Source organism: Zingiber officinale, chromosome 6A, assembly GCF_018446385.1.
Source record: "Zingiber officinale cultivar Zhangliang chromosome 6A, Zo_v1.1, whole genome shotgun sequence".
NCBI classification, from domain to species: domain Eukaryota; kingdom Viridiplantae; phylum Streptophyta; class Magnoliopsida; order Zingiberales; family Zingiberaceae; genus Zingiber; species Zingiber officinale.
Genome location: NC_055997.1, coordinates 146,282,424 through 146,426,602, shown reverse-complemented (window position 1 = coordinate 146,426,602; position 144,179 = coordinate 146,282,424). Strand labels below are relative to the sequence as shown.

At 41.1% G+C, this 144,179-nt stretch overlaps 7 protein-coding genes across 10 annotated transcripts; 5 read left to right on the top strand and 2 right to left on the bottom strand.

The window, feature by feature from the left end:
• Positions 1 to 10,364: 10,364 nt before the first annotated feature.
• LOC121995452 (protein FAR-RED IMPAIRED RESPONSE 1-like) lies at positions 10,365 to 13,146 on the bottom strand. Its single transcript, XM_042549188.1, has 5 exons — positions 11,020 to 13,146; positions 10,874 to 10,937; positions 10,739 to 10,797; positions 10,494 to 10,562; positions 10,365 to 10,397 (listed from the first exon to the last, which is right to left on the bottom strand). The coding sequence occupies exons 1-5, from the start codon at positions 13,144 to 13,146 to the stop codon at positions 10,365 to 10,367; spliced, it is 2,352 nt and encodes a 783-aa protein (XP_042405122.1).
• A 19,689-nt stretch (positions 13,147 to 32,835) lies between these two features.
• On the top strand, positions 32,836 to 36,131 carry LOC121998552 (G-type lectin S-receptor-like serine/threonine-protein kinase At4g27290). Its single transcript, XM_042553523.1, has 7 exons — positions 32,836 to 34,257; positions 34,329 to 34,445; positions 34,527 to 34,666; positions 34,764 to 34,977; positions 35,138 to 35,375; positions 35,473 to 35,623; positions 35,706 to 36,131. The coding sequence occupies exons 1-7, from the start codon at positions 32,904 to 32,906 to the stop codon at positions 36,012 to 36,014; spliced, it is 2,523 nt and encodes an 840-aa protein (XP_042409457.1). The 5' UTR covers positions 32,836 to 32,903; the 3' UTR covers positions 36,015 to 36,131.
• Positions 36,132 to 67,316: 31,185 nt separating this feature from the next.
• On the top strand, positions 67,317 to 70,590 carry LOC121998549 (G-type lectin S-receptor-like serine/threonine-protein kinase At4g27290). Its single transcript, XM_042553518.1, has 6 exons — positions 67,317 to 68,902; positions 68,986 to 69,128; positions 69,198 to 69,408; positions 69,479 to 69,716; positions 69,786 to 69,936; positions 70,008 to 70,590. The coding sequence occupies exons 1-6, from the start codon at positions 67,510 to 67,512 to the stop codon at positions 70,314 to 70,316; spliced, it is 2,445 nt and encodes an 814-aa protein (XP_042409452.1). The 5' UTR covers positions 67,317 to 67,509; the 3' UTR covers positions 70,317 to 70,590.
• Positions 70,591 to 72,285: 1,695 nt separating this feature from the next.
• LOC121998548 (vesicle-associated protein 4-2-like) lies at positions 72,286 to 76,250 on the top strand. 4 transcript variants are annotated; one of them, XR_006116534.1, is made up of 9 exons: positions 72,287 to 72,702; positions 73,227 to 73,297; positions 73,375 to 73,456; positions 73,549 to 73,667; positions 74,450 to 74,527; positions 74,620 to 74,739; positions 74,840 to 75,025; positions 75,521 to 75,666; positions 75,776 to 76,250. XR_006116534.1 is itself a non-coding variant. In XM_042553516.1 (7 exons), the coding sequence occupies exons 1-7, from the start codon at positions 72,408 to 72,410 to the stop codon at positions 74,897 to 74,899; spliced, it is 810 nt and encodes a 269-aa protein (XP_042409450.1). In that variant the 5' UTR covers positions 72,286 to 72,407; the 3' UTR covers positions 74,900 to 75,244. The 4 variants fall into 4 exon arrangements, 2 of the variants coding, with proteins under 2 accessions (XP_042409450.1, XP_042409449.1); XR_006116533.1 differs by having other exon boundaries at positions 75,770 to 76,250; XM_042553516.1 differs by lacking the exons at positions 75,521 to 75,666; positions 75,776 to 76,250 and having other exon boundaries at positions 72,286 to 72,702; positions 73,375 to 73,441; positions 74,840 to 75,244.
• Positions 76,251 to 81,021: 4,771 nt separating this feature from the next.
• Positions 81,022 to 83,690, top strand: LOC121998547 (internal alternative NAD(P)H-ubiquinone oxidoreductase A1, mitochondrial-like). The gene is made up of 9 exons (XM_042553514.1): positions 81,022 to 81,156; positions 81,284 to 81,881; positions 81,962 to 82,178; positions 82,258 to 82,418; positions 82,518 to 82,583; positions 82,670 to 82,833; positions 82,914 to 83,028; positions 83,110 to 83,289; positions 83,377 to 83,690. The coding sequence occupies exons 2-9, from the start codon at positions 81,288 to 81,290 to the stop codon at positions 83,530 to 83,532; spliced, it is 1,653 nt and encodes a 550-aa protein (XP_042409448.1). The 5' UTR covers positions 81,022 to 81,156; positions 81,284 to 81,287; the 3' UTR covers positions 83,533 to 83,690.
• A 6,960-nt stretch (positions 83,691 to 90,650) lies between these two features.
• Positions 90,651 to 91,037, top strand: LOC121995451. Its single transcript, XM_042549187.1, has one exon. The coding sequence runs from the start codon at positions 90,651 to 90,653 to the stop codon at positions 91,035 to 91,037; it is 387 nt and encodes a 128-aa protein (XP_042405121.1).
• Positions 91,038 to 111,406: 20,369 nt separating this feature from the next.
• Positions 111,407 to 119,190, bottom strand: LOC121998546 (succinate dehydrogenase [ubiquinone] flavoprotein subunit, mitochondrial-like). The gene is made up of 16 exons (XM_042553512.1): positions 118,953 to 119,190; positions 117,962 to 118,126; positions 116,875 to 116,962; positions 116,495 to 116,641; positions 116,255 to 116,395; positions 114,083 to 114,168; positions 113,908 to 114,000; positions 113,760 to 113,823; positions 113,480 to 113,623; positions 113,190 to 113,377; positions 112,917 to 113,091; positions 112,668 to 112,838; positions 112,495 to 112,564; positions 112,300 to 112,420; positions 112,185 to 112,222; positions 111,407 to 111,710 (listed from the first exon to the last, which is right to left on the bottom strand). Exons 1-16 carry the CDS (start codon positions 119,043 to 119,045, stop codon positions 111,608 to 111,610), a joined length of 1,887 nt encoding a protein of 628 aa, XP_042409446.1. The 5' UTR covers positions 119,046 to 119,190; the 3' UTR covers positions 111,407 to 111,607.
• Positions 119,191 to 144,179: the final 24,989 nt, after the last annotated feature.

Sequence of the window (144,179 nt, the reverse complement as noted above, 5' to 3'; positions counted from 1 at the left end):
ATCTGAATCTGAAGCTAAGGTAAGGGAGATGTTGTTGGAGCAGCGGGGTCGGCAAGAGGGGGGTGAATTGCTTGCAAAACAAGATATACCCTCGTCAAGACTTTCAACTCAAAAAGATAGCAACAATAATAAAAGAAATAACAAGAAATAAAAGGGAGACTAGAAATTAACTTGGTTACAACCCAGAGGGTTGTTAATCCAAGGCGGTGGGAAAGCGCACTAAAAAAGTCTCCTTCTCTGAAGACGAAGAAGCCTTTTACACAATAAGAGAGCACATAAGTTGCTAGGAAGTTGTTACAGAGTTGATTGATTAATTTCCTAGCTCTAGGGGTCTTTATATAGCTCCTGGAAATCTTATCCCGAGTGTTGAAGGCGCCTCCAAGAGGGTTGAGGGCGCCTCCAAGTAGTTTGACCGGATAAAACTCTATCCGATTGCAAACGGTCACGAAAATTGGGTCTGAGGCGCCTCCAATGCTCTTGAAGGCGCCTCGAACTGGTCTGAGGTGCCTTCGAGGTGATGGAGGCGCCTCGGACTACATGGTATAAATACTGCATGGTATAAATAGTTTCCAACTTCTCTTTTTCCTCTTCTTCTGAACCTCCGATCGCTTGGGTGATTTCGACAAACTGAAATAGGACTCACCCGAACCCAATTTTCGGCCTTCTCCTCGAGCAGACTTCCGACCCGGCTTCTCGTCCCTCGAACGTTGCGCATGTTCTTCTCGTCCATAAGTGTACTCTTCCGTAGCTCTTTCGTCCTTTGGACGCACCGAGCCCGTCAGCTCCCTTCCCGTGTCGTCCTTCTCTCTAGCCGCGTCTTTTGCTCGACTTCCTGCGTTCCTAAGTTCCTGCACACTTAGACACAGGGATCAAATAACAAACAGGGTCTAACCTAACTTGGTTGATCACATCAAAACAATCACGGGGTCCAACAATCTCCCCCTTTTTGATGTGCATCAACCCAAGTTCAAGATAGGGTAAAACAAACAAGTAATAATTTAAAGAAATGATTAAACTACCAGTTTAAGCATAAATTTGCAATTAAAATAAATTGCAACATTAATTTTTGAAAAGAATATCAAAAATTCAAACGGAATGTGAAAATATTTCTAACTCCCCCTTAACTTGTGTCTATCTCTCCCCTTTTGATCACAGCAAAAACAGGGTATAAAACATGTTCAAATTAAATTCTAAGTCTTTTAAAACAAATTTCTGAGACTTTCGAAAGAATTTCTAAGTTAAAATCAATTTAAGAAATACTTAGGTAAGAGAAATTTTTTTTTTCTAATTTAGTTCTAATTTCAAAAGAAATTTTAACTTAGGTAAAAAAATATTATTTGAGAATTTTTCTAAGTAAAAATTTTATGCAAGAAATATTTTTCTAAGTTTAAAAATATTTTTGTTGAATTAAAAAAAATGTTAAAGAAAAATTTTCTAAAGCATTATTTAATTCCAATTTTAATGTTTTTCCAAAAAGTTAATTAAACATTTTATTTCAATATTTTGGCAGGTCGTGATGAGACACTAGGCCTTCTTGGTTATTGGAGCAACAACCACTTCCTTAGACAAAGTCTCATAAAGAAACTCATTGTTTAATTTTCTCGCTGTAAGCTCTAACTTAAAAAAAAAATATTTAGTCTAGAAATGATTTTGGAACCCAGTAAGGTTCCCTCCTACTGGATTAATTAAGAACTTAGGGGGTGCATAGTTTCTAGGAACTTTTCTAAGTTGTCCCTGATGATTTTTAATATACCAATTTAATTTTCCATAAATTCTAAGTTTTGATTTTGGAAATTTAATTAAGCATGCTTGATTGTTTTTTAATTTTTCAAATTTTCAATTTCAATTTTTAATTTCTCATTTTCTAATTTTAAAATATCATACATTTCTAGTGGATATGCTTTTGCTAATTTTAATTTCAATTCAACATTTTCTTTTTCTAACTTCGCTAGATCTTTTGTAAGTACTTTGATAAATTCAAAAGACTGAGTAGGGGTGAGATCACGTACCTTACTTACCTCACTTGGTGATGCTCCCCCTTCGTCGTAGCTTTCTTCTAGTTCTGATGATCCTCCCCCTTCATCTATGCTCATCTTCGAGCTGGTTTCTTCGAAAAGATGGTTGGCCATCAGTGCTAATCCCGAGAAGGCTTCGACTTCGGATTCCGAGGATGATGATTCATCCCATGTAGCCTTCAGACTCTTGCGCTTCGAGGGCGTCGATCTTCGAGACTTTTCTTTGTCCTTTTTCTTTAATTTGGGACAGTCATCCTTGATGTGTCCTTCTTCATTACAGTTGTAACACTGGACCGCCCTTCTGTTGCGCTGATGCTTTCCCAGCTGCGATCGAAATTTATTAATTTAAGAAATTTATTGAAACGTCTTACCAATAGTGTCGCATCGATTTCGTCGATAGATGCTTCGGAGTCGGGATCGTTCTTTTCGGCTTGTAGGGCAATGTTGAGGTTTGACTTCTCTACTTGTTTAGGTTCTGCAAGTTGAGACTCGTGAAGTTCGAAAGTAGAAAATAAACTTTCTAAACTACCTACCTCAAAATCCTTAGAGATGTAGTAAGTATCTACTAAGGACGCTCATTCAGGAGTTCTGGGGAAGGAGTTCAGCGCGTATCAGATCGAGTCTCGGTTTGTTACCGATTCTCCGAGGTTGTTGAGTTGAGTTATTAGCTCCTTGATCCTCGCTTGAAGATGCGCTACCTTCTCACCATTATCCATCCGGAGGTTCGTTATCTTAGTCAGGAGGATGTCCCACCTTGCCAATCTTGCTTCTGAGGTACCTTCGTGAAGCTCCAGGAATTTTTCCCAGAGTTCTTTGGCGGAGTCGTAGTTTCCGATCCGACTTACCTCTTGGGGCGGCAGAACGCTGAGTAGGTGGAATTACGCCTTTTCGTTGGCCACAAATCTGCTTGCTCCTTCTTCGTCCAGTTGTATTCTTCCTTGTCTTTAGGTGTTGCAAAACCATATTTCATAATAAGAAGAATATCAAACTCTGTTTTGAAAAATACCTCCATTTTGCGTTTTCATGTAGTGAAGTCTCCGTCGAACTTCGGGGGATGAATGTTCGCTCTGGCCATTATCTTGATCTTTGTGCTTCAGTTGACGGTTAGTCCTTCTGAAGCGGTCAGGTTCTGATACCACTTGTTGGAGTAGCGGGGTCGGCAAGAGGGGGGTGAATTGCCTGCAAAACAGGGTATACCCTCCTCAAGACTTTCAACTCAAAAAGATAGCAATAATAATAAAAGAAATAATAAGAAATAAAAGGGAGACTAGAAATTAACATGGTTACAACCCAGGGGGTTGTTAATCCAAGGCGGTGGGAAAGTGCACTAGAAAAGTCTCATTCTCTGAAGGTGAAAAAGCCTTTTACACAATAAGAGAGTACAGAAGTTGCTAGGAAGTTGTTACAGAGTTGATTGATTAATCTGCTAACTCCAGGGACCTTTATATAGCTCTTGGAAATCTTATCCCGAGTGTTGAAGGCGCCTCCAAAAGGGTTGAGGGCGCCTCCAAGCAGTTTGACCTGATAAAACTCTATCCAGTTGTAAACGATCACGAAGATTGGGTCTAAGGCGCCTCCAATGCTCTTGAAGGCGCCTCGGACTGGTCTAAGGCATCTTCAAGGTGATGGAGGCACCTCAGACTGGTCTGAGGTGCCTCGGACTGCATGGTATAAATAGTTTCCAGCTTCTCTTTTTCCTCTTCTTCCGAAGCTCCGATCGTTTGGGTGATTTCGGTCAACCGAAATAGGGCTCACCCGAACCCAATTTCCGGCCTTCTCCTCGAGCAGACTTCCGACCCGGCTTCTCGTCCCTCGAACGCCGCACACGTTCTTCTCTCCCACCGTTGTACTCTTCCGCAGCTCTTTTGTCCTTTGGACGCACCGAACCCGTTGGCTCCCTTCCCGTGCCGTCCTTCTCGATAGCTGCGTCTTCCGCTCGACTTCCTGCGTTCCTAAGTTCCTGCACACTTAGACACAGGGATTAAATAACAAACATGACCTAACCTAACTTAGTTGATCACATCAAAATAATCACGGGGTCCAACAGATGTCAACAATTGAGGTCGAGACATGGAAGATGCCGAGAAGATGTATGGATCTGAGACTAAGTTCGGGGAAATGCCAATAGCTTAGGCCGAGACATTATGGTTGATTTGTCCAATCAAACTCGAGTTTCGTCTAAACTGAGTTTAATTCCCTTTATTGACTTTGATTAATGATTATATACTACTTTTGAACACAGGATATGTGGGGCAGTAGGATTCCGTTGTATCATAAATAAAACTTAATTATTAATTTATTTTTAAAATATATTTAACAAATAAGAATTTCCTTGTTTTTCTCGAACCGTTTGATGCATACAATTTTTTTCTATTCATTTTAGATCAATTTAAAACCGTGTAATACTTTTAGTCAAAGTTGCTATATGAACGTATATTAATCTAATTTCACACCCAAATATTCTTCTATTTTCTTTCAACCTAATTAATTTCCATAGTATCTTCCTTTCCAATTTAATTATATATAACAGTTTTGATTAAAATTACAAAGAACTTATACTGATATTTCACAAATAAATTGATCTGGTGGTAAGGATAGGGGGACTCACTCAGGTAGGGGTCAACGACACGTAAAGGTCAAAATCAAGAGGGTCAGCCTTAGGGCCTTGCAGATCAGGGAGGCCACCTGGCCGACCGGCCGGGGTAGCTTCCAGATTGGCGCGAAGAGAGCTCGACCATGGGTCGGATTTCCGACGCTCATGGGTTGCCCGTATGGAGGATAGGGGGACTCACTCAGGTAGGGGTCAACGACACGTAAAGGTCAAAATCAAGAGGGTCAGCCTTAGGGCCTTGCAGATCGGGGAGGCCACCTGGCCGACCGGCCGGGGTAGCTTCCAGATTGGCGCGAAGAGAGCTCGACCATGGGTCGGATTTCCGACGCTCATGGGTTGCCCGTATGGAGGAGCGGTTGCGCCGAGTGGTTCGCTCGGCTGAGCTGCAGAGCAACTAAGACGCATTCCCGTCCGAGTATATGACCAAGTGGCTTTCCCGCTTAGTCCGGTATGCTTGCATTCCCGGGCGCCATGGGGCCGAACGACCATCCTGTCCGGCTTAGTAATAGACAAAAGACTCAGAAGAGGACAAAAAGGATAGCTGGTGATTCAACCTCGAGGCAGCTGCCGCCGACCGACAGGATGGACGACGACCAGGCCGTACAGAGAATCGTACGGTGGAAGTTTCTACTGTCATGTCAGGATATGTTCGGATGGTTGCGGTATGACGTTAGGCACGCTTTTCTGACACATCCGTTTCGAGGTATGCTTTGGGAAACATGCATGCCTCGAGAAACGTGCACGCCCCCCCAGGGATCCTATATAAGGACCCTCAACTTCGACGGAGGTATGGATTCTCATCTACTGTAGTCACAGTCTCGTTACTCTGCTTCCTCATTGCCTGACTTGAGTGTCGAAGGGTCGTCGCCGGGAACCCTTTCCCGGCCCGGCTTTGTTGCAGGTTCACCGGAGGTCCACATCGTCACGGAGATCATACGAAGGAAGTAGAAAGCGCCACATCCCCACATCCGTCAACTCAGCTCTCGGATAGGATCAAATTGACACCGTCTGTGGGAACACACCTGAATCCGAGAGGAGAAGATGGAAGGTTCTGGACGACAACATACTGTGACGCTTTCTCAGGAGGAGCTCGACGCTCTTATCGAGGCGAGAGCAGCGAAAATAGTGGAGCAGCAGCAGCAAAAAGCATTAGCCAAGTGGATGGCGCAGCAGGCAACTTTGGCATCAGGTGGCCGAGCGGTGCAAGAAGATCGACCTGAGCAATACTCTACATGGGCACAAAATAAGGGCCAGACTGGTACCCTAGGAGACGCGCCGCCCACCCCTATTCCGTTCCATCAGGTATTGTTCCAGACTCCGTCCGAATTGGCCCAAGCCAACCAGGGATCATCCGATGAAGCGCCCGTGCGGGATGCCAGGAAGGGGAAGGCGCCTCGGACTGAGTCATCCCCCGAGCGGATCAATCGCCAGTTCTCCGAGGCGATTCTACAAGACCCACTCCCAAAGCATTACGCCACACTAGCGATCTGAGAGTACAACTGTACAACTGACCCGGACGATCACCTCGATAAGTTCGACAATGTCGCTACTCTCCATCAATACACCGACGGAGTCAAATGCAGGGTCTTCCTCACCACCCTGTTCGGCTCGGCACAACGTTGGTTCCAGAGATTGTCGGACGGATCAATTCAGAGCTTTAAGGACTTTCGAGCGGCATTCGTTCACCACTTTGCCAGCAGCCGACGTTATCAGAAGACCAGCGTCAGCTTATTTTCAATGAAGCAAGGGCCGAGAGAGAGCCTTCGAACCTACATCTAGCGTTTCAACCAGGCGACCATGGATATCCTCGCGGTCTCGTCCGAGACAATGATGCATGCCTTCACGCAGAGCTTAGTTGACGGGGATTTCTTCCGCTCGCTCATCCGAAAGTCGCCCCGAGACTACGACCACATGCTGAAGAAGGCAAACGAGTATATCAACGTCGAGGAAGCCCAGGCGGCTAGGCATCCGAACCTTCAATGTCGGCCGAGCGGAGGCCACCACCCAGCTATCAACCACTGAGGGGGCCCCGCGCGGAGGTAGCACACCCTCAACAAGAAACAAGGCCGCGCGGAGAGCCTTCCGATCCTGTGATCATTCGTCCGACAGCGAGTCTTGCCGATGTCGATTGTAGATCTACGAGAGATCGTTGTAAGTATTTAATTATTTTGTACAATTAATTACAATATAATTCCTACAAAAAGATGAATACACTCGCTCTCAGTGTCCTTATCAATCTATCCTAAGGTCAACACGGAACATATGGGGGGCTGCAGGATTATATCGTATCATAAATAAACAATAATTAGTAATTTATTTTAAAAATATATTTAACAAATAAGCATTAAGCATTGCTTTGTTTTTCTTGAACCTTTTGATTACCCTATATATTTTTTCTATTATTTTAGATCAATTTAAAATCGTGTAATACTTTTAGTCAAAGTTGCTACAGCCATTTGCCAAATCACATACCTGATTTTACATAGAGAAATTAGAGAAATGATATGCTCAGCGAATGCAAAGCACGAAACGCTCAGCGAATGAGTCAGCACTGCTTACGTGGAGAAAAAAAACAATAAACAAGAAACGGAGTCAAACAGCCAGCACTAAATCGCACGGACTCAAACAGCAAGCCCTAAATCTAATCGCTGCCTCCCTCCTCCTCCACTGTCGCCGCTCCCATCGTTGCCTCCCTCCTCCTCCACTGTCGCCGCTCCCGTGTCTTCTCCTTTCTCCTCCACCTGCAACGCGACGCGGCTCGGCTTCGCCCCACGGCCGCGGGAATCGCTGCCTCTCCCTTCTCCTCCACTGTCGCTTCTCCTTTCCCCTCCACCTGCGACGCGACGCGGCTCGGCTTCGCCCCACGCCCGCAGGAATCGCTGCCTCTCCCTTCTCCTCCACTGTCGCTTCTCCTTTCTCCTCCACCTGCGACGCGACGCGGCTCGGCTTCGCCCCACGCCCGCGGGAATCGCTGCCTCTCCCTTCTCCTCCACTACAGCTCCTCCACGCCCTAACGCCACACTAACTTGGTCGATGTGGAGAGGATCTCATTCGGAGGGAAGGTAAGGGTTATTTTCTTCCTTATAGTTCCTTCGGAGGGAAGCTAAGGTACGCTGCGTTATTCATTTGCTATATTGCTGTCGGAGTTACTAATTTTTCGTAGTTCTTTTAAGGCTACTATAGTTCTTCCCTGACCTTTAACAATGTTGCTCGACAATTTATCCAATGAATTGAGTTTGCCTTTGTCTTGCTGGAAGACTATCTCGGTCATTTGCATGAGTCAATTCAAGTTTTTGTGATGATGATATTCCTAGAAAAATTGAGAGATATCCAATGTCTATATTTCGGATATCCAATGTCTGTATTTCGATCATTGTCTTAGTTCAAATTATAGACTTTTTCATTCAGAATGTTGGAGTAAGCCTATCTTACCTGAATATTGTCGAGCATGGACTGACCAAGATTTCGCAAACTGTCTATTATTTTTTTATCTCTGGCTTTGGGTCTCTTAGTTGCCCCACATTATGTACTAGTTTCATCACAAGTCAACATGTCAAAGCTATCCTTTTCGATATGCTTAGGATTGGAAGAGTGCTGGCATTTCTTCTTATATTGTTGTATTTTTTTTCCTATTACATGTTTTGGTCATGATTGATGAGTTGTTCTTCTATAGGATTATTTCTTTCTTTTATACTAGGCACTTGTATCAAAGGAAACTGTGGTCCTATTTCTTTGCATGTGAACACAACACTGGAGTTTGGTTTAGAAACTCAGAGATGCATGTGAATTATTTGTGAGAAATGATTAGAGTATGTATCTTGTTAACTAAGGATAACTATTGATATGAAAAAAATTGTAGGACAAAGGAACAAATATCCATGGAAGCCAGCTCTTCATCAGCAACATCTTTGACTCGAAGATGCATGAATGATGAACAAGGTGAAACTCCCAATATATCATGTTATTGTGGGTTAAGAGCTACCCTCTGGACGTCATGGAAGGAAACTAATCCAGGAAGGCACTTTTTTTCATGTCCAAGATTTAGAGTAAGTTTTATTTATATATAATTGTTTCAAAATCAAATTTATTTATATATTGAGATCTCTTATATGTTATTTAACTATTGGGTTTTCATTGAGTTTATTCGATATGCAGGATAGGGGATGCGGCTTCTTCTTATGGCATGACCCAGAATTGTCAAAGAGAACTAAGGCAATTATTAATCATTTGAAGATGGATAACAAAAAATTACAAATGGAGATTAGTGAATTGAAGAAAAATAATAGTTTCAAGGGTGCAATTGATTGCAATGATCTCCTGGAGGATGTGAACAACTCTGTTACTATAAAGTTGAGTGATGAAATATGTTCACTGAATAGGAAGTTTAGAGTTGCTATCGTTGTAGTTGTCTTTACTTGGATTGTGATGATTTTGAGATGGTTGATGTAATTTATTATAAGCAAATAACTTTAGATGTAATGAAGGATGTTTCTAAGCTTTTAATGTACCTTATCAGTGTTTTTATAATTTAATGTACCTTCTTAGTTATGTTACAATGGTTTGTTTACAAGCTGCAAAAGAAAAGTGTTGCACATTAAGCATACCCTTGATTCTGCAGTGTTATGGGTTTGTGCGTTTGGTGGTTATTGACATAGTGTCTGTATCGGGAAATTCTTTCGATAGATGAGTTGTATATGTTGATGAAATATAGTTGCTGCCCTTAGTGTCTCTCTCTTGAAGTGTTTTGCATGATATCTTTTATTGGAAAAGATTTCTCATTCTTGACAATTTGTCCTTGATATCAAGATATGATTTCTTTAAATGTCTGATGCATAGGGTGTGCAACGTGGTGGAGCATTGCACATCAATGCCTCCGCTTTGCAATTCAAGTCTTCATTGCTTGTACAAATCGTTTGGGTGCTCAGGGAATGCAATCCGGTGAAGCTTATACTTTGGCTACTCCTTTTGCAAACCAAGTCTTCATTGTGCCAGGGAATGCAATGTGGTGAAGCTCACACTTCGACTCCTCCCTTTGCAAAAGTCTTCATGTTCAAATTATCTGATCTGCAATGAGAGGTTCACAATTCAGTATCTCCCATTGCAACTGGGATTTCATTGTCGTTCCTTAATCAAGGTTTATGATATCTTCAAAATGTGATAATATTTTAACATTGACAAATATTAGAAAAAAACCTAATTGTCATAGAAGATCAACAAGAAAATTTTATTAAATGAATGGAATGCCCCCTTTTGTGTAAAAGTATGCTGGCTACTCTTGATGTTAAGAGGGTGTACCTCCTTCAATTTGTTAACAATATTATTAAAAAACAAATCGATCTACCATTCTGCAAAATAGAGAAAGCTAAGAAATAAGAATTCTTTTTCTTCTTCAATAGAGATAATAGATGTAGTGCTTACCAATAACCTTGACGTACTGAAAAGTAAAATAAAATAAAAATCCATTATGGATTTAACAGTATCACCCTTGATGATAGGCCAACATTTTAGAATGTCATAAAAATAAGAAGAATTAGAATCACCTAAGGAAATAACCTGTTCACCAGATTTATGCTTCATTTCAAACTCTAAATACACAAAATTTAAAAGTTCAAGTGCATTACAATCTTCTATTACATTCCAGTAGCAGCATTTTAACTATCATGTCTTCATGGAATACTTCATCTCCATGCATTACAATCTTCTATTACATTCCAGTAGCAGCATAATCTGGATAATCATTAATCAAAATTCATCTTTGCACTTTTGCCTTCCTGGAACAAATAGAGAATCATGAGCATCTACCATCAAGCCAAGGAGTGTGAAAAATTCTTTTTAAAATTTGTATCTTTCTAGATAAGAGAAGATACCTTCAACAAATCAGCATGCATTTGTAACAAATCAATAGGCTTCTCAAAAGACCTTGTTCTCTCCATTGTCTGCACATATATCCACACACTTGAATATTTTCTTTCCAAACCAAATGTTACATAGAAAACACAGAATTTTGATACAAAGAATGAGGCTACATGATAGTTACCGATAATAGAAGGGCTACATGATGGTAATATGTCAAACATTAGAAAGTTTACAATGAAAGAAGCAATAATGATACCTGAACAACATCATTAGGAACCAACAGTTCTTTATCCAATCTAAACAATCTCTGACTCTCTATAAGAATAGAATCGTCACTTAGATTTAACAAAAAAAACTGGAAATACAATAAATGAAGAATCTACAATCAAACCTGCAGATTTATCAATTTCTTCAATGTTTGATAAGTCATCTTGCTTTCTATCAATTATAGAACCCTGTAGACAAATGTACTTATACAAATTATCAATATAACATAACATCAAAGTAACAAATTACACCCAAATATACAAACCAAACCTTTTTTCGAGACTTTGCCTTTGCCCTTTTCTCAATTTGTTCAATTTTGGATTGTTTTCTTTTCGTGGGTGGACGTCCACGAGACCTTACTTTCAGTGGGCTGTGAAACTTTTTGCTCTCATTTCTTGATTCCTCATGTATTATGTTGCTATCCTGAACACCATCCAATGAATCACCAATATTGGTATCCATAAACTTTTTTTTTGCTTCTTTTAATATCCCTATTAAAACAAAACATCTCTCATCATTTTTTGACCCAAGTTGTCCCACTTCCTGTAACAATGGTTGAAGATTATTATATCTTCGTCTTTCCTCTGCATGCTGAGAAGAATCATCATAAATATTAGTGATTCCTTGATATCCACGTTTAATGTCTTTGCGCCATCGTTCCAAAATATAATTTTCTGGAACTGTAGTGACTTTTCTTTTTACCAAAACAGAAAGCAAATGTCTACACACAATTCCACGAAACTCAAAGAGACGACACAAGCACTTCATCTCACATTGTAACTCACTATATTGTACCCAAAAGGAAATCTCTTTTGGAGTTGTTCCATCTTTTCCATATACAGTTTCCATTACCTCAAAAAACAATGTTGATCCTTCTTCCTTCATAAATGAAGTATTACAAAACATCAAACCTCGTAGTTCATTTTGAAACAACTTAAATATCTTGTTAGTGTAAGCACTTTGAAACTGCTTTTCAATTGGATTGCCACTGATAACTGGAATTATTGAATTAAAAGATGCAAAATCAGAATTATCTTCCTTTTCAATCTTGCTTTTCAAAGCATTGTCATATTGTTCAACAAACTGCTTCAAAGTTGTTTTTGAATGAACATAATCATCAAAAAAAGCATTCATACTTTCACTTCTTTGACTTGTCGACATCCCTGCCCAAAATTTATCTTTCACATACACAGGCATCCACTTATGACGAATTTCATATAAAGAATTCAACCAATCATTTTTCTCCAAGTTAAATTCTTTGATAAATTTTTTCCAGTTGCTATCACATTCTGTAGATGTCAAAGAATTATAAACAATATTCTTCAAGTTTCTCTTTATCAACTTATAATCGGCATGACTACTAAACTTAGCTGGAAGTTTTTTCATAATATGCCAAAGACATAACCGATGATGAGAGTCCGAAAATACCTCAAGAATTGCAATTTCCATGGCTTTGCATTGATCCGTAATAATAGCTCGTGGAGCTCTTCCTCTCATGCATGCCAACCATGATTTAAATAACCAAATGAAAGTTTCTGAATGTTCTTTAGATATCAAACCACAACCAAGTAATATAGATTCACCATGATGATTTACTCCAACAAACGGAGCAAATGGCATATCATAACTATTAGTAAGATATGTGGTATCAAATGTAACGACATCAGAAAAAGAATCACATGCAGCCCTACATCTTGCATCAGCCCAAAATATATTTCTTATGCGAGAATCTTCATCTACATCAATTACATAAAAGAAATTTGAATTTCTACATTGCATACGACAAAAGTAATTATTCAAGGCTTCTGCATCACCATTCCCAAGCCTTAATCTCCGAGCTTCAGCCACATAATTTCTACACTTTCTCTCATCAAACGATAAATTTTCATAACCACCAGCTTCAACAACAAATGATTGAAAACTTTTACTCAAAGTTATTCCCGCTTGATCATTCAACTCTAATTTCCTCTTAGTTTGGGAATCTAACACTTTATTGCATCTAAAATGTCTTGACTTCCTTGGACTTAATGCATGATTATGTTCTAGTTGAATACTAGTAATGACACATAATTCATCATTCTGAACTGTAATATTAATCTTTGCTTTGCAATCTGTTTTGCTACAAGCTCTAGGATAAAAGGAATTTTTCACTCTAGGAACGGTCTTACCATTTTTAGAGCATCCGAATGAAAAATACTTTATCTGACCATCATCTCCTTTTTTGGAACCCAACTTTGAAATACCAAAACCAAGACCTTGGGCATATGATTTGTAAAAAGCACGGACTTCTTCTTCAGATGAAAAATACATCCCAACTTGTGGAGCATCAACTGTATTTGAGCTTGACGAATCACCCAACACTTGCACATCACCCTCAATTAATAGTTCTTGCTCCATAACAATTTTATAACCTAAATTCAAACAAAATAGTTATTAGCAAACATAAATAAATAATAGCACAAAGAAATGTTTAAGAACACCATTAAGAAAACTGAAATGAGAACTATGAGTCGGAATTGTGAAGAAACAACAAAGTATCAATCATGGTTCCGCTTTAAGCAGGATAATAAATCATGAAATTTAACTAAAATACAGGAGAAGATACAATGAATGAATCCACTTCCAATACATTGAAAACTCTTTGCATAGAAAGAAATCTTAAAGGTAATAGATTCTGCTATGTCTATTCATCCATGTTGGTTCATCAAAAATAGACAAGAAAGTTCATGAATTGTTCAATCATCACCATTGTCGAGCAACATTGTTAAAGGTCAGGAAGAGCTATAGTAGCTTTAAAAGAACTACGGAAAATTAGTAACTTCGACAGTGACAGCAATATAAGGGAAGCATATTTGCTTACACAACCTACCTTACGCAGCCGAGCCGCGTCGCGTCGCAGGTGGAGGAGAAAGGAGAAGCGACAGTGGAGGAGAAGGGAGAGGCAGTGATTCCTGCGGGCGTGGGGTGAAGCCAAGCCGCGTCGCGTCGCAGGTGGAGGAGAAAGGAGAAGCGACAGTGGAGGAGAAGGGAGAGGCAGCGATTCCCGCGGCCGTGGGGCGAAGCCGAGCCGCGTCGCGTTGCAGGTGGAGGAGAAAGGAGAAGACACGGGAGCGGCGACAGTGGAGGAGGAGGGAGGCAGCGATGGGAGCGGCGACAGTGGAGGAGGAGGGAGGCAGCGATTAGATTTAGGGCTTGCTGTTTGAGTCCGTGCGATTTAGTGCTGGCTGTTTGACTCCGTTTCTTGTTTATTGTTTTTTTTTTCTCCACGTAAGCAGTGCTGACTCATTCGCTGAGCGTTTCGTGCTTTGCATTCGCTGAGCATATCATTTCTCTTTTACATATTACCCAAAAAGCCTACTATTTTGAAATTGACCAAATCACATCACGTATCCCTTCCCATTTTCTTTCCTATAATACCCTTTTTATTTTATTTTATTTTTTCAAAAAAAAAAAACTTAATCTCCAATCCTCCTCTTTCATCATATCTATGTTTCCTCCATCGTCAGAGCAACGGCGACAATTATCTATCATAGTCCCTTTGTCTCCACCTAGTAGCACAAAAAGACATAACAAGTCGGTAACAATTTGAGATCAAGGCTAAGTTTTTAACTAATTCATGTTGGCCAACTCTGTCAATTTTAAAAGGGGCACCGAGGTTGATATTACTTTAATTACAATTCCATTCCAACTCTATTCACTCTTTTTTCATAATCTCCACGCCATTAAGTTGTCTTTTTTTCAACATTTGGTCTCTTTTTTGAACTTCTTGTTATTATTAAGGTAAAGCCCGATGAGTCGGAAAAGTCGACCACAAGAGGAGAAACATGAGCACTTTCAAAGGATGAGACTGACTTCGTTGATTTTTTGTTGAAAGATGACTTCGATCGCAGGAGTGTCGATATGTTTTCGGTGGCGAAGTAAATTTTTGATTTTGGATTCGACATATGAACTTTGTGTATTTTAGAGTAGTTATATTTTTTTGACTAGTATCAAATGCCAAGGCAGATGACGATGAAGGAAACTCATTGAGACAGATCAGATGAATGAGAGATTAGTTTCTTTAGAGAAAAAATAAGATTATATATATATATATATATAAAAGATTAATAGTATGCATACTATGTCACTAGTTCTCAATGAGTAATGAAGTATTATAACTTAACATATAAAGTAATAAATTTTAGTTGTCGTACCCTAAATTTATGTAATTTTTAAAATTTTATCTATTATGATATTCATAACAAAGAAGATAATCAATTCTCCATATGTGAATTAACATTCTATTTTGAGTTTTCCTCCTATTGATTATGAATTTTTCTAGTAAACTATTTATAACTTATTTAGGCTTTCATTATCTTTCTATATGTCTAAGCCTGATGTTTGGCTATTGAATCTACAAGGGCATACCAAGGAGAATCACTTAAGGTATCTTATTACAGGGAATAATCTAGAATAGTTGAAAAGATTGGAGAACATAATTTTTCATGAAGAACTTTGTTCTTTCTAGCTAATATAATTATAAGCATGCTGGTTTACTGTGGGTCTTAAAGAGGAATATTTATAATATATTATTATTGTTTATATAATTGTTATTGATGTATACTACTAATTATTATTTTATCTAAATTATTGTTCTCTTTTTATGCATTATTATTGTAATGTGTGTTGTTCTTTTTGGTGCAGCGGGGCCGGCAAGAGGGGGATGAATTACCTGAAAATAAAAATTATACCCTCCTCGTGCTTTCAACTCAAAAATGCAATAACAATAATAAAATAACTGAAATAAAGAAACAGAAATAAAACAGAGACTCAGCAGTTAACCTGGTTACAACCAAGAAGATTGTTAATCCAGGACGATGAGAAGCACACTAGAAAAAGTCTCCTTTACTGAAAGCGAAGAAGCCTTTTACACTCTAACAGCTCAGAACTATTGCTAAGAATGAATACAAAGTTGATTGAACAATTGATGAATATTTTCTAGCTCCAGAGGCCTTTATATAGCTCCTGAAAAGTCTATCCCGAGGGTCTAAGACGCCTCCAACAAGTTCCAAGGCGCCTCTAACCAAGTCACGGATAAAACTTTATCCGCGCTCAAACGGTCACTTTTGACCAGATGAAGGTGCCTTCATTAAGTCTTGAAGACTCCTTCAAGATGAAGGTGCCTTCAAGCTATGATGAAGGCACCTTGTGTTTCAAGCACACTTGCTTCTTTGCTTCAACTTCTAAAGTTGCGTTCTTTTGGGTGATTCCGGCCAACCGAAATAGGGCTCACCCGAACCCAATTTCCGGCATTCTCCTCGAGCAGGCTTTCGTCCCGGCTTTACGTCCCTCGAACGTCGTGCATGTTCTTCTCGCCCACCGGTGTACTCTTCCGTAACTCTCTCGTCCTTCAGACGCACCGAGCTCGTCGGCTCCCTTCCCGTGTCATCCTTCTCACTAGCTACGTCTTCCGCTCGACTTCTTGCGCTCCTAAGCTCCTGCACACTTAGACACAGGGATCAGAAAACAAACAGGACATAACCTAAACCTGGTTGATCACATCAAAACTACGACGGGATCCAACAATCTCTCCCTTTTTAAAGTGCATCAACCCAAGTTTAAGTTAGGGAAAAAACAGACAAATAGTAATTTAAAGAAATTGCATAACTAACATTTAAAGTCTAAATTTGCAATTAAACTAAATTGCAACATGCATGACATTAGTTTTACTTCCCCCTAAACTTAACTGGTAACTATTTCTCCCCTTTTGATCACAGCAAAAATGGGGTACTAAATACTTCAAAATAAATTCTAAGTTAAATTTTCTAAAAAGTTCTAAAATTTTAAGTTAAACCCAAAAAAAAATTTTAACTTTAGAAGACTTTTTAACTTTAAGAAAAAAAAAATTCCAAGTAAAAATTCTAAGCAAGAATATTTTTCTAAGTATGGGAAAAAAATTTAAAGCATTATCTAACTTTAATTTTAATGCTTTAATAAGAAGTTAATTAAATATTTCATTTCAATATTTTGGCTTCCAGGTCATGGCGAGGCACAAGGCCTTCTTAGTTATTGGAGCAACAACCACTTCCTTAAACAAAGTCTCAAAAGAAATTATCTGTTTAATTTTTCTTCTGAAAGCCTTAATTAAAAAAAAACAGTCTAAAACGGATTTTAGAACCCAATAAAGGTTTCTTCCTACTGGGTTATTTAAAAACTTAGGGGGTATATAGTTTCTAGGAATTTTCCTAAGTTGCCCCTGATGTTTTCTAATGTACCAATTTAATTTTCCATAAATCCTTAGTTTCGATTTTGAAAATTTATTTAAGCATGCATTATTTTTCAATTTCTCAATTTCAATTTTTAATTTTTCATTTTCTAAATTTAAGTTATCATACATTTCTAGTGAGAATACTTTTGCTAAGTTCAATTTTAATTCAGCATTTTCTTTTTCTAATTTTGCTAGATCTTTCGTAAGCAATTTGATAAATTGAAATGACTGAGTAGGAGTGAGATCACGTACTTTACTTACCTTAAGCGGTGATGCTCCCCCTTCGTCATAGTTTTCTTCTTCTTCTGATGTTCCTCCCCCTTCATCTATGCTCATCTCTGAGCTTGAGTCATTTTCGAAGAGATGGTTGGCCATCAATGCTAATCCTGAAAAGGCTTCGGTTTCTGATTCGGAGGATGAAGAATCATCCCAAGTGGCCTTCAGATTCTTGCGTGTAGAGGACGTCGGTCTTTGAGGCTTCTCCTTGTGCCTTTTCTTCAACTTGGGGTAGTCATCCTTGATGTGCTCTTCCTTGTTGCAGTTGTAGCATCGGACCGTCCTTCTGTTCCGTTGATGTTTCCTCGACTGCGATTTAAACTTATTAGTTTTAACGAACTTATTTAATTTTCTTACCAAAAGAGCCGCTTTAGTTTTATCGATCAACGCTTTGGAGTCGGGATCGTCCTTTTCGGCTTGTAGGGCAATGTTGAGATTCGACTTTTCTACTTGTTTAGGCTTTGTAAGTCGAGACTCGTGAAGTTCGAAAGTAGAAAATAGACTTTCTAAACTACTTACCTCAAAGTCCTTAGAGATGCAGTAAGCATCTACTAAGAACGCCCACTCTGGAGTTCTTGGGAAGACGTTGAGCGCATACCAGATGGAATCTCAGTTCGTTACCGATTCGTCGAGATTTGTCAGTTGAGTTATCAGCTCCTTGATCATCTCTTGGAGTTGCGCTACCTTCTCGCCGTTGTTCATCCGGAGGTTCGTTAACTGGATCCGGAGGATGTCGTGCCTTGCTAGCTTTACTTCTGAGGTGCCTTCGTGGAGCTCCAGGAATTTGTCCCAGAGGTCTTTGGTGGAATTGTAGCTTCCGATCCGACTTACCATCTAGGGTGGCAGCACACTGAGTAGGTGAAATTCCGCCTTTCCGTTGGCCACAAAATCGGCCTGGTCCTTCTTTGTCCAGTTGAATTCTTCTTTACCTTTTGGCGCTGCATATCCATATTTCATTGTTAGAAGTATATCAAATTCAGTTTTAAAAAATACCTCCATTTTTCGCTTCCAAGTAGCGAAGTCTCCGTCGAACTTCGGGGGATGAATGTTCACGCCGGCCATCGTCCTGATCTTTGTGCTTCAGTCGGCGGTTAGTCCTTCTGAGGTTGTCGGACTCTGATACCACTTGTTGGTGCAGCGGGGCCGGCAAGAGGGGGATGAATTGCCTGAAAATAAAAACTATACCCTCCTCGTGCTTTCAACTCAAAAATACAATAGTAATAATAAAATAACTGAAATAAAGAACAGAAATAAAACAGAGACTCAGGAGTTAACCTGGTTACAACCAAGAAGGTTGTTAATTCAGAGCGATGAAAAGTACACTAGAAAAAGTAAAGGAAGGCGGAGAAACGTTTTACACTCTAACAGCTCAGAACTATTACTAGGAATGAATACAGAGTTGATTGAACAATTGATGAATATTTCTTACCTCCAGGGGCCTTTATATAGCTCCTGGAAAGTCTATCCCGAGGGTCCAAGGCACCTCCAACAAGGTCCAAGACGTCTCTAACCAAGTCACGGATAAAACTTTATCTGCGCTCAAACGGTCACTTTTGACCAGATGAAGGTGCCTTCAAGCTATGATGAAGGCACCTTGAGCGGTTTTTCCAGCACACTTGCTTCTTTGCTTCAACTTCCAAAGTTGCGTTCTTTTGGGTGATTCCGGCCAACCGAAATAGGGTTCACCCGAATCCAATTTCCAGCCTTCTCCTCGAACAGGCTTCCGTCCCGACTTTACGTCCCTCAAACGTCGTGCACGTTCTTCTCGTCGACCGGTGTCGCGTACTCAATAAAAATGTTGTTATTATTATTGTAATTTTATGGTATTACAATTGTAGATTGAACTTTTTTTATAGTATGATAATTATTTTTTATTAAGTTTGTTTATAGTCATTTTGAGATATTTCTAGATCTATCAATCAATTTTTTTTAAGTTAAAAATTATGATATCTTATAGTTTAAGTCAGTAATTACATTGTTGCTAATATGTGAGTACATCATTCATTTTGAGAACATAAATTAATGTAATATTGCTTAGAAAAATAATTAATTTTTTAAAAAAAATTATTCTCAATCATAATACTTTGGAGTAGGTGTCTGTATATTTATACCAAAATTCATTGCATTCACCAAATCCTATAACTTTTATTTTGCGATGTTATGATAATTCAATCAAAATTTCTAAGATATTTTTCATCAAATGTAAATTAAATATAAAATTAAATAAAAATATTGACTCCAATAAAATAAATATTTTAATTTTAATAGAAATGAGGTTTTCAAAGCACGTCTGGAAGTCTGTGTTATTTGTTTGTCCTTCATTGTAAACTACATGGCTCATCGGCTCATCCATCCCTTTCATGGATCTTTACAAATAAATAGAGGTAGCGTCCCTAAGAAGAACACAATCAAAACCCGGAGCTTCACCGTCTATCCATCACCGAATATCTTTCCATCACCGTCTCTCTCGATGACCTGCACCTTCCACCCCCTAACTTTTGAATACAAAATCAATTTTTTTATCGGGACCCACCGGCCTTATGGGCAAAAGATTACGAGATCAAATCTCCTGTTCTCAAATTTTTTATCCCCCTTTCCCTTGTCGATCATACGAATCAGATTACATCTTAAGGATGTCTTGCACATCACGAGGATATTATATACATTTTAAAGATACCATGATATCTTAAGATAAAATTTGGTCCATCCGATCGATAAAAAATACGAAGATAAAAAAATTTAGGGACAGCAAATTTGATCTGAAAGATTACTGCCTTGTGCCAATCTCTTAAATGACAATTAGGATCCGTCCGCACTTTACGGATAGATCATATTAATTTACGGATAGATCATATTAATTTAAATGAATCCTATCTATTTATCAATTAATATAGTGCTCTATCCCCTCTCCTCCTTAAATTGGAACTATTTTTTTTTAAGAAAAAAAAATTATCCGGACCCCGTGCGGGCAGCTGGCCATGTAAGCTACGTTCGCTCACGGCTGAAAAGAACATCCACATGCATAAAAGTCAAAAACTATTATTGCTAGTTTAGGATAAGTGGACCATCCTTCCTTCTAAAACTCATATATTGGACATCTTGAAAGATGGAACACTTGATTTTGCAATCTCAATTATTAAATACTTTTTTGAATATTCAAAACCGTTGAAATATAGTTTTATCAATCAATTCAACCTAACTTCGATTAGGTCTAACTTCCTTCTACCATAACAGAGGCAATGCTTTTAGTCAGGGGCGGAGCCACATTGATGATTAGTGGGGCAACTGCCCCACCTCAATATTTTGTACAAATGTCCATAGATATTATAAAATTACAATTTTGCCCCAGTAATTACCCCAGTAAAAAAAAAATAAAATTAGGGCTCGTCCTGAAATTCCTTCCTCGCTGTCGCTGCCCTCTCCCTGCGCGACGGCTGCCCTCTCCCTGCGCGACGGCGACTCTGAGTCTGAGATTTTCATTTTTCTCCACTCTCCTTTTCCTCCTCCGCCGCCTTCATAGTCCATAGCAGCATAGCTTCTCCAGACTCCAAGCAGAACCTCATCGACGACTCGACGAGGCTCTCTTTTACGGTGTCGACAGTCGGCTTCCCTCCGCCTTGTCAAGTTGTCCTCGCCGCCACTCGTTGGATTCGACGACGCTAGTCACGCTACTGTGCTTACCTCCACCATCCACCCTATGACCTGTGTTGGACAATGGACATCATTCTCAGATTTCCCTAATTTCCACTGCTTTGTCCGCCGGATTCAAGACTTCGAGGACAACTGGTATCTTCCCCAATTTCACTTATTACTGCTTGCAAGTTGGAATCCATATCCATTCCATGATTTCTCTTATTATTTACTAGTTTTGGTTGATTAAATATTATTGACTTTACATAAGTTACATTACTAATTTACTAGTTAACTCACAAATCACATTACAGTAAAATAACACATTTTTTCATGTGGGTTTAGTTGCTTAATCAATTAAGTTGCAGAATTATACTATGACCTGGTGAATAATGCTTCATCTTTTTGTATACAAATCATCTATTTTCCTCTTGCATTCTTCTCCTTGATAAGTGTCGTCACTAGAAAATAGAAATCTTCACTGACTTCTGTGTTTTGTGATTGTCTCCTTATTGTACAGGATGAAAGTTATCTATTTTTCTACTCTACTAATCTACTCTGCTTGAACAATTGTGTAATTTGTGTTATACTGTTGTTGTTTTTGTTGAACTAGGACTTTTGAATTTTGATCCTCTGTATCAAATCATTGAAGATTAAAAGTTCACCAACTTCATAATCAATAATGGCATTCATTGCCCCACCTGTTATAAGGGGCCTAGCTCCGCCCCTGCTTTTAGTGTTACCATAAAAATTTTTCAGGGGCCTTAAGGATTCATATTTAAATCTTTCATAGTTTAAAACAATTTTATTAAAATTATTATACAAACTTGTATATGAATTGCAAAACAATGATACTCTGCATCCAAGGGTCAAGAAAATAAAAGATGAGTCTAGATTTTAGATTTACAGTATAAATGTATACAACAGCTTTGACAAAAAAAAAACTATATATTATTTATATTCTAAGGTTTCAATAATAAAATAATGGCACAAGCTTCAAATAGAATAAATCTTAAAATTTAATAAAGCATGAGATAAACATAAATTCTATTCCGGTGCCACGGTGTTATTTTTTTCATGGTTGAATTTATTTGTATGGCCGTAGAGGTGATTGATACGGATTATAATTAACGGATCTTGAAGAAGATGATGTGATGATTAAAATTAGGATGAGGTGAGGGTCGATCGAAGTCAAAATGAGGGAGCGTTTCTCATGACTCTGTCAATTGTCTCATGGTAAAATTTTAAGGTTTTGGTCGAGTGGTTAAAAAGTAGAGCGTTCGAATAAAGCCGACCGGCTATAAAGCCGGTCGGATATAAGAGCTCTAGCATTTTACATTAGAAATTAGGAAATAATATATCTAATTAGTCAAGTAGTCGGCTGAATGTAAGAGAGCTTGACCAAGCAAAAATCTGACCGAGCTCTAGGCCCTAAACTTTCTAAAAACCCCTTAGTCTAAGATCGGTCAGACGAAGGTCGGTCGAACATAAAACTCTATTTGTATGCCCAGCCGGGTAAAGTCCGGACGAACTTAGAGACATATGGCCCTATAAAACTCTTAGTATAAGATCGGTCGGACGAAAGTCGGTCGAATATAAGACTCTATTTGTATGCTCGACCGGGTAAAGCCCGGACGAATTTAGAGACACATGACCTTATAAAACTCTTACCATAAGATCGACCGAACGAATGTCGGTCGAACATAAGGCTCTATCTGTATGCCCAGCCGAGCTCGGACGGACTTAGAGATACGTGGCCTTATAAAACTCTTAGGGTGCGTTTGGTTCGGGGTTATTCTTGATAACCTTGGTTATCCATCCAAGGTTATCAACAAAAACCTTGTTTGGTTTAGGTATTCGATGATTCCCAAGTAATGTTCCATGCCCGACACGTCAGCAAAAGGGTCATGCAGTCCGGAATCAGAAAACCTCAGAAAACTAAGGTTTTTCTTAATTCTGGGGTTAACGAATTTTTTTTACCAAAAATACCCTCCGATAAGAAAAAACATGAAAAAAAAGAGAAAAAATATTAAAAAATATTAAAAAATGTAAAAAAATAAAAAAATGTTTTAAAAAATTTAAAATTTTATTTTTTTAAAAAAATAAATAATTTAAAAAAAAACAAAAAAAATAAAAATTTAAAAAATTTAAAAAAATTATAAAATTTTTTTTAAAAAAATTTAAAAATTTAAAAAAAATTATAAAATTTTTTTAAAAAAAATTTAAAATTTTAAAAAATTCTAAAAATTAAAAAAAAAATTTAAAATTTAAAAATTTTAAAAATAAAATAAATAAATAAAAATTAAAATTAAAAAATGTAAAAAAATAAAAAAATATATATAAATAATATAAAAATATAAAAACATTAAAAAATAAAAAAACACATAAAAAAGTAAAAAAATATACAAGAAAAAGAAAAGTAAAAAAACATTAAAAAATAAATAATAATAATAATAATAATAATAATAATATGTGTAGTTAGTTTTGTAACTGAGGGTAATACGGTAAAATATTAAAGTAGAGTATTCATTAAAACCTTCAAACAAACAAGTTTTTGTTGCATTACCTATGTTGAACCAAACAACATTTGGTTATGTTTTATTCCCTATAACCTTGGTTATGTGATTATCTGGTAATCACATAACCAAGGTTATACATGATGACTTGAACCAAACGCACCCTTAGTATAAGATCGGTCGGACAAAGGTATGTCACATAAGGCTCTTCATGTATGCCCAGCCATGTAAAGCTCGGACAGACTTAGAGACACATGGCCTTATAAAACTTTTAGTATAAGATCGGTCAGACAAAAGTCGGTCGAACATAAGACTTTATCTATATGCTCGGCCGGGTAAAGCCTGGACGGACTTAGAGACACATGGCCTTATAAAACTCTTAGTTTAAGATCGGTCAGATGAAGGTCGGTCGAACATAAGGCTCTTCATGTACGCCCGGCCTGGTAAAGCCTCGACGGACTTAGAGACACGTGGTCTTATAAAATTCTTAGTATAAGATCGGTCGGACAAAGGTCGGTCGAACATAAGCCTCTCCATGTGCATCCAACCAGGTAAAGCACGGACAGACTGAGAAACACGTGGCCTTATAAAACTCTTAGTATAAGATCGACCGAATGAAGATCGTGTAGAAATTAAAATAAGGAAAAGAACTAACCATATTATTAGATCTTGAAATTGATACAGAATATAAGGTCTTATATAGTTAAGTTAAGAAACTCTAAACTCTATAAAAAAAGAAAAAAGTCTAAATTGTCCTAAAAACTATAAACAACTAAATATATAATCTAACATCTCCTCTCAAACTCACGATGTTATAGCTAGAAGCATTGAGAGTTTGTCGAATAAGAAACGAAAACGTGAAGCGGAATGTACCTTGGTAAACATATCAGCACTCTGATTATCACAATATAACGGAGTAGGTTGATGAAGAGAGACACCCATATCCGCAAGCAACCAACGCAACCAAACTATCTCACAAGTAGTTGAGGTCATGACACTATACTCGACTTATGTGGAAGATGTAGAAATAACATCTTGCTTTTTACTCTTCCAAGAAATGAGGGAATCACCAAGAAAAATGCAGAAGTAAGTGGTAGATTTACGATTTGTAGGATCACCAGCCCAATCCGTATCAGAGTATGCACGCAACTAAAGAGATGAAGTAGAAGGAAATAAAAGGCTTTGAAATTGAGTGCCCCGAAGATACCTGAGAATACGAAGAACAACAGTCCAATGAACTGTAGTTGGTGCAGCGACAAATTGACTAACCACATGAACAGCATATGAAATATCTAGACGAGTCATGGTGAGATAAACCAAGCTTCCAACAATAGTTCTATACAAACTAGGATCCGGCAAAGGTGAGCCATCAGATGGAGAATATCGAGAATTAGTCTCAATAGGAGTATCAACAACTCTATTATCAGTAAGACGAGCACGCTCAAACATATCAAATATATACTTTAGCTGAGATAAAAGATAACCTTTCGGGGAATAAGCAACCTCAATGCCCAGAAAGTAGTGTAGTATACCCAAGTCTTTCATAGCAAAACAATGAGCTAACTCAAACTTCAAGGAAGCAATTCCATCAGAATCATCACTAGTAATAATCATGTCATACACTAGTAGAATTTTGGCTTTTTACTTCGTCACTCTTTACTTCGACGATTGTTAATTACGAAGTAATATATAACAATCAACTTCATTAATAATACTAGCGAAGTAAAATATTATGTTTTACTTCAGAATTTAAAAAACAAGGGCTTCACTATTAATTTTTAATAATTTTTTACTTCGGTATTTTAATTTTGATAAAGTAAAAACTTTAATATGTATATATATATATATATATATATATATATATATATATATATATATATATATATATATATATATATATATATATATAAATTTTTTTTTTGTTGTGAAGTAAAAAAGATGAACCGGATACATATGAAGTAATTATACTTCTAATTTCTCATCTATTCATTACTTTTAATTTTTACAAGTCCAAAATTAAATTTCCCACTCCTTTAATATAACCTCTAATAAACATTACTATAACCTCTAATAAACATAATAATTAAACTCTAAAAGCCCCCCAAAATCCACCCGAAGCCCTAACTAGCCCGTGCGTTTCTTCTTCGAGCTGACGGCAGAATCAACCGCGCGCACCTAGCTCCGATCCGGCCTTCCACCACGCCTCCGATCCGGCAGTTTTGTCTTCTCGAGCTCGCGTCTCCAGCCTGCATCTCCAGCTTTCGTCCTCTGTGTGTTCCATCCTGCGTCTCCACTCCAAAATTTCGCCCAAGCCCTAGCCGTCGTTGTGCGTCTCCAGCCTTCCACCACGCCTCCGGCCATTTGTTCATCTCAAGCTTGCATCTCATCCTCCGTGTCTCCAGCCTTGTGTCTCCGTCCTCCGCGTCTCCAGCCTGCACCTCTGATTTTGCATCTCCAACCGTGCATGTCCAAACTTGCGCCTCCAGCCGTGCGTCTCCAGCCGTGCATCTCCAGGTAAACAAGACTTGCTACCATCTTTCTTCTCTTATGATTTATCAAGTTGCCGCAGACCAAGTTGATGTGCAGGTTTTATAGTTTATAATCTCATTTGCTAAGAGAAGATATCTTGTGCTTTATGGAGATGAGAGAGATAGGTGCCAGATAAATTTTGATTTACATGGGGTATGTTATGCCAACTTACAATATTTGTTTGCATTTTAATATTTTATTTGGAACTTGCCCAGACTTTGAACCATTTTTAACCAAGTTATATAATCTTTGAGTGCAGTTACCTCTATAAATATTTGAGAGATAAAGACAGGGCTGATTATGTTTCATTTGTGGATCCCGGCAACATACCTACATGCCCACTTGGTAAATATGGTCGTGACATATCACAACATATTGCTGATCAGTTGGAAGCAGTATGTAGAGACAGCATCTGCCTCATCCTATACAACACTGGGTAATATTTTAATTGCTTATCAATTCTTACTACATATTAGTCACTGTTATAGTTTTATTTTTGTAGGTACCATTGGATCTTGACTATCGTCAATGAGGATAAAAATATGATATATTTATTGGACTCTATGTCTAATAGAAACCGAGATGATGCATGAAAAACTATGGTGACCAAGTAGGTAGTAGATTGTGTTGATTTTGAATGCATTCACTTATAAATATGAAAAATATAACTTTTTTTTACTTTTTAAATGTAGTGGGGTCAAGATGTACAATGCCTCAAAGGATATTGCTAAAGCACCAGGTTTTAAGCAATTGACGGTATGTATTGTATATATATATTAAGACATGAATGGATAGTTCTGATTATTTGGATTGTAATTGTTGCATTACTTTTTTGATTACATTATAGGGCAATCTAAAACAAAGTGGTTCTGTTGAATATGGATATTGTGTGATGAGATACATGAAAGAGATAGTTAAATGTGAAAATCCACAGTTGGAGAAGATGATGAGTTTCTTCTTTATGATATATAATGAATGTAATGATTTTATAAATCTAATACATTTTTGTTTTGTTTTGTTTTTTTACATAAAAGTTTGCAGGAACAATCAAGAATCAATATTACAACCAATCTCAATATGATGAAGTCAGAAGTGAATTGAGCGAATTCATCTACTCGTATCTATAGGTGCCTAAATGGGTCGTGTACGTTAGGATAAATAATTTTATTTTGCATTATGGATTTTTGGACATACATACCTGTGGATACACTTTTGGTTTGTGGATGTATTTTTAGTTATGCTTGTGGATTTATGGATATACATATATATATATATACTTGTGGATTGGTGGATAAATTTATGGATTGTTATGATATTTGTCATTTTGTTATATATATTGTTTAATTTTGATGAAGTGGAAAATATTTTTTTTACTTCGTCACATTAAAATTGTGTCGAAGTCAAAGGTAACATTTACTTCATCACAGTTTAATAATTGCGAAGCCGTATCTTATCAATTACTTCAGTATAATACAAAATAAGGAAGTCTTGACAATGAATTACTTTGTTAATAAATATAAACTATGAAGTAACATAATACCAACTACTTCGATTCATAAAAAATATGGTGAAGTTATAGATTATATTTACTTCGTCAATCAATATAAACCGTGACGTTACATATCATCTATTACTTCAGCACGTTACACAACCAATGAAGTAAAAGATGTTTTATTACTTCATCAATTCATTTAAATTGTGAAGTTATATATCATTTTTACTTTGGCACTTTACAAAACAAACGAGGTAAAAGATGGTTTTTTTACCTCAGGATCGGTCTAACTTTGAACCGGTTTTGCCTCCTTGAACCGGTCAAAGACTTCGCTTTTTTCCAGGATACGACTTCGGTAATAGGATGAAGTAAAATAGTACCCTATTACTTCACGTGCGTCTACTTCAGTAATTATCTATCTATGACTTCGGTGAATATACGAAGTAAAAAGAATACGACATGCACTCGTACATCTGACAAACAATATTGAATCATGATTACTAGGATGAAAACCAAATGAAGTAATCACTGTAAAGAACTTCTCAAACCAAGCACGAGGTGCTTGTTTGAGACCATAAAGCGCTTTACAAAGCCTGCAAACTTCACCAAGTTTGTGTGAAATACCAAGAGGAGGTGTCATATAAACTTCTTCATGAAGATCACCATTTAGAAACGTATTCTTGACATCCATCTGAGATATTCTCCATTGACAAACAGAAGCAACAGCAATTAGAGTACGAATAGTTATCATTTTTGCAACAGGAGCAAATGTTCCTTCATAATCCATATCATACTCCTGAAAATAACCTTTAGCAACAAGACAAGTTTTGTATCGTTCGATAGATCCATCAGATTTAGTTTTGATCTTATATACCCAACGAAAACCAATAGTATGTTTTCCTGGTGGCAATGGAACCAAATCCCATGTATGACTCTGATGCAAAGCACTTAATTCCTTAGTCATAGCACTCTGCCAAAGTGAGTTACAAACAGCTTCTCTATAGGATTTAAGCTCAGAAAGACAATAAATAGATGCAACAAATGAAGCAAAAGAACGAGAATAATAAGAGTAAACAAAATCTGGTAGTTTAGTAGACTTACGAACACGAGTAGATTAACGACGGTGGAGAGAAAGATCATCTGCAGCCTCAGGAGATAATTGGGTAGTGGCAGAAGGAGGAACATGTGGAGCGGATATCTCAGGAACCTAAGTACCAGATTCAGTTAAACTACTAATAAGATTTGCGGGTGAATCTTCCTCAGTATCGATATTGAAAGGATCAATGCAAAGTAGATATGAATTTGTCATATTATGCGAATTAGCCGAAATAGAACATAATGGAATATCATCAAGAAACATGACATGACGAGAGACATACAATTTTTGACTAACGGGATCAAAGCAACGATATCCTTTTTGACTAACACCATAACTCAAAAAGAAAGAACAGACCGAGAGGCTAACTTATTACGCTTTGCATGTGAACGAAGGACAAAGCAAGTATAACCAAAAACACGCAAAGAGGAATAGACAGGAGCACACCCATATAATTTTTCAAAATATGACAAACCTGAATTGTGTGAGGTTGGAATTCTATCAATGACTTGAGCAGCAGTAAGGATTGCTTCCCCCCAAAAGACACTAGAAACACTGGCAGACAATAAAAATGAATGAGTTATTTCAACAAGATATCTATGTTTCCGTTCAACCACGCCATTTTGTTTAGGAGTATCTGTACACGAGGTTTGATGAATAGTACCATCAGAAGCAAGTAAATGTGAAAATTGATTTGAATTGTATTCACCCCCCAAATGACAACAAAAATATTTTATGACACTAGAATGTTGAGTTTTTACAAGAGCTCTAAAGTTATTGAAAATTGTAAGATAATCAGACCTGTGTTTCATAAAATAGCCCCAAGAGTAACGAGTGCAATCATCAATATATAAAACATAATACCTTGACCCCCTTTGTAGGAATAGGAGAGGATTCTCACACATCAGAATGGATAAGATCAAATGGAGCAGAAAAAAAAGAAAGACTTTTAGAAAATGGTAAGGCAGAAAATTTGGCTAGTTTACAACCACTACAATCAGAAATATCATAACTTTTTAAAGGTCCTAATGCTCCTGTAGAGGCTAAAAACTATAAACGAGACGCTGAAACATGACCTAAGCGAGAGTGCCACAAATAAAAATCAGAAGATGAACGACTCAGATGAAAAGACGATAAATCCACACTCGAAGCTACAAGTTCTGGTAATTTGAGTTGATCTAAAACATAGAGTCCTCCTTGCTTATGGCTTGTCCCAATCAACCTCTGAGATTGTGGGTCCTAAACATAATAATTAGATTAAGAAAAAGAGACTAGGTATCCAAACTTACATAATTGACTAATAGAAATAAGATTTAAAGTAAGACTCAGAATATAATAAACATTAGTAAGAGATAAACAAAATGTAACAATTGAACCAACACCTACTAATGACATAGGAGTACCATCAGCAGCCACAATAGATATAAATGAACTGGGAGAGAAAGAAACAAAAGATGACAAATTGGATGACATATGATAGGAGGCACCAGAGTCCAAAATCCACAAGGATGAAAATATACCTGAAATACCAGACGACGACAAACCTATATGAGAGGAAGCTGACATGGCAGAGGGTTGTGAAGCAAGGAACCGTTGAAACTGCTCAAACATATATGAATCAAATTTCCATGAAGCATCTGCACGACCAGGCATGATGACAGAACGAATGATTCTCAAAATAACCAAACTGTAAGGATACACATTTGTATGATCCACAAAAACTGATGTCAGGACGACCCGTGGTCACACAAAGAATCTGAGGCAGAAAAGGATGTCAAATGTAGAAATTAATATCATAGGGTGTCGGTGTTAAAATCAGTAGAAAAGGATGTCAGTGTCGAAATTGACAACATAGGACTTCGACATCGAAATCGACAGAAAATAATGTCGGCGTCGAAATTGGTAGGGCAGGACGTCGGCGTCGAAATCGACAGAAAATAGATGTTGGCGTCGAAATCAACAGCAGCAGGACAGAAAATAAATGTCGGCGCCGAAATCAATAATAGCAGTGGGAGACGGCAACGGCAACAGGAAGCAATAATAGGGGGCGGTAGAAAAAATTAGGTCAGAGAAGAAGATTCACTCTAATACCATGTAGAAATTAAGAGAAGGAAAAAACTAACTATATTATTAGATCTTAAAATTGATACAGAGTATAAGGTCTTATATAGTTAAGTTAAAAAACCATAAACTCTATAAAAAAAGTTCAAATTGTCCTAAAAACTATAAACAAATAAATATATAATCTAACAGATCGATTAAACATAAGACTCTCTATGTACGCCCGGTCAGGTAAAGCCCGGACGGACTTAAAGACACGTGGTCTTATAAAACTCTTAGTATAAGATATGTCGGATGAAGACCGATTGAACATAGACTTCCCTTGTATGCCCGGCCGGGTAAAGACCGGGCAGGCTTAAAGGCACTTATCCTTAAGAAACTCTACATGTCCACTCGATCGGACATAGGTCGACTGGGTTTAAGCTACCTAATGTCACATTGTCCTTGGGATAAAGTTATAACATACATGATCTATCATATGATTTCTTGAATAAAGCTTTGGCAAGCTATGAGCATTATATTAATCTCTAAATAGATCTCTATAGTATTTAATATATGACAGAATAAATTGATATTATGGCAAGTAATACGACCAGCCTTGTGAGCCGACCAAGATATATTCAGTAGACCAGCAGACAACATTATGACAACCTATCAGAACTTGTTGGGGAATATTTCTTTAGGGTTTTCTTCGAAGACTATTATGTTTCTCATATTAATTATAGCAGAGTATTCTCTTAACCGCCTCAATAAGGGTGCAATACATAAACGACAAAAAAGGTACATCTGTAGGTAGAAAAAAGATTTCTCGGATTATATAAAACACCCAAGTTATACTTTCTTTCATCTTCTAACAAACTCTGATGTACCGGAGACCACATCACGATCGCGGAGGTTATGTGAAGTGGTATAAAAAGGAGAGTCATCTTCGTTGGCAAGGCACACGCAATCATTTGCATTTGAACCCTATCTTCTCACAAGCATTTTTCTTACTGTTCTTCATCCACCTTCTGGAGATCGAACTGACTTGAGCGTTGGAGGGCTTAGCCAGAGATCCCCCACCCCGGTTCTAGGTCACTAACACTTTGTTGGATCGTCTAATTATGTGCAGGATCATTAAGGAGCTTCATCACAGATCGAAAAATTAATTATTCATCAACCAACCTTCTACTTAAGTTAGTGCATCATCTCCTCACCCTTCAGACAGGATCAATAATATTAATATCTTAAATGATTCAATATTATTAATCTTATGATAAAATATAAATCAATAAATAAATTTACCCTCTTATAGTGACACTTTATCTGAAAAAGGTCAGGTACTTTAATTAAATATTTTATATCAACTGAAAATTGAGCGAAGACGGATTAAAATAAATACCAAGATACCAACTAATCCATAGCGGCTGAATTTACTTGTAATCTCTGTATTGATGGGAGTACTCTGCAAATATTTAATTTTAAGAAAACTACTTTATTTTTACTTACCAAGTCAAGGAGGATTGAAAATGATAAGGAAAGTGTAGTTATTTACACACTTTGTATACTGAATTCTGATTGTTTGCCAAAGAACGATTAAGAAAATAATTTGTTATTCATGTATTGATCACGGTAATAAAACCCAAAAGAAAGGTAATTATCAAGTTCAATATTGACAGAAAACTATCCAAATTAATTAGAAATTTTCAAATATACTAACAATATTAAACATTAACGGCTTCTTAAAACATTAAAATACTTAAACATCTGTATATATGAACAGTCAATTTGTAATTTTAAAAATTCAAAGCATGTCGAATATTTCCATGGTCAGTGCTCCACGGAGAATTTAATTTTGTCAGTGAGTAAAACATATAGTTCATAGATTTTTTAGAATATGTCTGAGCCCCTGAGTCAATGATGCATCGTGCATATCCCCTCAAGATAGTGAATGATACCATAAATTCCATTTCACATTTGTCCTATAGACAAATCAAAGAGAAAACTCCAAAGTCAAAGTCAAAATCAAAAACATTATTTAAAAAAATATATTAAGGCTCCGAAGTAAAAAAAAAAAAAAACTATTATTGATAAAAAAAATTGTTCTATGTTCGGAGATTTTTTTATTTTTATTTTAAATACTGTTTTATTCTTTTTTTATTCGACGTATTCAAATTTTCCGCTAGAATAATCTTGAGGTACTGATTTAATCTTACGAAAATTTCCTATAACACACGCGGAGATCTATATATCCGGACTGTAGCATCGGCAAACCTCCTTAACCATGAAGGCAAGATTGAACTGTAGATCATACATAGTTATACAAACATGGTCGATGTAAGATTTTCATGTATCATTAAATTAGTTATTTTTAATGTTCTTCCAATATCCTTGACCATGAAGGCAAGGATTGTCTGGCTCTGCTCCTTCCTCTTCTTCCTCGGAACAATTTTCTTCTCTCCCTCCATTGCAAGCGACACCCTGACCGTCTCCACTCCTCTCCTCGACGCCAACAGAACAACCTTGATCTCCGACGGCGGCAGATTCGAGCTTGGATTCTTCAGCCCCACCGGCTCCAACAACCGCTACATAGGCCTATGGTACCACAGCATCTCCGACAACCAAACCGTGATATGGGTCGCCAACAGAAAGAATCCGGTCACCGATCGCTCCGGCCGTCTCTCTCTGACCAGCGACGGAGCACTCACGATCACCGACGGAAACTCAACCGTCGTTTGGTCCTCCGACTCGCAGACAGCTCTCGAGAACCCCGTGGCGAAACTCCTTAACACAGGAAACTTCATCGTCCGAGAGGCCAGAGCTGCAGATTCTGACGGCGCGTGGCAGAGCTTTGAGTTTCCCACCGACACGTGCATCCCGGGCATGAAGGTGGGGTGGAATCTGACGAGCGGGCGCAACTACAACCTTACGGCGTGGACGAGCGAGAGCGATCCGTCACCGAGCAATTATGCGATCGCCATCGACTACCACGGCCAGGCGGTTATAATGGATGGCCAGCTACTGCACTGGCGGGGCGGCCCATGGAACGGCTTTTGGTTCAGCGGCGCCGACGTGATGCAACGCGACAACTCCCTCGGCATCGGCTTCGACTACGTGACCGGACCCGACCATGCCTTCTTCTCCGAGTACTTGATTGACCCCTCGGTCATCGACCGGCTCGTGATCAACACCTCCGGCACACTGCAGCACTTCATCTGGATCCAAGCCAGGCAGCTGTGGACGTTCGTGGGGTTCCAGCCTCATGACGAGTGCGACAGCGTGGCCCGGTGCGGCCCTAACGGCGTGTGCCACCCCGAAGGGTCGACGCTGTGCAAGTGCCTGCAGGGGTTCGCCCCTCGGAACAACAGCGAGGGACTGGACGGCTGCGTCAGGATCACGGCGTTGGACTGCGTCAACGGCACGGACGGGTTCGCGAGGCAGAGCAGCTTGAAGCTGCCGGACACCGCGACGGCGTCGGTGGACTGGAGCGCGGTGAGCCTGGAGGAGTGCAGACTCCGGTGCCTGCCGAACTGCTCCTGCACCGGCTACGCGCAGGCCAACCTCAGCGGCAGCGGCAGCGGGTGCGTGCTCTGGTCGACCGATCTGACGGATATCAAATTCTACGAAGGCGGAGGAGGGCAGGATCTCTACGTCAGAGTAGCAGCAGCCGACCTCATGATCAGTGAGTTCGATGTACAGTTTGTTCGATCACAATTTTAATTTCCTCCAATGATCTCGTCGTTTCTTGCTCAGCCACGGGGAGAAATCACGGGCATAGGAGTCCTGCAGTGGCCATCATTGTGGCCTCAGCTCTGGCTATTTTCCTTGTGGTATTCGTTGTTTATTGCCTTTGCAAGAGGAAGAAGAAACGTACGTGATAATGATCTATGGCGACATCTAACTACTTCGCGTTGAATTTAGCATAATTAATGAAACAGTCGCTATTTGCAGACGGAAATTACTTGGATGATGGCACAGAAGAAACGGATTTGGATCTACCACTCTTTGATCTAGACACCATTACAGAAGCCACCCAAAACTTCTCGCCCAGCAACAAACTCGGACAGGGAGGCTACGGACCAGTGTACAAGGTATTCTTTTGACTATATATCCCAATCAAAATTACCTGCCTAAATAATCCAAGCTGAGCTACATTTGGAGATCCGATATGACGATGGCAATTGGCAGGGCAAGTTCAAGGATGACGGGCAAGAGATAGCCGTGAAGAGGCTCTCCGAGACGTCGAGTCAGGGTGCCAATGAGTTCAAGAACGAGGTAATGGTGATTGCTAAGCTTCAACATCGAAACCTGGTTCGACTTCTGGGATGTTGCATTCAAGGGAGGGAAAGGATGTTGATCTACGAGTTCATGCCTAACGGAAGCTTGGATGCCCTTCTATTCGGTTAGTTCTTTCGTACGTGTTCAGCTGAATACACTTCAGTCGATCGTTCCCCATACTTCAACTGTCAGTTAGAATTTCAAGTGCAATCAAGCTACTCTTCTGCTTGCCTGATTTGGTTGATGCTAATGGAGTGTTAATTTTGCTTTGGTTTCTCAAGCAGATCCGGCAAAGAGTAGGTCGTTGGATTGGAAAACACGATACAATATCATAGTTGGGATTGCACGAGGACTTTTGTATTTGCACCATGATTCTAGGTTAAGAATCATCCATCGGGACCTCAAAGCTAGTAACGTTCTTCTTGACAAGGATATGAATCCTAAAATATCAGACTTTGGAATCGCTAGGATATTTGGAGGCGATGATACAGAAGTTAATACGATGAGAGTTGTTGGAACTTAGTAAGTTTTAATTTCGCTTAATCATTACTTTCGTGTACAAATGATTTGCATCTAAATTTGGACTTGAATTGATGATGTTGATTTCATATTAATACAGTGGATATATGTCACCCGAATATCTCATGGACGGAATATTCTCTGTTAAATCTGACCTATTTAGTTTTGGTGTATTAATACTTGAAATTATAAGTGGTAAAAAGAATAGACGTGTTCATCACTCTTCGTTCCTGGTGAATCTTCTTGATCATGTAAGTAGAATGAGAATTATTCTATGAGATTTTCTTTCACATTTATTCTTCTAATTAATTCATTGTAATTGTGTTGTCTTAGATTTGGAGCTTGTGGAAAGAAGGTAAAGCATTGAACCTAGTCGATGAATCAATCGGAGATTCATTTCCGGCAACAGAAGTATTGAGTTGCATAAAAATTGGCCTTTTATGTGTTCAAGAGCGACCAAAGGACAGACCAATGATGAATTCCCTGTTGAAAATGCTGGACAGTGATATTTCTCTTTTGCCGGAGCCTACTCAGCCTGGATTTGTGAATTTAAGAGGTCTATTCGACTCTGAATCATCATCAACAAACAGATCGAACATCTCCAAGAATACTGTTTCACATACATTGTTTGAAGGTCGTTAATGGATGCTCACTGTTTCATGTAAGGATGGCTCAAATTTTAAAATTCGAATGTATAGTATTTCATATGTAAGAATTAGAACGAGTAACTAATAATTAAAGCGGTTTGAATTCAGAATTTTAAAGATTTAAGTTCATAGAAAGAAAAAGGTCTCTTCTTCTGAATGAAGCTTATTCAATACAAGACTGTGATAATGACATATGACCAACTAATTACTTTTTATTCCAAGGAAGAATTTTCCCTACATTTTTTCATTAATGATAATTCTGACTCTTAAGTTTATAACAAGCTTAAGCAGAATTGGAAGACAGAGACAAACTTGTTCCTTAAAAATTAATGAAATGAAGCTGATTCAATTTAAGGCAGTGACACCGACATGTGCCAACTTATTTAAAATAACTATTACAATATATAAAATTAAATTATTTTTTAGTTTAGTTTGATAATATCAAAAAAATATTTAAATCAATTTGATCAATATTACATATTTTTAATTAAAATTATTTTAAATAATATTAAAATCACTTTAAAAATATTTGTCCTTTTAAATGGTTATCATAATAGCTTCAGTAGATGTCAATTAGTAACTAAATATTACAATAGTTATAGTAGTCAATTAATTATTGACTGTAATAATAATTTTATGATAATTTTATAACCCTTGGAAAATTCTATCCGAAGCTGGAAGGCACCTCCAGCATGGCAAATCTTATCACTGAAGATAAAATTTTATCTTCGGCTAACAGTTAGGGAAGACGTACGCCTTCGCACTCTTCATCGAAGACACTTTCCAACCATGGAAGGCGCCTTCCATAGGGCAACTCAGCTGAAAAGCTGATCTCTTCACGTAGTTCTTCGCATAGGTGATTCTCCGGCTAACTAGAGTTGAGCTCACCCGAACTCAACTCTAACCTTCTCCTCGAGCAGGCTTCCTTCCCGACTTCTTATCCCTCAAATGTCGCGCACGTCCTTCTCGTCCGCCGGTGTACTCTTTCGCAACATTTCGTCCTTCGGATGCACTGAGCCCGTCGACTCTCTTCCCGTGCCATCCTTCTCGCTAGCTGCATCTTCCGCTCGACTTCTTATGTTCCTAAGCTTCTGCACGCTTAGACACAAGGATCAAACACAACATGACCTAACTAAACTTGATTGACCACATCAAAACTAGCTCGGGTACTAACAATCTCTTCGTTTTTGATGTGCATCAATCTAAGTTTAAGTTAGGGTTAAAAATGCAATGAAATAATATAGTAAAGTAATGAATTAAACAAGTTAATTATAAAAATAAATATAAGGATAAAAATTATAAAATTATGGGAATTATCCTAACTCTCCCTTTACTTTTACTTATTTCTCCCTTTTGATCACATAAAAAAAAAATCAGGAAAAAATTTAGAAAAATAAAGTAAACGGTTAGAAAAAATTGAAAAACTTTTCGAGAGGTACATTACAACGATTACCAGTAAGCTAATATATATATTTTATAAATAATTTTAAAAAATATTTTACTTTTACTAATTAATCTCCTATTTTGATAAAAATAATGTTAAAAATTATTTATCAATTTTAAAAAAAAAATCCTGAAAAATTTTGTCAACATCATCTAGATAGTGTTAGATCAGTATAAAAATTCACACAATGAAAGCAATGAAATACTTTGTATTTGAAAAGAAATAAATTTAAATTTTAAAGTATGATTTTTGTTAATAATTTTAAAAAATAACTCAACAATGAACAAAATATGAAAAAAAAATTCTGTTTATACATTAAATCATCAGATAGCATAGAAAAAAATTTAACTCGAAATATAAATAGAAAAGTTTAAAAAAATTCTAATTGAGAAAATATCTATCCTAATAATTAAAAAAAAAAATAGAGTTTTAATCTAAAAAAAATTGGAACCCAATATAGTTTCTTGTCTACTAGATTTACTAAAAATTTAGGAGATACTTAATTTTTAAGAATTTTCTTAATTAGTCCCTGGTAATTTCTAATGTACCAGTTGATTCTACTATAATTTCTAAACTTTGGTTGAATGTAGTTAGAGCATGCATGGTAATCTTTTAATTTCTCTATTTATGTTTTCAATTTTTCATTTTCTAACTTTAAATTATCAAACAATTATAGTGAACATGCATTGACTAATTGTTTTTTCAAATCAATATTTTCTTTTTATAATTTGCACATATTTTTAGAAGGTATTTTGATAAATCCAAAAGATTAATTAGGAGATAGCACATGTACCTCACCTACTCGTGTTCTGATACTCCTCCTTCGTGGCTGCTTTCTTCAGAGGATCCTCCCCCCTCGTTAGTGCTCATCTCTGAGGAACTTTCAATGTCTTTCTGGTGGTCTGCCATCAAGGCTAGTTTAGCATAAGCCTCGATCTCAGATTCAGAGGACGACAATTCATCCAATGTTGCCTCCAGATTCTTGTGCTTTAATCTTATTGGTCTTTTGTCGGTGTCCTCCTTCTTCTTCAGTTCAGGGGAGTTGTCATTGATGTTCCCTTCTCCTTGGCAGCTGTAGCATCGTACCTTCCTTTTGCTCCGAAAGTATTTTTTCACCTGTGACTTATTAAATTTATTAAATTTAATAAACTTACTAAATTTTCTTACCAAAATGTTGCTTCATCTTTGTTGATTGATGCTTCAGAGTCTAGATCGTCTGTTCTTACCTTTAGGGCAATTGTCTAACTTGGCTCATTTGATTCTACACATCTAAATTCGTGAAGTTCTAAAGTGAAAAATAAACTTTCTAATGTACTTACCTCTAGATCTTTAGAAATATAATGTACTTTCTAATGTCCTTGGAAAGGCATTTAAGATGTACCTTAGAGAATCTTGATTTTGTTGCCTTTTCTCTGAGATTCGTAAATCCGGTGATTAGCTCCGTTAGTTTAGAGTGCAGTTGCACTACTGATTCTCTTTCTTTTAGCCCAAGGTTCGTCAGTTGGTTCCATAACTGATTCTATTTTATGAGCTTGGCTTCGGACGTACCTTTGTGTAATTTAAGGAACTTCTCCCAAAGTTCCTTTACTGATTCGTAGGCACCAATTCTGCTGACTTCTTGTGGAGCACGTTCAACAGATGGAATTCAGCTCGTCCATTTGCTATGAAGTCTGCTTGCTCTTTCTTTGTCCATGAGTACTCTTCTTTTTCAGCTCCTTGTTTGTCCTTGGGGGCTATAAAATCATATTTTAAGTGCCTGAACATTGAGTTTAAGTGCTAATTTGGTCAAACATTATTTGGATAATGGCTTGGTAAATATATCAGCAATTTGATTTTCAGTAGAGATGTAAGAAACTGAAAGTTGTCGAGTCGCCACACGCTCACGAACAAAATGAAAATCAATCTCTACATGCTTGGTATGAGCATGAAAATCAGGATTTACACAAGATAAGTTGCTCCAATATTATCACATCATATTTTAGGCGTAGCATTTAAGGAAAAGTGTAATCCAGAAAGAAGAGATTGTAGCTAAATAATTTCTGACGTCGCGTTAGCTATACTTTATATTCAGCTTCAGTACTTGAGCGAGAGACTATTGGTAGCTTCTTTGAAAGTTAGGAAATAAGATTTCGCCCAAAAAATATGATATATCCACTAGTAGAACGTCTATCTTCGGGAGATCGAGCCCAACCTGCATCATTGTAGGTAATCAACTCTCGTGAGGACTGACGATATAAAAGAAGACCATGTAGAATAGTGCCTTTGAGATATCAAAGAATTCTCTTAACACCTTTCCAATGGTGTTCAGTAGGAGCATGCATAAATTGACAGACACAATTCACAACGAAAATAATATCGGGTCGTGTAATGGTAATATATTGTAGGGCACCAACAATGCTTCAGTAGATTTGAGGGTTAGACATTAAAGAGGATGATGAAAGTGCAGTGAAATCATCTTCAATGATTGATATGGAGATAGGACATGCACCATCCATTTTAGCTCGTTGTAGAAGTCCAGTAATATATTTACTTTGAGAAAGAATATAACCTTCAGAATGTGAAAAAAACTCTATGCCAAGGAAAAAAATTACCAAGATCCTGAATAGGAAACTTTTGACGAAGAAGATGAAATAAAGTAGTTATGCAATTTTGATCACTACCCGTTATTAATATATCAACCGCATAAATCAGAACAAATATTGAAAATCCTCATTATATTTGTAGAATAAGAAAAAGTCAATTTTTGAACCAGAAAATCTCTGAGTATGAATTGACAGAAGATATTTTTTTCCCGATTTTATTTTTGTCTTTTTTTCCTTTTACTGCTCTGTTTTTTTTTCCTTTTTTTACCTCTTGTTTTTTCCCTCCTTTTTGGTTTTTTTTTGTGCTTTTTTTTTCTTTCTCTGTTTTTTCCCCTTTTTTATTTTTATAACAGAAACGGAAAAAAAGGGATAAGGAAAAAACATAATAAAGGGAAAAATAAAATGAACTAATAACAACTTTGTCTTGTTACGATTGATGTTGTCGAAATTACTGTTGTCAATGGAAATGACTCTAATACCATATTGAAACTAATAGATGAAGAAAATAAATAGAATAGAGAATAATTATTTCATTAATATTACTAAAGTTAATAGATTTATTTATATAAGTTGTTTAAAAAATAATGGAAAGATTAAATATTACATACAATTTATAAGCATAGCAATAAATATAATAGATTTGGAAGTATCATTTTTTGCTATTTGATTAATATCGATGTTGATTGTGATGTCAAATATAATAAATTTCAATGGATTAAAATCAATTTGAGATTATTTTTCATTATCGTCATGACATTATTCGATTTGTTCTTTAGGTTTTAGGGTTTAGAGTTCATATATATACACTGTTAGGATCGATGATCGCGGCTAGAGAGGGGGGGTGTGAATAGCCGACCCCAAATTCTTCGTTTCTTCCTACGATTAGGGTTAGCGCAGCGGAAATGAAACCGTAGAAACGAAAAGGAAGAAGACAAACCTCAAACTCGATAGATGTAACGAGGTTCGGAGATATACTCCTACTCCTCGGCGTGTTCGTAAGGTGGACGAGCCCTATCAATCCGTCGGTGGATGAGTCCCCGGAGAACCGGCTAATAAGTACTCCTTTTGGGTGGAGAAACCTCGCCACAATAACTTGCAACAGCAATATGGAAATACAAAGAAGAGCAAGAACAAAATACACAATGAATGTACAAATACTCGCTTGCCTTCTCGTTGACTGAAATCCCGGATGAAGCACCAACTTCACGGATGAATGCCAACAAGCAACTCAGTCGAAGAAGCTCACCCGAAGCTTCGGAGTTCAGCAAAGCTCAAGAGCACAGCAGTGAAGAAGCAGAAGCTTCGGACCAAAGGAAGAGTGAGAGAGTTACCGCACTGTAGAAGCCCTCAGCCCTCTTATACCTGCATCCACCTGCGAAGAAGAAGCCAGAAGACAGAAGAAGACAGAAGACCGTTGGCTCACAACGGATAGTTCTGGACCGATCAGGCTGAAGCCTGATCGGTCCAGGGAACCTCTGATCGGTCCTGGGGACCGATCAGGATAAGCCTGGACCGATCAGGCTATGTCATGATCGGTCCAGGAGGAGTCTGATCGGTCACTAGGACCGATCAGCCTTTCTCCTTCTTCTCTTCTGTTTGCTTCCTGATTGGTCTTCAGACCGATCAGATAATCCACAGAAGCACTCTATTTGGTTACTGATCGGTCACCAGACCGATCAGCCGTATCACTGGATCGGTCCCCAGATCGATCCAAAACTTGGTTTTTGCCCAAACCAAGTCTCAAGCCTTCCAAACCAACATCCGGTCAACCTTGACCTGTTGGTATATCATGCTTAGCATCCGGTCACTCCCTTGACTTGCACAACACCAGATGTCTGATCACCCTTGATCCATCTAGATTTTCCCTTGCCCGGCTTCACTCACCAGGACTTTCACCTAGCTTCACTCACTAGGGTTTTCACCTGGCTTCACTCACCAGGATTTCTAATCTGCCCGGCTTCACTCACCAGGACTTTCCAACTGCCTGGCTTCACTCACCAGGACTTTCCCACTGCCTGGCTCCACTCACCAGGACTTTCACCAACTGCCTGGCTTCACTCACCAGGACTTTCAATTTCACCTAGCTTCACTCACTAGGATTTTCACCTGGCTTCACTCACCAGGATTTTCCCGACTGCCTGGCTTCACTCACCAGGACTTTCCGAATTGCCTGGCTTCACTCACCAGGACTCTTTCTCTCACCTAGCTTCACTCACTAGGATTTTCACTCTGCCTAACATCCCAGTTAGGACTTCCCAGTCAAGTATCCGGTCAACCTTGACCTACTTGACTCTTCTTCATTCATCCTGATCAGACTTTGATCAGTATCTCTCCGCATGGACAACTGCACTTGCATTGTGCATGTCTACATGTCTTTCTGTATTGTCAAACATCGAAACCATGACCAAGGTTTACGCTTGGTCAACTAGGTCAACCTTGACCTACTGGAAATTGCACCAACAATCTTCCCCTTTTTGATGTTTGACAATACCTTTAAGTTAGGCTAATCCAATAGCCTCAACTTTCTTCATGCCACTAGGTAATGAAACATAAGTTACAACCTTACATTCTCCTTCTAAGAAGGCAACCTCCTTCTTAGATAATGAAGGCCTAACTTAAACCCTTCATTCTCCCCCTATTGGCACACATCAACAAACTCTCCCCCTGAAGAGTAAGTTATTGTCGTTCACAACTTCACTCGTTGTGATCAACAAACTCTCCCACTAACTCCAATGTTCTTCCTTGAACATTCTCTAATTCTCCATTCTCCCCCTTTTTGACACACATCAAAAAGAGTGAATCAAGGTCAAGAGTTTCTTCCTAATGAAAGTCACATACCTTTCATTGAAACCCTTAATTTCCCCCTTGATATTAAAGTCAACAATCAACTAAGTGATAATCCCATATCACTCATCCTCAAACATAACTCCCCCTAAAAGTCAACTCCTCCTTGACTAATAGGTAACACTCCCCTTAAAAGTCAACTCCCCCTTGACCATTGCACCAACAATGTCTTGGAGAGTTTCAAACCTTTAGAACTCTAAAACACCAATTCCCGAGCTGAAATTTCAGACAACCAGTCGAATTTCAGCAACTTGGCACGCCCTGATCGGTCACCAGACCGATCAGGCCTTCACTGGATCGGTCACAGTGACCGATCAGGCCTTCACTGGATCGGTCACAGTGACCGATCCAGGCTCCCCTGGACCGATCAGAAACCCTTCTGATCGGTCCACAAACCTGATAAAGGTCTGATAAGTTCTGATTTCTCTCCACGAAATTCAGAAACCTCTAGAAAATTATAGAAAATTCCAAAAATTATGAAATTTTGAGGATACATTCCTCATAACATATACTATCATGGAAAAATAATTTTCTATGAAAATAACTTCCATTTTTCAATCTTGATACAAAGTTCAAAAGTCTTTGAAATAGCTCAAAGTTAACTTATCTTTGTATCAACTTGTTCAATGATGAATGCTATCACTAGAAAAGCTTCATCAAGGTTTTTTCAAATCAATTTTGAAATGATTTTAAACCCTTTAATTTGGGACCACAATCTTAGGGCTAAATGTACATGACTTGTACACAAGCTTTCCCTATGATCCCCCAATTAGAATTAGGCTCATCTAGGTACAAGAACTATGCACCTTGATCCTAACTCACAATCCTAATATCTCACACACATCTAAGGTGTATCAAATACATCCAAGTCAATTTTGATGTGAGATATGGGTTTAGGTTAGCTTAATCTAAGTTCTCATGCATTTTTCTAAATAACAATTTGATCTCCATATCAAATTGTGTTTTAGTCCTTAAATCAATTTCATTGATCATCAATGCACAAGATGATGACATGGCACATAATTGTATCATAAATGGAAACATATGCCAATGTCATGATGTCATGGCATAAAGTATGAAACTTAAATAAAGCATGACATTTAACTAACCTAAGCATTATCATGACATTTTAAATGATCATAAAATAAATATGATGTCATGACATGGCATATGGCAAACAATATATGGCAAATAACATATAAAGGTATAGAAGATACCTAATTCTAGCCTTAATTGCCATTTTTGATAGTTTTGATCATTTTGTCATAGGTTTTATATTCCTAAGTGTAATAGACCTAAAATCATATAGCAAAGATTTTTAGATCAACTATGTGCCAATTAGATTGACTCTAGAAAACTCCTCAAATGTGATTGGCACATCCTTAATCACCTTAGGAATAACTTTCCATTTCATTTTCAAGCCTTGATTACACCTTGAAAATTCCTTAAGTGCCACCTTTTGCCATGATTAGGTTAACTACCTATTCAAGTAAGGTTGACATACCCTAACTCATCTAGCGTGATGAAATCACGCTCCTAGGAACCCAATACCTATTGGAGCTCATTGGGTTCACTAAATATTCACTAGGGATGTCTTCCCTAGCAACCCTCCTAATGACCCTCCTAGGCTTTAAAGCCTTGGTCATTTGGGACTCATCAAGATCCACTCTAGGGGTGACTCCCCTTGTGACCTTGGTGATGGTCTTTCTAGCCCTAGGTTTTGTTCCATAATCTAATGGAACATTGTGATAAGTGGGCTTGACCACTTGAGATTTAGGTTTGTGACACAAACCTTTCTTGTCCTTGGACATTAGTTTTTGACCCTTAAACCCTAGAGATGACTTCTCCAAGTTCTTAAGAGCCTTTTCCAAAGTATCAAGTCTTGACCTCAAGACTTGATTCTCCTTCTCTAATACCTCAATTTTTAATTTTTCATTTTTCTTTGAGGTATTCCTAGGCATGTGTCTAGTTGTTTTGGGGTTTCTACCTAGGTTCTCCTTAACCTTAGATGAGTTAATCCTAGGGTTGACATTTCTAGTATTTTCCTTACCTAGGTTAACATGTTTTGCACCTAAGCATGTGTATCGATTTCTAATGTTATCATGCTTACCATTATTAACAATTGCAACAAAACTACTAGCATGTGTCTTATTGCAAGATTGAGACTTAAATGTTACCTTAGGGTTTGCCTTCGCTCCCCCTATTGACGTGCTCGGTCTTTTGTCCTTGTGAGGTTGTCTCCCCCTCGGACATTGACTCCTATAGTGTCCCCTTCGCTTGCATTGGAAGCACACCACGTGCTCCTTGCCCTTGCGTGTTGGGACTCCGGCTCCCTTGACCTTTGGCGCCGGTGGAGTCTTTCTAATCCTCTTTGGACATTTACTCTTGTAATGTCCAAATTCCCTACACTCAAAGCACATTATGTGTAATTTATTTGAACTTAAATTGCTTGAGTTACCTAGGTTGAGGATGAGCTCTCTCCTTCATCCCTTCCGAAGGTAGAAGCTTCTTCTTTTTGCTCCGATCTTGAAGAAGAACTCTCCTCCTTTTCTTCCTTAGATGTTGAGTGGCCCTCAACTTCTAATTCCATGCCTCCATGAAGTGAGCTACTTAGCTCACTTGACTCCTCTTCATGACTTGAAGTGGAGCTTCCCTCATGGAACTTGGCCAAGTTGTTCCTCAACTCCTTGGCATTGTTGTAACCACCTATCTTACACAAAATATCGTTAGGTAATGAGAATTCAAAAATTTTCATTACCTCGTCGTTGATTACGGATTGGTGGATTTGTTCCTTCGTCCACCTCTTCTTCTCAAGAATTTCTCCTTCTTCATCCCTTGGAGGAACAAAACCTACTTATACATAATTCCAATTAACTAAGTTAGTCATAAGAAAGTACTTCATTCTTACCTTCCAAAATGCGAAGTCGTCGCGATCGTAGAAGGGTGGAATGGTGATGTCTTCTCCGAGTTGATCCATCTCTAGCTTGTGCTCCCTCGGGTGTTAATCCGGCGAAGAGCGACCTCGCTCTGATACCACTTGTTAGGATCGATGATCGCGGCTAGAGAGGGGGGGGTGTGAATAGCCGACCCCAAATTCTTCGTTTCTTCCTACGATTAGGGTTAGCGCAGCGGAAATGAAACCGTAGAAACGAAAAGGAAGAAGACAAACCTCAAACTCGATGGATGTAACGAGGTTCGGAGATATACTGCTACTCCTCGGCGTGTCCGTAAGGTGGACGAGCCCTATCAATCCGTCGGTGGATGAGTCCCCGGAGAACCGGCTAATAAGTACTCCTTGTGGGTGGAGAAACCTCGCCACAATAACTTGCAACAGCAATATGGAAATACAAAGAAGAGCAAGAACAAAATACACAATGAATGTACAAATACTCGCTTGCCTTCTCGTCGACTGAAATCCCGGATGAAGCACCAACTTCACGGACGAATGCCAACAAGCAACTCAGTCGAAGAAGCTCACCCGAAGCTTCGGAGCTCAGCAAAGCTCAAGAGCACAGCAGTGAAGAAGCAGAAGCTTCGGACCAGAGGAAGAGTGAGAGAGTTACCGCACTGTAGAAGCCCTCAGCCCTCTTATACCTGCATCCACCTGCGAAGAAGAAGCCAGAAGACAGAAGAAGACAGAAGACCGTTGGCTCACAACGGATAGTTCTGGACCGATCAGGCTGAAGCCTGATCGGTCCAGGGAACCTCTGATCGGTCCTGGGGACAGATCAGACCCCAGTCTGATCGGTCCCCGGACCGATCCCTCCTCTCTCTTTGCTTCGTCTCTGATCGATCGTGGAACACTCATAGGCTACTGTTTGGTTACCGATCGGTCACCGGACCGATCAGTCCGTATCACTGGATCGGTCCCCAGATCGATCCAGAACTTGGTTTTTGCCCAAACCAAGTCCCAAGCCTTCCAAACCAACATCCGGTCAACCTTGACCTGTTGGTACATCATGCTTAGCATCCGGTCACTCCCTTGACCTTCACAACACCAGATGTCTGATCACCCTTGATCCATCTAGATTTTCCCTTGCCCGGCTTCACTCACCAGGACTTTCACCTAGCTTCACTCACTAGGGTTTTCACCTGGCTTCACTCACCAGGATTTCTAATCTGCCCGGCTTCACTCACCAGGACTTTCCAACTGCCTGGCTTCACTCACCAGGACTTTCCCACTGCCTGGCTCCACTCACCAGGACTTTCACCAACTGCCTGGCTTCACTCACCAGGACTTTCACTTTCACCTAGCTTCACTCACTAGGATTTTCACCTGGCTTCACTCACCAGGATTTTCCCGACTGCCTGGCTTCACTCACCAGGACTTTCCGAACTGCCTGGCTTCACTCACCAGGACTTTTCCTCTCACCTAGCTTCACTCACTAGGATTTTCACTCTGCCTAACATTCCAGTTAGGACTTCCCAGTTAAGTATCCGGTCAACCTTGACCTACTTGACTCTTCTTCATTCAACCTGATCAGACCTTGATCAGTATCTCTCCGCATGGACAACTGCACTTGCATTGTGCATGTCTACATGTCTTTCTGTATTGTCAAACATCGAAACCATGACCAAGGTTTACGCTTGGTCAACTAGGTCAACCTTGACCTACTGGAAATTGCACCAACACACACTTCAATTGATTGTTCCTCATAATATAAATGTTTTTTTGCATTGGTTTTACAAGCAGATCCAAGAAAGAGTGGGTCGTTGGATTGGAGAACACGATACAATATCATAGTTGGGATTGTACGAGGACTTTTGTATTTGCACCATGATTCTAGGTTAAGAATTATCCATCGAGATCTCAAAGTTAGTAATGTTCTTCTTGACAAGGATATGAATCCTAAAATATCATATTTTGAAATTGCGAGGATATTTGGAGGCAATGATAAAGCTAGTAAGTTTTAGTTTCAGTACTTAAAAAATGATTAATCAAGTTAGGTAACGTCAAGCCTAGGGTGACCGGTCAGGCCCCACGAAGTTTCCCATCGGCCACCAGGGTAAATCGGGAAGTGCTCGAAGTGGGCAGCGTAGGAGCCCAGCATCTGTTAGTTGCATGTCCCATTAGAAGGAAAAATTCCTACAAATTCACCATATCTGAGGCTCGAACCGTGAATTCCTGGGTGACAACCTAAATACCCTGTCGCTATACCATAACCCCGGGGGCTTAGTTTCAGTACTTAAACATTACTTTCATGTGCAAATGATTGACATTGAAATTACTTGAATTGATAATGTTGATTTTATATTAATACAGTAGATATATATTACCTGAATATCCATATATTCTTGATAAAATCTGATGTTTTTAATTTTAGTATATTAATACTTTAATACTTGAAATCGTAAGCGTAAAAAAAAATAAAGGTGTTTATCACTCTTCATTTTCTGTGAATGTTCTTGATCATATAAGTTAGATGAGAATTATTCTATGATTTTATTTTTACATTTATTCTTCTAATTAATTCATTGTAATTGCCTCAACGAAGATTTGGAGCTTGTGGAAAGAAGTAAAGCATTGAACCTAGTGGATGAATCCATTGGAGATTCATTTCCGACCATTGTCTTATTGAGTTGTATAAAAATTAGTATTTTATATGTACAAGAACAATTGACAGATAGACCGACGATGAATTCACCGGTGAAAATGTTGGACAGTGATATTTTTCTTTTGCCGGAGCCTACTGAGCCTCGATTTGTGAATGTAAGAGGTCTATTCGACTCTCAATCCTCAACGACAAGCATATCAATCTTCTCGAATAAGAGTGTTTCACATACTTAATGTGAAGGTCGTTAATGGATGCACACTGTTTCATGTAAGGATAAGAATTAGAAAGAATACTCAATTTTAATATTTATCAAAATATATAATCATTTTTTTATTATACTCCTCTTTATCCACCGTCGGCTGCTTGTTTATTATCAAAAGTCGATTTGTGTCAATCGATTCATGAATTTATTATGTTTGATTTATAGATATCAATTGATTGGTCACATGACTAATACTTTTTCAAAAAACTATTATCATGCCTTCGGTGTGTAATCTTCGGTACTTACTCGATGATAATATAATATAAGAAATCTTAAGAATTATCTAAACAGAATAATTAAAAATTTTATCAATTTTATATATATCATCTTTTTCGTAGACAATAAAATTGTACAAGTAAGACGACACAAGAAATAAAATATAAATACATTGAAATGAAATTAAAAACAAACCAAGAATTGACATGTTGAGATCTCTGAGCAGCTCTATGTAAAGCTGGAACTAATTATAATATCAAAAAGATCCCTATACCTATAAAATTGGAAGCCAAGGAATGTAAAAAATTAGTCAAATGGCTAAATAAAAAAGATGTATATAAATTTAATCTTATTTAAGCAGTAGAGTAAATCATAATCTTTTATGACAACTTTAAATTATTTTTGAAATTCTCCGTTTATACATAAATGTATATGATAATCTTCAGTTATCATTATCAATAATCAAGTAATATTTTTATATTAGAGTTAAGAATCTTCACCTTATCATCATTTGTTATCATCAATTAAAATTAATTATCCAATCTTATTATTTAATCAACCGATATACAAGTCATGGCAATATCCACATGTATATTAGTAGTGTAAATCTGATAAATCAACTAAAAAGTGAATCACTGGAGCCAATATCATCAGAGTGTAATGGCATATGTATAGGCTAAAAGCCTCTTGAAAGTATAATACTATTGGATACGTCATCTGACGTACGGGCTATCAGCCCTCACCAGTGAAAGATATAATAAACACTAACCGAGAGCTTCATCACACTACCACACCTTGAGTGTACGATCAGGTATTCTGGACAGCGGGCCGCCGCACTACCACAATAACATGTGGGCAATTTAGTACTCCAATATAAAGCTAAGTTCATAGTCTTCACTTTTTAATATTCTTCATTTACCATTTTTATTATTTTAAAGTTTTCATTTTATCCATTTATCATAATGATTCTCTTTTCATATCAAATGGTCAACCAAGTTAATATTTTTATATAAGTTTATTAATTTATCATCCTAGGATTCACAAATAAAAAAACTAAAAGTATTAACGAGTAGAATATTAAAAAGTATGGATCAAGCAAGACAAAAGACAGGTATCAACAAAAGAGTAATTTAAAATATTTATTTAATTTTTAAAATAACCCTTCCTATATTAATCCCAGCGCATATGAACAAGAAATAATATATCAATTATTTACCCTATATGATTTTATTATTTTAACTCATTTCGCTACTTGTGACATCATTTTAATTCTCTTTTGAAAATAATTATACAAATATATATAATTTCATTATTTATTTATTCATGCACAAAGATAAATATATAAGAGTAAAGAGAGATGTACCCACTTTATATATAACAAAATCTTCGAGTATCAATAAGTCACCATGCTCCACTCGAGCTCGTGTCTACAAACATAATACCAAACATAACTCAAATAATCAAAATACTATCTAATAAGAATAATAAACTAAAATCTAAATATTGTCTACAATTCGAAATCGATGAATTATTTTGATCTCGTTAGCTTGTACCACTTCGCATTCCTAAATGAAACCTCTGTTATAATCTAGATATATAGCCCTCCTAACATTGATTAACACAAAGCATAAAGTATACCTTCTAAGGATTTTTGTGGCTTCTAGAAATGAGGGCAGCAATTAGGGTTCTTTTTCCTTTGCGCTGGCCGTCTCAGCTAGCTCCGGCAAGCTTCGACGAACTCTGATGGTGCTGCTAAGAAAACGACAACAGCTAGGGCTGTTGTTCGAAGAAATGAAAGGTAACAATGCCATTTAGGGAAGATTGAAAACAAAGAAGACGGTTGGGATAGTGAAGGGAAAAGGAAAAATCTTTTTCCTTTTTCACCGGTTGTCTCATGAAGCTCTGACGAAGGCCACAGCTAGCTCCAATGGTTGTTGTACTTGGTTAGAAAAGAATGCAACAACTAGGGATTTGTTTTCCCCTCTTTTCTGGTGGTTCGGCGAGCTTCGACACACTCCAAGGAGCTCCGACTGTGCTACCAAGAGTAAGGGCTAGTGGCTGGAGAAAAAGCAGCAAGGTTGCTTGCTCTGCTCTTCAATGGAGGAGAAAGGTGCGGGAGGAGGAAAAGAAGAAGAAATGGGGAGAGATCTGTCATCCGTTGCCATTGGAGAAGAGAAAGAGGAGAAGAAAGAAGGAAGAATGGGGAGGAGAAGAGAGGGGGAAAAGAAAAGGAATGGAGCGGTATAGTCCTAGCATGGAGTTGTCCTTTTCATATATTTTTTCAAAGACTAAACCGTTATAAATTTGGATTGATTAATCCTAATACATTAGTCTATTGTAAATTTAAGAGTAGCCCAAGTTTGGAAGTTTGAATGTATATTGATGTGGATATATCTAGGGGTTTAGTGGAAATTATGGAGAAGAGAGAGGGCATTTTGATCTTCTCACATTTAGAATGTTTTTTGTTCAAAGGACACGGTGCTGAAAAAAAAAAGAAGGGGGGGCGGGTGGTGGGGGGGTGGTGGTAAGGGCCTAGTTTTCTTCCGCCGCAGCTACTGACACCCGTCGCCACTTATGTTGCCCCGCGTCCACTCCAATGCCGCCCTCCCTCTTCTTCTCCCTGTTCACATATGGCATCGCATCGTCGCCGCCAAGGACAAGGGATGTCCCTTTTTCCCACATCGCCTCACTGGATATTGCCGCCTTGTTGGTTGCTGCCAACTTCCTCACGGGCGCACGTTGTCACTGTAGGGGTGTGCATAGCCTTTCTCGCTTACCCGACGCCACTGCCTTCTTGGTCGCCCGCCAGCTGCTTTTGGCATTCTCGACTCCCATGACCGGCATCACCTCTTTCGGCTGACGACATCGACGCGGCCTCTCCTCCTCTCGCGTACGCCGCTGTTGCCGGTGGAAGACTTTGTCTTTCTTGGCCGCACACACCCTGCCGCCTCATGCACGCCGACTTCTCTTCCCCCTTCCTCTTCTCTCCGCCGGCCACAGCCAGCCGACGCTACCCTTCGGGGTCGCCGTTCACCTTATTGTCTCTGCCTTGTCACCGGCCGACCACGTCAGTGCAAGCCCTAAGTTGCATCTAGTGCCCATCATCGCAATCTGCCCCATTGTCGTAGATGGCCTCCAATCCGTGCTGTCGTACACTTCTAACGCTGATCCGGTACTATCCAATTCACATTGGCATGTGTTTTAGGCACTGATCTGGCCTTTGAGCCACCTCTATGTTCTAGCCAACTCTATGTCGTTGTTGTGTTTCGAACTTTCCATCATTATTATAATTGTAAGATGTTGGTATTATTCGGCCTATGAGCCGTTATTACGATTCGACCTTCATGCTACTATAACATTTTTGCAAACGAGCCACTATTATTGTCCAGCCTACGAGCCACTGTTATGCTCCGTGCTGACAGATCAAATTCCTCATTCAGTTCACATTCATCTACCCTTCAGGACCACAACTATTCGATTAGTATCATGACCAGCTCACCAATCCACCAAAGGGCGCCCTCCCTCTCCCCCTCCCCCTCCCCCCGGGTTAGGGTACGTCACCGTACTCACTTTTCAATCATTTTATTATTCTACTATTTAATCTGCTTCTTATATATTCGTCGGATCTGTCTCGAACATCGGGGTGTCAGGAATCGGAAAAATCCGATCGTTGTCTACAAGTAATGTTGACCAAAGACCTTTTGACGACTTTGTCAACATAAAAGATAGCTCATCATACTCTCTACCTACGGGGCATGATAACTTAGTCAGCATTCCAGTTATATGATATTGACAGTTCTATCTTCTCAACTTTCAGTCGAGATCCTACGTCCTAATCATATTATTTTACTTTGGAATAGTGACTAACACATAAGGGAGGTATTTACCTCGGCTTTACCGAGATTCGAACCCAGACCTCATTGTGGTGGTTGTTATCATGGTTGTAATAATATTAATTTAATCATATATTATTTAATCAAAAATATATTATATTTTATTAAAAACATAAAGTTGTATTTTTAAAAATATTATTTTATTAGAAAAGTTAAAAATATACTTTAAAAACGTAAAGTTTAAAAAAAAAATAACGTGAAGTTCAAAACGCAAAACCTAAAGTACAAAAAAAACACAAAAGGAGAAAAGTATAAAGTTAAAAAAATTAAAAAGAAAAAAATAATATGTATGATTAATTTTGTAATTAAAAATATTGAATTAAGTTATATGTTAAAATATTTAAACAAATAAATTTTTATTATGAACCAAATAATATTAGAAAATATATTTTATTTCTCATAATTTTAATTATATAATTATCATAATTATATAATCAAAGTTATATATATATATACACACACTAGTGTCACGCGTTGCGTGTGTAATATAATAATATATAAATTATTTAGGCCTTTGAAAATCTGAATTGTTTAGATTTTCTAGTGTAACCCTTATAAACCAAGAATTAATTATTTGGCTAAAATTCGTAGACCCATGCAATAGCGACGCTAGGGAATCCAAGCAACAAACTACTATAAAAAATTATTTTAATTTAATATTATACTTGTCTTAGTAAAAAATTAAGAAAAGTATATTTTTTAACATCGTCGGCCTAAAATATTTATAGAAACTTCTTTGATCATAGTGTCGTCAATTCTAAGATATGGGACTAAAGAGAACTATATTTTTTTATATAAAATAACCAGAGAAAATTAATGATGAGAAAAATTCATAATAATACGCTGTAACTAAGTTTAAAACTCTAGAGCACTGATTGTTTCGCTTGTGGAATTATTAATAAACCTTGGAATTATTTTTAGCATAAATAGAAAAAAGGACATTAACGTAAATACATTTTAGGCTTCACCAAAATTAGTTAGTAAAGGGGGGAGATTTTTAATAAAATAGTAATATATATATATATATATATATATATATATATATATATATATATATATATATATATATATATATATATATATATATATATATATATGATAATTTAAACTAAATACGTGTTTGGTTCAAGTTATCAAGCATAATCTTGGTTATATGATTACTTGGTAATCACATAACTAAAGTTATGGGGAATAAAATATAATCCTTATCTTGTTTGGTTCAACCTAAGTAATGGTATAATCTAACTTAACATTTATTACATTACCCCTGGTTCAATTATATGATTATTTTTTAGATTAAATTAAATTATTATAATATTATTAATTAATAAATTGATAATATATATAATAAATAAATAAAATTAATTTATAATTTTAAAATTTAAAATAAATTTATATATATATTAAATATGATTAGATATGTCATTAACTAATTATATATACTTTAAATTTATAATGTGATTAAATTTTTTAATATGCTTACCTTTCTACCGTGCTTCTCCCTCATGCCCAATTTTTCCACGCCGACATCTTCTTTCTCCCAGGCAGCAACGTCGCCTCCTCCGCAAGCCATCGATGCCCCACGAATCAGTTTCGATTGGTACTCAAAAAGCACAGAATGATTATGAACAATCTCCACGAAGGGGAAGCAAAAAAGGAAAGTGATCGATGCGACCCCATGTTGACTGTGACGAGCTCGTGACGGCTGTTGGGTAGAAGTCGAAGGGTAAGAAGATCTCGTGGAGGAGATCGAAGGGGAGAAGGCGGAAGAAGATCTCGTCCCTTGTAATTTACTCTTGCTCATCTCCTCGTCCGATGCTGTATTGCTCTGTTCCAGCGGGGGAAAGGTCGAACTGGTGGCGGAGCGAGGCAACAGGCGACGTCGGCTGTTGGGGAAGAGGTGGAGGGGCGTTGAGCTCTGAGAGAATGTTGGGGAAGATTCGAAGGGTAATTTTGGAAAAAAAAATTGATAACCCAGGAATCATAGAAAACCTAAGATTTCTAATGTTTTGTGATTCCTGGTTCTATTCCCTAATTGCTGATGTGGCGGGAATGTTGCATCACCAGGAATCACCAATTACTTAAACCAAACAAGACTATCGTTGATAACCAATAAAGGTTATCATCGATAACCCCGAACCAAATACGCCTCGATTAATTATGATTATTTTAATTAAATTTAAATAATTTTAAGTGAATTTATAAAGATTTCTTAAATATAGAAATATTTTATATTTAGATTTTTAAATTGATTTATTTCTATATAATAGTTATTTTGTGACAAAAATAATACAGAAATAAAATATTTTTAATATGAAAAATATAATAAAAAATGTTTTTAACTTTCTAAAAGTTGGAAGCGTCCATTTAATTTAATGGTTCTAGATAACTAAGACGTCTTTTTCTTTTTTTTGCCTCCTAATTCTTGATGCATGGCAGTGGACCATGCTTTTTCTGCGCATGTCTTCTGGTCTCCTCTTTCCTTGTCAATTGCGTAATATGAATAAGTGGACCTTCTCTTCTACGCTTCCTTTTCGGTGCGGCAATCTTTTATCATGGTGGATCTTATTGTATATTTGTATTGGGTAAAGGTCGAAGGATGCCTCAATTTATCAAATAGTAGACGAGCACTTCTTGTTTTTTGTTAAAAGAAAAATACTTTCCGATGATATAACAACTACGATTGACTATTGTAACATTGGTGCGGTGCTGAGAGATAAATAATACTAATTTTGTATAAAGTGGTTTTGATGAAAATAAAATAATTAATTTTTAGCAATTAATATTACTGACTAAATAGTTATTACATTGTCCAGGATGGATTTAGCTGGTGGGTGCATGGGTAATGGCCGTAGAAGTTGGGGGAGTCTAATTTTGGCGGGAGATTTCAACATCCTTTTTTGGACTTCTCTCATGTACTTATCAGTTTAGATTTTTTATTTACTTTTCTCTATATTTGTGGGACCAACTCTAGGGGCTACTGATGTGACAATTCCATATTTTTTTTAAAAAAAGTTATGACATATTATAAATATTTTTCTTAATCTAGTATCTAGTTCTTACGAGTTGATTAATTTCAGAATAGACACTCCATCGATATTACGCCCAACAAGTAAATTCAAGATTGAAGCGTAATAACACCTAATGTGGCAATCCAACATCACCAGTAGCTTAATCGTCATAGATGTGCCCTGAGTAGAAATTGAACCCTACAAAACTATTATAACTTTGTATCAAAATATTTTTTTTTACCAATTTGATCAAAACTATTTAACAACAACAACAACCAAACTTTATGCTACTAGGTAGAATCAAATAATTTACCTGCTCCGTGTTGGCCTATGGACTAGTTGGCGGGGACGCTGGGACGACCGAATCATTTTTTTTTGCCATACTAGGTGGAATTAATCAGCTATATGGATCCTTCTACGTCATTGCCTTCTACGTCATTGAATTTTATCCGCTACTATATCATCAATTATATTTAAACAAATTTTATCTTATTTTATTATTGCTAACCAAATTTTTTAAAATTTTTCTCCATTTCAACGATCCTGCTTGTATTTTATGTAAGATATCTCTCTCAATCTCTCCATTGTTTTGAAAAAATGTTCCTAAATGCTTAAAGCTTTCAGTTCCAGATAACTCGTGATCTCCAATCTTAACAATTGTCTCATTGCATCTAATATTGTTAAATTTAAATTTCACATATTCTGTTTTTACTATACTAAGCTAAAACCTTCCACTTTTAATGTTTCTAGCTAAGAATCTAGTTTAGCTTTTATTTATTCACGCGTCTCATCTACCAAAATAATATCATTTGTAAATAACATGCACCATAGTACTATGTTTTGAATGTGTCTAGTGAGTTTGTCCATGATTAATTAGTATAAAAAGATATGGACTTAGAGTTGATTTTTGATGTAATTCTATATTTATTAAAAATAGTTTAGTTAATCCGCTTAAAGTCTTCACTCTGATTGTTATATCTTCATGCATATCTTTAATTAGTTCAATATATACTATGCTAACATATGTCTTTTCTAGAATTCTTCATATAATTTCTCTTTGGACTCTATTATAGGTTTTTCTAAATCTATGAATATCATGTGTAGATCTTGCTTTTGCTCCTGATAATTTTCAATTAGTTTCCCGAGAAGATGTATAGCTTCTATTATCAACCTTCCAAGCATGAACCCAAATTAATTTTTGATCATTGTGGTTTTCTTCCTTAATCTTTTTTCTATTACTCTTTCTCAAAGTTTCATGATATGATTCATTAGTTTAATACCTCTATAATTTGTACAAATATATACATCTCCCTTATTTTTAAATAAGAGAACTAGAGTACTTAATCTCCATTGATCAGACATTATTTTCATTTTCAGTATCATATTAAATAATTTTATAAGTCATTTAATACTTTGTTTACCTAGGCACTTCCATATCTCTATCGGAATATCATTTGCTTCAACGCTTTTTCCATTTGCATCCCATTTAAAGCTTATTATACTTCTAAAGTTTAAATTCTACGATCAAAATTTAAATTTCTATACTCATTTGACCTATTTAAATTATCTAAATTAAGTTGGTCACATAAATTTTCATTAAAAAGTTGATGAAAATATTTCTTCCACCGCTCTTTTGTTTTTCCATCACTAACTAGTACCCTATAGCATTCATCTTTAATATATATTTTTTAGATAAGATCTCTTGTTTTCTTTTCTCTCACTTTAGCTATTCTATAAATATGTTTTTCCTCTTTTTTGTATCTAGTTTTTGATATAACCACTCAAAAGTTCATTCTTTGCTTCATTTACTTTTTTCTTAGCTATTGTATTTTTTTTTAAATTACTCTCAATCTTACAAATATATAGTTCTTTATAGGTTGTTCGTTTTTTGCTTTACTTTCTCTTGTATTTTCTCATTCCACTACCAAAATTTCTTACTTAGTGGTACATGCTCCTTTGACTCACTAAGTACACTCTTAACTACTATTTTCAACTTTGATATCATTTTCTCCCATATCGTATTAGAGTCACCGTATATTTCACCTAATGCTTGTACTACTACCTTCTCCTTAAAAATGTTTGCTTCCCATCCTTTAACTTCCACTACTTAATTTTAAGTGTGGTGTATATTTTCATTCTATTGATACTACAATTGAAACATATATCCAACACTACTAACCTATGTTAGGTAGTTAAGTTTTCTCCAGAGATAACTTTACAATCTTTATAAATCTTTCTATTCCTCTTCGTAACCATAAGAAAGTCAGTTTGTGATTTATTATTCCCACTTTTGAACATGATCAAATGTTCTTTTTTCTTAAAAAGTATATTACCTAGTATAAAGTCATATGTTATCATAAAATCTAATATAATTTTTCTTTCTTTATTTTTTGTTCTAAACTCATAACCTCTATTCACCCTCTCATATTCTTCATTTTCACTGACATACCCATTTAAATCACCTCTTATTAACATCATTTCATTTGACATAATGTTTTATAATACTTCATGTAGGTCGTCCCAAAATCTTGATTTGGTCTCTTCATTTAATCTTACTTGAGATACATATATGCTAATTACGTTCATAATTTTTTACCACTATTATCTTGAGAGTTATAATTCTCTCCTTCTTTTTAGCTATTCCTACAACTTCATCTTTTAATGAACTATCTAGAAAAAAAATACTTACTCCATTTTCTGTTCTCTAAAAAAAATTATTTTTGTGGTCATAGACTACTTCTCCAAATAAGTGGAAGTCGAAGTCTTAACTCAAATCACAGAAGATGTCATCAAGAAGTTTCTATGGTAGAATATTATCTACCGATACAGGCTACCTCACAGGCTCGTCTGTAACAATGGTTGATAATTTCAAGGTCGTAAACTAAGGAAATGATGTGAAGGCTTCAGTATCCAATAAATTTTTACCTCAGTGGCTTACTCCCAAAGCAACAATCAAACGTAAAAATGATCAACCGAGAGATAGTTCAGGGGCTCAAGATCAAATTGGACCATGTTAAATGTAGTTGGGTGGATGAACTACCAAATATCCTCTGGGTTTACCAAACTACCACTCAGGAGAGAAGATGGATGGCTTCCTTTCATCTCATTTATGCTGGAGAAGTAGTTGTCCCTATGGAAGTTGGCGAAGAATCTACTTAGAAAAGCACCTATGGTTAGGACAACTTCGATTAGAAACTCCTTGACCTTGATTTGACCATGAAAACCAAGGAAAAAGTAATTGAATCCCTCACGCCTTCTAAGTTGGAGACTTGTCCTGGAAGAAGGTCAAGTCTGTCGAAAACATCAACAAGTTGGAACCGTGATGGGGGAAACCTTATCGGGTGATTCATAAGCTAAGTTTCGGAGAATACCACATACAAAACTCATGTGGTAAGAAGTTTGATCGTCCCTAGAGCGCCAATCATTTGAAGTTGTATCATTCCTAAGTAGTTCTTGTATCCTTCATTTATCTTTCATGTACTATCAAATTTTTGTATCTTCATTTTATTAATGAAAAAGTACTTCCAATAGAATCATATCTTCTTTCCCAAACTCTCCTGACTCGGACAGAATCAGGGTTTAAATCCATGTTGCGATACTAATCTCTCCTTTGTATAAGGGTCGAGTGCACATTGTATCGCGAATGTCTTTTTCAGGTCCTAAATTCCCCCGACTCGAAGATAGTCAGGATTGAGATCTAGGTTGCAATATCAACCTCCCCTTCGTACAAGAGTCGAGTGCATATCATATTAGAAATATCCTTTTCAACGTCCAAACTCCTCCAACTCAAACATAATTGGGGTCGAGATACAGGTTGTCATATCAACTCCCCTTTGTATAAGGGTTAAGCGCATATCATATCATCAACATCCATTCGTATAAAGGTCGAACATATATTGTATCTCTAATGTCTTTTTCAGAGTCCAAACTCCCCTGACTCGAATATAATCAATGTCGAGATCCAAATTGTGATATTAACCTCTCCTTCATATAAGGGTCAAGTGCATATTGTATCGCCAATATCCTTTTTAGGATTCAAACTCCCTCAACTCAGATATAATCGGGGTTAAGATCTAGATTGTGATATCAATTTTTCCTTCGTACAAGGGTTAAGCGCATACCGTATCGTCAATATCCTTTTTAGGGCTCAAACTTCATCAACTCGGACATAGTCGTGATTGAGATCTATGCTTCAATATCAACCTCCCTTTTGTACAAGGGTCGAGCGCATATCATATCACCAATTTTTTTTTAGGGCTCAAACTCCCTCGACTCAGACATAATCAGGATTGAAATCCAAGCTACGATATCAACCTCCCATTCATATAAGGGTTGAGTGCATATCGTATCACTAATAATTTTTTCAGAGCCCAAACTCTTTCAACTCGAACATAGTCGGAGTCAAGATCCAAACTGCGATATCAAACTCCACTTCGTACAAGGTTAATGTGCCTATCATATTGCTAATATTCTTTTCAAGACCCAAACTCCTCCAACTCGGACGCTGCCTAATTTGAGATTTAAGATCCCTCCTAGCTGGGGTGGTTGGCCAAATATCATCATCTTCACTCAGCTCCATTCGGCACAATCTCCTTAGCTAGTGCCTTAAAGGGCATGCCCCAAGTTGCGCGCCTTTTCAGAGTTCGTTCACCTGACTATCATGGGATCATAGAAAGTGACATCCAACTTGTACTCTCCAAGGACTTCTTGTTCCTCGGGGCCCTCTATGGTAACTAGGATGATGTCTTTGCCTAAATTAAGGAGAGTGGGCCCACCGAGGGTGTCCTCTTAACAAATCAGGACGCCAAGGCTCGGATGCGAGTATGACGAGATGGCCTTGATGCGAGAGCTCCTCGACTCAATTGGAGAGGTCGGTCCTAGCTTAAGGGAGGTGTTGGGTCACGCAGACAAGAGGAACTAGCCACAACCTGTGGTTCCCCGACTTAGCAAGTCGATCGAGATTTGAGCTCGCGGTGGTGAAGACGACCCTGCAAACAATGTTTTTTCTCATTATTCTTAGGGGCGGCCCAACTTTGTGAGTGGATTGCTTCTCTTCCTAGAGGTTGATCTTTCGATTTCTTCTCCCGACGATAGGATTCATATCTCTCAACTCTGTCTTGTGATAGGCCCAAGTGGGGAAGTTCCTTTTATTCAATCAATGAAGAATAAATGTTTCATTAAGATGCTAAGTTATTAAAGCATCAGGAGAGAGACAACAAGACTCTCAAAATACTTTTCATTATATTCAGAAGTTAATTACAAGTGGTTAGCTATCGACATGCAACAACATTAAGTTAAGTCTCCTATGTCTTCTTTGAGGATGTTGTTAATAATCTTTAACAAGCTAATAGTGAGGGAGGCAAGTCGACAGGAAGAGTCCCATTTTCTAGCAGTGGCTTCACTGCACCTTCCATGTTGAATCAAACCATGCTAGTCATTTTTCTTGATGACCTAGCACTCGTCCTCCCCAACTTGATACTCCTATAGCTTTATCATTTTGCTTTCCAATTGGCCTCTTTGGGCTCCTAACGCCACCTATAGCTCGGACTTGGAATCTTCTAGGGTTTCAGCTTTGGTCTTGGCGGTTTCCACCTCAGCGCAGGAGGACTCCATCTCGCGTAGCCGAGCCTCTACCAGGGCTTTGGTCGATTCAACCTCCTCTTAAGTAGCTCCCAGCTCCACTTTCAAAAGCCCAGATTTAGTCAGGCTAGCCTTCAGTTCAACTACTCGAGCCAGCATTTCTCAACGACCTTTCCAAACCTCATGGAACCATTGGCGAAATATCATCATCTTCGCTCAATTCCATTTGGCACAATCTCCTTAGCTAGTGCCTTAAAGGGCATGCCCCAAGTTGCGTGCCTTTTCGGAATTTGTTCACCTAGCTACCATGGGATCAGAGAAAATAACATCCAGCTTGTACTCTCCCAGAACTTCTTGTTCTTGGGAGGCTTGTTCCTCGGGAGCCTCTATGGTAACTGGGATGATGTCTTTGCCCAAATTAAGGAGAGTGGGCCCACCGAAGGTGTCCTCTTAACAAATCTAGACGCCAAGGCCCGGATGTGAGTATGACGAGCTTGCCCTGATGCGAGAGTTCCTTGACTCAATCAGAGACATCAATCCTAGCCCATAAGGGTGGTGCTTGGCCGCATGGACAAGAGGAACTAACTACAACCTGTGGTTCCCCGACTCAACAAGTAAAGTCGATAGAGATTTGAACTGGCGGTGGTGAAGATGAACCTGCGAATGACGTCTTTTTCTCATTATTCCGAGGGGCGACCCCAACTTTGCTAGCGGAGTTGGTTCTGCAGATGCCAATAGGGAGGTTATAGTATAACTACCCTGGATTAGTTTTAATGTGATCAACTGAGTTAAATTAGACTACGATTTTAATCTCTTATGTCTAAGTGTGCAAGGACTTAAGAACACAAGAAGTCGAGCGAAAGACACAGCGAGTGAGAATGATGGCATAGGAAATGAGTCAACATGCTTGGTGTATCCGAGGGATAATGAGCTGCAAAAAGTACACCAGTAGACGAGAAAGACTTGTGCGGCGCTTCCAAGGGACGAGAAACTAGGGAGGAAGACTGCTTGAGGAGAAAGTCGGAGTTGGGTTCAGGTGAGCTCAACTCTAGATGGCCGGAGAATTACCCAAGGTCAACTCTGAGTTGAATGTAAGATGCCACCTAAGGTCTAAATGACAATTTTTCAAGGTAGGAGTCGGGGGAAACCTAAGCTGTCACCAAGTCAGCCAAGACACGAGGTTTGGTGGCTTTACAAAGAAAAACTGGGTCTTTCACCCCTTATATGAAGAATTGAAGTTTTTCAACAGACTAAGCCAAGCTCTGGACGAAAAGAAGAACACCTTGTTTTCCATTTTCTTTGAGTAAAAGAAAAATGTAAGAGTCGAGAAGATAGGGGAATTCAATATAGTCGAAAAAGAAAGACTACGTTGGTTAAGTTTTAGAAAGAATTTAGACTAAATTGAGACAAAGGAATGTGAAAATATCACTACACTTCGGCAAGGAAGGCCGAAATGGGGAAATGTAGCCCACTCAACAAATAACTCATAAAAGGTCACGAAACTAGGGTACAATCCGACCGGTCATTATCATTTAGAAGCATGATCTGATGACTGGCTGGGATCCCGTAAGTTGTCCTTATTTTATCCAAGGCACTGCTGGTGAAAGTAGACTCGATAGACCTATACTAGGCAACGGAAGACGACTCCGTAGCTATTGAGTGGTACAATACCATACTACGGACGCTATATATTAAGGATAGATGATCAATAGTTGATCTGAGAAGAAAGTGATAAAGAAAAACATGTCAACTTACTGCAAGTTGGGAATCAGAGTGCTCGAAGACGAAGGAGATGCAAGCGATGGGCATAGAAGAAATGGTTACGCAATAAGGGCAAGGACATCCTTTTTTTTTTGACCAAATATACCATCATATATTAAATCCTGACCGATGGATCTCAGCAATCACAAGAGCAGGATAAGTTTTTGATTGTTCGATTGAGTCTATGGCTTAAACCAAATCTTAGTAATCATTGTGATTTGAATGATGTCTCATCTTTTCTGTAGATGGTCACATCACCTTAAGGAACATAATCTTGGAGACATGTTGACACCCTCCGGGCTCAACAATTGAGACAAATTATGCATGACGTGCATTTATTAATCATAGCGACATTTAGGGATATAAATAAATCAAACGGTTCGCAAGCTATTCGAAGCTCGATTAGATAAAGAGCTGGTTCAAGTTCGTTCGTTTATCTTATCGAGCCAAGCTCGAGCTCGACAGTTTTATCGAGTCGAGCTCGAGCTTAAGGATATTTGGCTCGTGAGCTCGCGAACATGTTCGTTTATAGGCTCGCGAGCCAAAAAAACGAGCCTTAAAATGATCCAAAAAACGAGCTCTAAAACGAGCCAAAAAAATGAGCTCTAAAACAAGCCTTAAAATGATCTTTAAAATGAGCCAAAAAATGAGCTCTAAAATGAGCCAAAAATAAGCTCTAAACGAGCCCGAAAACGAGTCCGAGCTCACTTAACGAGTTAGGCTCGTTAACTTTGATAATCGAGCTAATAATGAGCCGAGCTCGAACTGTTCGTGAGCTTGATGATTCTAAAACGAGCCGAGCTTGAGCTTAATACTGTTCGGCTTGGTTCGGCTCGTTTACATCCCTAGCGGCATTTAATGTACAATGTCGTTTAGATCACGCCTGGGATTCACTATGTGGATGTTATACAATTGGGATAAAAGTATTCTCGACAACACAACAACCCAATCATTCAAACTTTCACCTCCTTCAACTATACTTGAAAGGAAGATTGATGATACGAGAGATAATCAGAGGGTGTTATATTATTAAGGAGGTCAATAGTTATGCTGATGTAGCAATCAAAATCAACAAAGAGCCGCTCTCTGATTTTGCATACTCCAGAGACTTCATGCCACCCTGACTCTGCATCACTCTCGAGCTAGGATCATCCTGGCTTCGTGCAGCCCGACTCCGAGCAATCCTGGCTCCACATTGATCTCGAGTCTGAATCATTCTTGACTCCAAGCAACCCAGCTCCACACCAATCTCGAGTCTGAATCATCCATTACTCCAAGTAAACCCGGTTCCACACCGATCTCGAGTCTGGATCACCCTAACTAACCAGCGCGGCACACTCGACTGATGACAACTAAGGTGATAAGTTGTTGCTAGCTAAAGATGCAGACAACATAGTCGTTGTTCGTCCAAGAACGTGGGAAACACAGACCATTTAATCCGAGAAAGGTGGGTAATGTATACCTTGATTTCAGGAAACGTGGGTAATGTATACCATCATGGATTTTGGAACACAGGGAACATAGCCGCAACTTTGTAAAGGTAGCCCCTTCCTACAAGCGCAGATACACACACATCCAAAAACCCTAAACTACTATTCTTTTTTCTTCGTCCAATACCAAAAACTTACTTAAGCGCTAGAGTGGCTATCTGGGGAATCCTTCGGCCATCATTCTATCCATCTCCTTCCTATTTTCTCCTATTCATACTCATGTGGGTCTGTTCACAAATTATTACTGTTGCTAGGTGGCCAATGACCAAGTCAACATCGATACCTATTCACCGGTGGTTCGTTCGTCAGCATTCTCTGGTAGGATCAATACCAATAGATTCTTCTACACTTGTGTTGACTATGACAATCAAAATCCTTCCAAATTCCATTTTTCTATGAGTTAGGTGCCCTCTTTGGAAAGAATATGAATGGAAAGTGATGGATGGAAGAAGACTTTGATTTTAGTCTCATATTAATAATTGTATAACAGTTTATTTATAATATGTTATAATTATTGAAATTGTGGATATATACATGGGCAAACTCTCTCTCACATGTGTCTGTGTAAGTAAATCCAAATCTTGGATTACACTGAATCAAAGGTGACTCGTGTGAGCATAACCTGCGCGCCTCAAATGTCATACCAATCAAGGCAAAATTTACCTAATCGAATCAACCAATGTTTAATGGAGAATTCGTTAACGGCCGACCACTGATGGTCAACGATTGACATTTTGAGTCATGCAGGGAACAAATAGAGAGATGCAAACGCAAATAAACTCCATCCAACTTCATTTTCTTGTTCTTTCTCTCTATCATTCAATTTTCGCTCAACAGTTTACCTGTGATAGCGTTCGAGTACATGCTTCGTTCGCCATGACAACATGTGCTAAGTTGTGCTCATAGTTTTGTAGTTGTATATTAGGGAACAAACGTCCAACATGACCTTGTAGCACCATTAGAGGGGATGAATTGAATACAGGTTTGGAATTTCATTTCTTGACTCAATATAGATACCCATTCGAGCTCAGGCTACATCGATAACTGGGCCATTTCTCTCCCAACTCGTCACTTGCATTTGACTGACTAGGTATTCGGGCAATGCATCAACTTGGCAGATCGGACACTCGACGTCCCGACTCGGCAACTCTCTCGACCACTTGGCAATCAACCAGCTTAGCACTCAGTGACTCAGACAAGTCGCTACTTGACGTTTGACAGCTCAAACACTCGACAATCCTTCTGACTCAACAGCTCGGCAGTCGAGTGACTTGGTTGACTTGGACTTAACACACCGCTTCTCACTCAAAGCTCAGGAAGCACTCATGAGGGCTCGACTTAGTAACAACGATGCCCCACTTGTACTCAAACAACTAAAAGCTTGGTTGAATCAATCCCACTGACAATTTAAGATTAACCGTTGAGGTCATTTAACATATAAGATTGAATTTTAATTATGTTATTTTAAATTCAATAATTTTCCCATATACCTCGAGGGAAGATGGTCCAACACGACTAAAAAATTCCAACTTTAGTCTTCTTTAGGTTAATCCTCGGGCTGGAAGAGTTGGAGTAGCCCTTTGCTTTTGGGGCCGGCTGGCGTCCTCAGTTTGATGACGGTGACACCGATCCTTCGCCACGAAAGGATTAGAAAATGAAATGGTTTAAGCGATTTTAATTCAGAGTTTTGGGATGAAAGATTAAAGATTATAAGTTCATGTAACATTATTTTTGAGAAGTAAAGCTTATTCAATATAAGGCAGTGACAGTGGTATATATGTGCCCAACTAATTACTTTTTCGAATTTTCTCTCTTTTTTTATTAATGATAATCCCCTCTGTTAAGTTTCTAACAAGTTTTATTAATGATAATCCCCTCTGTTAAGTTTCTAACAAGTTGCAGGATTGGAAGAGACAGATAAAAACAACTAGTTCGTTTCCACACTTATTCAATCTCTTCACCTAATCTTGGGCAAAAATCATTTTAAAGCTTAGTTTAGTCAAAAAAAAACCACAAATAAATTATTTTTATATAATTTTTTAAACCAAATTAATTAATATTATTTAATCTTGATTAGTGGTGGCTATCATTGCTTGCAGTAGGTAGTATCTAATTAATAAATACTATAGTCAATTAATTGGTTGTTATAATAATTTTATGATAAATTTAATTATATTAAAAAATAATTTTAATTAAAATTAAAATAATTTTAAGTAAGTTTATAAAGATTTCTTAAATATAGAAATATTTTAGATTTTTAATTTGATTTGTTTTTATATAATAGCTATTTTGTGACTCAAATAATACTGAAATAAAAATATTTTCAATATAAAAAAATATAATCAATTTTTTTTTTTTTTTTAATTTGGAAGCATCTTGGAATAGTACGAGATACTTTTTTTCTTTTAAATTTTGCCCTTTAATTCTTCGTGTGGGCCATGCTTGCCTTGTCAACTTCGTAATATGAATCTGTTGGCCTTCTATTGGTGTAAAATGATATCCTCCGTTAGAGGGGACAATCTTTCGGCGCGGGGGCTCTTATTGGGTTGCTTCTACCAAGATAGATATTCTTGTCCATATGCGTTGACTTTTGACTAGTCAAAGTCACCGTCAAATCCATTTTTCTGCAAAGTGCAGCGCGCTTGCTTTCGTTGCCATCGGCAACTTTACTTTCGTCTTCTTGAGGTTAATCCTTGCCCTAGAAAAGCTGGAGCAGTCCTTTTCTTTTGGGGCCGGCTGTCGTCATCTGTTGCGGCGATGATTACACTGATCGACGATCAATTCCAAGAGATTTATCTGGCCCGTTCGCGTTGAAGCTGGCCTGATCGCCAGGCTTGGTGATTCCGCCCGCCATGGTCCGGAGAGCCCTGCTCCTTCTCTTCCTCATCGCCGTTTGCTTCGCCGGCGACAATTTGACCCCTGACGAACCCCTCCTCGACGCCTCCGACGCCACCTTGATCTCCTCCGGGGACAAGTTTGAGTTGGGCTTCTTCAGCCCCGATCCCACCTCCCCCAACCGCTACGTCGGCATATGGTTCTACAACATGGCTCCCCAAACCGTGGTTTGGGTCGCCAACCGCCGGACCCCGGTCGTCGGCCGCTCCGGGAACCTCTCCGTGACCTCCGCCGGTATGCTAATCCTCTCGGATGGCAACTCCACTATCTGGTCCTCCTCCGGCTCGCCTGCCCTTGCAAACCCGGTCGCGCGGCTGCTCGATACTGGAAACTTCGTCGTCGGCGAGACCGGCAGCAGTGGCTCGCCGACGTGGCAGAGCTTCGACTTGCCGACCGACACGCTTCTCCCGGGGATGCAAATCGGGATCAACTTGACCAGCGGTCGCCGCGCCAACCTCACCGCGTGGCGAACGGCCGTCGATCCTTCGCCCGGCGACTTCGTCATGGGCGTCGACTGGCGCGGCGTCCCGCAGATGGTCGTGTGGCGCGGCACACAGCCGTACTGGCGCGCGGGGCCGTCCAACGGCCTCTACCTCAGCGGCGCGCCGCAGATGTACACCGAGAACCTGGTAGACTACCAGTACACCATCGACGGCCGCGACTTCCTCCTCGGCTACACCCTCCGCAACCCCTCCATCACCACCCGTATCACCCTCAACTACTCGGGCTTGAACCAGATCCAGACGTGGGTGGACGGGAGCCAGGCGTGGAACGTGCGCGGCTATGTGCCGCTGGATCCCTGCGACTACTACGGCACCTGCGGCCCCTACGGCGTCTGCTACCCCAACACCTCGCCCCTGTGCCAGTGCCTGCCGGGATTCCACCCGGAGAACGAACATAACTGGGATCTCCTCAGGGATTGGTCGGACGGCTGCCTGAGGAACACAAACTTGGACTGCCGGAACGGCACCGATGGGTTCTTCAAGCAGAGCGGAGTCAAGCTGCCGGACACATCGACGGCGGAGCTGTACGAGAGCATCAATCTGGACGAGTGCGAGACACGGTGCTTGAGCAACTGCTCCTGCGCGGCCTACGCTAGCGCCAACATCAGCAGCGGCGGCAGCGGGTGCATCATTTGGACTGCTGCGCCGACGGACATCAAGTGCTTCTCCGACAGCGGGTCAGGGCAGGATCTCTACATCCGTCTGGCGGCCGCCGACATGATTGCCATCTCAGAATCAAGCAAATCTAACCGAGGTCGTCAGGCCATGATTATCTCCGTCTCTTGTGCGGGGATCTTCCTCGCGGCGCTCGTCGCTTCCGTTTTGCTAATTCGGAAGATGAGAAGAAGTACGGCCAATCCCACTTCATCAGACCTCTTTTTCTACTCCACCATCAGCAGCCATAATAACAGGGTGCGTTTCTGTTAACAGAGAATTCCATTCCTGAAGAAGGAGGAGGAGAAGAAGAAGACCTAGACCTGCCTCTGTTCGATCTAAGCTCGATCGAAGATGCCACCGGCAACTTCTCCATTGCCAACAAGCTCGGTGAAGGAGGATTTGGCCCAGTCTACAGAGTACGCACACTGTACCTTGAACTCGGAGAAGGTGACTCGACGCTGAATTAATGTGTTCATTGATTACAGGGTAGCTTACGCGAAGGGCAAGAGATCGCCGTGAAGAGGCTTTCCAAAACCTCAGCGCAGGGAGCCGATGAGTTCAAGAACGAGGTGATGCTGATCGCCAAGCTGCAGCACAGGAATCTCGTTAGGCTTCTCGGTTGCTGCATTCAAGCGGGAGAAAGGATTCTGATGTATGAGTACATGCCTCATGGAAGCTTAGACACCTTCTTGTTTGGTCAGTGGTGCCCTCCCTTTGTTTCATCATAATGAAGATTTGGGGATGTTAAACTTTGATAATTGAGCAGATATCGAGAACCGGTTGCTGGCCGATTGGCAAACGCGATACAATATCATAGTCGGAATTGCTCGAGGACTTCTTTATCTCCATCACGATTCGAGATACAGGATCATCCATAGGGATTTGAAGTTGAGTAACATCCTCCTCGACAAAGATTTGACTCCCAAGATTTCAGACTTTGGAATGGCAAGGATATTCGGAGGTGATGAAATGATGGGAAACACCACTAAAGTGGTGGGAACTTAGTGAGTATTCTCTTTGAGACATTCTACAATTGTTTGCTTATGTTCTAACTATCTATCTCCTTTGTTTAGTGGATATATGTCGCCTGAATATGCAATGGATGGAATTTTCTCGATAAAGTCAGACGTATTCAGCTTCGGTGTGATCATGCTCGAGATAGTGAGCGGTAGAAAGAATCGAGGAATTTATAATTATATGCACCATAAAAATCTCATCGGATATGTAAGTAAACCTAAAATATTTATTCTTTTGTGTTTTTTGAGGGTCACATTTCAAATATTGTTATGTTGCAGCTGTGGAGCCTATGGAAGGAGGATAAAGCATTAGAACTAGTTGATGATTCGTTGGCTCAATCGTTCCCTATCAATGAAGTTTTAGCATGTATAAAGGTCGGTCTCTTATGCGTTCAAGAACGACCCGAAGATAGACCAACCATGTCGTCGGTGCTACTAATGTTAAGCAGTGATGCTTCTATGTTACCGGAACCAAAGCCGCCTGGTTTCGTAGTGACAAAGGAACCATCTGAAACTGATACGTCGACGAGCAAGGGTGACTCGCTCACTAGGAACCATCTCTCGATCACAGTCCTAGATGGTCGATAGCACAGAGAGTACATTTTTGTTAGCCTTGTGACAAACTTCTCATGGTAACTGCATGTCTGCATCAACCAGGTTAAGTATGCCCATGTTGTATATACTGAGGATTTTGATAGCAATGAATTAGTAGAGAGCATTCAGCAAACTGTTTGACAAAATGCAAAGATGTTCTGAGTTGTAATTCTATACAAACATTAGATAAATGTATTTTGACATTTTTACATTGTCCATATCAACAAGAAAATGTCTATTAACAGTCAAAGAGAGCCTTTTTGATTTATTATAAAAGGGCGTGTATTGAAAGTGAGTCTTCCTGCAATCTTAAGCCTATTATGGAAATAATTTTTTATAAAATATAAAGTAAAATTATATATAATAGATTCAATATGATGTGATTCTTTAAAATGTCTTTTATGATTTATTTATCTGTATATAATCGGAGCCTAAATGAATATTATCATCTTTTACTCTAATATGATTAGACTCTTTCTCAGACCTCTCCCTTTTATCAAAAGAGTATTTCATCTTGTACATTTTTATTTTTAAAACTATTTTTATTTTCGCTGATTTTATAGCCTCTATGAATTTATCTATTACAATATTAACATTTCAAATAAAATTAGATTATAATAATTATAAATCATAACTAATATAACATAAACCTTTCAATTCTAATCAACATTAATAAACTATGTTATAGTGATAATATGAGTATTTCATCTTTATTAATACTGATCAATATTATATTATAGTAAATTTATTTATTTATTTATTTATTTATTATTATTATTATTATTATTATTATTATTATTATTAGTTTGATCAACATTAATCATTGTGTATATTCATAATTTTTATAATTTGGATATGTCATTGCTAGTTAATATTAGTTAACATTGTTCAATACATGATAATATTATATTATAACAACGGTAAAATAGAGAAAAATCCCGAATCATAACTTGAATTTTGCATGCAATCTCCACTCATAAAAAACTTTATTTCCACTCTCTACATGCAAAGTTTTGTTTGTTTCAACTCTGTCATGCAAATATTATGATCTAATTGCCCCTCAAATTTTTTAGGTATAAAATGTCCAAAAATGAGTATAATTCCTCTTAAATTCAGCACTTTACATTAGAATTGAGTATATTTTCTATTAAATTGAGCATATTTTTTCCTGTTTTAATATAATTTCTCCTAAATTCAGCACCATGTAAAAAGAAAATCTAGTATATTTTCTATTCAATTAAGTATCATTTAAAGAAAATCTAGTATATTTTCTATCCAATTGAGTATCATTTAAAGAAAATCTAGTATATTCGAGTATATTTTCTATTAAAATTGTCATTCATATTTTTGAGGTATAAATAGTCTAAAAATGAGTATAATTCCTATTAAATTCAGTATTTTAAACTAGAATCGAGTATATTTTCTATTAAATTGAGTACGACATTTTTCCTATTTAATATAATTCCTCCTAAATTCAGTACCATTTAAAAAAAATCTAGTATATTTTTCATCCAATTGAGTATCATTTAAAGAAAATCTAGTATATTTTTCATCTAATTGAGTATCATTTAAAGAAAATTTAGTATATTTTTCATTCAATTGAGGTGGAAAAAGAATCGTATTCAATTTGATAGAAAATATACTAGATTCTAGTTTAATATATTGAATTTAAGAGGATTTATACTTATTTTTAGATTTTTTTTATTTAAAATATCAGGGGCAATTAGGTAAGTATATTAGACTAGGGAGTGAAAATAAAGTTTTTTCCAATGGGAAGTGCATGCAAAGTTGTGTTTGCCAATGGGGACTCCATGCAAATTTATCCTAACAACAATTATAAAGTAATATAAATAATTTATTTTGATTAATATTAATGAATATTATGTTATACTAATTAAGGAGTAGTTGTTGTAATTGTGGGGGAAAATGTGTGGATATATATTTCAAAGTGGGTAAGCGGATGTGAAGTCGATACCTCCGCTGAATTTGAATCCTGCTTCCTGTCGGCGTCAAGTCCGCCCTTCTCTTCCTTTTGGCTTTCCTTTCTTCTCCGTTATTCAGATCGGATAGCTGCCAGCGCCAGCGATGGCGCTAGCTGACGAGAGGGCCGAGCCGTCTGACGGCGGAAAGATTTGGAAGCTCTGCCGGATTCCATTCTGGCAGGCGGGCGCCTCCTCCTCGTCTTCCGCGGCGGCGGCGGCGAGTCACCGCCACATCAGCCATGGTCCCGACGCGCGGGCGGCAGAGAGATCCGACACGCAGTACCCGACGACCTCCCGCGGCGGGGGCGGGAGAGGATCGGTCTCGTCGGTGGCCAAGTCGCTGCTGCCCGTCCGGCGCTGCCTCCGTCTCGATCCCTCGAGCAAGCTCTACTTCCCTTGTGAGTTTCATTCGCCTTATTTCCTTTTCCTCGCAGACGAATTACCGATTTTGGTAGCACTCCTGTGAATTTCAACTTTGGCTTAAACTGAATACTTGGTGTTAAATGAGGGAAGTTTTGATCTTCTCTTGTTGACTTACTGATCGATCTACTCAAAATCTACATTTTATGTCGAATCTATAGAACAAGAAGTGGTGAACTAACTGTTTTCTTTTTCTTCCTGTGCTATTTATGTGATCTTTAGGGGGAAAATTTAATAATCATACGAGGATCAAAGCTTCTTCGCTTGCTACAACTAATTAGTTATATTTGTGCGGTCTAATTACCTGTTATAATTGTCGTTTATCAGTGTTCATCAGAACAGTGTGTTGCGTACTTTCCTATTTTGCGAATAAGTTCACTCATTCTCGTGTGTTTTGTGTTTCATCTGATCTTTATCATAAATTGGAAGTTTGGAATGTATAACTTCTTGGTTGGTATAGTTACTCATCTTTGCTCACTGCATATGTTCTTTTATGTTGAAGATGAACCTGGGAAGCAAGTCAAGAGTGCAATCAGGATTAAAAATACAAGCAAATCACATGTGGCATTTAAGGTTCGTCCAGCATTTGCGATCTTTTTGCTTCTGTCTGTTTCGAATGAGGTATTGCTGATATCAATTTCTGATATTAGTTTCAAACCACCTCGCCAAAGAGCTGTTTCATGCGCCCTCCTGGAGCAATACTTTCTCCCGGCGAAAGTATCGTTGCAACTGGTTCATTCCTTCATATTTCAGCTTATCTTTTTATTGCTGTCTCTTATATGGACATGGCCATTTTGGTCTCATTGCAAACTTCAATTTTGCAGTTTTCAAGTTCGTGGAGCGTCCAGAGAACAGTGTAAAAGCACTAGATCAGAAAACCAAGGTTAAGTTTAAGATTGTAAGTTTGAAGGTCAAAGAGCAAATGGAGTATGTGCCTGAATTGGTGAGATATCATAAACCAAACCTTTTATTGACCTTAATTTTGATGCAAAACATATTGACATTTAATAAACCTTTCCATGGGGAAGATTGTGACATGTTATGTTTTGGGTAAATTTGTTGCTACACATAAATCATATGTATATATTATTGAGTTTGGTACAAATCATAATAATTTACCTGAGATAGGGCAATACTAGCAAGTACCTGAAATTGAATGATAGGTTTCAGATAGTATTCAGCATCTCATGTTGGTGATCCAAGATTAAAGGGATACCTGCAGTCTCCTAAATCTGAATGCTTAAAAAAAAAAAAAAACTGTTCATGTTCCACTATTCTTCAAGTATCATTCGAAGACATGCAATGTGCATTGAAGATTTTAGCCATTTAGGTGGCACATAGATTGCTCATTAAAATGCTACCATATAGTTGAAAAATTGTTGAGCTATACTTTCATATGTTGGACACTATCAACAGTAATGTTTTCCTTTTCTTATATTCTTGTTAGTGAAGGGGAGCCTTGGCACAACTTAAAGTTGTTGCTTTATGACCAAAAGGTCATAAGTTCGAATTATGAAAACAGCCTCTTGTAAAAAGTAGGATAAGGCTACGTACAATGGATCCTTCTCCGGGACCCCACATAGTTGGAGCTTCGTGTACCAGGCTGTCCTTTTTTTTTTTAATATTCTTGTTAGTTTTTTCTTTAAAAGTTTTCTACAACCCTGCTTGATTGCATATTGGACTGGAAGTAACATTCTGAGGCATGGTCATATGCATGTCCAACAGTTCGATGAGCAGAAAGATCAGGTCTATGTGGAGCAAATCCTAAGGGTTGTATTCTTGAATCCTGAGCGTCCAAGCACTGTAAGTCAATTAAGTTGAATTATGTTACACAAATCACCCCCTTTCTTGAAACATGCTGCATAACTTGGCTAACATGTTGGAACATGTTGAAGCAATTGGATAAATTGAAACGACTGCTAGCCGAGGCTGATGCTACAGTTGAGGCTCGAAAGAAACAGCCTGAAGATACTGGACCAAAAATTCTGGGTGAAGGGCTTGTTATTGATGAATGGGTAAATTCTATCCTGATCAACAACAACATTATTGGACACTAAACTTTTGGACAAATTTGTTATTTTAATTATGTACATAATTCTTGTTTGTTTTTATCAGAAAGAGCGCAGGGAAAGGTATCTAGTTCGACAACAGATTGAATTGGTTGATTCTATATAGCGCAGTATTTTGGTCGTCCACATCAATTCAGTAGTCAATGACGCCTGGAAAAACATTTACTTTGCTCCAACTCGACTTCCCAGCCTGTTGGAGAGTAGATGCTTGTGATTGCTGTACTCAAATAAGGTTCTTCCTGCTTGTAGTTAGATTCTGCTGATGAAATAAACAAGTAAAATTTCAGCTTTACTTCAATGTATAATTACTTAAGAAATTCTAGCGAGTGCGTCATGAATATCAATAGATCAGTGAGTTGGTTCGAAGTGACAGAAATCTACAAAGTGGGTTACAATCGCAGCTTCATGTTGTTTCGTGTTGTGGTAATCTGGAATTGAGTTATTTTCACAATTGTGCTTTGATCTTCTCACTCACAAATAGCTAAATTAGATGACAAATGACACGACGGAGAATTGTGTCTTATACTTCGTCAAAAATTTTGTTGTGTTATGGCAAATCTAAACATGGATTAACCCGTCGGACCTTAAAAATACATTAATTCATTGATCTATTCTGTCTCAGATTGAACAAAATTGAAGCCGGTCGTCAGGCGTTTTAACCAAAGCGTCTCGTTTAGTTTTGTTGCCTCACAATTCATATAAATAGGGGATCTACATGCCATTGCAGGTCAACAAGAGTTTTTGTGAGGTGAAGAAGAAGAAGAAGAAGAAGAAGAAGAAGAGAGTTAGCTGCCATGGCAAGCAATGGATCTTCTACATTTTACTTATTGTCCCTCGTCCTAGCTCTCCTTCTCCTTGTCTCCTCGGCCGAGGGTAAGCCTTAACTGCTACTGAGCTAAGATGATCAAAAACTAAATTTACTTTCGTACTAATCTTCCCTCCAAAATCTCTTATCAAACTAACATCTTTTTCTTAGCTTTAGCTTTCGGGATCGGGAGGGCGCCAATGCCTGCACCTCTAGCTCCGAGGTGCAACGATGTCTACGGAGCAAAGCAAGGTGACACATGCTTTGCAGTGGCTCAGATGTTCAATTTGACGCCTGCTCAATTCAGTGCGATCAACCCTAACCTTGATTGCGACAAGGTTTTCATAGGCCAGTGGCTTTGCGTCAAGGGGACTACCGCTTGATGGGATCGCCATGGTCTCCTTCACTTATACTTGGATCTGCCTTATATATTGTGCTCGGGCAAATAAGATTGTTCTATGTATTCTGATAAGTCGATCCTTCAGAGTTCATATCTTCAAAATGAATTGAATTAAGAGTTAATTTCACTTCTTTTGCATTGTGCTTATCATTGTTATTGTTGAATGAGAAGTTCAACTTAGGAACCAAGTAAGCAACAATGGATGAAGTGTATAATGCTTTCTCAAGTTTGGCATGAAGATAATTCCATCCATGTTTAGTGTGTGTTTTTATGAATTACATTCTTAATTTCTCCATTACCATTAGTACCTTCAATTATATATAAATTAGTTTTCCTTGCCAATGCTAAATGTTTCTAATAATCATGAATATACAATATTTGCGCTAGATTTTTTTTATATAAAAATATAATATGGTTGTTTACCTCTATATATATATATATATATATATATATATATATATATATATATATATATATATATATATATATATATCCTTGTTCCTTTCTTACATTGAACCTAAACTTACCAAGTATGGGGGACCATTGAGATAGTTTTTTTGAAATCATTTTGATAGAAAATTAAAAGAATATCTTTTTATGGTATTATCGAAAAAGTATTTTTTTTCTTTCAAAATTTATCAAAATAGCATTCTATTTATAATTTGTTATATAAAATGTCTCTATGCTCCATCTTACAGTTGTTTTGTGCAAAACAGCATCATCACTTTGAAACTACTTTATATAAAATAATATCACTTTTAGAGTTGCTATACAAAGCAATTCCATATAAGTTTACGATATGAGTTGGATTATTAAGTCATGAGTTAAATATATCAAAGGAGCAATTAAGAATTTATGAGATAATAAAAAAAAAATAGAAAATTTTATTGTTAGAAAACAATAAAACAATAAAATTGTTACTATGTGATCTTCCAATTCGAATTGTGATAATAACCCTACAATAGAAGACAATCATTTGCTATTGATCGTCTTTTTATTATATCAATCGCCCTTTTGGGTATTTTTTGTATTATTTATTTTATCTTATAGCTTTACTTCTTCATACATAAGCATTAACACGATTTAAACGAATCAAATGGTAAGCTTGTTCATCAAGTTCATTTACAATTAGGTGGCTATTTGCAAGCATTACACTCGTATTTATTTATACTTCAACAGCACCTATAAACTTTTAAAAATATAAATCATCCTTGGATGTAATTTAGATGATTAACATATGACATCTTTAACGTAATAGTAAAAATTGATTGTGACGATCTAACATTTATTTCATTATATATTTATAATCTATATATTTATATTTATCTTTTTTTTATATCTATAAAATTAATATTAGGAGCCGTTAAAATAAGTAGATCTTTAGATTTTTTTTTATAAGTCCATTCAAAGTCGCTTGCAATTTTACACGACTTATTAACAGTTCAAGTGGGAAACGTTTTCGATGTCGTGTCTTTTCTGACGGTGGCACATGCAAATCAGTATAATTTAATGCATGTCCATGTTCTCCAAAGTCTCATCAATTACTTTCCTCATGCTTCAATTTCCACACAATTATTTTTGCTCCATACGAATGGCGTGCCTATTTTTTTCTAATAAAGGAATAACTCACTTGATTTTTTTTAATAAAAAAAAGTGTGTACGATAATATTGGTACATGCATGGTTACTACAATAATTTCTGGTATAAAATATCTCACTCAATTTATAATTTTATAATGGAAAAGATCCTGTGCAATGGCGGACGCAGGGGGCGCGAGGGGGTACGGAAACACCCCTTGCTTTTGGAAATAAATAATAATAATAATATAATTATGATTAACAAATAAAGGGTATACTTTTAATTTTTTTAAATTTAATGGACTTTTTCTCAAAAGTGTCATTAAAAACACTTTTCCCTTTCCTTTCTCATTCACGAACTTTTTTCCAGCCGACAGCAATTTTCTTTCTTTCTCATTCCTGAACTTTTGGCCGCGGCTTTTGTTTTCTTTCTTTCTCGTTCCTGATAATTTTCCAGAAACTTTTTAGCAGCCGAATCTTTTTTTTTCTAAGCCAACCCTTTTTTCTTCAAATTAAAAACCCTAATCACACTAAAAGATCTCATTATTTCCCCCTCTTCGATCTCCTCAAACCGTTGTCCTTATCTTTGTCGCCTCTTCACTTCGTCGATACCTCACGCCAGTGACGCCACTACTGTTCGCGGTTCACCTGTTCCGTCGACACCGCTGCCACTGTCGACGCCGATGGTCCTCCACAACAAGCAAAATCTCTTCAATTTTAGGTGAATTCTGTTCCTTATTTAATCTAATTTCTAATTTCATGATTTATTCTTGGTAATACTTAATTGTTATGTTGATTGCATAAATTAATAATTTTGAGAAATTGACATATGTTTTGGAGAAAATTTTAAAACGAAGTATTGAGTCTTCTAAGAATTCAATGGAAGAAAATAGTAAGAAAAAATATTCTCACGTTGAATTCAACCCGGATGATGTTGTTAGTGACCCAGGGCTACGCAAACCAATTAATGAATTTGATATTTCTATTAGAGATCAGATTTGAAGAAAATATTTGATTAGAGGATCTTGTCAACCATTTGGTCATAGTTATCCCTAAGACAATTTAGTAAAGAGCATATTTCCAAGTTGTTTGGTTTAAAAAAATTTCATAGTTAGAGTACAGTATATCAAAAGATGCAGTTTTTTGTTTTTGGTGTTATCTCTTTAAAAATTCTTATAGAGGATGTCTTCTTTGAGCACCCCTCTAAATTTTTTGTCTGATCCGCCACTGATCCTGTGTAAGGATAAATGTCCTCCCGTAATTTATTTATTTTAAGACGATGTATCATATTAGAGGAGTCGATAAGATAATGATTTCAATTATGTATAATTATAGCTTTTATGAGTTGGCACAATTTGTATTTATATGGATGTCTATAGGGATGTAATCGAGTCGAGCTGAGTCAAACTCTTGAATATTTGAGCTTGGATCGTTTATAATCGAGTCAAGCTCAAATTTTATTTAACGAATATATTTATGGCTCATGAGCTTATTCGAACTTTTATCGAACCTAAACGAGTTTAATAAATATAAATTATAAATTTAAATATTCATTAAAAACTAACTTATATATTTAGATAAAATTATAATATTATTATTAAAATTTATAATTTTATTCTAATAAATAAATTTAATATATTTATCTATATTTTTCATAAATAGAGTGTAAAATCTATAAATTTAATATCAAAATTATTATTATTTTTATTTAAAAATTGATTCATGAGCTTAACGAATGTGTTCACGAGCTAACGAGCCGAGTATTGTGAAGTTTGAGCTCGACTTATTTATCTTGACGAGCCAAATTAAACGAGCTCAAACAAGCTTTTATCGAATCGATTTTCGAATAGCTTACAAGTGACTTGGTTCATTTACACCCCTAGATGTCTGTCACAATTGGTCCATGAATATTTATCCTCTTTTAGAATGTGTGAGTCCTCTTGAAGAGGCCACTAAAATGATCGCTTTCCTATCTAAATTTTTAATCTAAATGTGAGCGGTTGAAACAATTATAATTTTATAGTTGGTAAATATGTTATAACAATCACTATTTTATAACTATTATAGTACATATTTAATATGTTAAAAAATATTCACATTATAATGATTATGATTCATTTACTATAGTAATTATAAAATTATAATTGTTACGAATTAGATCTACTCCTCTAATATTTATGTTACAGCAACTATAAAAATCATAATTATTAAAACATGTGTAGTATTTACGGTTTGTAATTACTACAACTCGAACAATAAGTCTTACCATGCATCCGACCCGTTTAGAATTTAGGACGAAAATAATATTAAAAAAAAAAGAAACAGCATGCCCTTTCAATTTTCATTAAAAAAAAATTAAAATGAGAAGTCGTGATTAAAAAAAAACAATGTCCTTTTGATTTTTGTAAAAAAATCAAAAGTGATTTGGAAAAATTATATTAAAAACTCTCGCTCTTTTCCAACTGTTTTGGTGGGTCCCAGACTTTAACTGCCACTCAAACGAAACACCTTCCGCGAAACCAGGAAGAAGGAAAATAAAAACATGGAAACAAAGAAAAAATTGGGCAAAAATGGTCGTGTTCCAATTTCGTTTGAATTGGTTGGCAGTCAGTCAATCTTGGCGTCTGCCGTGTATCTTGGTGTTGTTGTTGTCTTGGTTTTTCTTTTTTCACCTATTTCTTAGGAAACGAAATGATAGACATGTGCATTCATAACTAGACCAATTACCCTAATAACATTTATTTATATAAAAAAATGTAACTCCCATTTATTTAAATAAAAGCAACCCTAAGATTTGAGATAATAAAACTTGACATCACCATTGAATAAGTCTCTTCAACTCGAGTCAGGTTAAAAGATCTTTGAATAAAGTATTTTCATAGTTTGGGCATAAATTTCTTTGGAAAGAATTTTCTAAAGCTCTTCTCGTAGAAAAAATTCTTAGGGAAATACCATTTTTGCACCTCTCCTCGCACATTTCTATAGAGCTTTGGAAAATAAGACCAAAAACCTCAAAACACATCTCATTTCATTTCATTCCATTCCATGTAGATACAAACTAAAACTCATTTTTTAGGTTAAGATTCTTAGTATTTATTATTTTATTAATATTATTTGCTGTGCCCAACCCATCCTTGACGGTGGACAATTCAAAGCTTCACTTAATTCCTTCAACAAAACGTGCACTTCATTCTTTTAATTTCCCTCTTTATTTTTTTTCCTTTTCTTCCCAATTTTTTAAATCATTATAAAAATTCTCTGCCAACAAAAAGAGAGCATAATACATTGAATTGAATTGAATTGAAGTTTAAATTCAAATTCTATTTTTACAAGTTATAGCATAATAAATAAAAAACACATTTTTAATTATTTTTATTTGTCCTTTCAAAACTCGTTCTTTCTTGAATAGTAAGTCAAGATTTTTTTTTTCTCCTTTTGTTTTTTAAAAAAAACCATTACTATAAATATATATGTATAGTTTGCCCTATTCTCAATTCTGCGACTGTGTGAAGTTGCCGACTGTTCTTCATCGGCAAGCTCAGGCTCAAGCTTCGTCCCCTTGTGATCTGCATCTCATTCAGGTAAGGATGCCAAATTTGCAGTTTTTATTGGAGTTCTCCCAATTTCTTGGAGTTCAATCTCTAGTTTTTATATGTTTGTTCTTGATTCTTCCTCAACGCGGTCAAAATCACAACTTTGTTTATGTAGATCGATGCAGAACATGGCTTTTTCTAAGATTGCGAAGGCTGCATTGAGCCAGTCACGAAGCAGAACGGCCGCCGGAGGCATGCACTACAGACCGGAAACGCTCTTCCGCGCCGGGGTTCCCTCCGGCCAACCGTACCACACTCTGCTCAATGGAGCTCGCCACTTGTCTCCGATTAGAAGAGCCGGCGTCTTCGGAGACGAGAGCAGAGCCATCAGCCACACGCCGCACTCCCAATCCCCCTCGGCCTCGGCCGCGGCCGCCGCCCGAAAAGACGACTTCGCGGACGAAGGCGACGAGAGACTGCCGGGGCTGGAGGCCACCAAGCCCGGCCAGAAACCCAGGGTGGTGGTCCTCGGCACCGGCTGGGCCGGCTGCCGGTTCTTCAAAGGCCTGGACGCGAATCTTTACGACATCGTGTGCATCTCCCCCAGGAACCACATGGTCTTCACGCCTCTGCTGGCCTCCACCTGCGTCGGGACGCTCGAGTTCCGCTCCGTCGCCGAGCCGGTCAGCCGGATCCAGTCCGCCCTCGCCAGATCCCCCGACTCCTACTTCTACCTCGCCTCCTGCACCGGCATCGACACCGACAAACACGAGGCAACCAGCTCAACCACTCCTCTACACCATATCCGACGGCGACTCGCTCGACTTGCGCTGACTGTTTCAGCCGTTTGCAGGTGTACTGTGAGTCCGTTCCCGGCGACGGGCAGCCGCCTCATTCCCCGCACCGCTTCAGAGTCGCATACGACAAGCTGGTCATCGCAGCCGGTGCGGACCCTCTGACCTTTAACATCAAAGGAGTCAAAGAGAACGCCATGTTTCTCCGCGAGGTTAACCATGCTCAAGAAATCCGAAGGAAGCTTCTCTTGAACCTGATGCTCTCCGAATCCCCCGGCAAGTGGCATCTGCATCTGCTCTTAGCGAATTTCCTCCAAGTTCCGATCATCACTGTGTTTTCGTGTGGAATGTGCAGGCATATCCGAGGACGAGAAGAAGCGACTTCTGCACTGCGTCGTCGTAGGCGGCGGCCCGACCGGAGTAGAATTCAGCGGTGAACTCAGCGATTTCATCATGAAAGATGTGCGCGAAAGGTATTCGCATGTGAAGGACTACATTCGAGTCACTCTCATCGAGGTGAACCCTTCAAGTTCAACATCATGCTTCTTCCTTTTCCTTCAAGATAAAACCAGGCGAATCACTTAGCTTGACGAGGCTTGATGGTTTCTTGAGCAGGCAAATGAGATACTGTCGTCGTTCGATATTAGCTTGAGGCAATATGCAACGAATCACTTGACAAGGGTAATGTAGATGCTAGCAAGTGCCATTTTTCTCCTTGTTTGCGAGCGTGGCTAATCGTCGAACAATTTGTGTGCATTCTTCTCCAGTCTGGAGTTCGCCTCGTGCGCGGCGTCGTCAAAGAGGTGCTTCCGGAAGTGATCCACCTTAACGATGGAACAAGCGTTCCTTATGGTCTCCTGGTCTGGTCGACTGGAGTTGGGCCTTCTCAGTTTATAAAATCTCTCAACTTTCCCCAATCCCCTGGAGGAAGGTTAGTGTGGCATTGAATTGTGCTGCTCAATTCTGTTTCGGAATCATGTTGAGAACAAACATGGCGATTTATGAATGCAGGATCGGTGTCGATCAATGGCTTCGAGTTCCCTCGGCGGAAGATGTTTTTGCACTTGGGGATTGTGCTGGCTTCCTTGAACAAACAGGGAAGCCAGTTCTTCCTGCTCTGGCTCAGGTCAGTCCCAACTTCTGATACTTCAGCTCGTCCATCAGTTTGATGTTAAAAATTATGACAATTGTGTGGTATGTCAAATAGGTTGCAGAGAGGGAAGGCAAGTACTTAGCTAACTTATTCAATCAGATCGGTAAGACGAATGCCGGGAAAGCTTATTGTGCCAAAGAGGTTCCTCTAGGAGATCCTTTCGTCTACAAGCATTTGGGGAGCATGGCATCGGTCGGGCGCTACAAAGCCTTAGTCGATCTAAGGCAGAACAAGGTAGAATCAAATCCATATTCTTTCTTAAGCACAAAGCCTTAGACTGAAACTAATTGTTGTGCATCATAAAACTGACATATCAAATAGGATGCAAAGGGTCTCTCGATGGCAGGGTTCGTCAGCTGGTTCATATGGCGTTCGGCCTATTTGACTCGCGTGGTGAGTTGGAGGAACAGATTTTACGTAGCCGTCAATTGGGCTACCACTCTAGTATTCGGCCGGGATAACTCGAGAATCGGTTGATACAGGCGATCCACATTTGTATTAGTGTTCTTCACACTGTTTGTTTCCTATATTCATTAGCATCTTATTTGTTTTAGGGTGATCAAGTGATCGGTAAACGTTCTTGATTGTAAACAATCTTTATAACAGAGCTATGGGCATATGAAATTATATTGGAATCTGGCCTTCTTCCCAACTCTACTCTCTATGATTGATACATCTTCAGAGGATTGAAGGATGTGTATTATATAACAATGTAGTAGTTTCAAATTATTGTCATCAAAATGAATGATTTACCTAGGAAATCTCTGAATTCTTGCAAAATTATGAGATATTACAGTAAAAAACTCACTACTCAACTCGGAGGCAGATCTCTATTTGAATTTTGATCCTCTTATTTGTTGTTTTAAGTATTTTACCATTGCATCACACTGAAGTTTCTTAGTACCAGACCTCCTCGAGCAGGCTCCCTCTTCATCTCTGCTTCTTTCCCACTGCCTCTGAAGTACCTGTATACTTGCTGAAAACAAAATGAACATATAAAAGAATCAAATAAATTCTTCTGTTTCTTTGGCTGAAAGAATCAAAGAACTACTGTCAAAACTCCAACAAGAGCTTGCACAAGTATTTCATTTTATTCAGAAGACTACAAGAGTTGACACCTCCTAACGTTCCCTTTGCTGATTACCTTAAACAAATGGTAAAGTATAAAATCGAGTAAACAAAAGACTTACCAAGTAGAATAGGAAAAACCACCCAAAGGCAGTTTCAGTCCTATAAAAAAAGTCAGATCAATAACAAGCAGAAAAAATGACTTAAAGAAACAGTTTTAAAGAAAGATATAATATAAACAAGCAGAGTATTATGATAATCCAGCAGTCATCAGAGAGTACGACTGCAGATTTTCCTAATGGTTATAGAGAATAATCCACATACATGGATCTCAACAAACAATAAGATGTAGTTTAGATGATTGATTACCCAAATGCTAAGTTGATAGGAAAGAAGTGATGTCTTGTTAATCATGATTGAATTAATGCCATTAACCTTGAACTTTCATAGCAATTAAAAGTAGTGAAATAACTTTTTTTTACAAGTTAATTCCACCAAGAACACAAAGAAATTTATTTGAGTTATGTAAATATTAAAAAAAACCTTAATTAATTGATAATAGTCACAACATTAAAAAATAAGAAATACAATATTAAATAATAAATTATTACAAATAATTTATAAAATAATCTTTTACTGATCGCACTTGTAGCATGTTTAAATATGCTTAACGAAGTCAGTTCAAAACTGATGATGTATTTGATTATCACGTAGCTCGCAGTTTATTTGAAGGTATTCTTTGAACTCTTAGGATCTTCTTCATCATTTGACCAATTGCTTACTAATCCAGTGACAAGGTCGGGCCCCGTCCCACAGAGAGGTCAATGTCACGTGGAAGGTCAATGTCACGTGGAAGGTCAAAGTCAAGGCGGTCAACACCTCGGGTTAGCGTCCGATCGAGTAACCCCATCTGCCAATCAGACTAGGGAATGACCGGTCCAACGTTATTATAGCTGGTCTCGCACCGGGCTTCTGACGCTCAAAACTATCACCAAAGCAGGCGGCGACCGGCAAGTCATTTGCCGAGCAGCTGGGCATGTGCCGGGCGGACATCTGGATCACAGCCATCAAAGCGCAAACCCGACCCAGCAAACCTGGACAATGAAAGTAGCCGAACGGTTGTCCCTCTTGACCCAGACAGCAGAATTAGCCGAGTGGCCCACCCGCTCGGCCCACTAGTAGACAGAGGCATGATTAATTGGTATCCTCCTCGAGACCCGTGTCGTAGACAGACAGCATGGTCGGCGACATGATCAAGCAGAGAATCGTACGACGGAAGCTTCCACTATCTTGTCAGGATATGCTCAGGTTGTTGAGGTATGGTGTCAGGTACACTTTTCTGACACATCCAACAAGGGAGAGCTGTGAGATGCGTGCACGCCTCGAGGAGCGTGCACGCGCACCCCCGAGAGCCCTATATATAGGACCCCAACCTTCGACGGAGGTATGCTCATTCTACCGTAGCTACAGTTACGCTGCCACTTTCATTTCTTTACTTGTCTATTGCTTTTGTCGGAGATCTAACTTGAGCGTCGGAGGGCCATCGCCGGGGAACCATTCCCTAGCTCGGCACTGACGCTTTTGTGCTTGCAGGCTAGTCTCATCGGAGGTCCACGCACGGTCAACAGGAGCGTCACATCCCCAACTTCCATCACCCTCGACTCTCGAATAGGATCAAATTTGGTGTCGTATGTGGGGATCTAACCTGCATCCGAACCGAGAGAATGAAAGAAGCTAGACGACTTCACACGGTGGCACTCACTCAAGAGGAGCTTGACGCACTTGTGCAATCGCAAGCGGCAAAATTAGTCGAGCGGCAACAGCAAAGAGTGCTAGCCGATCGGCTGGCTCAACAAGCAACATCGGCCTCGGGAGGCCGAGCGGCCCATGAAGATCGACCGGAGCAATTATCTATCTGGGGGCAGAATAAAGGGTTGACTGACACTCACGGGGAGGCTCCGCCCGTGCCTATTCCGTTCCACCGAGCTTTGTTTCAAAAGCCCTCCGAGATTGCTCAAGTCCATCAAGGAAGGGACTCTTCTTCAGATTAAGCACCCGTGCGGGACGCAAGGAAAGGCAAGGTGCCCCGAGCTGATTCGTCACCCGAGCGGGTCAACCGTCAATTCTCCGAGGCAATCCTACAAGATCCACTACTAAGGCACTATGCTCCTTTGGCGATCAGAGAATATAATGGGTCGACCGACCCGGACGACCATCTTGATAAGTTCGATAACGCTGCCACTCTTCATCGGTATACAGAGGGAGTCAAGTGTCGAGTCTTCCTCACCACGCTCTCCGGCTCGACACAACGATGGTTCAGAAGGCTGCCGGACGGGTCCATCCAAAGCTTCAAGGACTTCCGAACAGCCTTCTTGCACCACATCGCAAGCAGCAGACGATACCAAAAGACGAGCGTCAGTTTGTTCTCCATGAAGTAAGGCCCCCAGAGAGCCCCTTCGAGTGTGCATCCAACGCTTCAATCAGGTGGCCATGGGCATCCCATCGGTCTCGTCCGAGACCATGATGAACACGTTCACCCAAGGGCTCGTGGACGAAGATTTCTTTCAGTCTCTCATCCAAAAGCCACCTCGAGACTATGACCACATGCTGAAGAAGGCCAACGAATACATAAACGTGGAAGAGGCCTAGGCGGCGAGGAGGAAGGAAACGTTGTCCGAATCATCGGCGCCGACTGAACGGAAGCCGCCAATCAGCCATCAGCCACCACGAGGACCCCGAGCTGAAGGGGCGTGGCTACACAGGAAGCAAGGCCTCATGCAGTTCAGCATGTTGCCGCTGAGCGTCCAAAACCGAAAGGAAAGGTATGAACCCCTATGTTCTGTTTCTTCCACCAGTCAACAACTCACAACACCCGCAACTGTCGCGGATTCAATTTGGTCACCCAACCGACGCCCAGAAGTTATCGCCACCAGTCTCCCTCTCCTGACCGGTGACATGGGCACCACGACGCCGAACGACGAGAGGAAGTAAGGAGATCATCGCAGCAACCCCATCGAAGAAGCACCGAGCCCGACCGAACCGCACGTGAATGAAGCAGACCATCCGCTCGGGAGGAGGAGAACAGGAGCAACGTGGCACGAGGCGAGATCAACATTATAGCTGGCGGACCGACCAGCGGAGACTCCAAATCGAGTCCGAAAATCATACGCTCGGTGGCTGGAGATCCACGCCATTGGCTACAGCAGGGAGAATGTGAGCGTGCCCGAGATCATCTTCGGCCCCAAAGATCTCGAAGGAGTTGAAGTGCCGCATGACGACTCCCTCATTATCCGAGCGGTATATTGCAAACTATACCATTCACCGTGTATTCGTTGACACAAGCAGCTCGGTCAATATCATCTTCAAGAAGACGTTTGATCAACTCCAAATCGACCGGAGCGAGCTGCTGCCAATGACAACCCCACTGTACGGGTTCACTGGCAATGAGGTCCAGCCGATCGGCCAAATCAAGTTGGCCATATCACTTGGGAAGGAGTCGCTCCGAAGGACGAGGGCCACAAACTTCATCGTGGTAGACGCCGCCTCGACCAATAACGTCATTTTGGGTCGACCGACCCTCAATGAATTCAGAGTGGTCGTCTCGACCTTCTGCCAGAAAATTAAGTTCCCGGTAGAAGATCGGGTAGGAGAGGTAAAGGGTGATCAGTTGGTCGCTCAACGATGCTACGTCGAGATGGTTAAGACGGAGGCCAAGTCCGCCCGGAGGACTCCCCGGCTAGAGGTTAGCACCATAACTGAAAAACCTCCTACCTTGATTTACGAAGAGAAGGAAGAGGTGCAAATCCACCCAAGCCGAGCGGAAGCTACTACCTTCATAGCTGCCGATCTGAAGGCTGAGCAGAAAGCTAAGCTGATCGAGTGTCTTCGGCGGAACCACGATGTCTTCGCGTGGTCGACACACGAGCTCCTGGGATCTCTCCTAAAGTTGCACAGCACGAACTCCATATCCGACCAGACGCTCAGCCGGTGAAGCAGAGGAAGAGGAACTTCAATGTCGAACAGAATGTAATCATCCAAGCATAGATAGAAAAGCTCCTGGAGCCTGGCCACATCCGGGAGGTTCAATTCCCGAGCTGGTTTGCAAATGTGGTGCTGATCTCCAAGCTCGGGAATAAGTGGAGAGCCTGCATCGACTTCAGAGACCTCAATAAGGCGTGCCCGAAGGACTTTTATCCTCTGCCCCGAATCGATCAAATGGTAGATTCAACTGCCGGGTGCGAATTGATATGCATGCTGGATGCTTACCAAGGGTATCATCAAGTGTCGCTCGCCCAGGAAGATCAGGAGAAGGTCAGCTTTATCATGGCTGATGGAACCTACTGCTACAATGTCATATCGTTCGGACTGAAGAACGCCGGCTCTACCTATCAGAAACTGATGAACAAAGTCTTCCAGCGGCAGATAGGCCGCAACATAGAGGTATATGTCGATGACATTCTGATCAAATCCCTCCGAGCTACTCATCTCTGCGCCGATATCAAGGAGACGTGTCAGACGCTGAGGACATATGGGATCAAGTTAAATCCAAACAAGTATCTGTTCGGCGCAAGGAGTGGACGTCTCCTGGGCTACATAGTTACCGATCGGGACATTGAAGCGAACCCGAATAAAGTGAAAGCACTGCAAGATATGTCGCCGCCCAGAAATCTAAAGGAAGTCCAGCGTCTCACCGGGCGGATAACTGCCCTATCGCGGTTCATCTCCAAGTCATCCGACCAGAGCCTATCATTTTTCAAGATACTGCACCGAGCCACCAAGTTTCAGTGGGACGAGGCATGCAACCGAGCATCAAGGATCTTAAACAGTATCTCAACTCGTTGCCCGTGCTCGCTAGGCTTGTTGTCGGCGAGCCGCTTCGTATTTATTTGTCCTCAACCGAGCATGCGGTCGATTCGGCACTAGTTAGGTAAAATGGTGATGAGCAGCCTGTGTGCTTTCTGAGCCATATTTTAAAGGATGCTGAGTCTCACTACACCGGTCTTGAGAAATTGGCCTATGCGTTGGTGCTCGCCGCTCGGAGGCTCTGTCCATACTTCCTCGCGCACACAATCATTGTGATGACCAATAGTCCTTTGGGAAGAGTCCTTCTTAACCCAGAGGTATCCGACCAGTTGATCAAATGGACGACGAAGCTCAGCGAGTTCAACATCAAGTATCAACACCGAACGACCATCAAAGCACATTGCATGGCAGATTTCGTCACTGAGGTATAGAATCCTGAACCAGAAGTTGTCTGGAAGACATATGTAGATGGGTCGGCCACTCGGCAGGGGAGTGGAATCGGAATACTGCTGATCTCCGCCCAAGAAGAGCGGATGCAGTTATCCGTTCGGCTAAACTACCGGGCGACCAATAATGAAGCCGAGTACGAGGCACTCTTAGCTGGCCTACAGGCCGCTTGGCACGTCGGAGCTATCCGAGTCCTCATACACTCAGATTCACAGTTAGCCGCTTAGCAGTTGATCGGGACGTTCGAGATAACCACCACGCGTCTCAGGCTCTACGTAAAAGTCTTCGAAAAGCTGAAGGCCAACTTTCAGGAGGCAATCATACAAAAGATCCCCCGAGCGGAGAATCAAGCAGCAGACGAATTGGCCAAACTGGCCAGCTCTCTATCTCTGATCGTCATATCATAGTCGATCGAGAAGGTGTCCCTGGTAGCCCACATTGATTGGATGGAGGGGCTCACCTTCCCAAGCGACTAGAGAATGGCGCTGGTAGAATTTCTGTGATCAGGAGCTACACCCTCCGATCGGGAAGACGTCAACTTACTGAGGAAAAGAGCTGGTTGGTTCACTCTGATCGGGGACCAACTTTACAAAAGAGCCTTCACTAGGCCTCTGCTCAAGTGCGTTGGATCGGAATACGCCGATTACATACTACGAGAGGTGCATCAAGGATCCTGTGACGGACACCCAGGCGACCGCTCATTAGCAAGGAAGATCCTCCTGGCTGGATACTTCTGGCCAACCCTCCAGGAGGACGCCGCTCAGAAAGTCGCCACTCGGACAGTCGCCACCTGCTTGTCCTATCAAAAGTATCACACCTTCTCGCACCGACCGACCGAGGAAATGAAAGCGTCTACTATGTCTTGCTCATTCGACCAATGGGACATGGATATCGTGGGACCCTTCCCAATGGCGATAGGTCAGCGGAAGTTCCTGCTTGTCGCGGTCGACTATTTCTCCAAGTGGGTTGAAACCGAGTCGTTGGCCAGGATAACCGAACAGATGGTTAAGAAGTTCATCTAGCAGCACATCATTTACCGATTCGGCATCCCCCGTTGGCTCGTCTCGGACAACGGGAGACAGTTCATTGGTCAAGAAATTAGGTAATGGTGCGAGGGGTATGACATCCAGCAGACCTTCACCTTGGTAGCATATCCTCAGAGTAATGGGTAGGCAGAAGTCACCAATCGGGAGATCCTGCGAATCCTATGGGCTCGACTCGACCATGTCATAGGAAGCTGGGTCGACGAACTCCCCAGCGTGCTGTGGGCCCTCCGCATGACCCCTAAAGAAGGAACGGGAGCAACCTCCTTTCACTTGGTGTATGACGGCGAAGCAGTCGTCTCCGTTGAAGTTGGAGTAGAGTCCGACCGGATAAAACACTATGACGAGGACAACGCCGAGTGGAGACTCTTGGAGCTGGACTTGGTGGACGAGGCACGTGCTAAAGTCGTCGTCCGGCTGATGGCTTACCGACAAAGGATGAGGCAGAATTACAATCGAAAGGTAATTCCAAGATCATTTCAGGTTGGCGACTTTGTATGGAAGAAGGTAAAGTCGGTCAGCAACGTCACCAAGTTGGAAGCTCCATGGGTCGGACCCTTCAGGATTGTGGGAAAGCTCCGCACGAGGGCCTACTACCTAGAGGATGAGGACAGACGGTGATTAGAACGTCCGTGGAGCGCAAACCATCTCCAGCCATATAGGCCCGGATGAGAGGTGCACTGATGTAATCAATGTATTTTCTTTATCCTGCGCCCTTTGAGTGTAGGGCTGAAATCAAAAGCAAAAGGTTGCCAAAGCTTATGTCGAACGACTAATCAAATCATCGAGTGGCGACGTTAAACACAGGTCTCCACTGACGGTCGAGCGGCGAACTTAAACCCGAGACTTCATCAAATCGTCGAGCGGCGATGTTAAACTCAGGTCTCCACCGACGGTCGAGCGGCGACCATAAACCCAAGTCTCCATCGAACCATCGAGCGGCGACGTAAGCCCAGGTCTCCACCGACGGTCGAGCGGCGACCTTAAACCCGAGTCTCCATTGAACCGTTGAGCGGCGATGTTAAACCCAGGTTTCCACCGACGGTCGAGCGGCGACCTTAAACCCGAGTCTCCATCGAACCGTCGAGCGGCGAAGTTAAACCCAGGTCTCCACTGACGGTCGAGCGACGACCTTAAACCCGAGTGTCCATCGAATCGTCGAGCGCCGACGTTAAACCCAAGTCTCCACCAACGGTCGAGCGACGACCTTAAACCCGAGTTTCCATTAAACCGTCGAGCGACGACGTTAAACCCAGGTCTCCACCAACGGTCAAGCGGCGACCTTAAACCCGAGTCTCCATCAAACCGTTGAGAGGTGACATTAAACTCAAGTCTCCACCGACGGTCGAGCGAAGACCATAAACCCGAGTCTCCATCGAACCGTCGAGTGGCAACGTTAAACCTAGGTCTCCACTGACGGTCAAGCGGCGACCTTAAACCCGAGTCTCCATCGAACCGTCGAGCAGCGACGTTAAACTCAGGTCTACGTCGACCGTCGAGCGGTAACCTTAAACCCGAGACTTCTTCAAATCATCCAACGACGATGTTAAACTCAGGTCTCCATCTACGATCGAGCGACAACCTTAAACCCCAAAGGTAAAAACCTGATAAATTCCTGAGGTCGAATGGTGGCTCAAACCCGCCGAGGAGTTGTCCGTTCGGGATTATATAACTAATGACTACCCTCGGTCGGGAAGACTGCGCGCAAACATGGAAAAGGGAAGCAGCGCTACAACGAGCGAGCATGCATTGCATTAACAGGAAGGGCATCGCCGAACAACAAGGATACATTCAAGACTTGCAAAAAAAAAATTCCTACAAACTCCTCGCTCACTCAATGTAGTCAAAAGCTTCGTCAGGTATGAAGTCGAGGAGTTGAACGCGGTTAACGACACTATTGGACAGGGCTTCAGAGAGGTGGTCATTTGTCTTTAGCTGGCTAAGCGTCGCATTAATGGTCAGCTCAAACGATCGGGTGATCCGCTTGACTGCCTTGTCAAGGAATTGGTCCGAGCGGAGGTATGCCCGCTTCATGGTCTCAAAGCGGGTCAGCTCGTTCGCCTGGTAAGTTACCAGAGAAGAGTGGGCGGTCTCCAAAGTTTCTTCGAGGGTCTTCAGCTGACCTCAGAGAGAAGTCACTTCGGTCGATCGGTCATCTCGTTCGGCGATCAGATTGTCTTCAAGCCCCTTGAGCTTCTGAGCCAGATTCCGAGCATCCTGGTTTTTCATCTCCTGGTCGGCTATGGCTCGGTTCTTCCTGTTGGTGGCTAGCTCGATCCTTGTGGTCGTAAGTTTTTACTTGGGACTCGAGCTGGCCCAGCATAATGACCTGATCGGCAGATTCTTTGGCTCGACCTCCATAAGTTTACTAGTTTTGGCCAGGTCAGCCTGCAGTTCGGCAATTAAGGGCCCCTGGGATTATGATGCTCCACCAGAAATCTTGAGCTTCTTGAGCTCATCCTCCACAAGTGTCAGGCGCCGGCACATCACCACGCTCTCCACCCAGTACTGCCGCCGAACTGAAAAATGTTAGTACTGAACAGAGGTAAAACCACGAATTGATCATTGCATACATACCCCCGTGGACATCTGCAGGTCGCTGTTGGCAAGCAGCCCGGGCGACATTGTTGTGGCGTGTGCTCTGGCCTCCTCCCAAACCTTGGCGAGCGGCCCTCGGATGAGTATCTGATGTTCGGGAGTTTGTGGTTGATCGCTGGCCGCCAGGAACTCCTCCATTGGGAGGTGGAGAATGACCGTCACGGATCGGCGGTCGATCGGGCCTGATTGAGTCGACGCCGTGGAACCAGAGGATTGACCGACTGAGGCCGGGAGAATACTAGATCGCAGAATCCTCCTCCAAGCTAGAGGGAGAGACGCGATCGGGTGGGCAGCAATCGAGTCCGGTGGCAAATCGGAAAGCGATGGAGTCTGATCAGAGGAAATGTCTTCAACTGTCTCGGGAACAACCGGAGAAGAGGTACCACCCCGCTCGGGAGAACGCACTACCGAAGTAGCCGAACGGGACGGGGTGGTCGTGCGGCGTCTCTTGCGCCTGGATAGGGGAACCTCATCAGAGGACCCCGAGCCTTCGACCTGGGTGGCAGGCTGCGACTCAGGAGGGAGTGGGTCTACAGTTGGGTCAGTGCGGGGAATCCGATCGGTGGCGCCCCCTCCCTCAGTTTGCGCCGCCTCGCTCTCGCCCTCATGAGAGCCGACCGGAGTCAGCCCGAGGCTCGCCATATCTTTCACCGCCACCGCCTCTATCTCGGCGTTCTTCAGCTTCATCAGATTGGCTGATCGGGCGTGTAGCATGATGTCAGCTGCGAAAGAAGGAAAGAATCAGTTAGATTCAAGAGAAGAAGGCTGAGAAATTTCATACTTATGCTGCTCGAGAGTTTCGTTCGGATGGGGCTCAGCCCAAACATATAAATCACCCCCTCTGGAAACAGCTTGTGGATGTCAAATTTCAGGTCAGCCAGCATGTTAGCTGCGTGGAGGTAGTCCGGCTGGCTCTTATATTTCTTCAGATATGGTGGGGGTGGAAGTCTGACCTGCCACTTGGTACGAAAGCCCGGCCGCTTGGGGAGTCATATATAGAAAAAATAAATCCTTCCAATGTTTATTGGAAGTTGACATTTTATCGAAAAAAAACTAGACCGGCCTGGGACTGGAAGAGGTAGGTGCCTACCTTGGATTGCTTGGAATAATAAAAGTAGTGAAATACCCGAGAGGTTAAGGGAATTCTGTGCACTCGGAATAACACAACCACGCCGCACAGCAGGCGAAATGAGTTGGGGAGGAGCTAGGCAAGAGGGACACGGAAGTAATTGCAGACTTCGATTATGAAGGGATGGATGGGGAATCGAAGACCGACCATGAATTGGTCTCGGAAGAAACAGATTGTGCCGGTCGGCGGGTCATTGGGCCGATCAGATGGGGAGGCCAAGATTAGTTCATGGTCAGAAGGAAGGTTAAAAGCATTTATAAGGCTCGCAGCGTCGCCCGAGTCGAACTGAGTCTCCATGGTATGGTACCAGAGACCGGGAGCGGGGTCGAACGGTTGAGAAGAGCTCGCCATCGCTGGAAAATCGAAAAACAGAAAGCTCGACAGACGAAAGGAAGGAGAAATGCGAAACACACTCCGGAACAGTGGTGCGGGGAGAAAAGGATGACAAGAACTGGACGACGGGAAATTTTAAAGGAGCTTACAAAAAGGAGAAGTCGTCGAGGGAGAAGAGCACAGAGACGTCGGAGCACTGGTTGCACGCACAAAATCGTCGACAGCTATCGGAAGAGAAGACGGAAGACGCGACGACTTTATAAAGGTTGGGCTCGACCGATCGGAGCCGTCCGATCTAAGTCACGGGAATCGGAGAGCAGATCCAGTCGTTGAATTCAAACCGCCAAACGTCACATCCACATCTGTCGCCTCGGACATGCGGCAACTGCGACGGTGACATATGGCACGCTTTCATAGGGCGACATTTATTGGGCGCCATTATTAGACGTGGTTGTATGCTCTGCTTTAATGAGGGGGATTTGCATGAATTCTGAGGAGATTCGGACTATGTCAGCATTGACCACGCGTGGTTTGCAGTCAACCAAAGACGCTAAAGTGCAAACCCTCAGAACGCCGAGCAGCCTTGAATATTGGTCCTACATAGATCGGTCGGGGTCCAACCAACATACTGGTCGATCGGCCAACCAATCACCAGACTACCTTGTCCAGTCAGTCGGACTTGCCGCCTCCTTCGACTAGACTTGAGGGGGAGGCATGTGATCCAGTGACAAGGTCGGGCCCCACCCCGCAGAGAGGTCAATGCCACGTGAAAGGTCAAAGTCAAGGCGATCAACACTCCAGGCTAGCGTCCGATCGGGTAAACACATCTACCGATCGGACTACGTTGTGGCCGGTCCGACGTTATTACAGTTCGATCTCGCACCGGGCTTCCGACGCTCAAAACTATCACCAAAGCAGGCGCCGACCGGCAAGTCATTTGCCAAGCAGCTGGGCATGTTTCGGGCGGACATCTGGATTGACCACAGATCAGATCACAGCCATTAAAGCGCAAACCCAACCCAACAAACCTGGACAATGGAAGTAGCCGAACGGTCGTCCTGCTCGACCCAGACAGCAGAATTAGCCTAGCAGCCTCCCCACTCGGCCCATTAGCATACAAAAGCTGGCCGAGTGGCCCACCCGCTCGGCCCACTAGCAGATAGAGGCAGGATCAACTGGTATCCTTCTCGAGATCCGTGTCGTAGACAGACAACATAGTCGGCGGCATGATCAAGCAGAGAATCGTACGACTGAAGCTTCCATTGTCTTGTCAGGATATGCTCGAGCCGTTGAGGTATGATGTCAGATACACTTTTCTGACATGTCCAATAAGGGAGAGCTTTGAGATGCGTGCATGCCTCGAGGAGTGTGCACGCGCACCCCCAAGAGTCCTATATATAGGACCCCAAGCTTCGACGGAGGTATGCTCATTCTACTGTAGCTACAGTTATGCTGTCACTTTCATTTATTTACTTGCCTCTCCCGGCTCGGCACTGACGCTTTTGTGCTTGTAGGCTAGTCTCATCGGAGGTCCACGCATGATCAACAAGAGTGTCACATCCCCAGCGTCCGTCACCCTCGACTCTCGGACAGGATCACTTACTATATCCCCTCATTCTCAATAATCATGTTATGCAAAATAATACACATATACATGATATACTTCAAGTTATTCTTATACCAAAATCGTCCTGGACCTTTGATTATTACCTAACGAGATTGAAGCACTCTAAATGCTCGGTTGATGTCCTTTTTGTAGCTTCTTGTCTTTGTTTGAACATTTTTCTCTTGAAATCTTAGGAGCACGAAAGCTCTTAATGAAATAGCTCATTCTAAGTAAATCCCATCAGTTAAATAGTATTCTTTTGTATATTGTGTGTCATTTATTATAAAATTAATCTCTGGTGCATTTCCTTGCAGAACTTCATTGAATAAAGGTGATTTGTTAAGCACATTGATATCGTTACATGACCTTGCGATTCCAAAAAAAATATGTCATATCCACAAGTCTATAGATGCAACCACTTCAAGGACAATTGTTGGGACCCCATGATCACCTCGAGTAAATTATCCTTTCTAAGAACAGGGCAATTTCTCTATTCCCAATGCATACAATCAAAGCTATCCAACATACCAAGGAAGACTTGTCTCTATTCATACATTTCAAGCAAATGTTGGATGTCAGAAACATTAGATCTTCTTAAGTATTGTGACCCAAATACTTCAATCACACACTGATAGAAGTTGACCAAACAATCTAGAGTAGTTGTTTCACCCATGCGTAGATATTCATCACAAATGTCGACAGAGGATCCATACGTTAATTGATGGATAGCGGCCATGAATTCCTGAAGGGGTGACAAACCATGTCTTCCCACTACATCAACCCTCCATTTAAAATATTTTGAATGATGTCGCAAAACATTGACTATGCTAAGGAATAAATCTCTTCACATTTGAAATTGCCATCGGAATACTTCATTAGGATATATCGACTAATCAAATAAGTAATCATTCAAGAGGCGATAATGTCCGACTTCACGATCTCGATTTAAATACCTTCTATGAGTTCTGCTGGAAGAACTTTGAGCTGCTAAAACTTTCATTTCTTCATGTTCTAGTAGCATCAACGCCATTTGATCCAAGTCATCATATGAATCTGTCAACAAATTTCTCAACTGATCGCAAAGAATAGAACACTTAGAGTGATTGAGATCGTGAGACATTTGAAATAAATGAATACTATCAGTGTGGTTGAAAAGACAATGTTAGTAGAATGGAGGATTCTAGCTACCATATATGAATATATAGAGGCATTTGTAACGACTAGTTTTATAACCGTTAGTTTGTAAGGTTTATTTTTATAACAACTAGTTTGTAAGGGTTATTTGCAACAGCTACTCTAAAACTGCCTAGTTTTATCGTGACTACTTTTATAACGTTCAATTTTATTCACCTCTAATTTGTTAACGACTATTTTTAAACTAACTTTTACTTTAGATTTGCCCTAACTTTTCGTTGCCTTTTGCCCCATTGGATGAGTATTCACCTCTAATTTTATAATGTCTCTAGTTTTAGATTTGCCCTTTGATCCTATCCGAACAATGAATCAACGGACGCTGGGCACGTGGTGCTCTCCAAACTGCTGATGTAGATCTTCAACCGGTCGTGTGGACCTCCGGCGAACCTGCAAGGAAATCGGGCCGGGAAGGGGTTCCCGGCGATGATCCTCCGACGCTCAAGTTAGGCAAGTGGACAACAAATAGGTGGTTTCAAATATCCAAGAACACGTACCTCCGGCGAAGTGTGAGGCTCCTTATATAGAGCAGTGAAGGGGCTCACGCACACATACCGAGGCGAATACGTGTCCTCAGCCCATACCTCAGTATGTGCTTGTCAGAAAAGCTTACCTGACACCATACTGCTACAGTCCGAGCACATATCTGATGGGACAGTGGAACCCTTTGTCTTAAGATCCTGCGTATGGCCTGGTCGTGGAGTATATCCTCTGTCAGAAGCTGTTCCCTTGTCCTTTTGTCTCTTCTTACCCCATGCCGAGCGTCCGGCCGGTCAGCAGTCCTCTCACGGCCGGCCGGTCGTATGTGCTGGTCCGCTCAGGAGATTCCCGGTCGTGTGCTCTGCTGACTGTTCACAGTAATGCTACTTTAGGCCTTCGGCCGAGCGGGCTCCCCGATCGGCCCGGCGACCCCGTTCCCATGAGCGTCGGAGACCCGACTCCCCGTCGGGTTGTTTTTGATTCCGATGTGACCCCGTTTGGCCGACCGGTCTCCCCTTCTCCGGTCGGCCGTTGACCCTTTGACTTCCACGTGGCGTTGACTTCCCTGAGAGGGGGGTCCCTGTTCTTACCACCGGATCACTTGCCTCCCCTTCAAGTCTAGTCGAAGGAGGCGATTAGTCCGACTGACTGGACGGTTGTTTAGCCGAGCGGCTCATCCAAGAAACCACCCTCCGCTCGGCCGATGTGGTGCTAACTACGGCCTCAGTCAACGCCCCTATCCCTCGGATCTCCTCGGAATTCGCGCCAATCTCCGTCATTAAGGCCAAGCACGCGCTCTGTGCCTCGATAAGGCGCTTATTAAATGCTCTCCCGTGGTGGAATGCCACGTGGCGTTGCTGCCGTCATCGTACAGCGGCGGCGGCGCAGGCGACGAGACCGAGGCGATTTGAAATGGACGGCCCGATGCGTGCTTCGGTTCTCGCGACCTGAATCCGACGGTTGAGGCCGCTCGGGCTCAACCCTATAAAGCCTTCGCTTTCTCCGCCTTCGCCGCATTTCTGCTCTCGCGTGCCCAGAAGCTTCGGCGCTTTCAGTGCTCCGGCGACTCCGATTCTCCCTTTCCAGTGATCCCGCGTTCTTCGCCGATCCCCCTTCTTTTCTGTAAGGTTTTCCTTCTTTCTCTCTTTGTTTCTTGTGTTTCCTCTGCATTTCTTTCCCGAGTTTCGATTCTCGGGGCATCGTTTTGTTTGCTGTCTTCTTTCTCCTATCCTCTACCTTTCTTCTCCTTTTTTGATTTCGTCCGCTCGGACAATGGCTAGCTCTTCCCAGTCACAAGACCAAGCCCTCGGCCCATGGTATACCACCATGGAGTCGCGCTTCGATCGGCGCGACGCCGACATTCTGATAGATAGTTTTGACATCCCTTCTGACCTCGAAATTATCCTACCCACTCCCTCCGCTCTGCCACACAAACTGTCGCGCGGAGCCTTTTGTGTTTTCCGCGACCAGTTCACTGCCGGTCTGCGACTCCCCATTCATCCCTTTATCATTGACGTCTGCAATTTTTTCGGCGTTCCGCTCGGAAGCCTAGTTCCCAACACTTTCCGCCTTCTATGCGGCGTTGTTGTCCTATTCAAAATCCATAACATTCCCCTCCGACCGGAGGTTTTCTACTATTTCTACTACCCTAAACAATCTGAGCCGGACACTTACATGTTCCAGGCTCGGCCCGGTTTAGTTTTCTTCAATAAACTACCTTCTTCCAATAAGCATTGGAAGGAATTTTACTTTTATATTCGCCTTCCCGAGCGAGCCCCCTTCCTGACGAAGTGGCAGATCGGACCACCAACCTCACCAGAGCTCAAAAGGTTCAAAACCCGAACTGACTATCTTCATGCCGCCAACATGCTGGCCGGTCTGAGGTTTGACATCAACAAGTTCCTGCCTGAAGGGGTGATGTATATATTCGGTCTGAGTCCGATCAGGACCCCCCTTCCGAGCGGCTTCGGTAAGAATTTTAATTTGTGCATTTGTTTTAATTGCTAACTGATTTTCTCTGCTTTCCTTCGCAGTAAACATTGTCATGGAGTCGGTGATGGCTGACATTTTGAAGAGGAAGGCGGCGGCGCTCGAAGCCGCGGCGGCCAAAGAAATGGAGCAATTGGGCATTCAACCGGTCGGCTCCAATGAGGGGGAGAGTGGGACAAATGCTAGGGAGTCGGCCGCTCAGGTTTCTCTCCCAGAGCCAGCGGCTGGCGCAACTGCAAGTCGAGAACCTTCCGCTCGGGAGGAGGGCTCGGCGCAAGAAGCAAAGCGCCCCCTCTGACAAAAAAGACGCCGGGCGGAAACGCCACTTCGCTCGGCTACTTCTGCGATCTATCCATCCGAGCGGGTCACCGCCGCTTCTCGAGGCAAAGCTCCAGAGATCGAGGCGATTTTGTCCGATCGGACTCCCTCCCAACTTGACGCGTCTGCGGACCCTCTTGAGGCCGTTCCCGTCAGCGTCCTTCCGCCCGCTCCCCGCCAAGTCCATCGTTCTACAATTCTTTCCCAGTTTACTGCGCCGGCTTCCGCTCCTTCTCCGGCTTCCGCCCAGACGACCCCCGGTCGGCGCTGCACTGTCCGAGTCTCACTTCACCTCCCGACTGAAGAATTGCTGCCCGAGGCCGATCGACCCACCGCGCCCGAGCATATGATCACAATGAAGGGGCCCTTAGCCAAAATGTGGGCCGACGCTCGGGCGCGTGTGGCGATGATTCCACTCAGCAACTTGGCCAATAGCCACATGCAACAGGCCACCGGGGTAAGTGCATTTTCTCAAGTCCTTTACACATTCTTTTCGATCGGCTACTAACAATTTTTCTTTTATCAGAGATGGGTGCAGGAGATTACTGTCTCCAATCGTCTTGCGATGGTGGACGAGGAGCTCAAAAGGCTACGGAGTTCGGGCGGCGCTCCTTCCCAAGGCCCTTCATATGCCGAGCTTCAGAAGGAGCTCAAAAAGACCCAAGATCTGCTAGAGGCCGAACGGAAGAAGACGGCCGACCAGGCTCACAATCTGGCCAAACTTGATCGCGTGAATAAATCACTGAATCGCAAGATAAGCCTAGCGACCGAGCGGAAGAACACGGCTATCTCCGATCTGGAGAAGAAGAATGTAGAGGCTCGGGGGCTGGAGCAAAAAGTTAAAGAGCTGATGGAGCAGCTCGATAAGGAGAAGGCGGGTCGCTCGGTCGATGCAATTAAGCATAAGGACGAGCTGAAAACTCTGCAGGAGTCCCTCGCCGCCTCCCAAGCGGCCTTCAAAGAATATCAAGAGGTTGAGCCTGGCCGAGTCGCAGCCCTGAGGCTAAACTACATCCGTTCGGCCGCATTTTCAGAGAAAGTCTGCGAACGGATGTACACTGCCTTTGACCTTGCTATGACCGCCACCACAACATATTTGAAGTCCAAGGGGCTTCTTCCCGACTCTGCTCTCATCCCGGCCGCAGATCAAGTGGCGTTCCTTGACAACATCCCGAAGGATCTTTACGATTATCTTGAATAGAAGTTTATATGTAATTCGGCCGCTCGGCTAAAAACGGTCACTTTTTTGTAACTCAGGCGCTCGGCCTTAAGGTCTTAAATGCTATCCTTTGGCTTGCTTTTTCATTTATTAATCAGCATGCATGTTGGCCGCTCGGATTTCCAACTACCATTCGTATTCCCTTAATTCTCCTTGTCATTCGCCTTTCCTCCCACCTTTCTCGTGCTCGAAATGGATTTTTACGAAATCACTTGGATAGCTAGTCCGCCCGACTGAATATATCCGGTTTTGCAAACGGGATTTCCGCCGGACATTTACGAAGTGCTTTTAGTTAGTTGACCGATTGTCCAAATTGACTTACAAAGTCCCTCTTTATGTCTTCCGCTCGGAGGGTTTATAGTCGCCGGCTCGACTCTCGATTTTTAACGTCGGAGCTCGACGGTCTTCCGCTCGGAGGGTTTATAGTCGCGGCTCGACTCTCAATTTTTAACGTCGGAGCTCGACGGTCTTCCGCTCGGAGGGTTTATAGTCACCGGCTCGACTCTCGATTTTTAACGTCAGAGCTCGACGGCCTTCCGCTCGGAGGGTTTATAGTCGCCGGCTCGACTCTCGATATTTAACGTCGAGCCTTGTCCTCCGCTCAGAGGGATTATAGTCGCCGGCTCGACTCTCGATATTTAACGTCGGAGCTCGACGGTCATCCGCTCGGAGGGTTTATAGTCGCCGGCTCGACTCTCGATTTTTAACGTCGGAGCTCGACGACCTTTCGCTCGGAGGGTTTATAGTCGCCGGCTCGACTCTCGATATTTAACGTCGAAGCTCGACGGTCTTTCGCTCGAAGGGTTTACAGTCGCCGGCTCGACTCTCGATATTTAACGTCGGAGCTCGACGGTCTTCCGCTCGGAGGGTTTATAGTCGCCGGCTTGACTCTCGATTTTTAACGTCGGAGCTCGACGGTCTTCCGCTGGGAGGGTTTATAGTCGCCGACTTGACTCTCGATTTTTAACGTCGGAGCTCGACGGTCTTCCGCTCGGAGAGTTTATAATCGCCGGCTCGACTCTCGATTTTTAACGTCAGAGCACGACGGTCTTCCGCTCGGAGGGTTTATACTCACCGGCTCGACTCTCGATTTTTAACGTCGGATCTCGACGGTCTTCCGCTCGGAGGGTTTATAGTCGCCGGCTCGACTCTCGATATTTAACGTCGGAGCTCGACGGTCTTCCGCTCGGAGGGTTTATAGTCGCCGGCTCGACTCTCAATATTTAACGTTGGAGCTCGACGGTCTTTCGCTCGGAGGGTTTATAGTCGCCGGCTCGAATCTCGATTTTTAACGTCGGAGCTCGACGACCTTCCGCTCGGAGGGTTTATAGTCGCCGGCTCGACTCTCGATATTTAACGTCGGAGCTCAACGGTCTTCCGCTCGGAGGGTTTATAGTCGCCGGCTCGACTCTCGATATTTAACGTCGGAGCTCGACGGTCTTCCGGCCGGAGGGTTTATAGTCGCCGGCGCGACTCTCGATTTTTAACGTCGGAGCTCGACGGTCTTCCGCTCGGAGGGTTTATAGTCGCCGGCTCGACGCTCGATATTTAACGTCGGAGCTCGACGGTCTTCCGCTCGGAGGGTTTATAGTCGCCGGCTCGACTCTCGATATTTAACGTCGGAGCTCGACGGTCTTCCGCTCGGAGGGTTTATAGTCGCCGGCTCGACCCTCGATATTTAACGTCGGAGCTCGACGGTCTTCCGCTCGGAGGGTTTATAGTCGCCGGCTCGACTCTCGATTTTTAACGTCGGAGCTCGACGGTCTTCCGCTCGGAGGGTTTATAGTCGCCGGCTCGACTCTCGATATTTAACGTCGGAGCTCAACGGTCTTCCACTCGGAGGGTTTATAGTCGCCGGCTCGACTCTCGATATTTAACGTCGGAGCTCGACGGTCTTTCGCTCGGAGGGTTTATAGTCGCCGGCTCGACTCTCGATTTTTAACGACGGAGCTCGACGGTCTTCCGCTCGGAGGGTTTATAGTCACCGGCTCGACTCTCGATTTTTAATGTCGGAGCTCGATGGCCTTCCGCTCGGAGGGTTTATAGTTGCCGGCTTGACTCTCGATATTTAACGTCGGAGCTCGACGGTCTTCCGCTCGGAGGGTTTATAGTCGCCGGCTCGACTCTCGATTTTTAACGTCGGAGCTCGGCGGTCTTCCGCTCGGAGGGTTTATAGTCGCCGGCTCGACTCTCGATTTTTAACGTCGGAGCTCGGTGGTCTTCCGCTCGGAGGGTTTATAGTCGCCGGCTCGACTCTTGATTTTTAACGTCGGAGCTCGACAGTCTTCCGCTTGGAGGGTTTATAGTCGTCAGCTTGACTCTCGATATTTAACGTCGGAGCTCGACGACCTTTAAGGATAATTTTAACACTGCCGTTCGACGGAGATATTTGCCATCTTATATTATTTTGCTTCCTGCATTACAAGGACATAGGCGACCAAAACATATATAAAATTACATCAGCGCACCTCTCACCCAGTTCGGTACGGCTGGAGATGATTCGCGCTCCATGGTCGATCCAGCCGCCGTCCGTCTTCATCTTTCAAATAATAAGCCCCCGAGCGGAGCTTCTCTATGACTTTGAAGGAGCCTGCCCAAGGAGCCTCCAGCTTGCCAACGTCGCCGACCGACTTTACTTTCTTCCAGGCAAGGTCGCCAACTTGGAATGATCTGGGGATCACGCGCCGGTTGTAGTTCTGCTTCATTCTTTGCCGGTACGCCATCAGCCGGACGGACTCCTTGGCTCGCTCTTCGTCGACCAAATACAGTTCCATGTTCCTCCGCTCGGCATTATCATCATCATAATTCTGGATGCGGACGGACTCGACGCCGACTTCGACCGGAATAATCGCTTCGCCGCCGTATACCAAATGAAATGGCGTGACACCCGTCCCTTCCTTTGGGGTTGTGCGGATAGCCCATAAAACGCCTGGCAGCTCGTCCACCCAGCTTCCTCCTATGTGGTCCAGTCGGGCTCGAAGAATTCTAAGGATTTCTCTGTTGGTTACTTCCACTTGGCCGTTGCTTTGTGGATACGCCACGGAAGTAAAGTGTTGTTCAATGCCATAACTTTTGCACTAGTCTTCGAGCTGCTTCCTCGCAAACTGTCGTCCGTTATCAGATACGAGCCGACGAGGGATACCGAAACGACAAATTATATGCTGCCAGATGAACTTCTTAACCATCTGCTCGGTGATCTTGGCTAGTGGCTCGGCCTCCACCCATTTGGAAAAATAGTCGACAGCCACCAGTAGAAACTTCCGCTGACCGGTCGCCATAGGAAATGGACCCACAATATCCATTCCCTACTGGTCGAATGGACAGGATACGGTAGCTGCTTTCATTTCCTCCGCCGGTCGGTGGGAGAAGTTATGATACTTCTGGCAGGAAAGGCACGTCGCGAAGGTCCGAGCGACGTCTGCTTGTAAGGTTGGCCAGAAGTATCCGGCCAACAAGATCTTCTTAGCCAACGATTGTCCGCCCGGATGCCATCCGCACGATCCTTGATGCACTTCTTGGAGGATGTATGCCGCGTCTTCCGAGCTCACACATTTCAAAAGCGGACGGGAGAAGCCTTCTTGTAGAGTTGGTCTCCAATGAGCGTGAACCGACCGGCTCTCCTCCTTAATTGCTGGGCTGCTTCCCGATTGGATGGTGTTACCCCCGACCAAAGAAATTCTATGATGATTGTCCTCCAATCGCTCGGAAACTCGAGGCCCTCCATCCGGTCGACGTGTGCCACCAAAGATACTTGTTCAATTGGCTGCTGGATGACGACCGGCGTTATTGAACTTGCTAGTTTGGCTAACTCATCTGCCACCTGGTTTTCCGCTCGGGGTATCTTCTGGATAATGACTTCTCTGAAGTTGGCCTTGAGCTTTTCGAAAGCTTCAGCGTAGAGTTTGAGCCGAGCGTTGTTAATCTCAAAAGTGCCAGAGAGCTGCTGAGCGACCAACTGAGAATCTGAATGCAGCGTCACCCGGCCGACCCCCACATGCCGGGCGGCCTGTAAGCCGGCTATAAGGGCCTCATACTCCGCTTCGTTGTTTGTAGCTCTGTAATCCAGCCGGACGGATAAATGCATCCTTTCTTCTTGGGGAGAGAGCAATAACACACCAATCCCGCTCCCGAGCCGAGTGGACGATCCGTCCACAAATATTTTCCACATAGCTTCGAGCTCTTGCCTTTGCACTTCGGTGATAAAATCTGCCAAGGACTGCGCCTTTATCGCCGAGCGGGGTTGGTACTAAATATCAAATTCGCTCAATTCCGTTGTCCATTTGATGAGCCGTCCGGATGCTTCTGGATTCAACAGCACTCTTTTCAAAGGGCTATTCGTCCGGACGATGATAGTATACGCCAAGAAATAGGGGCGAAGTCTCCGAGCGACGAGGACCAAGGCAAAAGCTAGTTTCTCGAGCCTAGTGTAGCGAGATTCTACGTCCTTTAAAATATGACTTAAGAAATACACGGGCTCTTCTCCGCTCGCCCTCACTAATGCCGAGCGTACTGCTTGCTCAGTTGAAGATAAGTAAATACAGAGCGGCTCACCCACAGCTGGCTTGGCTAGCACAGGCAAATAGTTCAGATATGTCTTCAGTTCTTCGAACGCCCGATCGCACTCCTCATCCCAATGAAACTTGGTAGCCTTGCGCAAGATTTTGAAAAATGGGAGGCTCCGATCGGCTGTCTTCGAGATGAATCTGGACAATGCTGTTATCCGACCGGTCAAACGCTGTACTTCCCTCAGATTTCTTGGGGCTGCATATCTTGTAATGCTTTCACCTTGTTGGGATTTGCCTCGATGCCCCGCTCGGTCACTATGTAACCCAAGAAACGCCCGCCTTTTGCTCCGAACAAACACTTCTGAGGGTTCAGCTTAACTCCATACTTCCTCAGCGTTCAGAAAGTCTCCTCCATGTCTTTGAAGAGATCGGCCGATCGGACGGATTTGATGAGAATATCGTCCACGTATACTTCCAAATTGCGTCTGATCTGCTCCTTGAACACTTTGTTCATCAAGCGCTGGTAAGTTGCTCCCGCGTTCTTCAGTCCGAACGGCATCACATTGTAGCAGTACGTGCCATCGGCTGTAACGAAGCTAACCTTCTCTTGATCTTCTCGGGCGAGCGACACTTGATGGTAGCCCTGCTAGGCGTCGAGCATGCATATCAACTCGCAGCCCGCTGTGGAGTCCACCAGTTGATCGATTCGGGGTAAAGGATAAAATTCCTTAGGGCATGCTTTGTTGAGATCCCGGAAATCAATGCAAACTCTCCACTTGTTGCCCGGCTTGGAGACTAGTACCACGTTCGCCAGCTAGCTCGGGAACTGAACCTCGCATATGTGGCCGACCTCAAGGAGCTTCTCGACCTCCGCTCGGATGATGGCATTTTGTTCGGCGCTGAAGTCCCTCTTCCTTTGCTTCACCGGCCGAGCATCCGGTCGGACATGGAGCTCATGCTGCGCTATACTCGGTGAAATTCCGGGCAGCTCATGAGTCGACCAAACGAAGACATCACAGTTTCTCTGGAGGCATTTGATCACTTCCTCTTTCTGGCTCGCCTCCAGATCGGCAGCAATGAATGTGGTGGCTTCCGATCGGGTCAGGTGAATCTGCAGTTCCTCTTTTTCTTCATAAACCAAAGAGGGTGGTTTTTCGGTTATAGCGTTCACCTCGATCCGTGGCGTCTTCCGGGCGGCGTTAGATTCAGCTCGGACCATCTCGACGTAGCATCGCTGAGCCGCCAGCTGGTCTCCTCGTACTTCTCCCACTTTATCTTCCACTGGGAACTTGATTTTCTGGTGGAAGGTGGAGACGGCCGCTTGGAACTCGCTGAGCGCCAGTCGCCCCAAGATAACGTTGTATGCTAAGGGAGAGTCGACAACGACGAAGTTTGCAGTACGCGTCCTTCTGAGCGGCTCCTCTCCCAGCCAGATAGTCAGTCGGACCTGTCCGACCGGCAGAACTTCATTGCCCGTAAACCCATAGAGGGGGGTTGTCATGGGCAGCAGCTCGGCTCGATCAATTTGTAGTTGGTCGAAGGCCTTTTTGAATATGATGTTGACCGAGCTTCCTGTATCGATGAAAACGCGGTGAATAGTGTAGTTAGCTATTATCGCTTTGATGAGGAGAGCGTCGTCATGTGGCACTTCGACTCCCTCCAAGTCCCTGGGCCCGAAACTGATTTCGGGCCCGCTCGCCTGCTCTTGGCTGCAACCGACCGTATGGATCTGAAGCTATCTTACGCTCACCTTTCTTGCTCTGTTAGAGTCGCCGCCGGTCGGCCCCCAGCAATGATGTTGATTTCGCCTCGGGAAGTGTTACTTCTATTTTCTTCTTCCCGAGCGGACGGCCTAGGCTACTCCCTAGACCTCCGGGGATTGTCCTCACGCCTCGGAGTATGATGCCGCTCGGGAGTCTGTCTCTGCCGCCTGTCGGATATCATCCGATCGGCTTCGCGAGGGCGCTGCCGCCTGTTGGATGATGGCAATCGACGGTGGCCACCTCGTGGCACGGGGTGGGCGATCAAGGGGAGGCTTCGGCAATCTCTTGTATTATACGTGTCTGTCCGGTGAAATGAGCAAAATATTGGGGTCCATACCTTCTTTTTAGGTTTGGGCCGCTCGGCAGACACTTCTTGAATGGCGTGGGATCTTGCATGTTGCTGGGGGCGGGATGCTTCAGCTCGCGGTCCTCTGGGCGGCTGATGAGCAGTCTGCGGCTTCCGCTCGGCATGGGGCGCCCGTTCGGTTGGAGTTTCCTTCCTTCGGGCCGCTTGGGCTTCCTCTACATTGATGTATTCATTGGCCCGGTGTAGCATATGATTGTAGTCTTTGGGCGGCTTCCGAATGAGCGAGCGGAAGAAGTCCCCGTCCACGAGTCCTTCCGTGAACGCATTCATCATCGTTTCTGAGGTGGCCGTTGGAATGTCCATAGCCACCTGGTTGAATCGCTGAATATAAGCTCTGAGCGACTCTCTGGGCTCTTGCTTGATGGCGAACAGGCTGACACTTGTCTTCTGATAACGCCGACTACTTGCAAAGTGGTGGAGGAAGGCCGTGCGGAAGTCTTTGAAACTTGTGATGGATCCGTCCGGCAGCCTCCGAAACCACCGTTGAGCCGATCCCGAGAGGGTGGTAAGGAAAACCCGACACTTCACTCCATCGGTGTATTGATGAAGGGTAGCTGTGTTGTCGAACTTACCCAAATGATCATCCGGGTCGGTGGTTCCGTTGTATTCACCGATCGCCGGGGGCACATAGTGCTTTGGCAGAGGGTCCCGCAGGATGGCCTCTGAGAATTGACAGTTGATCCGCTCGGGTGGCCTTGCCTTTTCTGTTGTCTCGTATTGGCACTTCGTCTGATGAAGATCCTCGATCACGATTAACTGCTGCGGCTTCAGGAGGTGTGCGGAATAGGGCCCGATGAAATGGAACCGTGGCATGCGGTGCTTCCGCTCGGCCCCCTGATGCTGATGTCGCTTGCTGCTCAATCCGCTCGGCTTGCGACTTCTGCCTTTGTTCCACAAGTTTAGCTGCTCTCGTCTCGATCAGAACGTCGAGCTCCTCTGTGGAGAGCATCACCGAGTGGGGTCGTCCAGCTTCGTCCATTGCTTCCGATCGGATGCAGGAGCGTTCCCACACACGGCGCCAAATTGATCCTGTCCGAACAATGAATCAACGGACGCTGGGCACATGGTGCTCTCCAAACTGCTGATGTAGATCTTCGACCGGTCGTGTGGACCTCCGGCGAACCTGCAAGGAAATCGGGCCGGGAAGGGGGTCCCGACCACGATCCTCCGACGCTCAAGTCAGGCAAGTGGACAACAAAGAGGTGGCTTCGAATATCCAAGAATGCGTACCTCCGGCGAAGTGTGAGGCTCCTTATATAGAGCGGTGAAGGGGCTCACACACACATACCGAGGCGAATACGTGTCCTCAGCCCATACCTCAGTATGTGCTTGTCAGAAAAGCTTACCTGACACCATACTGCTACAGTCCGAGCACATCTCTGATTGGACAGCGGAACCCTTTGTCTTAAGATCCTGCGTATGGCCTGGTCGTGGAGCATATCCTCTGTTAGAAGTTGTTCCCTTGTCCTTTTGTCTCTTCTTACCCCATGCCGAGCGTCCGGTCGGTCAGCAGTCCTCTCACGGCCGGCCGGTCGTATGTGCTGGTCCGCTCAGGAGATTCCCGGTCGTGTGCTCTGCTGACTGTTCACAGTAATGCTACTTTAGGCCTTCGGTCGAGCGGGCTCCCCGATCGGCCCGGCGACCCCGTTCCCATGAGCGTCGGAGACCCGACTCCCCGTCGGGTTGTTTTTGATTCCAATGTGACCCCGTTTGGCCGACCGGTCTCCCCTTCTCCGGTCGGCCGTTGACCCTTTGACTTCCACGTGGCGTTGACTTCCCTGAGAGGGGGGTCCCTGTTCTTACCACCGGATCACCCTTATTTTTCGTTGCCTTTTGCCCCATTGGATGAGTATGGACTTCACAATCATCTACGTCGATAGGAGCATCCAGATTGGATGAGGATATATGTCGTCTTGATTCTGAGGTCTTGGATTGTTTGTTAGCACAACACGATAACCAACTCTATGTGGAGTATATTTCTCGCAATCTCTAAGAACTCGCCAAATATGTTCATAGTTGAAGGACTTTACAATGATTTCCTTGCCACATTTTATGTGCTCTCATGAGCACATCCTCGTCACTCCACCTATTTTCACGATATGTATAAAAGTTGTATATTGTTGTAAATTCATTCATCATCGGATGGATCATATAGAAATGTGATTTTACCTTCACCCAAGGTCGCTCCACAAATCCATCAGGTCAATACTTGTTGTAGTAATATGCAATTCGTTTTCAGAAAGTTTATTCATTTTGATCATTACATATGCTCGGTGCTAATATTAATCCATGTCTTTACAAGATGTATCTCTTCATCCATTGACCACTTGGCTCGTTTAGTGTTACACACCCAAACTATCTTCAATGTTCAACTATGCAATCTCAGATAGTATTACTGATTCTTTGTTGGTCTTAGATGCGTCTATGCTAACCCTTCTTGATTCATCTGAGAGCATGAATGAGAGTTGTGGAGAAGAAATTTCATAAGAAGCGGGTGATATTACAAATTGACTTGCCGTAAATTGTCAATATTCGGGAGGATACATATAAAATGGAGATTGAGAGGCATTACTCAGAGGAGCCGATAAATTTTGAGAACTTTAAAATTTTGGAGGAAATTATGGAATATATGGAATATTTGAAAAATTCTAACGATTCTGTGTAAAAATAGAAAATTGAAAATATTGAATATTAGAATGATTACGTGATCTTTATGAAATTACATTTTTAGAATTTAAAAAAATTTTAAAACCTCCAATTTAAATCATTTTAAAAGAATAAAGGATAAAATATATTTTAAAAAAATAGAGATAGGATGAATTGGAGAATTTTATAAGAAAGTATAGATATATAATCTAAAATTGGTTACTGTTAGAAGAAAAAACACCGTTCAAAAAAACCAACGTTCAAAAAAAAAATAACGTTTGAAAAACGAACGTCTGAAAATCAACATTTCACCAAAAAAAACGGCTGAAAAACTAATTAAATCATATTTAAAAAATTAATAATTAGTTTTACTATGACCCACCAAAAATATAAAATCAGAGTTCTATTTATCAAACCCAACTAAAACTAAAAAAAAATTCTTAAAAACTGAAAACTTGGGACTGACATTAGGGAACCATTAAGATAATGAATTTACCATTGCATATATTTATTTGTTCGGCATGAAAATCAAACCCTAAAAACCCATCCGCCCATTTACCTTCGCACCAAAACCATCGTTGCTTGGGAATTAACACTCGAGTTCTCTTTAAATCTTTAAAACTTTTGATCAAAATCTTTTGTATCCGCAGTTTAGGTATTAATAATAAAATACTGATTAATTTGTATTCAAGTACGCTTACATTGCTATATGTACTTATCCATTAAAACTTATGCAGCTGTTTTCCTTACGACCGAGATTTTCTTAATAAAAATAAAGTGAATAAAAAAGATTTTCACAAACTAAATGGCAAATTTATTAAACATATTGATTACACTGAACAACAATTGGGGAAAATTAGTCCAACCTACAGAATTTATTCATGCAGTTGATCCTCAAATGACTCAAATTACAAAGTTGAGCCTCATTTGAGACAGTTCGAATGTAGTCCATTACATATCAGGATTTCTCTGACGAATTACACACACAAAAAAAAAAAAGATTTTTCCATTATTAAAAACTCAATCAGTTTAGGAATCCATACAAGTTTAGTAAACTCGTGCTTTCGGCGGGAAGGACTCGATTTCATCATCCAAGGTGTTCATATGGACAGGCCGATATGCAAGCCTCACCTTTCCGTTCTCCCAGTATCTGTCAAACAAGGAAATATACCACTACTCAGACAGTTGACTAGAATCGAACCCAATCCAAACTAGCAAAAACAGAGCCAATTTCAAGAATCCGGACGGTAGGTATGTATATCGTATTTGCCAATCAATCGACTGATTGGTGTTTCTAATTGGCTGGCCAGTTGGTAAATTCAGAGTAGCTTGTTTCTAACCATTTCCTTATTGGCTCACTCAAGCATCTATTTTTGACTCCACATGACTATGGGGTTAAATCGTTAACAATCAACTCGACACCAAAGTTCTCAACTGTTCTAACTTGCTGTCGAACCTTGAGCAGCTTCTATCGAGGTCTTTAAGCATTTAATGAGCATTGATTGAATCAGTGTGCTCTTGGTTTTCTCAGCATTCAGATAGCAATGCATGTTGAAAAACACTACTCAAATAATGCATCATGTTTGAAGTTTGAGAGGAAATTAAGATAAACTTGAATACTTACCCCAATGTATGTTTCATCCAGTTCTGGTCATCTCTTTTCTGCAAGAGAACACTCACGTTACAACCATGATTTTAACACGATAGTGAAATGAAATATTCAGCAGAGAGAGTATGACCGTAAAATCTTCACGAGCATGAGCTCCTCGGCTTTCCTTTCTTGCCTCAGCAGAGTGCATTGTTATGGATGCATTAATCAAAAGATTTTCTAGCTCAATGGTCTCAATCAAGTCAGAATTCCTGCAAACACAAGTAGACATTAAGAACCAGAAAGATCATTGAAAACTTGATCATTTGAAGCACAAGGAATCAACCATATCAAACTCCGATCATGGACTTTAACATCGTGAAAGCTTTCGCATGTCTTGTCGATCAATTGACAACCTACAAGAAAGTCAGGCAAAAGTAATTAGCACAGAAAATCACATAGAAAATCACAGAGCAGAAGTACTTCATTCAATCAACTACTACATGGCACACAAATAACCTTCTTCAAGTGTTTCTTGTGTTCGGAAAACAGCAGCATTATTTTGCATCACCCGTTGCATGTTTAAACGTATTTCTGAAGTAGGTAATGAACCATTCGCATTCCTTAATTTATCCAACCATGCAATAGTCTTTTCTGCAGCATTTTTCTCTAGAGGTTTCTGCTTCTGGCCTGTCCATTCAATAGGATGATTCTACTTGCAATAGGCATTCACTAAGTTCTAGCTCACACGAGAATATGACGTTATACCTGGTTTGCAGATTTTGGCAACTCTGTTAGCACATGCTCTGCCAAAAACCACTATATCAAGGAGTGAATTTGCACCAAGTCGGTTGGCTCCATGAACAGATGCACAAGCGGCCTCTCCAGCAGCCATCAGACCAGGAACGACTGCATCAGGATCATTGCCCTTTATCTGAACCACCTGAGAAACCAATCACATGTACAAATAGAACAAATCAGTAGCAGGCATAGAAAGAGCTACAGGCACTCTCAGAATCCATATGATAGCCACTAGCGAACCTCCCCGTGGTAGTTTGTTGGTATTCCACCCATATTATAGTGCACAGTGGGTAAAACAGGGATGGGTTCTTTAGTGACATCGACACCAGCAAAAATAGCAGCAGTCTCGGATATCCCAGGAAGTCTTTCCTTGAGAACATCCGGGGGCAAATGATTCAGATGGAGATAAATATGATCCTTCAGCGGTCCTAAAGTATATCCAAAATAACCAAATATCAATGCCATGAACTTCAGCACCATAAAAATCAGCATTAGAAAAACAAACCCACAAGTAATCATTCAGTCCATACCTACACCACGTCCTTCTCGTATCTCGATTGTCATAGATCTCGAAACCACATCACGTGATGCAAGATCCTTTGCAGTAGGAGCATATCGTTCCATAAACCGTTCACCTTCACTATTCCTAAGAATACCACCTTCTCCTCGAGATCCTAAACTTTGCAGTTAAAACAATCAATAAACCACAATTAGTGAAGAGAAAGCATTCTCCTAAGGATGCAATAAAAAATTGGGCATCCTTTACATGGACTCAGGGATTGCTTAAAACTAAGAGAAAAGCATTAAAACCTTCAGTAATTAGGCATCCAGCACCATATATGCCCGTAGGATGAAACTGAACAAACTCAAGATCCTACAGGAAGAATAAAATTTACGAAGAAGCACCACATGTGTTAGGCATAGAATAGCACTACAATAGAATAGTAATCAAACTAACCTCGAGGGGTAAACCAGCTCGTGCAACCATGGCATTGCCATCTCCAGTACATGTATGAGCCGATGTTGCAGAGAAGTAAGCTCTACCATAACCCTGAGTAAAGTAATTCATAACTTAATTCAGTGAGAAATCAAAGAAAGTGTTGTTTTGGACCCCAAAAGTAAACTATCAGTACCCCAGTGGCTAAAATTGTGTTTGTTGCATGGAAACGATGAAGTGTCCCATCCTCCATATTAAGGGCAATCACTCCCTGACAAGTGCCTACGCCATTGATAACAAGCATACATGTATAAGAATTAATTACATATCTAAAAAATTGCATGAATCAGAAAAGAAGATAATAATGGCAACAACAAGACAAACAAGCCTTGGCTCCCAACCATTCGGATCAATCAGAAAGGAATGACAACAGTAGGATAATAACAAAATGTGACAGAAGAACTGCTAGCATTAGATTTCAACAAATCTAAGATTTTAGCTCTGCTATTCATTTAGTCCTATAAACAACCCATCTTTCAAGTATTTACTAGTCCAATTATTTCATTCTTTAAATTCTAAATAAATAGTTCACTTTTTGGCGTGGGACTAGATAAAAGTGCATCAATGAAAGGATATATTTACATGGTAGATCTCAGCTCCATTAATCCCGGGATGGAAGAGCCCAATAGTAAAATGGAACTCACAACCACTTTGACAGTATAATCTGAGAAAACTTCACAAAAAATAAACTGCATCAAGCAAAAATTTTGCTAATCTCTTTGACTGAATCAACACTTATGCCTCATCCAGATATACAAGTCCGTATTTAGTAGCACAAACAAATGTTCTAAAAACTGATCAGGTTGACACATACCAAGATACACCTTAATGAATCTATACCCAACAAACATTAGCAGCAAATACCCTAAATCTCCAAGCAGAAATTCCAGATAAGCAACATGCTAACAACATTTACTGAAATAATCAGCATACTTCAACCACTGTAGCTAAAGCTCAACATCCACGTTTGGGAAATAGTAGTAATAACCGGTCATGACACATGAAGCATGACTTGTTTACTACTGCATCTCTAAGACATGATATCACAACCATCAGGCAAAGATATTCCCAGAAAACAATACTGAAGCAACTACAAACTTATTTGATCCAGAAAAACAAACCAATTAAGCAAACCTAAACACGAGATGATCCAGGGCAAACTTCATCTGGAAATCCAACTGGATCAGCACTTGACCTCTGCTGAAGCACCAAAAGGAATGTCGGTGATGCCTGCTAGTTGCAGATGGCCTTTAAAATTTGCTAATCGCCTATTTTGAGAGATCTGAACTATTGTCTGATCTACTATTGGCTATTGTGCAATCCTCAACTCGAAACAAATCCAACAAATTGGGTCGCTGTTGTTTGCTAATTCTTCTTGAAGCCGTAAATACCTGTCTTACTAGAGCTTTAACTAGAAAGGAAAAATACATAAACTAGTCCTTAATTTGCATGAACAACTCAAAGAAGTCAGCTTAAGAAGTTGGAAAAGACCTTCGAAGTGATTGCCAAGTCCTTGGTTCAGTATATGCCTTTACGAAAATGAGGGCTTGCTTTTATGCATTATCAAAAAAGAAATTCCATGAGAAACTCTAACTTTTTAGTGACAATTTTAAGAAATCAAGACACTAAGACCACATGGCCAAAATCTTCCGTGGATATTGTATGCGTGTTAACCAAAACAAAGAGAGCTCATTCATTCATTTTTCAAAATTTTTAATCTCCCCTCTTGCACTATATTGCTTACTTTGGTTATTTAAAATTCATTATTCCAAACTACATCTAAAATTCTGTATAACAACCCAAGTAACTGGGACTTTATAGCCATTATGATGTATTCCAAACATGAAATTAGAAGAAAATATAAATATGTGTAGGAAGAGCCATTCACTAGAGTTGATCAGAGTTAAAAAGATGGAATTCAGAACTGCACTAATATGCATTTCTTTTCCTTCATAATTTCACCTTTCTGATCATTTTAGCATAAACATCAACCAAAGGTACACCAGTCAGCATGCTCAGCAGTAAATAATACATGAAAAAAACATCAGATTTCTATCCGAGTTTTATGATATCTCCTTAAAGAAATCAATCAATAACCAAAAGTAGTGCTAATTTAAGTTCCCAAATAAGAGTACAAAGAGGGCATGGAAAATGTCTACCAATACATAGTAAGAAACTACAACAACCAACAACAATCAAGCCTTATCCCACTAGGCGGGGTCGACTCAATACATAGTACGAAACTAAAAGGTAAAAATTGTCCAAATTAATATATTTTAGCGGAATCTCAACAAAAAAAAAAACTTACCATCCTTATCCATAATAAGATCCAAAGCAAAGTATTCAACAAAAAACTGAGTATTATGCTTCATCGCTTGACCATATAGTGTGTGCAACAGCGCATGACCAGTTCGATCAGCAGCACATGCACAACGATATGCCTGGCCACCTATTGATATGCCAACCAATGCAAATAGTATGTTAGTTACTATTAGGCACTAAAAACCTGGAGAATTTTTCACCATAATCATGTGTGTTAAGTTACAACCTTTTCCAAAATTCAAACTTTGACCTCCAAAAGCTCGTTGATAGATTTTCCCATCTTCAGTCCGAGAGAAAGGTAAACCATAATTTTCCAGCTCAATGACTGCTTTTGGCGCTTCTCTGCACATATACTGAATGGCATCTTGATCACCTAGTGGAAGTCAACAAGCCACACGTCACTATGGTACATAGATGTAGAAGTGAGGAAACCTAAAGCCAAAGAGTGATAGCATCTCCCTATCCACCAAAAGAAAAAAGTCTGGGTAGGTTCATCTAACAATGAGGATTTATTATTTTCTATTTTACTCTGCTAAAGCAAATTAGACAATATCATACATTTATGAGATTAAGTAAATTGACAGATCCTTCTTGCAAGTTAGTTACCTAGCCAATCACTTCCTTTGACGGTATCATACATATGCCACCTCCAATCATCTTCTGACATATTACCCAGAGCTGCATTTATGCCACCCTGTATATGATTGTTAACATGATTCAGTATATATTTCCAAACTAATAGTGAGAGTGAAGCTGGTTGAAACCCAAAATTCAAGTACAAGCAGAAAATCCTATTAGAAAAATAACAAGGGTGATGCCTTTAAAAGAACTGGCATCACTTAACCATTAGGTTATTAGCAACTCAAAGATAGTTTGTCCAAAACCAACAAAATGGATTACACAGGAGTTGTTGCATTTGGTAACTGAATAATTTCAAAAGCAAGGAATTCAAAAAAACTGCATTAGTTCCTTGATTCTGCATTTCAAAATATAGTATGTTATTCAAATTTTGTTGATCAAGATGCTCATTTCACAAACAGGTACACACTTCCCATTGCTCAGAAGGACAGCACTACAATCTTTCCAAGAGTTGTAAAAATTAGAACTTACTACCTCTATAGCCTCTCAAAGTAGAGCATATGACAAAAGTGATGCAGACATGGAAATGTTATCATCAATACCAATTTTAAATTACACTTCTCCAATCAAAGGGAGAACCAGAATTCCTAAGAGGTTGAAAGTTAAACTTTCACCCTTCTACACATGAATTATTTCATAGCATGATTAAAAAACACAATGATAGCTCAGTCTTTTACAAAAGGTGGAAATATATAGTATTCACACTTGTATCATTAAAAAAAAATAGTTTCAATTTAGAAAAGAATATAGCAAAATCTCATAATCTGGAAAAAAAAGAAATGTTGTATCAGACCTGCATCTACATATTTAGTTAATCCACTTATATTGTCTTAATACCACTTATTATCTTACAGAATGACAATTTAACTTACCAACAAGAACCTAATGACTGACCAAACCAATAATTTTAAGATATGCCAGAGGTATTTAGCAAGGATTTGTATGTATTTAGTTATCCATATGTACAGCTACAAAAGAATGCATAAATGTATCAGCATTTGAGATTGAATATACAAATTGAAAATACTAAAAATGAAGAACTAGCTTTCAGCACCTGTGCGGCGACTGTATGAGAGCGAGTTGGAAAGAGCTTGGTAATGCAAGCTGTGTTGAAGCCATGCTCCGAGAGACCAATAGCTGCTCTAAGGCCAGCACCTCCAGCACCAACAACGACTGCATCATATGTGTGATCTACGATAGTGTATGAAGATTGTCCAACCTTTGCATCAAAAGGGAAACATTCAGTCTTACAAAGAATAAGTATATATCATTGTAAATGGTTAACCAAGATTAGTGAGAGGAAAAAAAAGTTAAGAAGATTAACGAACCGCCTTTGAATGTAAAATGACACACACAAAAGATCAATTTTCGAAAAAAAAAATTAAACTCAAGGAAATATACTGCACAGCTATTTTATAAAAAAAATTACATAAAATCGGATCACGATACATGGACAGAACCCTAATCCGTGACACATGGTGGCAAATTGCGTCGTCTAAGTAATTACTCCATCGGAGAGTATAGATTGACTAAGAAAACTAAATCATCTACATTCAAAGGAAAATAGTGAGATTCAGGCCTTTGAGATGATAAAACACCAAACAAGACATCGACTAGTGACCAGGAAAATAAAGAGAAAAAAAAAAAGAAGGGGAGAGAGAGAGACGAAGCGAGACGAGAATCGAGCACAGAAATAAGGAAAAAAAAAAAGGAACAAATTCATCATTAAGCAACAAATATTATTAAACAACATCATATCTCCGACAGTGCTCGTGATCCAATCCAAAGCAGAGGCATGCCTAGTAGTTAGAACGACCAAATGGTTTTTCAAGAACGGATCGTTCTTATTATTGAAATTTCAGAGAGACAAGAACTTCACTAAAACGCGATTAAAAAAAAAATTTAAAAATACAAAAAAATTTCTTCCCATCGCCATCAAATGCCAAGACGGGCCATGCAAAGCGGACGGCCTAAACACACGAAGCTCTTTTGTCAAGCTGAGATCCGAATAACTTCAAAAGGATCGCAGAACGACAGAGGAATACCGAATTGTTGGAGAGGAATCTAGGCGTCGCCCCGATCGACGACGATGCCTTCTTCGAGAAGAGCAAGGTCTGCGGCAGGCAGCGGCGCCACATCTCCTACGAGCCCTGCGCGATCTCAAGATTCCCAGACAAGATCACGGAGCACGACGACGACGGCGGCGACGGACGGAGCAAAAGCAATGAAGTAACTACACAGCACGTAAAGGACGGCAACCCTTTCAACTACCTATAATTACGGGCCACAAGGACTGACGGCCCATTTAAGCAAATATCAATAGCTTCCCTTCAACCGATAAATAATATTTTATTTGCCCTCTGGCAGTGTTTGGTGGATGCATGCAGTATCACGGTTCAAAACTCAGCTGAGATAAGATCAGATTTTACCGTTGGCCAATTATTTAATTCATCAAGTTATTTCGCTGAATGGTTTGCTAATACAAGTATCAAACGTATGCCAAAATTAACTCCAAAATTAATCAGGCATTCAGGGTAAATTTCTGAAACAACTTAATCGGAGTCTTCTCGGAGTGGTGCGATAGTTAAGACATAGGGTGTTATCATATGAGGTCTTGGGATTGAAACTTGACATGACCGAGTATAACCTCCTTCATGTCTTGATCATTTGTACCAATGACTAGTAGCCATCCGTGATTTACCTCCTCCATATTAATCTAGGGACAAATTGACAAAAACGTTAGACGGGAATATTAGAAGCGAACGAATCATCTTTTTATCACATCTTTTTATCACATGAAACAACTTAATCGGGCATATTGCAAAATTAATTTTCTCCGATTGGAAGACAATAACCATTCACACTTAGTATTTATCGTTAAGGCTGATTATATATAAAAAATTACATATATATATATATATATATATAGTATTTTTAGCTAGGCTACAACTGTGAAAGGTACAGGTGAACACCTCTTACAGCTGTTGAAATGGTGATTTTTTTTAAACTCTCAATTATGCTAATAAATTTTTATTTTTTAGGATAGAGATTAAATTATAATATTAAGAAAAAAAAAATATCTAGCACGAGCAGTCCACGCTTTCGAAGTTACTCCTACCTTCCAGATTAATTGATGTGAAGAATTAAATATCTGAATTATATATATATATTGTAAGGCAAAAATTATACTTAGATAGCTTTTGACAAAGTTGGCACGCATTGATGATGGATGGAAAGGTGAAGGAGTTGGAATTGAGAAGGGACTCTTGGGATCACAAGCCGTGGCAAGAGCTACCGCCACGACATTGAGACGCCATTGACTCAGCCAACGGAAGCGCGGCGCCACCGATATCCATGAGACATGAACGGAACTTCGTCAAGCTTCGCTTCTTGCTCCTCCGCCAAGGAAAAAACAAAGGTTAGGATGATTATTACTGGTCATTGAATTCGCACCGTGGTATACCGGGACATGTGGACGATCACTGCACCAGGTGGCAAGAAAAGTAGAACAGAGGGAGAATTGAATCAGTTTAATAATTGAAGGAAACAAATTTCACAAGACTAACACGGTACCAACGGTTGACGGGTGATTTATATTTAACTAAAGATCAATATGAAAAATATTATGATGATTTTTTATAATAAATTTTATTATAATTTTATATAATAAAATTTTATTATAATTTTATATAACAAAATTTTATTACGATTTTTTATAATAGAATTATATTACGATTTTTCATAATAAAAATCTATTAAGATTTTATCATGTTTGAGATTTATGCATTATTTATATGGATCATTGTAAATCTATTGTACAATTATGAGAATCATTGAATGTGATTCTTTTGAGTATAGAGAATTCTAATAAAACTTCATCGTTTTTAAGAAATATGTACGCCGCCGAACCATGATAGCTCTTCTTCTTCTCCTTCCTCGTGTTTGCTCATTTTATGCGTCTTTGTCTTGTTGTTCCACGCGATCTCTCTTTATCTCTTCCTCTTCTTCTACGTTAGAGATTGAGAGGTTTTGCCCCTCTTTGCACAACAATTGGTATTAGAGCGAAGTTTTGACGAATTTCTTCAACATGTCGGGGACAACTTCTGCAAAATTTGATATGGTGAAGTTTGACGGAACCTGAAACTTCGGATTATGATAAAAAAGGGTCAAAGACTTGTTGTGCAACAAGGCATGGTGAAGACGCTATGAGAAAGAAAAGCAGAAAGCATGGAGAGATCGAATTGGGAAAAACTTCAGACGAAGGCAATGACAACAATTAGACTTTGTCTTACGGATGATGTGATATATCATGTCATAAATGAAGAGTTACCGATAATAGTTTAGCAAAAGCTGGAAAAATAGTACATATTAAAGTCATTAACAAACAAATTGTATCTTAAGTATAAATTATTCGGACTGAAAATGACAGAAAGAATCAATTTGAGCCAACACATCAACGTATTCAAATAAATTAATAGCAATCTGAAGCAAATTGATGCGAAGATCAAAGCCGAAGATAAGGCGTCGATATTGTTGAATTCTTTACCTTCATTTCCTACGTACGAGAATTTAGTTACTATTTTGATGTGGGCAAGAAAACTCTCAAATTAGAGGAGATCAAAAGTGCGTTATTGGATTTTTATCAAATGAAGAAAACAAAAGATGAAGTTTCTCAGGAAAAGGGACTTGCGGTAAATAGCAACCAAAAGTATAGTAGGAGCAAATCTCGACATAGATCTGGTAACGACAACAAGGCTCGTTCTAAGTCGAGAAGGAAGAAGGTGATCACGTGCTATAAGTGTAGAGGCAAAGGTCATATAAAGAGAAATTGTCTAAAGATAAAGAAACATGTTGCAAATAACAAAGGCAGTTTAACAAGGTCTCCAAACATAGTTGAAGAAGAAAATTTAGAGAGTGGCGATGGAAAAATGCTATCAATTATGTCAAGCTCGGAGTAACTGATGGATGTATGGATTTTAGACCCCACATGTTCATATCACATGACTCCAAACAAAAAGTGGTTTGATACCTATAGGGCAGTGGATTCTGATTCAATGTTGATAGAAAACAATGCATCATTCAGAGTTATCAGCATAGGGAACGTCAAAATCAAGATATTTGATGGTGTGATCAGAACTCTATGTGATGTTAGATATATATCAGAGCTAAGGAAAAACTTGATTTCACTATGCACACTAGATGAGATTAGTTGTAGTTACAAATAAGTAAGCGGGATGATGAAGGTCAGCAAGGGAGCTCTGAGGGTAATGAAAGGATAAAAGTTAGCAGGAAACATCTATAAGTTGAGAGGGACTACAGTTGTAAGTGGAGTCGCCTCAGCAGAATCTGAATCAGACAGTACTGTCTTGTGGCATATGTGGCTAGGGCATATGGGTGAATGTGGAATGCTAAAACTTCACAAGAGAGATTTGATGAGAGGTGTCAAGACGTGCAAGCTTGAATTATGCAAATTCTATATGACTGGAAAATAGAGCAAAGTGCAATTCAAGACGACAACAAACAAGATTGAGGAGATTCTAGACTATGTACATACAGATCTCTAGGGCGCTAGTATAACATCATATGGAGGGCAATTGTATTTTATGAGTTTTACTAATGATTACTTATGAAAGGTCTGAGTATACTTTGTGTCATAAGTCAGAAACTTTTACAAAGTTTAAACTATAGAAAATTGAAATTGATCCTGTCCGAACCAGGAGTCAACGGACGCTGGGGATGTGGCGCTCCCTGCTGGATCCTCGAGTGCTCCGGCGAACCTGCAGCAAAACCGAGCCGGGAAGGGTGTCCCGGCGACGACCCTCCGACGCTCAAGTCAGGCGAGGAATAACAAAGAGGTGGCTTCAGAGATTCAGACTTGTGTACCTCCGGTGAAGAAATGGAGACCTTATATAGACCTCTCGAAGGAGCCTGGGCGCGCCAATCAAAGCAATCACCTGCTTTCGACCATGCCCAGGTATGAGTCTGTCAGAAGGGCATTCATGCCCAGGTATGGGTCTGTCAGAAGAGCACCCATAAGGCTATACCGCTACTGTATCAACCTCTCCATGATGTGATGGCAAGACCCTCTATCGTGAGATCTTGTGTACGGCATAATCATCCGACATGCCTTTGCTGACATCCCATATCCCGAGCCGAACGAATAGGCCGCTCGGCTAACCTTTGTATCCTCGCCCTTATCCTGGCCGAACGGACCACCCGCTCGGCCCTTCGATTCCGGCCGGGCAGACACCCGCTCGGCCATTCAGTCCTCTTGCCTTGGCGTCGGAAACCCAAGCCTATGGCTGGGTTATCTCTGGCTCCGCTCGGACCTGCTCAACTTCTTGACGCAGCCATTACCCGCTTAGTCAGTCCTCCATCCGTCCTCATGCTGGGACCCTTCAAGAAGTGGGTCCCCCATTCTTACCGTCGGATCACTTGCCTCCCCTTCAAGTCTAGTCGAAGGAGGCAGTAAGTCCGACTGACTGGACTATGTGTCCGAGCGGGCGGTCGTCGCCTTACCGTCGCTTATAATATCCCTTGAGCCGTTCGGCCCTTATGCCAAATTCAGCCGCTCGGCTCTTCGTCTTGGATGTCTTGGCGCTCAACGTGGATGTTTGCTTGTCTAAATCTTCTCGAAAATCACGCAAATCCTTTTCATTAAGTCGAAGCATGCGCGGTATGGGCGCATTAATTGCGCCTGGTGACAGAGCGCCACGTGGCTTTTCTCGCGTGGCGGTGATGATCCGTACGATGAGACGCCGATTGTTTTGAAATGGATGGTTAGATGATGACCTCGTCTCTCGTGACCTGCATCCGACGGACGAGGCCGACCAGCCTCGTTCGCATAAAGCCTTCGTCTTCGCCCTTACGCCGCATTCCCTGTCTCATTGCGCGTTCTCCGTCGAAGGTGCCCGCTGCTGCATCGTTCCGGCTGTCCTAGTTCTTGCCTCTTGGTGGTTTTCGGCTTTCTGGTGATCCTCTCCGTTCATCTTCCCTCAATAAGCTTCTCCCTTCCTTTCGTTCGGCCTTTCCTTTTCGCGGGGATCTCCTTTCGTCCCCTTGCTTGCGAACTTTTATCTGTCCTCCGTTTCCGAGTTTCTTTCGGCTTCCTTCTTTCCTTTTCTGGGTACTTTAGTCATGGCGAGCACTTCCGTACCCGCTGTTGATGTTCATGATCCCTGGTATATGACCATGGAGAGTAAATTTGACGAAGAGGGCGCTCGGCGTCTTGTTCGGACGTACGGGATCCCGGATGACCATGAAATAGTTATAGCCGACCCGACCGACCGACCCCATAACCCGTCGATCGGTACTATTTGTTTTTTTCTGGACCAATTTCAGGGCGGCCTTAGATTTCCTACCCATCCATTTATTTTGGAAGTTTGTAATTATTTCCGCATCCCGCCTACCAACTTGCCGAATTCCTTTAGGTCACCGAGCGGGTGGTCGTCCTCTTGTCGCAAAGATCCCACTCGACCCCAAAATATTCCACTACTTCTTCTACCCCAAACAATCTGAGTTGGGTACTTTTATTTTCCAAAGTAGAATAGGCTTCAAATTTTTGACAATATGCCGACCTCCAACAAGCATCGGAAGGAGTTCTTCTTATATACGACTTCCGGCCAAAGATTCGTAACCAAATGGCGGATCATTGTCGCCAATGAGCTAGGCAAATTCGAAGCAATCCACCTACCTTCATGCGCAAGACCGTTGTCGGTCGGTACAAAATCGACCGATTGCTTCTCAAGGTGTTGTACATTTTGGATTATCTCCGTTCGGGCCAATCTTCCCTACCGCATGAGTAAGGACTCTTTACTCACTTCGCCTTTTTTTGTCTAACTGATTTTAATTTTTTCTACTGTAGCTGAAGTCATGTGGCGCTCCAAGGATACTGATCATCTGAAACTGAAAGCCGTGGAAATTGAGGCGGCTACCAAAAAAGAACTCGCCGAGCGGGGTCTAATCCCCAGCCGCCCTGTTGGGGCAATATCCCTCAGCAAGGTTACTTCAACGGAGGTTGAGGCAGATCCTGTTTCCTCTGCTCCCGCAGAGCTGGGAGTCCCCCAGACCGGGGATTCACCACTGGAAGTTCGGCGGAAACGTCGAAGGGATTCCGGCCTTCCGCCGACCCCAGAGGGCGAACCACAGGCGCCGATCGAGATCGCTTCGCCAGATCGCACGCCGTCGCAGATCAGGACCCCCGTGGCCTCGCCCACCGCACAGCCCTCTGGCTCTCCTCCACTGACTCGTCGTCGCTTACGACGGTTGGGCGAGACTTCAACCATAGGGGAGTCCTCGGGCCAGGCGACTGCAGCTGAGGAAATGCCGGCCGGCCACCCGACCATCAAGACTACCCTTCGATTCCCATCGGAGGAATATTTACTGTCTGCCGATCGGCCGTCAAGCCCCATTCATGAAATAACCTTGACGGGTCCGCTCGCCAAACTCTTCGAGGACGCCCAGATTCGGGTGGCCCTCATGACGCCCAAGCAGCTCGACGATAACCATATGCAGCAAGCCACTCAGGTAGGTTCGTTTTTCTTCCTGTGCCATGCTACTATTCAGTTCCTGATTTTGTTATTTCCCTTACAGCATTGGGCGGAGCAAATCGCCACTAGCCATCGGCTGGCCGAGCTGGAGGACCTCATGGAAAAACTCCAAGTCTCGGGGGGTCCATCGGCCGAGCGGGAGAAACAAGCTCGCGAGGCCGAACAGAAGAAGGCCGCCGACCTGGCTACAGAGGTGGCTCGACTTGAAGGCCTGGTGAAGAAACGCGACGAAGACGTGAAGCGCGCCAGTAGCCGGAAGAAGCGGGCGATCGCTGATCTGGACAAGATGAAAGTCGAAGTCCGAGCCCTAGATCAGCAATCTAAGAACCTGGAAGCCCAATTAACTGCCGAACGGGATGGGCGCTCAGCTGAACGCACTAAAGCGGAGGTGGACCAAAAAGTTCTCCAAGATTCACTAATTGCCTCCCGAGCGGGGCTCAGAAAGTACAAGGAGGGGGAGCCGAGTCGCCTAGCAGCAGCGCGCCAAGAATACCTCCGCTCGGAGCGGTTCGGCGTAAAATTTGGTGGCAACGTCTCCTCAACTTTCGCCGAGGCGGTCAAGGTCACCATGGCGTACTTGAAGAAGGGTGGGCACCTTCCTGCTGACCTGAGCATTCCCTCTTCAGATCTGGCGGCTATGATTGACGATATCCCGGACGCCTTTTTTAATTTTGAGGACCCGGAGTGAGACGAGTTCTTCCAAGTATTTTCTGTATTTCATCCGTTTTGCGGATGTAAAATTTTTATACGCGCCGTTCGGCCTAGTTGTGTTCCTTTGCTTGTATTTTTGTTTGCCCTTCATTGCCCCCTTTTTTGTTTGTTTGGTGCTTATCCGTAGGGTCAGTTAAGCTACACGTGTTCCTCCCTAGGCGACCGATCGGGTCAATCAGTTGACTTGTTTTCCTCGAAATCGTTTAGCGCTTGGCTATGCTGTTTGCATTCAGTGAATGCAAAGTATTGGCAAACTGATGGCCGATCGGACTTAATCAATTTAGTACTTGCGAACGCTCGTTATTTGGCGTCCTTAGTTTCGTCCGGTAAGCTCACAGTCGCGGGTTCGACTCTCGATCTTTAACGACGGAGCTCGTCAGTCTTCTGCTCGGGGATTTATAGACGCCGGCTCGTCTCCCGGTTTCCCGGCCGGAGGGTTTATAGACGCCGGACCGTCTCTTGATCTTTAACGTCGGAGCTCGTCGGCGCGGATATTTATAGCCGGTCGGCGCGGCTCTCGATCTTTAACGTCGGAGCTCGACGACGCGGATATTTATAGCCGGTCGGCGCGGCTCTCGATCTTTAACGTCGGAGCTCGTCGGCGCGGATATTTATAGCCGGTCGGCGCGGCTCTCGATCTTTAACGTCGGAGCTCGACGGCGCGGATATTTATAGCCGGTCGGCGCGGCTCTCGATCTTTAACGTCGGAGCTCGACGGCGCGGATATTTATAGCCGGTCGGCGCGGCTCTAGATCTTTAACGTCGGAGCTCGACGGCGCGGATATTTATAGCCGGTCGGCGCGGCTCTCGATCTTTAACGACGGAGCTCGACGGCGCGGATATTTATAGCCGGTCGGCGCGGCTCTCGATCTTTAACGTCGGAGCTCGACGGCGCGGATATTTATAGCCGGTCGGCGCGGCTCTAGATCTTTAACGTCGGAGCTCGACGGCGCGGCTCTCGATCTTTAACGTCGGAGCTCGACGGCACGGATATTTATAGCCGGTCGGCGCGGCTCTCGATCTTTAACGACGGAGCTCGTCGGCGCGGATATTTATAGCCGGTCGGCGCGGCTCTCGATCTTTAACGACGGAGCTCGTCGGTGCGGATATTTATAGCCGGTCGGCGCGGCTCTCGATCTTTAACGATGGAGCTCGTCGGCGCGGATATTTATAGCCAGTCGGCGCGGCTCTCAATCTTTAACGACGGAGCTCGTCGGCGCGGATATTTATAGCCGGTCGGTGCGGCTCTCGATCTTTAACGACGGAGCTCGTCGGCGCGGATATTTATAGCCGGTCGGCGCGGCTCTCGATCTTTAACGTCGGAGCTCGACGGGCTTTTAAGCCTAATTTGGACAACGTTTACCTTGCCGAACGGCGCAGGGTCTTCGGAATTGAGCCTTTGGCTCGTACAATATACCTCCGGCTGAGCAGCTCGGGGCCTTCGTCCTCGAGCTCCCAGCTCGGATATAAACCTCCCTACCGATCGGCTCGGGGGCCTTCGCTCTCGAGCTCCCAGCTCGGATATAAACCTCCCAGCCGATCGGCTCGGGGGGCCTTCGCTATTCGGGCGCCCGGCTCGGATATAAACCTCCCGGCCGATCGGCTCGGGGGCCTTCGAAGAACTAACCGTTCGGCTATGAACACAGAATGCCTTGGGAATAATTTGTTTCCTGCGATAAAAGGAGTACAGCTATTTTGAATTTACACAAAATAGAGCAAAAGTGCACCTCTCACCCAGCTCTATATGGCTGAAGGTGATTTGCACTCCATGGCCGATCCAGCATCCGACCTTCCGCATCCTTGAGGTAATAAGCGCCCGAACGGAGCTTCTCGACCACTTCAAAGGGTCCTGCCCAGGGAGCTTCCAACTTGCCGACATCTCCGACTGGCTTGACTTTCTTCCAAACTAGGTCGCCTACTTGAAAGGCTCTGGGGATCACGCGCCGGTTGTAGTTCTGTTTCCGGTACGCCATCAGCCGGACGGACGCTTTAGCTCTTTCCTCTTCGACGAAGTCTAGCTCCATGTTCCTCCGTTCGGCGTTATTTTCATCATAATTTTGTACCCGAACGGACTCCACCCCAACTTCAATCGGGATGACTGCTTCGCCTCCATATACCAAGTGAAATGGAGTGACGCCCGTTCCCTCCTTTGGTGTCGTGCGGAGAGCCCATAGGACGCCCGGCAGCTCGTCTACCCAGCTGCCTCCTTCATGGTCGAGCCGAGCCCGTAAAATTCTGAGAATCTCTCGGTTGGTTACTTCGGCTTGACCGTTACTCTGGGGGTATGCCACCGATGTGAAGTGCTGCTCGATGCCATAACTTTCGCACCACTTCCCGAGCAGCTTCCCAGTGAATTGACGTCCGTTGTCGGAGACGAGTCGTCTTGGGATGCCAAAGCGGCAGATGATATTTTGCCATATGAACTTTTTAACCATCTGCTCGGATATTTTTGCAAGTGGCTCAGCTTCTACCCATTTTGAGAAGTAGTCGACCGCCACCAATAAGAACTTCCGCTGCCCGGTAGCCATGGGGAAGGGTCCCACGATGTCCATCCCCCATTGGTCGAACGGGCAGGCCACAGTTGATGCTTTCATCTCCTCTGCCGGTCGGTGGGACATGCTGTGATACTTCTGACAGGATAGACAATTTGCAACGGTCCGGGCGGCATCCTTTTGAAGTGTTGGCCAAAAATACCCGGCTAGCAAAATCTTCCTGGTTAACGACCGTCCGCCTGGATGTCCACCGCACGAACCTTGGTGCACTTCTCGAAGGATGTACTCGGCATCTTCCCAGCTGACGCATTTTAGGAGCGGACGGGAGAAGGCCTTCTTGTAGAGTTGATCTCCCACGAGGGTGAACCGACTAGCCCTTCTCTTCAGTAAATGAGCTTCTTCCCGGTCGGAGGGAGTAGCTCCCGAGCGCAAAAACTCCACAATAGTTGTCCTCCAGTCGCTCGGGTATGTGATGCCCTCCATCCGATCGACATGTGCTACTAAAGATACTTACTCGATCGGCTTCTGATAGCCGACCGGGGATAACGCGCTTGCCAGCTTGGCTAATTCATCCGCCACTTGATTCTCCGCCCGGGGGATCTTCTGAATAATCACCTCCCTAAAGTTGAGCTTAAGTTTTTCAATGGCCCCCATGTAGAGCTTGAGCCTTGTACTATTTATCTCGAAAATCCCCGAGATTTGCTGAGCAGCCAACTGGGAATCTAAATAGAGGATGACTCGGACAGCGCCTGTTGGTTGCTACTCGGAAAACCTAGAGGTTCCACTGTACAAAAATTTTGTACAAAGGTCTGAACCTTTTCCTAGCTACCATGTGTTCTTTTAAATTAAATTTTGGATCGCCTGCGGAACTTAACACGTTTGATCCAAAACTTAATCTATTTGTTCTTTTAGGTTTTGACTTGGATCTCCTGCGGAAGTTAACACGTTCGACCCAAATCACCTTAAGTTATTAATTCCATTAAATATTAATTTCCATAATTGGTTCCCAGTACTGACGTGGCGAGGCACATGGCCTTCTTGGATATGGGAGCAACCACCACCGACTAGACAAAACCTTTTATAGAAATCTAATATTTAATTTCCTAAAATAACTTTAGGTTAACCGAAAAGAACAATCAAATCACAAGGAAAAATAAAATAAAAGAACACAACTTCGAAAAACATATTCGAAATACTAGAATCGTAAGCCTCTTGTATTTGGTATTATTTCCATAAATAACTAGCATGATGCGGAAAGAAAAATTACTAGTTATACCTTTTAGAAAGACCTCTTGATCTTCTACCGTATTCCTCTTCTAACCTCGGACGTTGTGTGGGCAACGATCTTCCGAGATGAGAACCACCAAGCACCTTCTTCTTCCTTGCAAGTTTCGGCCATCAAAACATCTTCTAGGATGAAGAGGTTCGGCCACCACCACCATGCTCCAAGGGATGCTAGAAACGAGGCTTGCTTTCTCTCCTTCTTCTCCTTCCTTGATCCGGCCACTAACAAAAGCTCCACCAAGAGATAAGTTTCGAACAAGAGAAGAGGAGAGAAATAGGGCCGACCACCAAAGAAGAAAAGAGAGGAAGAAAAGAATAGAGTTGTTCACCATGAAGCCTCCTCTATCCCCTCTTTTATAATCCTTGGTCTTGGCAAATAAGGAAAAATTAATAAAACCTTCCTTAATTCTTTTGCCATGAAAAAGAAAAATTAATTAATTAAAAATTAATTTCCTTTTTCCAACTTATTTGGCCGGCCACCTTCAATCCACAAATCAAGGAAAGTTTTAATTAAAACAAAAATTAAAACTTCCTAATTTGTTTCTAGAAATTTATAAAAATTTCTCCAATAATTTTATCCTTTCATGATTGGTTAATAAAAAGGAAATTTTATAAATTAAAAATTTTCTTTTAGACATGTGGATAAAAAGAAAGTTATCTCTAAAAATTAAAATCTCTTTTAATCTACAAATAAGGAAAGATATCAAATCTTTTCTTAATCTTTGTAGAAACTTATAAAAGAGAATATTTAATTTTAAACTCTCTTTAAATCATGAACATGATTAAAAGGAAAGTTTTCTTAAAATTTAAAATCCACCTTTAATCAACAAATAAGGAAAGATTTCAAATTTTAAACTCTTTTAAACATGTAGATGATTTACAAATTAGGAAAGTTTTTACCAAAAATTAAAACCATCCTTTTAAACTACAAATAAGGAAAGAGATTAATCTCTTCTCTTAATCTTTTGTAGAAAGCTATAAAAGGAAATTTTTAATTTTTAAACTCTCTTTTAAAATCATGATATCCACATAAGAAATAATTTTAATAAAAATCCTTTTTAATATTCTAGTGACCGGCCACCTAAGCTTGGGAACCAAGCTTTGGCCGGCCACCTACATGGCTCATCCACTTGGTCTTGGCCGGCCCTAGCTTGGGTTCCAAGCTAGCTTGGCTGGCCCCATTGGATGGGTAAGAAGGTGGGTATGCGGTGGGTATAAATCTCTATATACTAGAGGCTACGATAGGGACCGAGAGGAGGAATTGGTTTTGGTCTCCCGATGAAATTAAGCATCCCGTGTTCGCCCCGAACACACAACTTAATTTCATCAATAATAATTCATTCTACTAAAGAACTATTATTGAACTATCGCACCAATCCCAAATTACATTTTGGGCTCCTTCTTATTATGAGTGTGTTAGTCTCCCTGTGTTTAAGATAACAAATGTCCACTAATTAAGTAAGTTACTGACAACTCACTTAATTAATATCTAGCTCCAAGAGTAGTACCACTCAACTTCATCGTCATGTCGGACTAAGTCCACCTGCAGGGTTTAACATGACAATCCTTATGAGCTCCTCTTGGGGACATTCTCAACCTAGATCACTAGGACACAGTTTCCTTTTATAATCAACAACACACACTATAAGTGATATTATTTCCCAACTTATCGGGCTTATTGATTCATCGAACTAAATCTCACCCATTGATAAATTAAAGAAATAAATATCAAATATATGTGCTTGTTATTATATTAGGATTAAGAGCACACACTTCCATAATAACTGAGGTCTTTGTTTCTTTATAAAATCAGTATAAAAGAAACGACCTCTAATGGTCCTACTCAATACACTCTAAGTGTACTAGTGTAATTATATAGTTAAGATAAACTAATACCTAATTACACTACGACCTTCCAATGGTTTGTTCCTTTCCATTATGGTCGTGAGCTACTGTTTATAATTTATAAGGTACTGATAACATGATCCTCTGTGTGTGACACCACACACCATGTTATCTACAATATAAATTAATTGAACAACTACATTTATCATAAATGTAGACATTTGACCAATGTGATTCTTATTTCTAGATAAATGTTTATACCAAAAGCTAGGCTTTTAGTATACACTCTAACAGCGCCAACGTGCCGAGCGGCCTGCAATCCAGCAATAAGGGCTTCATATTCTGCTTCGTTGTTAGTCGCTCGGTAATCTAGCCGGACGGACAGCTGCATCCGCTCTCCTTGTGGGGACAACAAAACTATGCCAATTCCGCTCCCGTGTCTAGTGGACGTTCCATCCACGAACACTTTCCACACAGCTTCGGGTTCCGGGTCCTGCACCTCCGTCACAAAATCGGCTAAGGCTTGTGCCTTGATAGCCGAGCGGGGCTGATATTGGATATCAAATTCGCTTAGCTCGGTTGTCCATTTGATGAGCCGTCCGGAAGCTTCTGGATTTAAAAGCACTCGTCCCAACGGGCTATTGGTCTTGACGATAATCGTGTGCGCCAAAAAATAAGGACGAAGTCTCCGAGCGGCTAGGATCAGAGCAAAGGCCAACTTCTCGAGTCCGGTGTAGTGGGTTTCAACATCTTTCAAGATATGACTAAGGAAATATACAGGTTGCTCCTCACTTCCTGACCGGACTAACGCTGATCCCACTGCCTGCTCGGTTGAGGATAAATAAATATACAACGGTTCGCCGACAGCTGGCTTGGCCAGCACAGGTAAGGAGTTTAAGTACGTCTTCAATTCTTCAAAAGCCCGATCGCAGTCTTCATTCCATTGGAACTTTGTAGCTTTGCGGAGGATTTTGAAGAACGGAAGGCTCCGGTCGGCAGTCTTGGAGATGAAGCGTGATAGCGCTGTAATCCGACCGGTCAGCCTCTGTACTTTCCTTATGTTTCTGGGCGGCAGCATGTCCTGAAGAGCCTTCACCTTGCTAGGATTAGCTTCAATACCCCGTTCGGTCACAATATAGCCCAGGAAACGCCCTCCTTTGGCGCCGAACAAACACTTATGAGGATTTAGCTTGACCCCATATTTTCTGAGTGTACGGAAGGTTTCTTCCATGTCTTTGCATAAAGTGGCCGCTCGGAAGGATTTGATGAGGATGTCATCTACATAGACCTCCAGGTTGTGTCCGATTTGCTCGCGGAAGACTTTATTCATCAATCTTTGATATGTTGCTCCGGCATTCTTCAGCCCGAACGGCATCACCGTATAGCAATACGTCCCGTCCGGTGTAACGAAGCTAACTTTTTCTTGATCCTCCGGGGCGAGCGGCACTTGATGATAGCCTTGGTAGGCGTCCAGCATACATATAAGCTCGCATCCGACTGTAGAATCTACGAGCTGGTCGATTCGGGGCAGAGGGTAGAAATCCTTCGGGCAAGCTTTGTTCAGATCTCTGAAGTCGATGCACACCCTCCATTTGTTGCCCGACTTGGAGACGAGCACCACATTTGCTAACCAGCTTGGGAATTGAACCTCCCGTATGTGGCCGGCCTCTAAGAGTCTTTCTACCTCCGCTCGAATGATAATATTCTGCTCGGCGCTGAAATCTCTTCTCCTTTGTTTTACTGGTCGAGCGTCCGGTCGGACGTGAAGCTTATGTTGGGCTATGCTGGGGGAGACACCGGGCAGCTCATGCGTCGACCAAGCGAAGACGTCATGATTCCTCTGGAGGCATTTGACCACTTCTTCTTTCTGTCCGTCCTCCAGGTCGGCGGCAATAAAGGTTGTAGCCTCCGATCGGCTGGGATGGATCTGAACCTCTTCCTTTTCATCATAAATTAAAGCAGGAGGTTTCTCGGTTATGGCGTGTACCTCGATCCGTGGAGCCTTCCGCGCTGCGCTGGATTCGGCTCGGACCATTTCCACATAGCATTTCCGAGCGGCCAACTGATCTCCTCGTACTTCACCGATCTTGTCCTCGACCGGGAATTTGATCTTCTGGTAGAACGTCGACACAACAGCTCGGAATTCGCTTAACGCCGGTCGCCCCAGTATCACGTTGTAGGATGAAGGGGAGTCGACCACCACAAAGTTTGTCGTCCTTGTTCTCCGGAGCGGTTCTTCCCCTAAGGAGATAGCCAGTCTTACTTGTCCGACCGGGAGAACCTCGTTGCCCGTAAACCCGTAGAGGGGGGTTGTCATGGGCAGCAACTCGGCTTGATCGATTTGTAGTTGATCAAAGGACTTTCTGAAGATGATGTTGACCGAGCTACCAGTATCAATGAAGATACGATGGATGGTGTAGTTGGCTATCACCGCTTTGATGATAAGGGCATCATCATGCGGCACTTCAACTCCCTCAAGATCCTTGGGTCCGAAACTGATCTCGGGCCCGCTCGCCTTTTCTTGACTGCAACCCACCTCATGGATTCTGAGTTGCCGGGTGCTTGCCTTTCTTGCCCTGTGTGAATCTCCTCCGGTCGGCCCACCCGCAATAATATTGATTTCTCCCCGGGAGGTGTTGTTTCTGTTCTCCTCTTCCCGAGCGGACCGCCTAGGTCGCTCATTGGACCGAGAACGATCTTCATGCCTTGGAGGGAAGCGCTGTTCGGGAGATCTCCTATATGTTCGCCGACCGGACTCTTGATGCCGCTGCCGGCGGTCGGGCGAAGGCGATCGGCGTACGGGATGGGTGATTGAAGGCAAGCCCCGGGGTGTTGTGGGAGTCGATATGGAAAGAGCAAAACGTTGGGGTCCACCTCTTTTTCTTCATCTTCAACCGCTCGGCCGCTACCTCTTGGACCACCGGGACTTCGCATGATGTGCCCGGATGCCTCAACTCTTGGTCCTCTTGGTGGGCTGATGGGCGTGGATCGCCTGCTCGGCATGGGTGGGACGTTCGCATGAGTTCCTTCCGGGCGCCTCCGCCTCTTCCACGCTTATATACTCATTCGTGTAGCATGTGGTCGTAGTCTCGGGCCGGCTGAGAGCGCGGAAGAAGTCCCTTCCACGAGGCCTTGCGTGAAGGCGTTTACCATTGTCTCCGAGGTGGCTGTGGGGATGTCCACCGCTACCTGATTAAATCGCTGTATATACGCCCGGAGAGATTCTCTTGGTTCTTGTTTGATGGTGAACAGGCTGACGCTTGTCCTTTGATAACGTCGGCTGCTCGCAAAGTGATGAAGAAATGTCGTTCGGAACTCCTGGAAACTAGTGATAGAGCCGTCCGGCAACCTCCGAAACCACCTATGTGCCGATTCCGATAGAGTGGTGAGAAATACCCGGCACTTTACGCCATCGGAGTACTGATGCAAGGTGGCGATGCTGTCGAACTTCCCCAAATGATCGTCGGGGTCGGTCATCCCATTGTAAGCTCCGATCGGCGATGGTGTGTAGTATTTTGGTAACGGATCCCGATGTATGGCTTCAGAGAACTGTCGGTGAACCTGCTCGGGCGATGCGTTCGCTCGGGGAGCTTTGCCTTTCCTATGATCCCGAACGGGAGGCTCATCAGATGAAGATCCTTGCTCCCCGTGAGCGGGCGCGATTTCTGGGGGAGTACGGAAGAGTGCCTGAGGGAAACCTCCTGTTGAAACATATTCCGGGCGGTCTGCTTGCGCCGCCCGGCCTGCTGAAGCCGAGGTTTGCTGTTGCGCTCGCTCAGCCTGTGCTTTCTCCTTTTGATGCGCCACTATCTTGGCTGCCCTCGCCTCGACTATAGCGTCCAACTCTTCTTGTGAGAGTGCCACGGTATGTATTCTTCCAGCCTCGTCCATTGCCTCTGCTCGGATGCACGTGCGTTCCCACAGACGGCGCCAAATTGATCCTGTCCGAACCAGGAGTCAACGGACGCTGGAGATGTGGCGCTCCCTGCTGGATCCTCGAGTGCTCCGGCGAACCTGCAACAAAACCGAGCCGGGAGGGGTGTTCCGGCGACGGCCCTCCGACGCTCAAGTCAGGCGAGGAATAACAAAGAGGTGGCTTCAGAGATTCAGACTTGTGTACCTCCGGTGAAGAAATGGAGACCTTATATAGACCTCTCGAAGGAGCCTGGGCGCGCCAATCAAAGCAATCACCTGCTTTCGACCATGCCCAGGTATGGGTCTGTCAGAAGGGCATCCATGCCCAGGTATGGGTCTGTCAGAAGAGCACCCATAAGGTCATACCGCTACTGTATCAACCTCTCCATGATGTGACGGCAAGACCCTCTATCGTGAGATCTTGTGTACGGCATAATCATCCGACATGCCTTTGCTGACATCCCATATCCCGAGCCGAACGAATAGGCCGCTCGGCTAACCTTTGTATCCTCGCCCTTATCCTGGCCGAACGGATCACCCGCTCGGCCCTTCGATTCCGGCCGGGCAGACACCCGCTCGGCCATTCAGTCCTCCTGCCTTGGCGTCGGAAACCCAAGCCTATGGCTAGGTTATCTTTGGCTCCGCTCGGACCTGCTCAACTTCTTGACGCGGCCATTACCCGCTTAGTCAGCCCTCCATCCGTCCTCAGGCTGGGACCCTTCAGGAAGTGGGTCCCCCATTCTTACCGCCGGATCAGAAATAGATAACCAAACCGGAAGGAAGATTAAATGTCTTAAGTCAGACAATAGGACTAAGTACACGGATTCAAAATTTCAGAAATTTTAAGAGCAACATAGGATAATGAGATATTTCTCGATTTGTAGGACATTTCAGCATAATGGGATGATAGAAAAGTTGAATAGGACAATCATTGAAAAGATAAAATGTCTCAGGCTAAATGCGGGACTAGCAAAAATTTCTGGACTGAACCAATTAACATGACATGTTATCTCATTAATAGATCACCAATAGCAGCACTAGAAGGTAAAATACAAGAGGAAGTATAGACATAGAATCAAGTAGATTACTCTCATCTTCGAGTTTTTTGGAAGTCCAACCTATATGTACATATCTAAAGAGGAAAGATCAAAACTAGATGCGAAGTCAAAGTAATGTATTTTCCTGGGATATCAGAAAGGTGTTAAAAGCTTCAAACTTTGGAATCCTAAAACAAATAAGATGGTGATAAGCAGAGATGTAGTGTTTGATAAAAAGACTATGCTACAACATACTCAGAAAAAGGAAAGGAAACAGTACAGAACAATATGAAGAAAGGTGTTGTGTAGATGGAGCTAGAGAGTCATGACTCTGATAATTATAGCTTAGAGCACACAGAGCATCTCGTTATAGCTGGTGGCAGAACGAAACGAGTTGTAAAACCACCCACCAGATATGGATTCGAAGACTTAATATCTTATGTGTTTATCACTAGTATCGGAAACCCTACGTCTTTTCAGGAGGCGATACACAGCTCTGGGAAGGATAAGTGGATGAATACTAAGGTGGAGGAGATTGAGTCATTGCATAAGAACTAAACGTGGGATCTAATGGAACTTCCTAATGAAGAGAAAGCTATAGAGTGCAAGTGGATATTTAAAAAGAAAGAAGCAATGTCAGAGGGAGAAGAAGTGAAGTTCAAGACTCGGTTGATAATAAAATTAATAGAGAAAAATGATTGACTATAAATAAATTTTCTCTCTAATAATAAGACATACCTCAATTAAAGTGGTGTTGACTTTTGTGGCACATCACAATTTGTAGTTGGAGCAAATAAATATGAAAATAACATTTTTTTTCATAGAAATTTGAATGAGCAAATTTTTATGTTATAACCTGAGAGATTTAGTCAGCTCGAACAAGAACGGTTAGTTTATAAGTTGAAAAAAATCATTTTATGGATTAAAACAATCATCTAGGTAATGATACAAATATTTTAATTTATACATAATTCAAACGGATATAAGAGATGTAAGTATTATTGTTACATATATATGAAAAGTCTTGAAAATGAATCATTGATTTTCTTACTACTATACTTAAATAACATGCTCATTGTTGCAAAAAAAATGAAAGAGATCGATAAATTGAAAAGGCTACTGAACAAGGATTTGACACGAAAGATTTAGGAAGACCAAGAAGATTTTTGGGATGGAGATTCACAGGGATAGAGTTGTAGAGAGATTATAGTTGTCTCAACATAAGTATGTGGAGAAGGTGTTGGATAGGTTTAATATGAAGAATGTAAAGTCGGTGAGTACACTCCTGGCGCATCACTTCAAGTTATCCAAAGATGACGAGATCCAAAAGATGTCAAAGGTTTCTTATGCCAGTGCAATTGATTATCTAATGTATGTCATAATTTACACAAGACCAAATTTTGCGTAAGCAGTTAGTATAGTGAGTAAGTTTCTCTCAAATTCTGATCGACCACATTAGGATGCAGTGAAATGAGTTTTCATATACTTGAGAAATACAACTGATTATGATATTATTTTCAGTAGACAATCGAAAGATCCTTCAGTTGTTGGGCACGTAGATGCACACTATGCAAGAGATATAGATGATAGAAGGTCTACTATAGGGTACATATTCACAGTGGCAGGAGGACCTATCTGTTGAAAACCTATGATACAATGTATTGTTTCATTGTCTACTATGGAATTAGAGTACATAGCAACAGCTGAAACAGCAAAAGAAATTTTATGACTTATATGGTTGATCAGAGAACTGAGTGTTCAGGAAGGTAAAGTCAAGTTATTATACGATAGTCAGAATACTATCTATTTGGAGAACAATTAGATGTATAATGCGAGAACCAAACATATTGATATGAGGTTTCACAATATCAAAGAGTTGATTGCTTCCAAAAAAAATTCAACTTGAGAAGATTCATATTATAGACAATACTATAGACATGCTGACAAAGCCAGTGACTGCAGAGAAATTCAAACATTGCTTGAACTTGAACCATATCTCTATATACTAAAGGAAGGAAGCCCATACCCAGAGATCCAGGTGGGGTTTGTTCAAATACTCTTGTTCTACGAATGAGTGTATTCACTAAGATGGAAATTATTGACAGATGACTCATATTTAGATGAAGGTCAATGCGAAGGATGTCATAAAAAAAAACTCTATTAAGATTTTTCGTAATAAAATTTTATTACAATTTTATATAATAAAATTATGTTAAAATTTTATGTAACAGAATTCTTTTACAATTTTTCATAACAAAATTCTGTTACAATTTTACTGGGTTTAGGATTTATATATTATTTATAAGGATCATTATAAACCTATGATAGAATCATGAAAATCATGGAATGTAATTCTCTTGAATAAAGAGAATTCTAATAAAACTTCAATTATTTTTGTGGAATAAACACATTATCGAATCACGATAACTCTTCTTCTTCCTTTTTTTCTTCTCCTTTCTCATATTGACTCTTTTTGTTCATCTTTATCTTATTACTCCATGCGATCTCTCTTTCTCATCTTTCTCTACATTAAAAGTTGAGAGATATTACCGCCTCTTTGTGCAACACAAACAAAGCCCAAGAAAATACAAACTCAAAACACGAGTCCACGTTACAGCATAGTAGAGATGGAGTCAGGAGTTTGATCCATTCATCATAGCACAGAATACTTGTGAATGCGGTTGAATCTGCGAAATATTCATGAAAAAGTCACAGATGGATAGGGGAAAGCTAAAGAAAGCTGAGAGAAACAGCACAAAAGATGCACATACAACACTTGTCCAGTATTAACCATATTTATCTCCTATTGCCTCACCCTTCAAAGGTGACTACACCCATCCTAGTTCCCGTGCCAATTTTGTTAAAAACGTTAAGTTTTTTTTTAAGTTATAAAAAAACACATTAAAATTTTTTTAATGCATGAATACTTAAGAAAATAAATAGTATTAAATAATTTAATATTATTTAATTATAATTATAGAACGTAAATTTTTTTTAAAAGAATTTTATATATACTTAGACTTTCAAATCGATTAGGATAATCGATTGAGACATACCAATCGATTATCATAAAATATCAATCGATCAATAGGCCTAATTTTATATTGTTAAGACTGATTAAGTAATTTCTGTTCGAATTAAGTTCCTAGTATTTTTTTAGGTCTATTTACACAACGTGTTACTAAGTTGAACTAATATGTCGACCGAAAGAAAGACACCTTAGATAGGTTTAATACATTTTGTGTTGATAGACTATATCTATACTAAAAGTAATCGATCCAAATAAAGGTTACTTTTATGTCAAATATATGCATAAGATAGCATACAATTATAGAACAAAATATTATTTATTCAAATCATGCACAAAATATGTCGACTCAAATAAAGGCATATTATGTGGCCGATTAAGGTTGTTGTAAGCTATGGATCAAAATATAACTCATATAAAGTATCATATTATGCGCACAATGGATCGGTCCAAAGGAAGATATATTGTGTGGCCAATTAAAATTTGAGTTATATTAGAGAGTATCGCAAACAAATAATATGTCAGCTCAAAGAAAGACACATTATGTTGTACTTGGTATATCATAAAAAACTCATTTATGTGCATTTAAAATTTTATTTTATTTACATAATTTTATATTACTTATATGTTCTTGGCTTTAGTTAAATCGTGAACTTAAATAAATTTCTCTCTTTAATTTCAGTGCAATCTGTAACTGCCAACATTAATAATATCCCAAAATTAACTGGTTCAAATTTTGCTGAATGGAAAGAATATGTAACCGTAGTCTTAGGCTGCATGGACTTAGACTATGCATTAAGAAATGATCGTCCCGCACCTCTCACCAGTGCTAGCACTATAGAGCATAAGGCTGAATTTCAACTGTGTGAGAAATCAAATCGCATGTGTCTGAGTATTATGAAACTTTCCATACCGACACCAATAAAAGGCTCAGTAACGAAGGGAGAAAATGCTAAGAGTTTTCTGTACCAATTAGCAGACCGATTTACTTCAAATGAAAAGATCGAGACTATCACACTTCTTACGAAGTTGGTAACCATGCGGTATAATGGTAAAGGAAATATAAGAGAGTACATTATGGAGATGTTCAATATAGCGACAAATTTGAAAGAACTAAAACTCGATATGTCTGAGGATATGTTAGTGCATTTCGTCTTGATTTCTCTGCCTACACGGTTCACTCCTTTTAAAATATCGTATAATACTCAAAAGGAAAAGTGGACATTGAATGAGCTTATTGCCCAATGCATGCAAGAGGAGAGGAGACTAAAGATTGAGACATCTGAGAGTGCTCACTTAGCATCTAGTTCTCAAAGTACGAGCAAGACACGAAAGAGGATCAATAACGAAAGAAAAGGAAAATAAACTGCAGATTCTGAAGGCAATGGTCATAAGGAGTACCAGAAGCATGATAAGGAATCCACTTATTTCTTTTACAAAAAGAAAGGTCATATGAAGAAAGACAACCTAAAGTACGTCAACTAGCGTGTAAAGAAAGGTAAACTTTTCAACTTTGTTAGTTTGGAAGTCAATCTAGCTATTGTACCCACTGACACTTGGTGGATAGATACAGATGCTACTACTCACATAAGTATCACTATGCAGGATTGTCTCAGGAGCCGACTTCCGCTTGATGGTGAAAGATACATCTATACAAGAATGGAAAGAATGCTAAAGTCGAGTCAATTGATATTTTTATGCTTTGTTTAGGAACCAATGCTTTTCTGGGTTTAGAAAATACATTTATTGTACCATCTTTTCAATGAAATTTAATTTCAATTTCTTATTTGGACAAATCAGGTTATTCTTGTTCATTTAAAAATAGAATTTTTAGTATTTTCTTTAATTCAGTGTTGGTTGGCAATGACTCCTTGGTTGATAAACTTTATAAATTGAACATCTTTACTCCTACAATTGACAATGTGATAATGCATAGTATATGTACGAAACACAAATTGACCAACGAGAATTCTTCTATGTTGTGACATAGGCGTTTAGGACATATATCTAAACAACGCCTATAAAGGTTAATGCCACATAGAATTTTCAATTCCCTTGACATGTCAGACTTTGATTTTTTGCATAGAGTGTATCAAGGAAAAGACTATTAATAAAAGGAATAAAAGGGCTAACCATTGTAGTGATATTTTGGAGCTAATACATACGAATATTTGTAGACCATTCCTTAAGGCATTTTGGAATGGACACACATATTTTATTAGCTTCATAGATGACAATTCCATATTTGGCTATCTGTACCTTATTTATGAGAAATCACAATCTTTAGATATGTTTAAAATTTTCAAAGCCGAAGTTGAACTTCAACTAGCTAAGAAAATTAAAGATATCTGATCCGACCGTGAGGTGAATATTACGATCAATATGATGGATCAGGTGAACAACGTTCATGACCTTTTGTGAATTATCTTGCTGAGTGTGGAATTATGCCTCAGTATACCATGCTTGGTACACCCAGTCAGAATGGTGTAGTTGAGTGTCACAATCGAACCATAAAAGACATGGTAAAAAGTATGATGACTTTCACTTCTCTACTAGAATCCTTGTGGCTGAAGCACTCAAGAATACAGTTTACCTACTCAATAGAGTAAGGCAGTAACTAAAACCACATTCGAGATATGAATGGGTAAAAAGCCTAACATTGGACACTTGCATGTCTAGGGTTGCCCCTCTAATAGATCCTTATTCGAAATGGAAAATACCAAATTCATTGAGGACAATGTGAGTAATAAAATCAGGGAAGTATCTTTTGAGGAAACCATTGACGATCCTCCTATGATTACTACTAGTGCGATCAATAGCGGTATAGTTATCATACCGCACATTATGGGTATCACACATCCAGTGAACGTAGTGAACCAAGATATTCTCATGACATCTCCAATATAATTTGAGAAACCTGCCACTGAAATTGAAGTATTGCCTCATATTGATGAGCAAGTATAACCACCTTAAATACAAGTGTCTTTAAGACGATCCACAAAGGAACGGAGAACCACGAATTTTTGTAATTATGTTTATCTCCAAGAACATGATTTTGACATAGGGTTGAAAAGTGATCCTACATCTTTCCAAGAAGTCAAACAATGTTCTGATCCTGAAAGGTGGACTAACAGCATGTAAGAAGAGTTGAAGTCTATGGCGGATAATGACATTTGAGAATTTATCGAATTACCTTGAGGAAAAAAGCTCGTTGGCTGTAAATGGATATTTAAAATCAAGCGGGATTCAAGGGGTAATGTAGAAAAGTATAAGGTTCGTCTTGTTATCAAGGGATCACTCAAAAAGAAGACATTGATTACAAGGAGATTTTCTCACTTGTGTTGACGAAAGACTCCCTTAGGATAATCATGACATTTGTAGTTCATTATGATTTGGAGCTATATCAAATAGATGTAAAGACTGTATTACTCAATGGAGACATAGAGGAGTGTATATATATGATGCAATCAGAAAACTTTGAGTGTAAGGACTCAAAGCACCTACTATGTAGATTAAAAAAGTTCATTTATGGTTTAAAGTAGGCGTCCCGTCGGTGGTACCAAAAATTTGATCAAGTGGTTTCCTCATTTAGATTTAAAGAGAACCCCGTTGATCAGTGCACATATATCAAGTTCAATGGAAGCAAGTTTGTTATACTTGTTTTATATGTGGATGATATATTACTTGCAAGCAATAATAAAGATATGCGGCTTCAAACTAAGTCATTTTTATCTGATAATTTTGAAATGAAAAATCTTGATGAAACATCATTTATTTTAGGCATACAGATCTATCGTGATCGTTCAAGAGGTATTTTTGGACTTTTACAACAAGTCTATATTGAAAAGGTGCTTGTCAGATATGGTATGCAAAATTATACACTCGATGACACACCTGTGTCAAGAGGTGACAAGTTCAGCTTGCAACAATGTCCACGGCTTGAACTTGAAATAAAAAAGATACAGCAATTCTCATATGCTTCAGCAGTGGGAAGTCTCATATATGCACAAGCTTCTACTCGATCAGATATAGCATGTATAGTGGAGATGTTAGGCAAATATGTTAGTAACTTAAGACTGTCACACTAGAAAGCGATAAAGAGAATGATGTGGTATTTGTAAAGAACTAAAAGACATATACTCATATATTGGAGATCAGATCATCTGGAGGTAATTGGATATTCAGACTTCAATTTTACTAGATGCTTGGATAGCAGACGATGTACTTCAGACTATATTTTCATACTTACTGGAGGGGCTATATCTTGGAAGAGCGTCAAACAAACACTATTAGCCACTTCTACTATGGAGACAGAATTAGTAGCATGCTACGAAACATCCAATCACAAAATTTGACTGCGGAACTTCATCACAGCATTATAGATTGCTGATGGCATTGACATGCCACTGAG

What these genes read in the sequence shown, in the direction of transcription:
- LOC121998546 (XM_042553512.1), bottom strand. Translation starts at nt 119,045, where the DNA reads ATGTGGCGCCGCTGCCTGCCGCAGACCTTGCTCTTCTCGAAGAAGGCA. An exon ending in AAGTTTGAATTTTGGAAAAG is followed by an intron (nt 116,396 to 116,494) that starts GTTGTAACTTAA and finishes GCATATCAATAG; the next exon opens with GTGGCCAGGCATATCGTTGT. An exon ending in ATGCTCGTGAAGATTTTACG is followed by an intron (nt 112,223 to 112,299) that starts GTCATACTCTCT and finishes GTTCTCTTGCAG; the next exon opens with AAAAGAGATGACCAGAACTG.
- LOC121998552 (XM_042553523.1), top strand. Translation starts at nt 32,904, where the DNA reads ATGGTCGATGTAAGATTTTCATGTATCATTAAATTAGTTATTTTTAAT. An exon ending in AGCAGCCGACCTCATGATCA is followed by an intron (nt 34,258 to 34,328) that starts GTGAGTTCGATG and finishes TTTCTTGCTCAG; the next exon opens with CCACGGGGAGAAATCACGGG. An exon ending in TGGTGAATCTTCTTGATCAT is followed by an intron (nt 35,624 to 35,705) that starts GTAAGTAGAATG and finishes GTGTTGTCTTAG; the next exon opens with ATTTGGAGCTTGTGGAAAGA.
- LOC121995451 (XM_042549187.1), top strand. Translation starts at nt 90,651, where the DNA reads ATGACCCCTAAAGAAGGAACGGGAGCAACCTCCTTTCACTTGGTGTAT.
- LOC121998548 (XM_042553515.1), top strand. Translation starts at nt 72,408, where the DNA reads ATGGCGCTAGCTGACGAGAGGGCCGAGCCGTCTGACGGCGGAAAGATT. An exon ending in CGAAAGTATCGTTGCAACTG is followed by an intron (nt 73,457 to 73,548) that starts GTTCATTCCTTC and finishes TCAATTTTGCAG; the next exon opens with TTTTCAAGTTCGTGGAGCGT. An exon ending in ATCCTGAGCGTCCAAGCACT is followed by an intron (nt 74,528 to 74,619) that starts GTAAGTCAATTA and finishes AACATGTTGAAG; the next exon opens with CAATTGGATAAATTGAAACG.
- LOC121998547 (XM_042553514.1), top strand. Translation starts at nt 81,288, where the DNA reads ATGCAGAACATGGCTTTTTCTAAGATTGCGAAGGCTGCATTGAGCCAG. An exon ending in TTCGAGTCACTCTCATCGAG is followed by an intron (nt 82,419 to 82,517) that starts GTGAACCCTTCA and finishes TTTCTTGAGCAG; the next exon opens with GCAAATGAGATACTGTCGTC. An exon ending in CCCCAATCCCCTGGAGGAAG is followed by an intron (nt 82,834 to 82,913) that starts GTTAGTGTGGCA and finishes TTATGAATGCAG; the next exon opens with GATCGGTGTCGATCAATGGC.
- LOC121995452 (XM_042549188.1), bottom strand. Translation starts at nt 13,146, where the DNA reads ATGGAGCAAGAACTATTAATTGAGGGTGATGTGCAAGTGTTGGGTGAT. An exon ending in TTCCTAATGATGTTGTTCAG is followed by an intron (nt 10,563 to 10,738) that starts GTATCATTATTG and finishes ATATATGTGCAG; the next exon opens with ACAATGGAGAGAACAAGGTC. An exon ending in TGCATGCTGATTTGTTGAAG is followed by an intron (nt 10,398 to 10,493) that starts GTATCTTCTCTT and finishes TATTTGTTCCAG; the next exon opens with GAAGGCAAAAGTGCAAAGAT.
- LOC121998549 (XM_042553518.1), top strand. Translation starts at nt 67,510, where the DNA reads ATGGTCCGGAGAGCCCTGCTCCTTCTCTTCCTCATCGCCGTTTGCTTC. An exon ending in GATTTGGCCCAGTCTACAGA is followed by an intron (nt 69,129 to 69,197) that starts GTACGCACACTG and finishes CATTGATTACAG; the next exon opens with GGTAGCTTACGCGAAGGGCA. An exon ending in ACTAAAGTGGTGGGAACTTA is followed by an intron (nt 69,717 to 69,785) that starts GTGAGTATTCTC and finishes TCCTTTGTTTAG; the next exon opens with TGGATATATGTCGCCTGAAT.